The following is a 110,312-nucleotide window of genomic DNA, read 5'->3' on the forward strand; positions in this document are numbered from 1 at the left end:
TCCTTGAGCAGATTATGTAAATAATGGGAGTGTTTCTCTCATTCCTCTGTCTGTTGGACTGTTTTATTTCTCCTTGTTTTGAAAAGTATGAGCTCGCTATCACAAGTCAACTTCCTTGATTTATGTGAATTTTTAAAATATTACTTCTTTTTTTTTGCAGTCTCAAACACAAGCATGTATTCAGTATTGAAGAGAGCGGTTTCAAGAGCTACATGCTTGGATAACTTATTATCTGCTCATGTCTTATGTTTGAAAGCTAAGTCGTTGGTGGGGGGGCTTTTGTGTGTAGAAAAACGGACAACTTGTCTCTCCAAAATGCAGTCATTCCTGTGAGCAAACAGATGCCTTGATGTACGGGAGGTACAACTTGTATCAATGCAACAGTTGGGACAAGGGTGTACAGGTCATGTACCCAGGAAGTGCTTTTATCAGTTTAACACTCCTGCTTACTTTTCTCTAAATACTACTTCATTGCCTTTCCCTTCATTCATTCCAACCCAAACATTATTCTGTAAGATTATATAAATAACTAAAGTGCATTTATCTTTGCTGGAGCGGGTTCTGTCAGTCAAACCTGGGTGTTGATTTTGATGTCTCCCCATTCAGAACCATGGAGAAGCAGAATTGTTGTCTTCGTCCAGTGTCACACCAGATAAATGCTTGTCCATTCAGATGGCCCTGAGGCCAAGGGGTATATTCAGTGCAGAACAATGTTCAGACTGCTCCAGATAGAAATGTATTGTATAGATCACACTTGTTTCAAATCGAAAATGATGTCTGCTCTATATGTATGATTTTTGCCTTCAAAGTTCTGAACATTGTGCCTTCCTGAAAGAGACGGAATTGGTTCACACCAAGCAAAGCATTTATTCCAGTAAATTAACTATGGTTGATATGGAGTGCCTTGACCTTGATACTAAAGACATTTAGAATGTACAGGGGAAGAAATATTGTCCACTTTACATTGTATCAAAACACTAACACTTTCTAATTCTGTTTCACTTTTCATTCACGTGGTACAGAGACTGACCTTTTATCATGTCGAGACTAAATGCATGACTCATTCAATAAATCGGAAATTGTTTAGTTTTTTACTTTTCTTGGTTTTTAACATTTTGATAAATATGACATATATAGACATTCATTCAGACTAGTAGTTTGTGTTGCAGTAGATTTATACAGTTTCCCATAAAGGATAGACTAGCCTCGACTATTGTTAGTTCAGCAGTTTAATATGGAATGACGCTCAACGTGCTATGGTCGGCTATTGTAATCAACTGGCGATTTTAAATAAATATTATGAATACTAATAATTTGCAGCGCTGATGCCACTATGGCTGTGTTGAGACGGGCAGCCCAATTCTAGTATTTTCACTAGTTGGTCTTTTGACTGATCAGCTCTGATGTGATTGGTCAAAAGACCAATTAGTGAAAAAAATATCAGAATTGGGCTGCCTGTGTGAATGCAGCCAATAACTTCTAATGCTAGGGTTATAGCTACTTTGTCTGGGCATGGACTCTACAAGGTGTCGAGCGTTCCACAGGGATGCTGGCCCATGTTGACTCCAATCGTCCCACAGTTGTCTCAAGTTGGCTGGATGTCCTTGGGCCATTCTTGATACACACGGGAAACAGTTGAGGGTGAACAACCCAGCAGCGTTGCAGTCCTTGACACACTCAAACCGCATGTGCCTGGCACCTACTACTAGGGGTGTAACGATTCGTTTTAACAACGATTCGATTTGTATCACGATTCGTGGTTGTCGATACGATTCAAGGGACGATATTGGTTCATTTAGAACGATACGATCCGAACCGATTCAGTGACTTGAAATCGATTCAGTAACCTTTTAGCCAAAAATTCAACCAGTGTGACTGAAATAAATACCTGGATACTGGACAGTGCAGGTGAAGTTTCCTAGATTCCTGTTTCTTGTAAGGACCGCAATGGTGGCTTGATAATTTCTCGCTCGTCGGCTTCTCCTCTGTCATCCACCATGCTATGCTTTGTTGTCTTGGCGCCTTTGCGCTGCTGCTGGCGCGATGACGTCACGGATAGGCAGAGTGAATCGAGTAATGTTTAAAGCCTTTATCATTAAAAGTGCTAAGAAAAAACATCCATATAAAGTCTGACTTGCTTAAATCCAATGGGTTATTTCCTAGTATCGATACAATCGATTTATTACATTTAAAACGATGTTAGATCGATATATGTTGTCCAAAAGGCCAACTCGCCGAGCACAGATCGATGTAGTTGGATCATAGGAATATAAATCGATACATCGATGTAGTAGATGGATCGTTACACCCCTAGTAAAAACACTCCAGTGCGCAAAACAGGGGCACTGGAAAATACAAGGCACACAGGGAATATTCCCGGCGATACAAAATACATGGAGCTCCACCGAGCTTCTCTCTCCTCCACAATAAACAATCACAGACAAAGACAAGGGGGCAGAGGGAACACTTATACAGGTACTAATGAGGGGATATGAACCAGGTGTGTAATAAACAAGACAAAACAAATGGAATGATGAGATGAGGAGCGGCAGTGGCTAGAAGGCCGGTGACGACAAACGCCGAAGCCTGCCCGAACAAGGAGAGGGGCAGCCTCGGAGGAAGTCGTGACAGATACTGTATATTTTTGAAAGAATACTATATTTCCCTTGACAGAGTAATGCTGAATGTAAAAAATGGCTCAACTTACCCCACTCTCCCCTACACATGATGTAACATTTGTTTACGATTGACAGATAATGTTTAAATGCAAAACACTTTATTTTGTGATGGGGCCCTCAGCTCAGTTTGGGAACCTTAATCCAGGCTGGACAGCAGGAACTCAACCTGTATTTCTAGATTCCGCATCACCTCCCCCGAGAGCCTCTCTGGGCTTTCATAGATTGACTCATTGAGGTTGAAGATGGATTGTAGCCATGCCTTCATCTGGCCCTGTTGACAACAGACACATCATCAACTATTATTGAGAGAGAGAGAGAGAGAGAGAGAGAGAGAGAGAGAGAGAGAGAGAGAGACAGACAGACAAATGTACCTTAACGAGGAGGTAGAAGTTCTCAGCAGCCTCTGTCCAGGCTCCTCCAGGAGGGTCAATCCTCATTATGACTTGCAGGAGCAGATAAAGGAAGCTACCAGGCTCCTGGAGAAGGAACAGGGGACATGAGTGAGTGTCTACAGATCTGATATGACAACAGTGTGTATAGCATAGATAAACAACAGGATGTTCCATTCTTAGGGCCACTTACAGATATAGGAAGAGATGTCTTTCCTTCTAGAAGGCTTAGTAGAACGAATTCATAAAAAACATCTGCGAAGTTGATGCGGTCGATCTGAAGTCAAACAAATAGGATAATTACATAATCTTCATTGACAAGCACTTTAGAAAGTCTCATTGAGTAGATGTTAGATGAGAAGACGGTGCCTGCAGCTAACGCTCAAGCTTGCATGTAGACCTACTCCTACGAGAGCCATCTCCGAAAGTTCTGTGGTTATCAAGAATGAGCCAACCCGAAGAGAGGGGAAAAAGGACTATAACAACCATTGGTGTATGAGTGTTATCTGTCTGGAAAACAACTCCTTAATCCAAGGTTTTTATGTGTTTTGAACGATGTTTAAACTTGAACTGGAAAATTGAAGTAGGACCAACTAATCTCTTATTAGGGGTCCAAGCATGCAGCAAAGCTGCTGGTTGTATGTGTTTTTGTTCCCATCCTTAATAGCAGGTGCAGTTTCATTTCAATCTGGGTTTTGGACAACTGGGGCTCATTCAGTAGAGCACATCTGTAACGCACTTAGTGTTATAGATAGAAATGCAATGAATAGAAAAGAGACTGTTCTCTATCGTCACAGTTCAATTCTCTAGGGACTCTTGTCCTTACTGAATAAGCACCATGCAACAGTCTGTCTAGTATGTGAAACCATCAGGAAAGGGCAGGACATTTTACCATTTGAATATGCCGACTGTGTCATACCAACATGCATCATGTAGATATTTTCTAGTTTCACTCTGTAAACCACCATACTTGAAGGAACATTAATGTAGTAATGAGCCTCATGCACTTGATGACAGTTATGTTGAACCAAAATGGCTACCTGTGGTTAAATTTACAAAACCATTACAATGGATTTATGCAAAAACTCAACATTGCTGTTCCACTAATGTTAGTCTTTAATCTCTAACGAAATGTGTATATTAACACATTATTATTGTATGTTATGTTAATTTAGGTTGCATATTTAAGAATGCTCAAACGTTCCTCTGGTTGGCTCTCGGATGCATTCCTGTGAATAACTCGGGCCAATCCAGAGAGAGGGTTGTCCTTGAGCAGATTATGTAAATAATGGGAGTGTTTCTCTCATTCCTCTGTCTGTTGGACTGTTTTATTTCTCCTTGTTTTGAACAGTATGAGCTCGCTATCACAAGTCAACTTCCTTGATTTATGTGAATTTTTTAAATATTACTTCTTTTTTTTGCAGTCTCAAACACAAGCATGTATTCAGTATTGAAGAGAGCGGTTTCAAGAGCTACATGCTTGGATAACTTATTATCTGCTCATGTCTTATGTTTGAAAGCTAAGTCGTTGGTGGGGGGCTTTTGTGTGTAGAAAAACGGACAACTTGTTGTCAGCTTCCTGCCTCCTGTTTGTCTCCGGGCCTCTAGAGGTCATCTGTGTTCCCCTCTGCCTTAGTTCTTCCTCGTGTGTCCTTATTAGCTTGATCCAGGTCACCTGTGCCTTGTTTCACCTAGAGTATTTTAGCTGTGTTTTTTCCCCTGTTCCTCACTTGGTTTTTGAGTCCTGGCTATGTGTCTCCTGCTTTGTCCCACCGTGTCTTTCCAAGTAAGCTTTTCTAAGTTATCTTTAGTTTGTTTTTCTCCCCTCGTGGAGTTATTTTGTTTTGCCTCCTGTTTTGTTACTCTACCTCTGTTAATATACCTCTTTCTGAGAAGAACTTTTGTTGGACTATTTTTGAAGTGCAAAGAACCTTTTTTGTTACATTAAATCTACTTACCTGGAGTATTGCCTTGGGTGTTTCATTTGGGTCCAACTATACCTCCTCTGTGGCTAAGGGGTAGAACCCCCAGCTCCCCACATCTGAGACCGGAGTTCTAGCCCAGCTTGTGACAGAAAAACCAAGTCAATCATGGACCCAGAAACACTCAGTTCCCAGGACCTGTTGGCGGTGATCACTCGACATGAGGCATCTTTCCAGCGCCAGGAAGCCGTTCTCAGCCGACAAGAAGAGCTGATGGCTAGTCATTCTCAACTCCTGGCCGAAATGATGAGTTCCCTCCACCAGCTCTTTGAACGCCTCCCTGGTCCTCTCCCTTCCTCCAGGTCACCCCCAGTGACGACAGGCCTTCTCCAGTGGCGGAGCCCCGACTACCACCTCCCAAGCCCTTTTCTGGGGATCCAAGCTCTTGCCAGGGTTTCCTCACCCAATGCTCCCTCACCTTCGAGCTCCAACCCTCAAGTTTTCCCACAGACCGTTCCAAGATTGCCTACATCATTACCCTTCTTTCAGACAAGGCGCTCGCCTGGGCCTCTGCGGTGTGGCAGTCCCAGGAGGCCTGTTGTGACTCCTACGCTGCATTTGTAGAAGAGTTCAAGCGGGTGTTCGATCATCCTGTCAGTGGGCGGGAGGCTTCCAAGCGCCTACTGTCTCTCCGTCAGGGTCCCCAAAGCACGGCAGATTTTGCCATTGAATTCCGGACCATAGCAGCAAGGAGCGGATGGAATGATGAAGCGCTGAGGGTCTGTTTTCAGGGAGGGTTATCTGAGCCCCCTTCAAGATGAGTTAGCCACCCGAGAACCAGCTGGAGATCTCGAGTCCCTCATAGCCTTGGCCATCCGCCTGGACAATCGTCTAAGAGAGCGGAGAACGGCTCACCGTCAGGTGTCTCAGTCCCAGGTTCCTCTGAGCAGCTCTGTTTCTCCTGTTTGGACTCCGTCATTCAGAGCTTCCCGGCTCCTGAACTGCTCCAGGATTCCCCGGAGAGCATGCAGTTAGGCCGTTCCAGGCTTTCTCCCAACGAAAGGGAACGTCGCATGAGGGAGCGTCGGTGCCTCTACTGCGGGGTTGCCGGCCACTTCCGCTCCACTTGCCCCGAGCTGGGAAACGCCTGTCCCGCCCAGCTACAGGAGGGTTGTGATGGGGAAAATTAGAGCTCCTCCTACTAACGCTGTCCTAGCTATTCCAGCCACTCTGTCCTGGGAGGGCCACCAGCATCGGGTCCAGGCTATGATCGATTCCGGTGCCGCAGGTGATTTCATGGATGTAACCTTGGCGAAGGAACTCAAGATCCCTACCCAATTACTTCCTCAACCCCAGGCAGTTACAGCCTTAGATGGCAGACCTCTGGAACCAGGAAAGGTTACTGAGGCGACTCAGTCCCTGCGACTTACTATCTCTCAACACCAGCAGGAGGAGACCTTCTATCTCATTGACTCTCCCGAGTATCCTATTATCCTGGGTCACCCTTGGCTATGCAGACATAATCCCCAGATCGACTGGCCTACTGGCACCATTCTAAACTGGGGTTCCACTTGCCAACTCACCTGCATGCTTCAGAGTCCCTCAGCCCCTAGTACCCAGTTTCAAGAGTCTGTTGACGTCTCCCGAGTCCCCAGTGTTTACCATCGGTTCAAGGCAGTGTTCAGCAAGGCCCTGGCTACTTCCTTACCACCTCATCGCACGTATGACTGTGCCATTGATCTACTCCCTGGTTGCTGCCCTCCTAGAGGTCGGATCTTTTCCTTATCCTCCCCCGAGCAAGCAGCTATGGACACCTACATTAAGGAGTCCTTGGCAGCCGGCCTCATCTGTGCCTCTACTTCCCCGGCTGGGGCGGGCTTCTTTTGTTGAAAAGAAAGACGGGGGTCTTAGGCCTTGTGTTGATTACCGGGGGACTCAACAAGATCACGGTTCGGAATCGATACCCCCTTCCTCTCATGGCCACTGCTTTTGAGCTGCTTCAAGGGGCTTCCATTTTTACTAAACTGGATCTCCGCAATGCTTACCATCTCGTGCGGATCCGGCAAGGGGGACGAATGGAAGACGGCGTTCAACACGCCCACGGGGCACTATGAATATCGGGTGATGCCGTTCGGGCTCACCAATGCCCCCGCAGTATTCCAAGCCCTGATTAATGATGTTCTCCGGGATATGCTTAATCTGTTCGTCTTCGTGTACCTGGACGATATCCTCATCTTCTCGAGGTCACTGAAGGAGCATGAGGGGCATGTTAGCAGGGTTCTCCAGAGGCTCCTTGACAATCACCTCTACGTTAAACCTGAGAAGTGTGAGTTTCATGTTTCTCAGACTCAGTTTCTCGGGTTTATTGTCACTCCCGGCCACCTAGAGATGGATCCCAAGAAGGTCAAAGCGGTCCACAGCTGGCCCACACCTGCCACGGTCAAGGAGGTTCAACGGTTCATTGGCTTCTCTAACTTCTATCGGAAGTTCATTAAGAATTTCAGCTCTGTGGTAGCCCCTTTGACGACGCTTACCAAGGGAGGAGGGACCAAGATTCACTGGGGTCCGGAAGCAGCAGGGGCCTTCGAGGATCTCAAGCGCCGCTTCACTTCTGCTCCGATTCTGGTGATCCCTGACCCAGAAAGACCTTTCGTGGTGGAGGTGGACGCCTCAGAGGTGGGGGTGGGAGCCGTCCTGTCACAGAGGGGTGAGGATGGGAGATTACACCCTTGTGCCTTCATGTCTCGCCGCCTGTCTGAGGCCGAGCGCAACTACCACGTGGGGGATCGAGAGTTGCTTGCGGTTAAGCTGGCCTTGGAAGAGTGGCGCCATTGGCTTGAGGGGGCTCAGCATCCTTTCCAGGTTCTCACAGACCACAAGAACCTGGAATATCTCCAACAGGCTAAGCGGATGAACCCTCGGCAAGCACGATGGTCCCTTTTCTTTAATCGATTCCAGTTCCTCCTGTCTTACCGACCTGGCACCAAGAACGTCAAGCCGGATGCCCTGTCTCGAGCCTATTCTCCCGAGGTACAAGAGAAGCCCTTGGCATCGATTATTCCGAGGTCTAGGATCGTCGCACCTCTTCAGTGGGAACTTGAAAGAGGGGTACGAGAGGCCCTTGTCCATGAGCCCGATCCAGGCGGTGGTCCTGCCGGTCGCCTGTACGTTCCTCTCTCTGTTCGGGCCCGCGTCTTGCAGTGGGGTCATGAGTCGCCCTTGACATGCCATCCAGGCAGTGCTCGCACACTGGAATTCCTCCGACGGCGGTTTTGGTGGCCGTCCATCAAGAAGGACGTGCAGGTCTATGTTGAGGCCTGCCCTGTGTGCAACCAGGGAAAGTCGACACGCCAGCGACCCCAGGGACTGCTCCATCCCTTACCTGTTCCTCGAAGGCCATGGTCACACCTTTCTCTGGACTTTGTTACGGGACTTCCTCCATCCCAGGGCAACACCGTCATCCTAGTGGTGGTAGACCGGTTCTCTAAGGCTGCCCGGTTTATTCCCCTGCCCAAGCTGCCCTCGGCTAAGGAGACTGCTGAGCTCCTCATGAACCATGTCTTCCGGATATTTGGTATTCCCCTGGACGTGGTCTCCGACCGAGGTCCCCAATTCTCGTCCCGGTTTTGGGGGCCTTCTGCAGGCTTATTGGGGCCACAGCCAGCCTATCGTCGGGGTTCCATCCAGAGTCTAATGGCCAAACGGAACGGATTAATCAGGATCTGGAGACCATCCTGCGGTGTATGGCGGCCAGTAATCCCACGTCTTGGGCCACCTATATCATTTGGGCTGAATATGCCCACAACACCCTGCAGTCCTCAGCCACCGGATTGTCCCCCCTTCGAATGCCAGTTCGGTTACACCCCTCCATTATTTCCAGAGGAAGAGGTGCAAGTTGGTGTTCCCTCGGCCCAGCGCTTTGTCCAACGCTGTAGGCGGACCTGGAAGAAGGCCAGGCGTACCCTCCTTCGGACCTCCCAGAGATACCAAAGTCAGGCTAATCGCCGCCGCCGGACGGCCCCTAGTTTCCGAGCTGGTCAGAGAGTTTGGTTGGCCACTAAGAACCTGCCCCTCCGGGTCGAATCCAAGAAGCTTTCCCAGAAATACATCGGCCCTTTCCGCATAGCAAGAAAGGTTAACCCTGTTTCGTATCGTTTGGTTCTCCCTCGCTCCCTTAGAATTAACCCCACTTTCCATGTTTCACTACTTAAACCTGTCTTGTCTTCTCCTTTTGCCCCCCCCCACGCAGACCCCCGCCACCTCCCAGGATCATTGACGGCCAGCCAGCCTACACAGTCCGCCGGATACTGGACTCCCGGAGGGTCCAGAACTCTCTGCAGTATCTGGTGGACTGGGAGGGCTACGGGCCAGAGGAGCGCTCCTGGGTTCCAGCCAAGGACATCCTGGACCCAGGTTTGATCCGAGAGTTTCGCACCCTGAGGCCAGGGTGTTCTGGAAGGAACGTCAGGAGTCGTTCCTAGAGGAGGGGGTCCTGTCAGCTTCCTGCCTCCTGTTTGTCTCCGGGCCTCTAGAGGTCATCTGTGTTCCCCTCTGCCTTAGTTCTTCCTCGTGTGTCCTTATTAGCTTGATCCAGGTCACCTGTGCCTTGTTTCACCTAGAGTATTTTAGCTGTGTTTTTTCCCCTGTTCCTCACTTGGTTTTTGAGTCCTGGCTATGTGTCTCCTGCTTTGTCCCACCGTGTCTTTCCAAGTAAGCTTTTCTAAGTTATCTTTAGTTTGTTTTTCTCCCCTCGTGGAGTTATTTTGTTTTGCCTCCTGTTTTGTTACTCTACCTCTGTTAATATACCTCTTTCTGAGAATAACTTTTGTTGGACTATTTTTGAAGTGCAAAGAACCTTTTTTGTTACATTAAATCTACTTACCTGGAGTATTGCCTTGGGTGTTTCATTTGGGTCCAACTATACCTCCTCTGTGGCTAAGGGGTAGAACCCCCAGCTCCCCACATCTGAGACCGGAGTTCTAGCCCAGCTTGTGACACTTGTCTCTCCAAAATGCAGTCATTCCTGTGAGCAAACAGATGCCTTGATGTACGGGAGGTACAACTTTTATCAATGCAACAGTTGGGACAAGGGTGTACAGGTCATGTACCCAGGAAGTGCTTTTATCAGTTTAACACTCCTGCTTACTTTTCTCTAAATACTACTTCATTGCCTTTCCCTTCATTCATTCCAACCCAAACATTATTCTGTAAGATTATATAAATAACTAAAGTGCATTTATCTTTGCTGGAGCGGGTTCTGTCAGTCAAACCTGGGTGTTGATTTTGATGTCTCCCCATTCAGAACCATGGAGAAGCAGAATTGTTGTCTTCGTCCAGTGTCACACCAGATAAATGCTTGTCCATTCAGATGGCCCTGAGGCCAAGGGGTATATTCAGTGCAGAACAATGTTCAGACTGCTCCAGATAGAAATGTATTGTATAGATCACACTTGTTTCAAATCGAAAGTGATGTCTGCTCTATATGTATGATTTTTGCCTTCAAAGTTCTGAACATTGTGCCTTCCTGAAAGAGACATGGTTTTAGACGGAATTGGTTCACACCAAGCAAAGCATTTATTCCAGTAAATTAGCTATGGTTGATATGGAGTGCCTTGACCTTGATACTAAAGACATTTAGAATGTACAGGGGAAGAAATATTGTCCACTTTACATTGTATCAAAACACTAACACTTAAGAAGCGTTCTAATTCTGTTTCACTTTTCATTCACGTGGTACAGAGACTGACCTTTTATCATGTCGAGACTAAATGCATGACTCATTCAATAAATCGGAAATTGTTTCGTTTTTTACTTTTCTTGGTTTTTAACATTTTGATAAATATGACATATATAGACATTCATTCAGACTAGTAGTTTGTGTTGCAGTAGATTTATACAGTTTCCCATAAAGGATAGACTAGCCTCGACTATTGTTAGTTCAGCAGTTTAATATGGAATGACGCTCAACGTGCTATGGTAGGCTATTGTAATCAACTGGCGATTTTAAATAAATATTATGAATACTAATAATTTGCAGCGCTGATGCCACTATGGCTGTGTTGAGACGGGCAGCTCAATTCTAGTATTTTCACTAGTTGGTCTTTTGACTGATCAGCTCTGATGTGATTGGTCAAAAGACCAATTAGTGAAAAAATATCAGAATTGGGCTGCCTGTGTGAATGCAGCCAATAACTTCTAATGCTAGGGTTATAGCTACTTTGTCTGGGCATGGACTCTACAAGGTGTCGAAAGCGTTCCACAGGGATGCTGGCCCATGTTGACTCCAATGCGTCCCACAGTTGTCTCAAGTTGGCTGGATGTCCTTGGGCCATTCTTGATACACACGGGAAACAGTTGAGGGTGAACAACCCAGCAGCGTTGCAGTCCTTGACACACTCAAACCGCATGTGCCTGGCACCTACTACTAGGGGTGTAACGATTCGTTTTAACAACGATTCGATTTTATCACGATTCGTGGTTGTCGATACGATTCAAGGACGATATTGGTTCATTTAGAACGATACGATCCGAAACGATTCAGTGACTTGAAATCGATTCAGTAACCTTTTAGCCAAAAATTCAACCAGTGTGACTGAAATAAATACCTGGATACTGGACAGTGCAGGTGAAGTTTCCTAGATTCCTGTTTCTTGTAAGGACCGCAATGGTGGCTTGATAATTTCTCGCTCGTCGGCTTCTCCTCTGTCATCCACCATGCTATGCTTTGTTGTCTTGGCGCCTTTGCGCTGCTGCTGGCGCGATGACGTCACGGATAGGCAGAGTGAATCGAGTAATGTTTAAAGCCTTTATCATTAAAAGTGCTAAGAAAAAACATCCATATAAAGTCTGACGTGCTTAAATCCAATGGGTTATTTCCTAGTATCGATACAATCGATTTATTACATTTTAAAACGATGTTAGATCGATATATGTTGTCCAAAAGGCCAACTCGCCGAGCACAGATCGATGTAGTTGGATCATAGGAATATAAATCGATACATCGATGTAGTAGATGGATCGTTACACCCCTAGTAAAAACACTCCAGTGCGCAAAACAGGGGCACTGGAAAATACAAGGCACACAGGGAATATTCCCGGCGATACAAAATACATGGAGCTCCACCGAGCTTCTCTCTCCTCCACAATAAACAATCACACACAAAGACAAGGGGCAGAGGGAACACTTATACAGGTACTAATGAGGGGATATGAACCAGGTGTGTGTAATAAACAAGACAAAACAAATGGAATGATGAGATGAGGAGCGGCAGTGGCTAGAAGGCCGGTGACGACAAACGCCGAAGCCTGCCCGAACAAGGAGAGGGGCAGCCTCGGAGGAAGTCGTGACAGATACTGTATATTTTTGAAAGAATACTATATTTCCCTTGACAGAGTAATGCTGAATGTAAAAAATGGCTCAACTTACCCCACTCTCCCCTACACATGATGTAACATTTGTTTACGATTGACAGATAATGTTTGAATGCAAAACACTTTATTTTGTGATGGGGCCCTCAGCTCAGTTTGGGAACCTTAATCCAGGCTGGACAGCAGGAACTCAACCTGTATTTCTAGATTCCGCATCACCTCCCCCGAGAGCCTCTCTGGGCTTTCATAGATTGACTCATTGAGGTTGAAGATGGATTGTAGCCATGCCTTCATCTGGTCCTGTTGACAACAGACACATCATCAACTATTATTGAGAGAGAGAGAGAGAGAGAGAGAGAGAGAGAGAGAGAGAGACAAATGTACCTTAACGAGGAGGTAGAAGTTCTCAGCAGCCTCTGTCCAGGCTCCTCCAGGAGGGTCAATCCTCATTATGACTTGCAGGAGCAGATAAAGGAAGCTACCAGGCTCCTGGAGAAGGAACAGGGGACATGAGTGAGTGTCTACAGATCTGATATGACAACAGTGTGTATAGCATAGATAAACAACAGGATGTTCCATTCTTAGGGCCACTTACAGATATAGGAAGAGATGTCTTTCCTTCTAGAAGGCTTAGTAGAACGAATTCATAAAAAACATCTGCGAAGTTGATGCGGTCGATCTGAAGTCAAACAAATAGGATAATTACATAATCTTCATTGACAAGCACTTTAGAAAGTCTCATTGAGTAGATGTTAGATGAGAAGACGGTGCCTGCAGCTAACGCTCAAGCTTGCATGTAGACCTACTCCTACGAGAGCCATCTCCTGCTCTAGTCGCTCCCTGTTTGCTGGCTCATTAATGAAGTTCACCAGTAGGTCGTAGGCCTGCTGAAACTGCCTCACATCCTCAAAACAAAACAATCATAAAATTCCTTAAAACTTAGATCATAAACTCAAAGATTCAGGTCTGTAATTCAAAGGGCCTCCGATTGTTTGGCTAGTATGACGTTGAAACTTTTCAACTAAACCCTATGAATCACTGTTGCCTAAAGGTAACCCACTGTGCAAGAACTGGTTGAATCAATGTTGTATCAATAAAAAATGTCAATGTGATGATGTTGAATCAAAGTGGGAAACTGATTGGATTTGAAAGAAGTCATCAACGTAAGGGAATTTCGTCTTTTAACCTAAATCCAATTACGTTAATTTTTGGGGGATTTCACATTGAATTCACATTAGTTGACAACTCAACCAAATGTAAATCAAAACGAGACGTTGAAATGACATCTGTGCCCAGTGGGAACTATATATCTGGTCTGATGAACGTTGCACAATTATGTAATTGGTTACCTGCTGGTTGAGCTCGGATAGTCCACTCAACACCATCCTCCCAGCGTGGGTGAGGTAATTGAGGGAGGTACTGTCTGAGGATGTCAGAGCCTGTGAGAACAAGACAGTACATTTACAAATAGTCCAGAAATGTTCATGAAGTGAAATACAAAAGGTGCTAAATTCACATTTTCTCACCTCCATAGCACGTCTGATAGCGGCCAGCCTCAGAGAGAAGTTGGTTGTCCCTTGGTATTCAAAGTAACGCCTGTAAATAGAAATGTTCAATAACAAATGTTCAACCTAAGAAGCTAAAACATCAGTGCCATGAAATTAAGAAATCATTTTATGTTAGCCTATATTATAACTGCAGGACTCAGAAAGACCATACCAATGTAGGATCTTAATTTGATCACTCTTTTGTTGCTGAGAATTTTCCTGCACGGCAGGAAATGCAAACTTGTAGCGTATTTGGAATTTTCAAGTTTGTAATTTCCACTTTGAAATTTTAGACTCGATTTGCCCTAACGAAAAATGTATCCTGTTGCTGCAGGATTATTTTCCTGCTGTAGCAAACTGTCTCAAATTAAGATCCTACATCTGTATAACTACAATATTGGGCAGATTATTTCAAAGCAAAGGTTTTTACTATAGATGAACACATGAAAGCGAACCCACCGCAACTGGGGCACATCTGCAGCATTATTTTGCTCCTCCACAAACTCCTCCTCAAACTCCTAAAACAGACATCACATTAACTTAAACTCTACTAAACTGCATTTCACCTGCAACATCAACTGAAGCAGACAAAACATTCAGTGACATCATAACAATACTTTCATCTTGACCTAACAACTTGACCCTTGACAGACAACACAAACCTATCGATACCAAAACAATGACACACACCTGTACACACAAGTACAAATGAAATAAGAATTATTGACTGTAGAAAGAGTTTTACCTGAGGAGTGCTGTCAGGGGTCTGGTCCTGGTCCTGGGTGGAGTGGTAAGGTGGAGGGGGACTGGGAGGGGAATCGGAAGGGAAAGGGGGAGGCGGAGAATTCTGGGGGGACTGGTGAGAGGAGCCAGAGGACGGCTCATGAGGGGTGGTGATGATGTCAGAGGTGGAGAACTGATATGCCATCATCTCATCCCCCCTCTCCTGGTACCCCTCCACTGTGGTGGAGATATCCACCTGCTGTTTAACACACAACATGTGACACTGTCAGCCCAACACTGAAAACCACCATATTGAAAACCCCTCAACCAAACACTGAAATAAATCATAACACAGAGAAACAACGGGGTGTACCTGGGCATCCTCATAATAGGTGAACTCAGACCTCCTCTTGACAAGGCCGGACATGAGTCCATGGATCCTTCTACCAAGGAACTAAAAATGAGGCAAGAGATTAGAACGTGTAATTTCATTTTCTGTCAACATGTATTTATTCAAATAGGTAAATGGACATTTGCCACTTTACATTTTTTTCTGTGAAAAATTGCCTGACTGTACCTTAATACCAATCAGCTTCTTGTTGGTGAGGACCACCTGGACGAGACCCTTTAAAAGAGACAGAGAAACATTACATTTCATCCAGGAAATATAAGTAGACCTATAGCATGTGCGTCATTTGACACAAATCAGGTGCATTTGAGACGAAAGACCAGTTGAGAATCTCTCACCCATGGGTCCAGGATTTTTTCCTGGATGACTCTGCTCCACCACAGCTGCTTCTCAACTCCCCTCACAATGCACAGGTGATGCATGTCCTCTTCATTTTGCTATAAAGAAGAAACTCCTTCAGTCTCCAGACCTCTCTCTATATGTTAGCTGTAGATGTCTATAACATTTGGCAGGCGATTTCAGTTCTGAGTATAATCCCTGGCAGTGATATAGAGCCCACATGATGTTCGTACGACAAGTTTCCCCTAGGTTTCAATTAGGGACAGACATACAAGAGAAAACCCAGAGACAATTGGGAGCTCAAATACACAGGTGTGTTCATAAATGTTAAGAATATGTCTGAAGTACCTGCACTCGTCCATAATGGATATTCCAGTAATGGAAATGAAACGAACCCCAGTTCCCAACCAGCTGCAACTTCTCATAGGGAAAACCAGAGTCTTCCCTATTTGGCTGAAAACCAAAGACATCCCCTAATTATAGAGATTGCTCTGTGATTAATAAGACACACAATTGTGGAGATAGAGGACATGGTAATGTGTACTATTACTAATCAGCTATGACTGTCTAATAATGTGATTGACTACCTGTGAATGGCTATCTGAAGGTGCTGACAGTTCGTCAAGCACTAGCCTCCCAGCTTCAGTGAGGTGAATGGTAGGCTCCTCAATAACCAATTTGGAAGTCTGTGAAAAAAAAGGGAACAGGGTAAAGTAAATTCTCCCTATAAGATCAGATGAGCTTTGGTTAATAATGTGTTTGGTTACCTGTGTGTTTAACACTGCAAGCTCTGTTACCAGCATTCTCCCAGCACGAGTGAGGTAGTAGACTGGTTTGGCCTTGGAGAAGACAGGCTATGAAGACAAGGGAATATGTTTTTTCATTATGTGGTTTTATAGAAAACGAGTGACTTGATGTTAATCTTTAATATCCTCTAAAGACCAGAGAGTATCAGAATGGATAGACTCACAAAGATAGGAACACACAAGGGTACAGACCAAGGGATTAAAGCCAGACAGGACCGGTGCCCAACCTCCTCATCCACATACTAAGGAACAAGACAGGATTAAATTAAGAGTCAGTTTGAATGATAGACAGGTAGCCTATAGGACTGACAGACTGGAATAGGGAGGATCGCAAGAGGAGGCCACTGCATGATAGATTCTAAGACAATTGGCAGTTGAAATACACATGTCTGTGTTCAAAGGTTAAGGAAACATCTGAGGTACCTGCCTATGAATGGTTACCTGTTCATTTTGAGAGGACAGTTCCTCCCATACCATCCTCCTAGCAGGAGTGAAACTGATGATAATGGGCTGCTCCATTGTGAAAATCTGAGAAAATGAGGGAACAGCTTTAAAGATATCAAAGTATTCTATTAGTGGATACTGAAGGTAATTATCCCTATTAGATCAGATGAGTAATGGTTAATAATCTGAATGGTTACCTGTGTGTTTAACATTGCCATCTCTCTCACCAGCATCCTCCCAGCGTGGGTAAGATAATAAATTGGCTGCAGTTTGACAGGCTATAAAAAAAGGGAATATGTTTACAGAAATGTATTTCCAGAAGTTTCTTTTAGAAAAAGTTATGTTTATGTTTAAGCCCCCCTAAAGACCAGAGAGTATCAGAATGGATGGACTTACAGCGTTTGAAACCCACAGAGGTCCAGACCAAGGGATTAAAGCCAGACAGGGCTGCTGCCGAACCTCCTCATCCACGTACTAAGGAACAAGACAGGATCAATTTAAGAGTCAGTTTGAATGATAGACTGGTACTGTATAGGAGTAAAATATTGGCATAGGGAAGATTGCAAGAGGAGGCCACTGCAATGATAATAGTTGAAATACACAGGTCTGAGATATAAATGTTAAGAACATGTCTGAAGTACCTGCAGATGAATGGCTACCTCTTCAAGCTGAGAGGACAGTTCATCCAATACCATCATGGCAGCACGAGAGATGGAAATGTGCTGCTCAATCTTGCAAATCTGTAAGAAAATGAGGGAACAGTTTTAAGGGCATCAAAGTATCCCACTACCATAGTAGATACTGAAGGTAATCCTGCCAATTAGATAAAATGAGCTTTGTCCAATAATCTGCATGGTTACCTGTGTGTTTAACACTGCCAGCTCTCTCACCAGCATCCGTCCAGCATGGGTAAGGTAATAAGTTGGCTGCAGTGTTACAGACTATTACAAAAATAGGGAATATGTTTACAGAAATGTATTTTCATATTGTTCTACAGAAAGCATCATGTTTATGTTTAAGTTACATAAACCAGTCTAAAGACCAAAGAGTATCAGAATGGATGGACTTACAGAGCTGGGAACCCACAGAGGACCAGACCAAGGGATTAAAGCCAGACAGGTCCGCTGCCCAACCTCCTCATCCACATACTAAGGAACAAGACAGGATCAAATTAAAAGTCAGTTTGAATGATAGACAGGTAGCCTATAGGTCTGACAGACTGCTATAGGGAGGATCACAAGAGGAGGCTACTGCATGATAGATTCTGAGACACTACACAGGTCTGTGTTGAAAGGTTAAAGAAACATCTGAGGTCCCTGCCTATGAATGGTTACCTGTTCATTTTGAGAGGACAGTTCCTCCCATACCATCCTCCTAGCAGGGTAAACTGATGATAATGGGCTGCTCCATTGTGAAAATCTGAGAAAATGAGGGAACAGCTTTAAAGATATCAAAGTATTCTACTAGTGGATACTGAAGGTAATTATCCCTATTAGATCAGATAAGTAATTGTTAATAATCTGAATGGTTACCTGTGTGTTTAACATTGCCATCTCTCTCACCAGCATCCTCCCAGCGTGGGTAAGATAATAAATTGGCTGCAGTTTGACAGGCTATAAAAAAAAGGGAATATGTTTACAGAAATGTATTTCCAGAAGTTTCTTTTAGAAAAAGTTATGTTTATGTTTAAGCCCCCCTAAAGACCAGAGAGTATCAGAATGGATAGACTTACGGCGTTTGAAACCCACAGAGGTCCAGACCAAGGGATTAAAGCCAGACAGGGCTGCTGCCGAACCTCCTCATCCACGTACTAAAGAACAAGACAGGATCAATTTAAGAGTCAGTTTGAATGATAGACTGGTACTGTATAGGAGTAAAATATTGGCATAGGGAAGATTGCAAGAGGAGGCCACTGCAATGATAATAGTTGAAATACACAGGTCTGAGATATAAATGTTAAGAACATGTCTGAAGTACCTGCAGATGAATGGCTACCTCTTCAAGCTGAGAGGACAGTTCATCCAATACCATCATGCCAGCACGAGAGATGGAAATGTGCTGCTCAATCTTGCAAATCTGTAAGAAAATGAGGGAACAGTTTTAAGGGCATCAAAGTATCCCACTACCATAGTAGATACTGAAGGTAATCCTGCCAATTAGATAAAATGAGCTTTGTCCAATAATCTGCATGGTTACCTGTGTGTTTAACACTGCCAGCTCTCTCACCAGCATCCGTCCAGCATGGGTAAGGTAATAAGTTGGCTGCAGTGTTACAGACTATTACAAAAATAGGGAATATGTTTACAGAAATGTATTTTCATATTGTTCTACAGAAAGCATCATGTTTATGTTTAAGTTACATAAACCAGTCTAAAGACCAAAGAGTATCAGATCCGCTGCCCAACCTCCTCATCCACATACTAAGGAACAAGACAGGATCAAATTAAAAGTCAGTTTGAATGATAGACAGGTAGCCTATAGGTCTGACAGACTGCTATAGGGAGGATCACAAGAGGAGGCTACTGCATGATAGATTCTGAGACACTACACAGGTCTGTGTTGAAAGGTTAAGGAAACATCTGAGGTACCTGCATATGAATGGCTACCTGCTCATTTTGAGAGGACAGTTCATTCCATACCATCCTCCTAGCTATCTGTGAGAAAATGAGGGAACGAACATCAAAGTATTTCACTACCGTAGTGGATACTGAAGGTAATCCTGCCTATTAGATCAGATGAGCTTTGTCCAATAATCTGCATGGTTACCTGCGTGTTTAACACTGCCAGCTCTCTCACCAGCATCCTCCCAGCATGGGTAAGGTAATATGTTGGCTGCAGTTATAAAAAAATAGGGAATATGTTTACAGAAATGTATTTCCATATTGTTCTTCAGAAAACGTCATGTTTATGTTTAAAGTACATAAACCAGTTTTAAGACCAGAGAGAAGACCAAAGAGTATCAGAATGGATGGACTTACAGAGCTGGGAACCCACAGAGGTCCAGACCAAGGGATTAAAGCCAGACAGGGCCGGTGCCCAACCTCCTCAACCACATACTAAGGAAGAAAATCAGGATCAATTTATGAGTCAGTAAAATGACAGTTTGAATGACAGATTGTTATTGAACCATTCCTGCTAATGAAGCAGTATTGTTATAGCCTGGGTGCCAGTCTGTTTCAGCTCTCTGTCCACTCCTTATGGGATTGTGATGCCAATATCATATTGCCACGATGGAATTGGCAAGAGAGCAGAAAGACTGGCACCCAAGCTATTGATAGGCCTGCAGCATTCTTACCTGAACAAGGACTGGGTCCTCCTGGTCCAGGGTGGGCTCATTATCTTTATGAAAAACAATAAAGGATTGTTTTCTCTAAGTTTAAGAAATACTAGCTACAAGACACCAGACATCTGTCCATGTAGTTAGGCTGATCATATATTTACTTGTGTTTTATATTGTATGACATCAAATGTATTTATGTGTCTGCATAATGTACCAACATGTTCAATTAAACCTAAAGCAAAGGTTTGGTTTCAAAGGAGCAAGTTTGTTTGTTGTTGTTAATCTAGGGCTACACTGTAAAAAATGTCATCACCATGATTGCTACCTAAATGACACCCTATTCCCTATTTAGTGCACTACTTTTGACCAGCGCCTTTTAACCATAGAACTATGGGTCCTGGTCAAAATAAGAAATAGGGTATTGGGTGGCATTTGGGACTATTACTATTTAGACATTGTCAAATATGTAAACTTACCCTCCTCAACCGTGACAACACGGTCCACGCTCTCCACGGTGGCCAGTGCATCCTCACCGATACCGTAATATTTGCTATAAAAGTAGACTGCCGAACCGGACGCAAACAACAGGCCAGCTGCACTCAGAAGCGGCCTCTCGCGGAGGAATCTCAGCGGGGTCGCTGTCAACAAACGACTGAACATAGACCTACTCATTATCGCTCTACATACTGCAGTGATTTTGACTGAGTTCAAAACCATCTGACAATTCTTTCTTAGAATTACAGGGTTTTATAGGGACCATTAATACGTCAAATTCTTCCATAAGTCATGGTTGGCTATGTCACAATGGGACAAACATGTTTATCAAACTGATTAAAAAACACTCAACAGTGACATCAATTAAATTGAATTTTGAGCATGATTTGGGAGTTTATACAATTGTAAACTATGAAACCATTGTTTAGAGAACAGTAGGAGTATAACCATTTAGAAAATACTGTATCAATGGCTCTGAGTAGGAGTAGAAGGGACAGCGTCACAATGCGCTCGCCATGGTTCTGAAAAAGAACGTTGCTGCGTTCATCAGCTCTGTGATGTTCTAGGCGGAGACACTCACTGAACCACTCACTTTCACGTTCAAGGTGTCAAAGCGTTCAACCAACATGCATTGGACTAAAACATCATTCAAATAGTTACTAAAAAGCCTACAGATATGTTTTACATTATTATTTTAAATATCCTGCATAAATCAGCTGAGATAGCCTACTCTTCTCATCTCTTCGCCCTCCTGCCCTGGTGGTTATATCTGAGCGTTTTGATAACTGATTGAATGCTGATTGTGTCATATTTATAATGTAGGCCTAGTAGCCCACGTTTCATGACATAACCCTAATCCTAAAATAGACTAAAATTGAAACCCTGGGCGAGCACACAAGCTCTGGCTGTACAGCCGGCAACAATAATACATCCAAAGAGGGTGGCTGTTGAGGAAAACCAGTACACCAACACAAATCTTCATTAGGAGATAAAAGTAATCAGAGGCTAAAAGAAAATGGCAGACAATAGAAATCGAATGCGTATGTTACGGCTGGTTAGTGTTTTAATTACGAAGGACTCCCACAAATCTATTGTCTCTCTAAAAAACTGTAGGCTGCATATTGGTGGTCAAAGTGGTCGAAACGGTGTAGTGATCCTCGCTAATACAGTGAGCCACATTACAATTCTGACCAAGTGGGTTAAATCTGTTGGAGCGATGCGTAGGGTGTGTGCCTTTCACGCATGTAACCTGGGTTCGCTTCCCCGCCCCTTGTTTGCTACAATATTTTAGGAAAGGGACATCTTCATGACCAACAATCTTACACTAAAAACGTTTGTGAAAAAAGTTTGGTCAGTCTGTGAAAGTTAGAAAAGGTTGGTTAGTCTGTGAAAGTTAGAAACTTCCAGCAGGAATTGACAGTCATCAGTCAAGGTGGTTGGATTATATAGCTACAGTGGTGCTATGGTTCCAAAAGTGCTGGTGATAAAATTAACATTACTGGCATACACATTTCAAAACAAAAGCCTATGATCAGGTATGGAGTTTTGGAAATGTTGTTAAACCCAACAGTCTATACTCTATAGCACAAAGTGTGATGTCCCCAATGATAAAATTGCATGTTACTCTAATTGTGAGATGTGTTACAGTTTACAATAGGCTACTTGGGTCTACTATACCTTCATCCTTTATTAAAGCATTCGGTTGCTAGCATTATCTCCACAAGCAAGGGTATCCTGGGGAAAGACAAATCTTCTCCTCCCAGTAGACTAACTGAATCAAAGCCTCTAACATTACTGCTAGATAGCCATGTAAACACGAACCTCAGTGGCAGAGCTAAAGCTAATCTGAGATCTTGCATAGGCTGCTGTTTACCATAATCAGGATATTTTTTTACAAACCTTGGCGATACTTTCTTTGTTCTCGATTCGGAAGTGTCGTAGTAAATATATTATGTTATAGCTTGGTCTGACTAAAATCTTGTGCATGACCCATCTTGTGTGGGGCCTTTGGATTTAATACAATGCACAAAGACTTCTATCTTGTCGGCCTTATCAGCAGGTGGCTATGGACAACACCCACGCCATAGGTCTCTCAGTTCTCCCAACTCACGAAGTTATTGCTCTGAGGACATACACACACACACCCCCACACACACACACACATACACACACACACACACACACACATCATCATTGTTAAACATACACACATACACACACACACACATACACACACATACACACACACACACATACACACACACACACACACACACACACACACACACACACACACACACACACACACACACACACACATCATCATTGTTAAACATACACACATACACACACACACACATACACACACATACACACACACACACATACACACACACACACACACACACACACATACACACACGCACACACACACACACACATCATCATTGTTAAGCACACACACACAAAAAACCCCTTCTCTTAGGCTGAACATCTGAAGACAGAGAACCCGACTCAGAGCCAATGCAATGGAAGTGACCTCGACCAACTCATCAGGACCAATCAGAAGATCAGAACTACTAGAATCAACCTACTTTATTTTATTGTATAAAATGTCAGCACACAATGTTTAGGGGCTCGCTCTCTCAGATATCTCCCTACGAGGTTGACGAACGGGTCCGTGCACGCTATTTACAGATATCTTTACCTCTGAATAAACTGCCTCATATTATACAATTATCCACCTTGTCCGAAAGTCTCTACTTGGTCTCCGTTCTCCAGTAAACTTGTGATCATCAACAGAAGAAACTTGTCTCTTATGAACATCTGTGTGCAGTTGCAGGTGGAACTCCAAAAAACAGAATATTCAGAAAAATATTAAATCCACTTTTTGTATTGAGCGATAAATACCCCTTGCATATGTGTAGATCTTTCTTTTGGTCGCACTGTGGGAAGTGCTGTCATTAAGGCTACTTCTACAAGCGGCCGCAGCCGCTTCGCATAGAAAGGACTAGTTACTGCAACGGTGTTGGGAAATGTGAGATGTGCACAGCTAAAATGCCGAGGACTTTGCAAAAGGTGGATTTAATATATTTTTTGTCGAATTTTCTCTAGTTTTTGGAGTATGCTACCTGTAACTGCACACAGACGTTTATAAGAGACACATTTCTTCCTAGGTTAGGGGTCTATAATTGTAAAATAAATGTGTTTGATTGAATAACTAGCCTAATCTAACTATCGTGGTCATACATCTGGACTCTTCATCATCATCATCAACACTTTGAATTACTAAGGAATATTCCTATAGCAACTGGTTGCTAGGGGAAACGAGACACTAGCATTATCCTCTTGTTGTGAGACTGAGAGGGAGGATTGGAGAAGTGCACGAGGAGGGGTGGGAAGCAGAGAAGACGGAGCATGGTTGAAATTCCACCAAATGGATAAGAAGAGGCAGACAAAGTTTGACACATTTATGTTTTCAGTGGTTGACCGACACGAATGAACGAGTAAACCTTGTTTTAGCCTAGTGAAGTATCACAAATTAATACCTCAGTATTAATTATCCACTGCACGGAATCTCCATGAGGGCACAAGTCTGCATGACGATTTTCGCGTAAAGAGAGGCAGCGCGGGAGAGCTGACTTGTCGCCTGGCAGGTATGTTCTGCTATTTTGAATAAAGCTAGCCATACAGCTAATATAAGTTTTAGGCTATTATTAATTTCGTATAGCTAACTAAATAAATGAAGCTATCTAACAGCAATGCTGTTGTGGGCTTACACATGTAATAATTACAACCAGGAGCCTATAATGGAGGAAGTCAGCTTTTCAGTCAGTCCTATCATTTAAATTGAAAATAGGTTATTATAACACAAGGTAAACACACATTTACAATAATTGTTAGGTCTATGTTATTAGCCAAAAATGTACTGATACAAGTACAGAAACATTCATAGCCAGAGGCAACCTAGGCTACACTGCAATTAACACTATACTTATTATACACGCTATGTTCTACAGTGCTGATTCTAAGAACAGGGTTAATTCCCATAAGGTATTAGTATCTCTGTCTCTATCACATACATGCATGGCCAAGGAAGATAGGTTGCATAAACAGATACAAATATAGAGCGATAAGGCGCAAGGGGAAGAGAATAAACAGTGAGAGGGCAAGAATTGGTGAGTACGCTCTGTCCTGTAAATGCCAGAGCACATCAGCGCCGGAGCTACATCTAGTTTGATGTAAGGAAGTAGCCTACTCGATTGCCTATCCAGGGGCCTTGTATGTGATCAGACCTGTTGAAGGTGGGGTTCGTGTGTGAATGTGAGTATGAAAGTGTGAGTATGTATAGCTGTAAGTATGAGAACGTATCAGTGTACCATACCCCCGTTCAAAGGCACTTAAATATTTTGTCTTGCCCATTGACCCTCTGAATGGCACACATACACAATCCATGTCTCCAGGCTTTAACCTCTCCTCCCCTTCATCTACGCTGATTTGAAGTGGATTTAACAAGTGACATCAATAGGATAATAGCTTTCCCCTGGTCTGTCATGGAAAGAGCCATCAAAGATGGAGCAGAAAAAGATGGAAAATGAGAGACAGAAGTAGGAGAAGAACAAGAAGTTGGGACAAAAGAGGCATCACAAAGATATGAAGTTTAAGAAGGCCCAGAAGGATTTCATAAAGGAGAAATGGGTCAAGGTAGTCAGAAACAAGTATCTGGCTGCTTTTAAGAGTGAGAACGAGTGGGACAAACTTACACAGAAACGGATTAAAGCTGACTAGAAGAAACAGGAGGACCTCAAGACAAAGGAAGATATGAGAAAGGTGGAAACCAAAGAACACAAAGGCAGCCAGAAGAGAAGAGGCTGCAAGGGAAGAAAAAACCTATGATTGGTTTTGGAAAAACTGCAATGGTCCTGCAACAAGTGGAAAATAAATATGTGTGTTTGTATGCGTGAGTAACTTCCATTTTAGTGTCCGGTTCCACTGTAACCCTTTAAGAACATTCAAAAACGTTTCCACAATAATTAGAAAATGGAGCTTGGCAGGTAAAAACAACAGATATAAAACCAGCTGTGTACAGTATCATTACATATTGGTTGAATGAGTCAATTGTGAAATAATGAATGACATTCACCAGACAAATTAGTCATTGGACACCATGAGTTTGTTTAGATTTTCCTTTACTGACATGACAAATTAAATACAAAGCAAGAAGTGGCGACGATTAAGACTTCAAGGTGTGGTCTAGTACTGTAGTGTGTTGCTGAAATTCCCTCCCCCTGAAGCTACTTCAAAAGGGCCTGTATATCCGACCTTCGCAAAACTGCAGTAACCGCCTGAACTGACCTTTGTTCGTAAGTACTGTAAATCAAATGCCGACTTCTCATAGTTGGTTCAAGTCCCAGGTTTGCTTAAAAACCTTAGTGTAGTCAACATGATTTTCCTGTGTTTTATATATATTCCACACTGAGGTTGGAATAACAGTGAAATTCTGAAAGATTACAATGCCGTTTTTAGTGTAAGAGCCATTTTAAAAGACGCCTGAAATGTCATTCTATGGTGGTGAGACGAAATGTTGGCCTGCCTGGTGACATCACACCTCCAAACCGCTGTCAATAACAGCTAGTTTTCCCCTCCCCACTCACACCACTCCCAGACAGTCCTATCAAAATTCTTGCTTGAGAAATGTCTCTTTGCTAAGAAGCTATTAGTTTCTTTTTGACCATTTTAATTTAAAATAAATCACAGTAAGGTACTTAATTGTTACCCAGAAACTATTTTAAATTGAGAGAAAACAGCTGCATTGGACCTTTAAATGGGACTCTTCTTCTCTTACTCCCATATAGTCATCTTTAACTTTAGCTCTAATTTTAACCAAACTTTTTTGCATCTCCTATATGGACGAGGATATGGGCGACGCCATCCGGCCCTACGTGGTGCACCGCTGCCGCCAGAGCATTGCCTTCTCCTGCAGACGGCATGGCTGCTCGGCGCCTACTCCTCCGACATGCACATCTCTACCCAGCGCCACTCGCGCGGCACCAAGCTGCGCAAGCTAATCCTCTCAGACGAACTAAAGCCCCACTCAGCTTCTAAAGGTGTGGGTCCCGCCGGTGCTGCGGACGCCAGCCCTGGGCTGCGGGACGTTGCCCACATTCGACACCACCAGCGGCACACCGTGGAGCCGCCCCGGCCCCGACAGCCAAATCATCCCTGCCGATGCCTACCTCTCGCCTTCCAAGCGGACACATCAGCGATCCAAGTCGGACGCCACGCATTGCACAAGCCTGGGGAGTAGCCTCAGGAGAACAGCCAGCAACCCCAAGGTGGAAAGTGGCTACGATGAGGTGAGTACCTTTTTTAACATATTTTGTCATACAAAAAGAGGGAAGGGAGAGTGGGATCAGAGTTGTAGAGTATAGAATGTCTTTGTACGTTTTTAATCTTTAATAGTAGGCCTGTTGCATACATGTTCTCTTTTATAGTCCCTATGGATGATAAAGCACAGGAAACCCTGAGTAACCTGAATACCAAGTTTTTCTCCATCTGTGTGTCAGTAGTAAATGGTTGTCCTACAGAACACTGTGGGATTCAGCAAGGGAAACTTGGATCAGCCATGCTGGAGTGTGCTGAGTCAGCAATACTTTTTATTATTCGCAGGTGCAGTGTTTGCTTGCGACTTGCAGGCTCATCTTCCATGTCTCACAATAATATTACTTGTGCAAAAACTGTTCTGTCAAAATTGAACATTCTTTGGGAGCCCAGGAGTACGAGTTTTGGACATTGAAGAGCGTTATTCCAGCTCTTTCTATGGTCTAGCCAGACTACCCTCAGTCTAACTAATAAAGAAGGGGGTGGGGTTAGGTAGCATCTGTCCCACATCTCCAGAGTTCCCTCCCTATTGTTTTGGGCGTGCAGTGTCCTCCCTCTCCTTTTTGGCTGGACTTCTCAGCCAGATTGCTCTGCAGCTGGTGTCAGAGTGAGGTTGAGGGTGGGTCCCTCTCGAATGGAGAGCTTGGTGAAAAAATTGGTCACTTTCTATCATTGCAGACATTAGATTGTTTAGCAGATGCTATTGTGAGCATGTTTGTGTTGGGGCAGGATTTGTGTCAGTGTTGACGAGCGATATGGTTCTGGTGGAAGTTTTCTGCTTCCTCTTGTCTGGCCTTTCTCTCGGTCTCACTGATTGTCTGGCTTGCAACCTTCTGTCAGCCCTCTCTCTCTCTCATCAGGGGATCAGTTATTTTATGAGAAATCAAATTGGGTAGTTTTAGATGGGCCAAGGTCCTGAACTATAGCAGAAAGACGGTCCCTCTCCCCTCGTTCAAAGCTTTCTTGGACTCTCCCAGGCATCTTGCTGTGTAATGCATTTTCTCCCTACTACCAATGTTTCCTCTCACCTCTAGTCTCTCTCTCACCTCTCTCTATTCTGTTTTTTGTGCCTGTTTTTGTCATCCTTTTTTAAAATCCTCTACCCATCCCTCTCTCAGCTAATCTCCTCTCCTTCTCTTTCGCTCTCCCTCACTCTGTTTTCCTCCCCTCCCTTCCCCACGTATGCCTGCATCAAACCTCCCTGCTGATGTTGTTGTGGCCAGTGATCCCTGTTTAATCTGTGTCTGTGCTGTGAAGAATCCTGTAGGGCAGGTGGAGCACATTAACAATCCACAGAATGCAACCAACAGCCCAAAGGAGTTCAAGGGCACTTCGCTTTATTGACTTTGCTCTTTAGGATGTATTAGCAAAGATGGGCAGAAACTGCTTCTCCAATAGAAATCCCCGATCACGCTTGTAGGTGATGTTTTGGCAACGTTAGCTAGCTAAGCTCATGTGCAGAAACACATTGTCGGGTTTAACGGTCGTGCAGGCCGTCAAATCAGCACATAGATTCAAGCTAGGCTTTAGTAGCGGAAACTGTCATTACTACAACCTCATGAAGTGACAGGTTTTTATTTTCAACAAAAACAACTTTATATCAAAGTTTTTGTCAAATAAAAACCTGTCACTTTCATGAGGTTGTAGTAATGACAGTTTCCGCTACTTAAGCCTAGCTTGAATCTGTGTTGCATTTAGATTTCGAGAAACTTAACAACTAAGAATACATTTTTCACATCTCCCATTAACTTACCAAACCCTGGTCTGGTCTGCTGAGTCTGCTTCGCAAGCATTATGGGAAGTCTCGCGTGTTGCGCCTCTGGGTTTAGAAACTCTGTGGTATTAGTACACAGTGATCACTAGTTGGATGCCAAGCAGTCCATTTTGCTTTGATAATAAATACTGTACTGATAGTCCTTATTGATAAGGCTTCACACGCCATCTTGTTAGTCCTGGTTATTGGCCTAAGGACTGACCTGACTAATTTTGTTTTGATCTTTTTACTTGGCCTCTGGCTGGATTGCAACAGTGAGGAAAAACCAAGAGGCACCAATCACAGTGAAGAGGAAGAAGAATGCTGTGAAATATGTCCACAATTTTGAGCCGCGCTGTAATGTGAGTGGGACCACCCCCGCAGTGCAGATTGGGTGGGTGTTGCATTACAGCCCTTTTTTGTTTACAGTCTGGGCTCAGCTGTCAGTGCCCAGGTATGCCCTCTCCGCCACAATATTCCCTCTTCCTGCCCACCTCGCGTCGTCTTGGCAACATAGCCGCCGGGCTGGGGCACTGTGGTGGATTCAGATAGCACCATTTCCCCCCCAGAGTGGGATTCAATGTAAACATACATGATGAGTTTAACTACAGATGCAGCTGTCGCTTTACACAAATTATTTATGTTTCTATATACACTACCGTTCAAAAGTTTGGGGTCACTTAGAAATGTCCTTGTTTTTGAAAGAAAAGCATTTTCTTTGTCCATTTTTAAAATAACATCAAATTTATCAGAAATACAGTGTAGACATTGTTAATGTTGTAGCTGGAAACGGCAGATTTTTAATGGAATGTCTACATAGGCGTACAGATGTCAATTATCAGCAACCATCTGTCCTGTGTTCCAATGGCACGTTGTGTTTGCTAATCCAAGTTTATCATTTTAAAAGGCTAATTGATCATTAGAAAACCATTTTGCAATTATGTTAGCACAGCTGAAAACTGTTGTGCTGATTTTAAAGGAGCAATAAAACTGGCCTTCTTGAGACTAGTTGAGTATCTGGTGCATCAGCAATTGTGGGTTCGATTACAGGCTCAAAATGGCCAGAAACAAACAACTTTCTTCTGAAACTCGTCAGTCTATTCTTGTTCTGAGAAATGAAGGCTATTCCATGCGAGAAATGCCAAGAAACTGAAGATCTTGTACAACGCTGTGTACTACTCCCTTCACAGAACAGCGCTCTAACCAGAATAGAAAGCGCGTATTACACTGTATTTCTGATCAATTTGATGTTATTTTAATGGACGAAAAATTGCTTTTCTTTTGAAAACAAGGACATTTCTAAGTGACCCCAAACTTTTGAACAGTAGTGTGTGTGTGTGTGTGTATATATATGTGTGTGTATATATATGTCAGAATTACATGGCCAGTATTGAATAGAGGAGAATCCTAGCAAATTCTGAGCGTTTGAGAGACTGTTTTACAACCGGAGTATGCAATATTGGTTTCATCAACACACCTGTATCAACTGCATGTCGGCCATTTGCGGTTATACGTGAGTGCCGGTGGAAAGTTTATCTGGATATAGGACATCTGACATGACAATGACATTAATACATGCTAATAGTTAACTAGCGAGAACCAGCCACTCACTATGTTTTGAAATGGCTATCTAGTTAGTCTATAGGCGATATCATTATTTTACCTGCTGCGCAATGTCTCTCACCCCCTCTCTCCTCTGGCAACTACCCACTTGAACACATGCAGGTGATGGACACACCATGACTTTTCCAAGATTTTCATTGCTGACCAAAAATTGGCTATAACTGGGTAAATAGCTCACTAACTAGCAATCAATATCAACATGTTCACGTGGAGCTAGTCTCGCTTTGATCTCAAAAACACATCTTGCGACTGCATGATTGAAAGACCACTCGTGCCTGTAGGCCTACAATAACAGAGGACACATTGATCAAACTCTGATTGGGGTAGCATAATTGTTTGATTTTTAGCGTGATTTATTATTTTTTACTTATCCGTTCGGTCAAGCATCAATGTCGGGCCCAGCATTATTCACTTGAACATAATGTGACACTCTGGCTCTGGGACTTTTGTATTTGAGCCAGGGTGTATTTTGTTTTGTTGGGTTTTGGTTTTGTTTCTAGGTTTGCTTTTCTGTTGGCTGCATTTCTAGGTTTGGTCTATGACTCCCAATCGGAGGTAACGAGTGTCAGCTGTCGGCTCGTTATCTCTGATTGGGAGCCATATTTATTCTGTATGTTTTCCTGTGGGAATTGTGGGTTTTTGTTCTAGTTCTGTCAGTGTTGCAGAGGACTTCACGTATCGGTCTTGTTTTGTTGTTTTGTTCCAGACTTTGAATTAATAAAGTCATGTTTCTTGGACACGCTGCGCCTTGGTCATACTTGGACGACATAGACCCTCGTGACAGAAAAACCCACCGTAAAAGGACCAAGCAGCGTGTCAAGCGGCAACAGGACCCAGCTCCAAAGGCTTCCTGGACATGGGAGGAGATTTTGGACGGAAAGGGGTCCTGGACTTGGGAGGAGATCCTGGATGGGATGGATCGCCGTCCATGGAGCGAAACGGTGGAGAGGCGACGGCGAGAGGAGCAACGGCGTCAGCAGGGCCATCGTCGGAAGGACGAGAGGCAACCCCCAAAAGTTTTTGGGGGGCACATGGCTTGGGCGGCTGGGCAGCAGGAGGCTGCCACAGGGCTGACGGAGGCAGAGAAGGGGCGTATTCAAGAGGCAACCAGGTTACGGGGGTCACTGGGCAAAGTAGGGAAAGGAGATGTAGGGGCACGGCGAGTGGTACTGGGGTGTATTACCAGTCCGGTCCGGCCCGTTCCAGTTCCCGGGGTAGAGCCAGTGGTGTGTGCCTCCAGTACGGTCCGGCCTGTTACGACCCCTCGCACCAGGGATACGGTGCGCTTCGCCAGCCCGGCCCGGCCTGTTCCGGCTACTCGCACCAGGGATACGGTGCGCTTCGCCAGCCCAGCCCGGCCTGTTCCGGCCACTCGCACCAGGGATACGGTGCGCTTTCGGCCAGCCCGGCCCGGCCTGTTCCGGCCACTCGCACCAGGGATACGGTGCGCGTCGCCAGCCCTTTCCCACCAGTGCCTACACCACGCACCAAGCCTCCTGTGTGTCCCCCGAGTCCTGGGCGTCCTGTTGCTGCTCTCCGCACTAGGCCTTATGTGCGTCCCCAGGGTCCAGCATGCCCTGTTCCTGCTCTCCGCACTAGGCCTTATGTGCGTCCCCAGGGTCCAGCATGCCCTGTTGCTTCTCCCCGCACTAGCCCTGAGATGCGTGTCCTCAGCCCGGTACCTCCAGTTCCGGCACCACGCATCAGGCCTACGGTGCGTCCCCAGGGTCCAGCATGCCCTGTTGCTTCTCCCCGCACTAGCCCTGAGATGCGTGTCCTCAGCCCGGTACCTCCAGTTCCGGCACCACGCATCAGGCCTACGGTGCGTCCCCAGGGTCCAGCATGCCCTGTTGCTTCTCCCCGCACTAGCCCTGAGATGCGTGTCCTCAGCCCGGTACCTCCTGTTCCGGCACCACGCACCAGGCCTACGATGCGCCTCAGACGGCCAGAGTCTGCCGTCTGCCCAACGGGGCCTGAACTGTCCGTCTGCCCAACGCCGTCTGAACTGCCCGTCTGCCCAACGGCGCCTGAACTGCCCGTCTGCCCAACGCCGTCTGAACTGTCCGTCTGCCAAGCGCCGCAGGAACTGCCCGTCTGTACTGAGCCTGCAAAGCCGCCCGTCTGCCATGAGCCTTCAGAGCCGCCCGCCAGACCGGAGCCGCTAGAGCTCTCCGCCAGACAGGAGCAGCCAGAGCCTTCCGCCAGACAGGATCAGCCAGAGCCTTCCGCCAGACAGGATCAGCCAGAGCCTTCCGCCAGACAGGATCAGCCAGAGCCTTCCGCCAGACAGGATCAGCCAGAGCCTTCCGCCAGACAGGATCAGCCAGAGCCTTCCGCCAGCCAGGATCCGCCAGAGCCGTCCAGCCAGGATCCGCCAGAGCCGTCCAGCCAGGATCCGCCAGAGCCAGCCAGCCAGGATCCGCCATTCAGTCCGGTGCTGCCCCTCAGGTCGGTGCTGCCCCTTAGTCAGGTACTGTCCCTTAGTCCGGTGCTGCCCCTTAGTCCGGTGCTGCCCCTTAGTCCGGTGCCGCCCCTTAATCCAGTGGGGTTTAGTTGGGGGGTGGTCATGTGGAGGGGGCTACGGAAGCGGATAGTGACTAAGGTGGGGTGGGGACCACGACCTGGGCCAGAGCCGCCACCATGGACAGACGCCCACCCAGACCCTCCCCTAGACTGTATGCTGGTGCGCCCGGAGTGCGCACCTTTAGGGGGGGGTACTGTGACACTCTGGCTCTGGGACTTTTGTATTTGAGCCAGGGTGTATTTTGTTTTGTTGGGTTTTGGTTTTGTTTCTAGGTTTGCTTTTCTGTTGGCTGCATTTCTAGGTTTGGTCTATGACTCCCAATCGGAGGTAACGAGTGTCAGCTGTCGGCTCGTTATCTCTGATTGGGAGCCATATTTATTCTGTATGTTTTCCTGTGGGAATTGTGGGTTTTTGTTCTAGTTCTGTCAGTGTTGCAGAGGACTTCACGTATCGGTCTTGTTTTGTTGTTTTGTTCCAGACTTTGAATTAATAAAGTCATGTTTCTTGGACACGCTGCGCCTTGGTCATACTTGGACGACATAGACCCTCGTGACACATAAAGACGTTCGGTGGCAGGCAAATGCCTCAACATTGATTTGACTGCTGTAAAATCAGTTGTAGGTCTTTAGACTGACTTCCTCATCAGATAGGCTAGTACAGAGGAGCTATGCGTTGTCACCCGATTTTAGCTCCGCCCTTACAAAATGGTATTCTAACACGTCGCCCTGTGTTCAACAATCACCTGGACAACAAGTGCAAAGGACGTCTGCTCTACTGCTGACGTACATGCACACAGAGAAAATGCATTTCTGCCACACCTTGTTGTGTTCTGCAGGTAACCCAAGCCTCCGGCTCTGTCTCCCTGTCGACTCTATCCCCAAGGCAGTTGTCATCAGCAACGTGTACTTTGGTTACATGTCTATTGGGTGAGCAGTTACTGTCTATACAGGTACATTCGGAAAGTATCCTACAGCTAATTGCTCATTTTAGGCTAGACTCCTGAAATGCATTACATATTTGAAAATCTAATCAGCATGAGAATTACATTTTCAGTTATTTGGATCCAGTTGCGGTCAAATACACTATATATACAAAAGTATGTGGACACCCCTTCAAATTAGTGGATTTGGCTATTTCAGCCACACCTGTTGCTGACAGGTGTATAAAATCGAGCACAGCCATGTGATCTCCATAGACAAACCATGGCAGTAGAATGACCTTACTGAAGAGCTCAGTGACTTTCAACGTGGCACCGTCATAGGATGCCACCTTTCCAACAAGTCAGTTTGTCAAATTCCTGCCCTGCTAGAGCTTCCCCGGTAAACTGTAAGTACTGTTATTGTGAAGTGGAAACGTCTAGGAGCAACAACGGCTCAGCCGCAAAGTGGTAGGCCACACAAGCTCACTGAACGAGACCGGCGAGTGCTGAAGCGCATGGCGCATAAAAATAGTCTGTCTTCGGGTTCCAAACTGCCTCTGGAAGCAACGTGAAGTGGGTTCCCATGGCCGAGCAGCTGCACACAAGCCTAAGATCACCATCCGCAATGCCAAGTGTCGGCTGGAGTGGTGTAAAGCTCACCGCCATTGGACTCTGGAGCAGTGGAAACGCGTTCTCTGGAGTGATGAATCATGCTTCACCATTTGGCAGTCCGACGGACTAATCTAGGTTTGGCGGATGCCAGGAGAACGCTACCTGCCCAAATGCATAGTGCCAACTGTAAAGTTTGGTGGAGGATGAATAATGGTCTGGGGCTGTTTTTCAATGTTCGGGCTAAGCCCTTAAGTTCCAGTGAAGGGAAATCTTAACGCTACAGCATACAATGACATTCTAGACGATTCTGTGCTTCCAACTTTGTGGCAACAGTTTTGGGAAGGCCCTTTCCTGTTTCAGCATGACAATGCCCCTGTGCACAAAGCGAGGTCTGTACAGAAATGGTTTGTTGAGATCGGTGTGGAAGAACTTGACTGGCCTGCACAGAGCCCTGTCCTCAACCCCATCGAACACCTTTGGGATGAATTGGAACGCTGACTGCGAGCCAGGCCTAATCGCCCAACATCAGTGCCCGACCTCACGAATGCTCTTGTGGTTGAGTAGAAGCAAGTACCCGCAGCAATGTTCCAACATCTTCCAACATGCCCACGATTTTGTAATGAGATATTTGACAAGCAGGTGTCTACATACTTTTGGTAATGTAGTGTACATTGTCACCCTTGCACTTTACAATGGAGTGCAATAGAGCAGAAGACTCGTTTACTACAACACCTTGCTTGTTTCAGCAAGGAGCAAAGTTTCATCATGTTGTTGAGTCCATGAACAGTTGTTCCACAAAAAAAAAGACAGGTTATTTTATTTTTGTGCCGGCTTCATCCATAACCGAGTGGCGCAGTGGTCTAAGGCACTGCATCTCAGTGCTTGAGGCGTCACTACAGACCCCCTGGTTCAATTCCAGGCTGTATCACAACTTGCTGTGATTGGGAGTCCCATAGGGCGGCGCAGAATTGGCCCAGCGTCATCTGGGTTTGGCTGGTGTAGGCCGTCCATTGTAAATAAGAATATGTTCTTAACTGACTTGCCTAGTTAAATAAAGGTAAAAAAAATATGTATACGGTAAATGTGCCAGCCCTAACAGGACTCGACTCTATATGATAGAGCAGGAATCCACTCTACCTTTTCAAATCTATGAATTACATTTTGGGAAGTGTTACCCAGCCACTTTATTTGTTTGGAACACCAATTATTTTGCCTCGTTAAGCATGGGTCCAGAATCAGTTGTTTTGAATAGGGAAATCCAATCCCAGTAACACTCGGGGACCCTTCCTCAACAGAACGTCCTGTCCACTCTGGAAGTAATGTCAGGAAGTCATGACGTTTGGTCATGATCCAGAAAATACACTTCTTCACAGGAAAGGCATTTTGACATTTGACTACAAAAGTAGAATGCTAAGGAAGCTGCTTGGTTTGCCTGTCAACACAAAAAGACCAAGGAAATGCTATGAAATACAGGTTCCTCGTCCTGGAAAGTCTGTGGTTTTGAATAGGCCTAACTAGGGCTGTGGCGGTCATGAAATTTTGGCAGGCGGTAATTGTCATGCAAATGACTGCCGGTCTCACGGTAATTGACCGTTAATTAACATAAACATGTTTAGCTTGCTTTTGGAACATCTAGATTTTAAAAAGTCAAAGTACATTTTTAATATAGCCATCACAATAAAATCCATTATTGATTTAGTTGTGATAGGCTTATAAACCAGGGAATGTCTTAGAAATCAAAACATAAAGGGCTGCATGATGCAACTCTATATATTGATGATTTGGAGAGGGGGAGATCTAATCAATGGAAGATGGAATTAAAAGTGAAATGAGAGGCTACAACGACCAAAAGCCAACGGGTATGCTGCTATTTACGCTATAGTCTGAGTGGAGTTATGTGTAGGCTAACGGTAGGACGGTGAAAAGCGCAGTAATGTTATGGCTAGGCTCAATTAGCCGAGTTAGCTAGCTTCTCTCAGTTTGATACAGTCAAGACAGGTACTGAATAATCGGATTGGATGATAAATAACTACCAAGAAGTTAACAGTGGTTGCGGTCTCTCTCTCAGGCTCATGGTGCTTACTCATACATTCACACACACACCGAACGGCCTCCACTCCCTAACAACCTCGCTCTCGCTCTCTCCCCTCCCATGGGTCCCGTTGAATAAAGTAGCAAAACAATTGGCTTTTCTGCTGCTTCCCTCACTCGGATCAGACCAGTTGTCCTTTCGGGAGAGGTTTTAAAAATGTATGCATATTGGGTCCGGGGCTTTCCGTGTCCATTTCGGAACAGGAACTGTAACTCCCATAATTATTTGTCCTCATCATTCAGATTATTCAAATTAAATCATGATGTGATTAGAGGGACAATAGAGCACTGAGTTCCAGGCCATTAGCAAGTTTGGTAGGCTATCCATCAGCACCGTTCATTTGCGCAGTTTTGGATTGGGAGTACCTTTACCAACGGGAATTTAACTGCGGTCACGACTCGTGACTGGCGGTAATAAGGTCACCGCAACAGCCCTAGCCCTAATCTGTGTGTCAACGCCACCTCTAGGCTCTGTTTCAATGTCCACACCAACTAGCACATGTATGCATTGGGCATGATTTCTTTGTGGTATAAAAGTATGGACATTGGCATGTAGTGCAATGGTCTCAACCCCTTGGGTTGTTTTTCTCTCTGTAATCGGATAACTTGCTTCATGTTTTTGAAAAATGCTTCTGGGAGTTTTGGAATGGGGAGACTCAGCTAAATGTAAAGACACCTGGAGTAACCTTTACTGAAGGAGAGTCAGTCAAAGTCAGTCATAATTACACACGTTTACACATTTTACATGGTAGTCCTAAGCAACAAATACGCCACTGGCAGTAGTTCATGTGGCAAAAATTGGCCTACCTGGTATTAAAGGTAGACTCAGTGGGATGACGTAGATGCAGAAAGTAAACAGCATAGTGGGTCAATTTCCACAACAACTAAGAGCGTTGAAGTGCGAGGCTCAACTTCTCCGCTGTTTTGGTCCCTTGGCTACCATGCTGTAACAGTGCGACTGTGTGAGCAAAGTATTTTATCTCGCTCATCTCAATATCTGCGGTGCTGCTCGTGGCAACATACATTTCACTGAGTCTACCTTTAACTAAGAACTAACAAATTAACCTTTTTTTCTTGTGTGTTAAGTATTTTAACAAAAATGTTAACTGTCCCATATGTTAGCCTACTTAATTGGAACTTGTTTCCATAACAAAACAAAATGTAAGTACTTTTTTTATATAGTAACCTTATGATTGAGATGTTATCAAAGTAGCCTTAATGGTGGACTGTAGAACAAAGCACTTCCTAGATTTGTACTTTGACCTACTATAATGGTATTGAATATTGCTCATACTTTAAATATGAAGATATTGGACACCATAAGTTGACTAAACATCTCCAAGGCCCAAGAGCTTGTTTGGTATCTGGGTTTTGCTCAAGTCTCTCATTTTAACCATTGTGGTACTGATCTCTGGTGCTGGAATGTGGTACTGCAATGGGTTGACAGAATTTAATTTATTTGCTTCTTTCTCCCTGTGCCCATGCATTCTTAGTCTTATACCTCCCCTTGGTTTTCTCTTCAGATTCCGCTCCTAAAACATCCTTCTTTCAATTCCCATCATACCCATCTTCCTCCCTCCTTTCTCAGCCTCTTTTTTTTTTTTTTGTGTGTGTAGTCATTCAAGGAAGGACCCTAAAAAAAAGATGTGCCACTTGTTATTTGCTGTAGCTTGTTGTAAATGTCTTCAGAACACAAAAAGCCATCTGTCTTGATCTAGATTCTAACCAGCTCTCCTCCTCCTAACCTCGCTCCTCCTCTCTGTAGCCGTTGCGCCTGACGCTGCAGAGGGAGTTCATCAAGTCTCTGATGGGCATCGGAAAGCGGCTGGCCACGCTGCCCACCAAGGAGCAGAAGACCTGGCAGCTCATCTCAGAGCTGTCACAGCTCAACCACAAGCTGCCAGCCCGCGTCTGGCTGCCCACTGCAGCCTTCGACCACCACGTGGTGCGCGTGCCCCACACACAGGCCGTGGTGCTCAACTCCAAAGATAAGGTGAGGCAACTTGTTGTAATACACATGTATAAGGAGGTACACACACACAACAGGCTCCAAAAACAAGGTGACCAGAATGCCTAGTAGTTTGACACGATTAATTAGTTAACTCATTTGTTAGTTTGTTATTTATTTCTGAGGAGCCTGGAGTTTAGATGGAGTGGGCCCCAATGCTCTTTGTCAATGGGACTTCCTGCATAAATGTACCTTACAAAAATTGGTCTAGAACTCCAGTGACCTCTTCATTCTCCCCTTCCTCTCAGGCCCCGTACATCATCTACGTGGAGGTGCTGGAGTGCGAGAGGTTCGAGACGTCCGGCATTCCCCTGCGCATCCCGGAGACATGCATCCGCAGCGCCCGCTCTGTGGACAACCTCCTCCCGGAGTGCGTTGGCATCACAGCCGAGCAGCGCGCCGGCAGTTTCTCCACCGTGCCCAACTACGACAACGACGACGAGGCCTGGGCAGTGGATGACATCGGCAAGTTGGAAGTGGAGGTGGGTACCCATGGCAACCACATGGTGGCACCGTCTGACTTTAAGTCACATTTTGATGACTAGGTTGTTGGGGAAGGAGGAGGTGAATCAGATATGAATGTACTTTTAACTCTGGGGTCCTTCTATGGTTTCAGCTCCCAGAAGGCCACACCAGTAGCAGTGACAACATCTCCCAGTTCTCTGTGGACAGCATCACCAGCACGGAGAGCAAGGAGCCTGTCTTATGCCGCTGGCGACATAGTAGGGTCACGAGCCTCGCCTGAAGCTGTGGCGCGAGCCCTGGCAGGAGAAAGTCAGGTGGGTGATTGGTACATAGAAATATACACTGCTCAAAAAAATTAAGGGAACACTAAAATAACACATCCTAGATCTGAATGAATGAAATGATCTTATTAAATACTTTTTTCTTTACATGGTTGAATGTGCTGACAACAAAATCACACAAAAATTATCAATGGAAATCAAATTTATCAACCCATGGCGGTCTGGATTTGGAGTCACCCTCAAAATTAAAAAGTGGAAAACCACACTACAGGCTGATCCATCTTTGATGTAATGTCCTTAAAACAAGTCAAAATGAGGCTCAGTAGTGTGTGTGTGTGTGTGGCCTCCACGTGCCTGTATGACCTCCCTACAACGCCTGGGCATGCTCCTGATGAGGTGGCGGATGGTCTCCTGAGGGATCTCCTCCCAGACCTGGACTAAAGCATCCGCCAACTCCTGGACAGTCTGTGGTGCAACGTGGCGTTGGTGGATGGAGCGAGACATGATGTCCCAGATGTGCTCAATTGGATTCAGTCATAGCATCAATGCCTTCCTCTTGCAGGAACTGCTGACACACTCCAGCCACATGAGGTCTAGCATTGTCTTGCATTAGGAGGAACCCAGGGCCAGCATTTGGTCTCACAAGGGGTCTGAGGATCTCATCTCGGTACCTAATGGCAGTCAGGCTACCTCTGGCGAGCACATGGAGGGCTGTGCGGCCCCCAAAGAAATGCCACCCCACACCATGACTGACCCACCGCCAAACCGGTCATGCTGGAGGATGTTGCAGGCAGCAGAACGTTCTCCACGGCGTCTCCAGACTCTGTCACGTGCTCAGTGTGAACCTGCTTTCATCTGTGAAGAGCACAGGGCGCCAGTGGCGAATTTGCCAATCTTGGTGTTCTCTGGCAAATGCCAAACGTCCTGCACGGTGTTGGGCTGTAAGCACAACCCCCACCTGTGGACGTCGGGCCCTCATACCACCCTCATGGAGTCTGTTTCTGACCGTTTGAGCAGACACATGCACATTTGTGGCCTGCTGGAGGTCATTTTGCAGGGCTCTGGCAGTGCTCCTCCTGCTCCTCCTTGCACAAAGGCGGAGGTAGCGGTCCTGCTGCTGGGTTGTTGCCCTCCTACAGCCTCCTCCACATCTCCTGATGTACTGGCCTGTCTCCTGGTAGCGCCTCCATGCTCTGGACACTACGCTGACAGACACAGCAAACCTTCTTGCCACAGCTCGCATTGATGTGCCATCCTGGATGAGATGCACTACCTGAGCCACTTGTGTGGGTTGTAGACTCCGTCTCATGCTACCACTACCAAAACATCAGCCAGGAAGCATAGGAACTGAGAAGTGGTCTGTGGTCACCACCTGCAGAACCACTCCTTTATTGGGGGGTGTCTTGCTAATTGCCTATAATTTCCACCTGTTGTCTATTCCATTTGCACAACAGCATGTGAAATATATTGTCAATCAGTGTTGCTTCCTAAGTGGACAGTTTGATTTCACAGAAGTGTGATTGACTTGGAGTTACATTGTGTTGTTTAAGTGTTACCTTTAATTTTTTTGAGCAGTGTAATTACTAGAAGAGACAAAATGGATGGGCATACACAATCCCCACCCGAGGATACATGTCTGTCCCACTTAGTGCAGCGAAGACAACACATTGTGGCATTGTAAAGTCATTTGCTGTGTCTCACTATTTCTTTCCGCTCTCTCCATCCCTCAGGCGGATAAGGAGGGCTCCCTTACGGTCACCTGCCAAACTGGCGGCTGCTGTCGGGTCATCGTGAAGTGTGGGGACGACCTGAGGCAAGAGCTACTGGCCTTCCAGGTGCTCAGCCAGCTACAGGTACTTGACTCTCCACAGTAGAGTCCCATTCCCACAGAAATGCTCTGAATTATTTATTCTTATTAGCATTCATTCAATCACTAATTCGCTCCACTACTCCCCTTTCCTCTCCAGTCCATCTGGGAGCAGGAGCACGTCCCCCTGTGGATCAAGCCCTATAAGATCCTGGTGATGTCATCGGACAGCGGGATGATCGAGCCCGTGCTGAACGCTGTCTCTCTGCACCAGGTGAGCAGAGAAAATGAGATGGACCCAATTGTGCACTTGAAATCTCATGACAAAGTTGCCTAACAATAACTTCAAGCCGAGTTGTTTAGCTATGTAATCCAGTACCTCTTGGGATGAAAGATTTTGATAATCTAAGTAATGTTTGGAATTTCGTGTCAGTTGCTAATTCTAATGGAATGCCGTGTCGGTAGCTTTTTCTAATGGAATACTGTGTCTGTTGCTATTTCATACAAAATGCTGTTTCTGTGCTCCAGGTGAGGAAGCAGAGCCAGCTGTCTCTGCTGGACTACTTCCTGCAGGAGCACGGCAGCTACACCACCGAGGCCTTCCTCACCGCCCAGTGCAACTTTGTGGAGAGCTGCGCCGGCTACAGTCTCATCTGCTACCTGCTGCAGGTTAAAGACAGGTGGGCAGCCCTCCCTTTTCACCCCTCTTCAGTGTCACTCGTTACATTACTCACATGTTCCATTTCCCCTCTTAGCTTCCTTTGTCTTTGAGCCTGTTTGGCTACATTTACACAGGCTGCACAATTCTGATCTTTGCCAATAATTGGGCAGAAGGTCAGAATTGGGCTGCCTGTGTAAACACAGTTTTTGTGGTCTGATATCAACTACCACATCCCACCCTCTCCTCTATTCCTATACCCTTTACTCAGTTCCCCTATCCCTCTTATCTCCTTTCTGTCTTTCTCCAGACACAATGGAAACATCCTCCTGGACTCGGAGGGCCACATAATCCACATTGACTTTGGCTTCATCCTGTCCAGCTCGCCCAGGAACCTGGGCTTTGAGACCCTCCGCTTTTAAGCTCACCAGCGAATTTGTGGATGTGAGTCAAATGAATTATACTGCATGCGAATTTGCATTGTCATATAAGTGTAAACTGGAGAACACTGTGGAATTGATCATACAATCTAGCTAGAAACCTCACAAAATGTTCACTGCATAAATGCATACATTTGTTAGTGTTCAAAGATGCTATTAGCGAGTTTGCTGGTTAGCTGCAGTAGCCTGCATAACCTGTTGGTTTTTTATGTGTAAAGACTAACCTCTGTTGTCTGTGGTTCTCTCAGGTGATGGGAGGCCTGGATGGAGACATGTTCAACTACTACAAGATGCTGATGCTCCAGGGCCTGATAGCTGCTCGCAAAACACATGGAGAAGGTGGTCCAAATAGTGGAGATCATGCAGCAAGGTACTGTTAGCTAAAACGGTATATTAGCATGACCAGTGTGTTGTGGTGTTTTTCCATAAACATTATCTATCTGCCCGGTTTCTCTGTGGTCTTGGGATTGCAACTCCTCTGACTCCCCCACCAGGCTCTCACCTACCCTGCTTCCATGGCTCCAGCACCATCCGCTACCTGAAGGAACGTTTCCACATGAGCCTGACGGAGGAGCAGCTACAGGTGCTGGTGGAGCAGATGGTGGATGGCTCCATGCGCTCCATCACCACCAAGCTTTACGACGGCTTCCAGTACTTCACCAACGGCATCATGTGAACAGTTCGACACCAAACTCTACTACATGGGACAACACATGGGAGAGCAAGCAAAAATACATATAAAGATGGTGGTGAACATGTGCATATGGACTCACGCAGGTGTGCTTGCCAAAAGCAGCACATTTAGGAAAATGGACTTGTGTATAGACTAGTGCTACAGGACCTGTTTGCAAACTCGGTATGTTCTTTGTCTTAGACGGACCACTGTTTACCCCCTCCTTGTTTTGGCCTTTGTGGAGGGGGGAGTCCGCACCTCCTCTCCCTCTTGTCCTCCTATCCATAGGACATTTACCGCATTGACTGTTCTAAAACGAGGCATAACGCACAGTTCAAATCACACACGAAAGGATAAGTATCAATATCGGAGAAGGTACTTCATTGAAAAGGGGGAGGGGCAATGTGGTAGTGGTCTATATTCAGAGGAGCAAGAAGACTTTTCTCAGAATGGATGAAAAATGAATAACTGTAGATCAATTGTGCAAGAGCATCACAAAGCAGTACATATAGAATATATGTACTGTATTTTTGTTCTTAGAGCAAAATTGACTTTGAGAAGTTGAGAAACCACTATGTAACGACAACGAAGCACAAGACATATCAATTGCTGAGGTTTTCTAATGGACATTTTCTTTGTTCTCTGAAAGTTCTGTGGTTATCAAGAATGAGCCAACCCGAAGAGAGGGGGAAAAGGGACTATAACAACCATTGGTGTATGAGTGTTATCTGTCTGGAAAACAACTCCTTAATCCAAGGTTTTTATGTGTTTTGAACGATGTTTAAACTTGAACTGGAAAATTGAACTAGGACCAACTAATCTCTTATTAGGGGTTCAAGCATGCAGCAAAGCTGCTGGTTGTATGTGTTTTTGTTCCCATCCTTAATAGCAGGTGCAGTTTCATTTCAATCTGGGTTTTTGGACAACTGGGGCTCATTCAGTAGAGCACATCTGTAACGCACTTAGTGTTATAGATAGAAATGCAATGAATAGAAAAGAGACTGTTCTCTATCGTCACAGTTCAATTCTCTAGGGACTCTTGTCCTTACTGAATAAGCTCCATGCAACAGTCTGTCTAGTATGTGAAACCATCAGGAAAGGGCAGGACATTTTACCATTTGAATATGCCGACTGTGTCATACCAACATGCATCATGTAGATATTTTCTAGTTTTACTCTGTAAACCACCATACTTGAAGGAACATTAATGTAGTAATGAGCCTCATGCACTTGATGACAGTTATGTTGAACCAAAATGGCTACCTGTGGTTAAATTTACAAAACCATTACAATGGATTTATGCAAAAAACTCAACATTGCTGTTCCACTAATGTTAGTCTTTAATCTCTAACGAAATGTGTATATTAACACATTATTATTGTATGTTGATGTTAACTTAGGTTGCATATTTAAAGAATGCTACAAACGTTCCTCTGGTTGGCTCTCGGATGCATTCCTGTGAATAACTCCGGGTGTCACGCTCTGGCTCCGGGACTCTGTATGTTGAGCCAGGGTGTGTTCGTTCTGTGTGGGTTGTTTCTATGTTGGGTGTTCTAGGTTGTTGTTTTCTGTGTTGGCCAGTGACTCCCAATCAGAGGCAACGAGTGTCAGCTGTTTGCTGGCTGTCTCTGATTGGGAGCCATATTTAAACTGTCTGTTTTCACTTTGTGTTTGTGGGTTCTTGTTTGAGTTGGTTGTGTTATACCATGTAACTGTCACGTTTCCGTCTTTTGTTGTTTTTGGATATCGTTTCGATTAATAAATGAGTATGTTTGCCTGCAACGCTGCGCCTTGGTCTACTCCTTACCCTGACGTTCGTGACAGGGAAATCCAGAGAGAGGGTTGTCTTGGAGCAGATTAGGGGGCCAAAGAGTTCACCGTCGTGGAGTTTTATTGTGAAAGTATCACAAGTAAACTTCTTGATTTAGTGAATTTTTAAAATTATTCTTTTTTTTTTTTCAGTCTAAATGATTAATTGAAGAGAGCGGTTTAACAAGAGCTAATGCTTGGATAACTTATTATCTGCTCATGTTTATGTATGAAAGCTAAGTGATGGTTTTTGTGTGAAAAATGGACAACTGTTTCAAAATGCAGTATTCTGTGAGCAAACAGATGTTCTTTGATGTACGGGAGGTATAACTTTTATAATGCAACAGTTGGGAAAGGTGGTATCGGTGTAACTAGTGAAGTGCTTTTATAGCTTAATAACACTCCTGTTTTCTCTAAATACTACTTCATGCCTTTCCTTATTATTTCAACCCAAACATTATTGTAAGATTATATAAATAACTAAAGCGGCATTTATTTTGGAGTTTGTAGTCAAACCTGGGTGTTGATTTTGATGTTCATATCTGTAACCAAGGGAGAAGCTAGTAATTTTTGTTGGCCTTAGTGTCACACCAGATAAATGATTGTTCATTCAGATGGCCCTGAGGCTATGGGATTAGGCAGAATAATGTTAGATGTCAGATAGAGATAAAATTGTTTAAATCGAAAAGTCTGCTCATATGTATTTTTATTCCCAGTAAATTAACTATGGTTGATGGTGGAGTGCCTTGACTTTGATACTAAAGACATTTAGAATGTACAGGGAAGAAATATTGTTCAATTTATATTGTATCAAAACACTAACACTTGTAGAAGGAATCTGTTTACTTTTCATTCACGTGGTAAGAGATGACTTATGATGAGAAAATATGAATTCAATAAATCTGAGTTTTTTATTTTTTGGTTTATATTTTGATAAATATTATATATATAGATATCATTCAGACGAGAAGTTGGCATAGATTTGCTACAGTCCCATAAAGGATAGACTAGCTCTCGACCATTGTAGTTAGCAGTTTAATATGGAAATGACGCTCAACGTACAGTGGTAGGCTATTGTAATCAATCATGGGATTTTAAATAAATATTATGAATACTAATAATTTGCAGCGCTGATGCCACTTCATGGCTGTGTTGAGACGTGGGCAGCCCAATCTAGTATGTTACTAGTTGGTGTTTGATGATCAGTTTGATGTGATTGGTAAAAGACCAATTAGTGAAAAAATATCAGAATTGGGCTGCCTGTGTGAATGCAGCCAATAACTTCTAATGCTAGGTTATAGCTACTTTGTCTGGGCATGGACTCTGCGTGTGAAAGTGCCCACAGGGATGCTGGCCCATGTTGACTCTAACAAGTTCTACAGTTGTCTCTGAAAGTTGGCTGGATGTTTGGGCCATTTTGATACACACGGAAACAGTTGAGGGTGAACAACCCAGCAGCTGCAGTATTGACACACTCCAAACCGCATGTGCCTGGCACCTTACTACTAGGGGTGTAATTATCGTTTTAACAACGAACCATTTGTATCACGATTCGTGGTTGTGATAATGAATATGTATTAGAACGACACATAATAGGATTGAAATGATTCAGTAACCTTTTAGCCAAAATTCAACCAGTGTGACTGAAATAAATACCTGGATACTGACAGTGCATGGTGAAGATTCCCTGTTTCTTGTAAGGACCGCAATGTTGGATTGATAATTTCTGTAGCTCGTCAGGCTTCTCCTCTGTCATCCGGCCATGCATGCTTTTAGTTGTTTGGCGCTATTACTGAATGCGGAGCGATGACGTCACGGATAGCAGAGTGAATCGAGTAATGTTTAAAGCCTTTATCATTAAAAGTGCTAAGAAAAATCATATAAAGTCTGACAATCAATGGGTTATTTAGTATCGATAAATCGATTTATTACATTTTTAAAACGATGTTAGATCAATATAATGTCAAAAGTTAACTTGCTGGAGACAATGATGTAGATATAGGAAATAAATATAATATGTAGTAGATGGATGTTAACTTTAGTAGAAAACAACCAATAAAGGGACTGGAATACAAGGCACACAGGGAATATTCCTAAGTGATACAAAAATACATGGAGCTCCAACCTTAGCTTTCCACAATAAACAATCACACACAAAGACAAGTAAGCAGAGGGAAATACTTACAGGTACTAATGAGGGGATATGAACCAGGTGTGTAATAAACAAGACAAAACAAATGGAATGGATGAGATGAGGAGCGCAGTGGCTAGAAGGCCAGTGACGACAAACGCCGAAGCCTGCCCGAACAAGGAGAGGGGCATGCCTGTGAGGAAGTGTGACAGATACTGTATAGTTTTGAAAGAATATAGTATTTCCTTTGACAGAGTAATGCTGAAATGTAAAAAATTAAAAACAATTTCACTTCCCCTACACATGATGTGAACATTTGTTTACGATTGACAGATAATGCTTTAAATGCAAAAACACTTTATTTGTAGTGATGGGGCCTCAGCTCAGTTTGGGAATCTTGACCCAGGCTGGACAGCAGGAACTCAACCTGTATTTCTAGATTCCGCATCACTTCCCCCCGAGAGCCTCGGGCTTTCAGATTGACTCATTGAGGTTGAAGATGGACTTACTTCATGCCTTCATCTGGTCCTAAGGTCTGAAAACAATGACCATCTGGATGATCCAGAGGAGGAATGGGAGAAGGTCATGTGGTCTGATGAGAGACAAAAATATAGCTTTTGGTCCTAAACTCCACTCGCCGTGTTTGGAGGAAGAAGAAGGATGAGTACAACCCCAAGAACACCATCCCAACCGTGAAGCATGGAGGTGGAAACATAATTCTTTGGGGATGCTTTTCTGCAAAGGGGACAGGACGACTGCACCGTATTGAGGGGGAGGATGGATGGGGCCATGTATCGCGAGATCTTGGCCAACAACCTCCTTCCCTCAGTAAGAGCATTGAAGATGGGTCGTGGCTGGGTCTTCCAGCATGACAACGACCCGAAACACACAGCCAGGGCAACTAAGGAGTGGCTCCGTAAGAAGCATCTCAAGGTCCTGGAGTGGCCTAGCCAGTCTCCAGACCTGAACCCAATAGAAAATCTTTGGAGGGAGCTGAAAGTCCGTATGCCCAGCAACAGCCCCGAAACCTGAAGGATCTGGAGAAGGTCTGTATGGAGGAGTGGGCCAAAATCCCTGCTGCAGTGTGTGCAAACCTGGTCAAGAGCTACAGGAAACGTATGATCTCTGTAATTGCAAACAAAGGTTTCTGTACCAAATATTAAGTCCCGCTTTTCTGATGTATCAAATACTTATGTCATGCAATAAAATGCAAATGAATTACTTAAAAATCATACAATGTGATTTTCTGGATTTTTGTTTTAGATTCCGTCTCTCACAGTTGAAGTGTACCTATGATAAAAATTACAGACCTATACATGCTTTGTAAGTAGGAAAACCTGCAAAATCGGCAGTGTATCAAATACTTGTTCTCCCCACTGTGTGTATATATATATATATATATATATATATATATATATATATATATATATATATATATATACATACACACACACACACACACAGTATATAATCTATATACACACACACAGTATATAATCTATATAAAAAAAGTATTTAGTCAGCCACCAATTCTGCAAGTTCTCCCACTTAAAAAGATGAGAGAGGCCTGTAATTTTCATCATAGGTATACGTCAACTATGACAGACAAATTGAGGGAAAAAAATCCAGAAAATCACATTGTAGGATTTTTAATGAATTTATTTGCAAAATATGGTGGAAAATAAGTATTTGGTCACCTACAAACAAGCAAGATTTCTGTCTCTCACAGACCTGTAACTTCTTCTTTAAGAGGCTCCTCTGTCCTCCACTCGTTACCTGTATTAATGGCACCTGTTTGAACTTGTTATCAGTATAAAAGACACCTGTCCACAACCTCAAACAGTCACACTCCAAACTCCACTATGGCCAAGACCAAAGAGTTGTCAAAGGACACCAGAAACAAAATTGTAGACCTGCACCAGGCTGGGAAGACTGAATCTGCAATAGGTAAGCAGCTTGGTTTGAAGAAATCAACTGTGGGAGCAATTATTAGGAAATGGAAGACATACAATACCACTGATAATCTTCCTCGATCTGGGGCTCCATGCAAGATCTGACCCCGTGGGGTCAAAATGATCACAAGAACGGTGAGCAAAAATCCCAGAACCACACAGGGGGACCTAGTGAATGACCTGCAGAGAGCTGGGACCAAAGTAACAAAGCCTACCATCAGTAACACACTACGCCGCCAGGGACTCAAATCCTGCAGTGCCAGACATGTCCCCCTGCTTAAGCGTACATGTCCAGGCCCGTCTGAAGTTTGCTAGAGTGCATTTGGATGATCCAGAAGAGGATTGGGAGAATGTCATATGGTCAGATGAAACCAAAATAGAACTTTTTGGAAAACTCAACTCGTCGTGTTTGGAGGACAAAGAATGCTGAGTTGCATCCAAAGAACACCATACCTACTGTGAAGCATGGGGGTGGAAACATCATGCTTTGGGGCTGTTTTTCTGCAAAGGGACCAGGACGACTGATCTGTGTAAAGGAAAGAATGAATGGGGCCATGTATCGTGAGATTTTGAGTGAAAACCTCCTTCCATCAGCAAGGGCATTGAAGATGAAACGTGGCTGGGTCTTTCAGCATGACAATGATCCCAAACACATCGCCCGGGCAACGAAGGAGTGGGCTTTCGTAAGAAGCATTTCAAGGTCCTGGAGTGGCCTAGCCAGTCTCCAGATCTCAACCTCATAGAAAATCTTTGGAGGGAGTTGAAAGTCCGTGTTGCCCAGCGACAGCCCCAAAACATCACTGCTCTAGAGGAGATCTGCATGGAGGAATGGGCCAAAATACCAGCAACAGTGTGTGAAAACCTTGTGAAGACTTACAGAAAACGTTTGACCTGTGTCATTGCCAACAAAGGGTATATAACAAAGTATTGAGAAACTTTTGTTATTGACCAAATACTTATTTTCCACCATATTTTGCAAATAAATTCATTAAAAATCCTACAATGTGATTTCTGGAATTTTTTTCTCATTTTGTCTGTCATAGTTGACGTGTACCTATGATGAAAATTACAGGCCTCTCTCATCTTTTTAAGTGGGAGAACTTGCACAATTGGTGGCTGACTAAATACTTTTTTTCCCCACTGTATATACACACACACACACACACTACCGGTCAAAAAGTTAGTACACCTACTCATTCAAGGTTTTTCTTTATTTTTACTATTTTCTACATTGTAGAATAATAGTGAAGACATCAAAACTATGGAAATAACACATATGGAATCATGTAGTAACCAAAAAAGTGTCAAACTTGAGAGAATGCTAAGAGAATGCCTGAAAATGCTAAGAGTGTGCAAAGCTGTCATCAAGGCAAGAATCTCAAATATAAAATATATAAAACACTTTTTTGGTTACTACATGATTCCATATGTGTTATTTCATAGTTTTGATGTCTTCACTATTATTCTACAATGTAGACCATAGTAAAAATAAAGAAAAACCTTTGAATGAGTAGGTGTTCCAGAACTTTTGACCGGTAGTGTATATGCATATATATACACACACACTGAACAAAAATATAAACGCAATATGTAAAGTGTTGGTCCCATGTTTCATGAGCTGAAATAAAATATCCTTGAAATGTTCCATATGCACTAAAAGTTTATTTCTCTAAAAGGTTGTGCACAAATTTGTCTACATCCCTGTTAGTGAGCATTTCTCCTTTGCCAAGATAATCAAGAAGCTGATTAAACAACATGATCATTACACAGGTGCACCTTGTGCTTGGGACAATAAAAGGCCAATCTTAAATGTGCAGTTTTGTCATACAACACAGTGCCACAGATGCCTCAATTTTGAGGCAGCGCGCAATTGGGATGCTGACTGCAGTAATGTCCACCAGAGCTGTTGCCAGATAATTTAATGTTAATTTCTCTACCATAAGCCGCTTCGTTTTAGAGAATTTGGAAGGATGTCCAACTGGCCTCACAACTGCAGACCACGATTAACCACGCCAGTCCAGGACCTCCACATCCGGCTTCTTCACCTGCGGGATCATCTGAGACCAGCCACCTGGACAGCTGATGAAACTGTGGGTTTGCACAACTTTGGTTGTGGAAACCCACAGTTTCATCAGTGGTGGTGGTATGATATTCCACGCAGGAATGTTTTGGGACCATTGCATGGGGCCATAATTACCAGCCAGACATTGAATAGTGTTTTAAAATCAGACTTCTGTATTAGTTTTATAATATGACAGAAATTCACTTTTTACCTTACGTATAATAAGAATCCTATCCTTGTTCAAGCTGTCTTTTGACAAAATAAAATCTATCTAGCATACCAAATCTAACATCCCTCGTTGCATATTTCACAAACTGTGGATGATTCACCTAAATAAGATTCAAAATATGTTTTACTTAGAGCATGATATTACTCATATGTGCAATTTCCTACTGATAACCAAATTCATTACATCAACACATTTCTGACGCTTGCATGTATTCTGAAAACGTCACAATTTATTCTCCCATAAATCTGTATTCAAATGAATGTAAAAGCCCTCGCTATAACACCTGACGACTTTATTTTCACGTCAACCGTTGAAACGAAAGTTGGAATGAATGTTGATATCCCATTTGGAGAAGGGCTTTGCCTTCCCTGATGGATGAAGCGAAGCAATATGAGAATAAATGTGATAATAGCATCAAAGTGACACAATGAGTTACAGTATTTCACTGGCGGAGCAGATGACACACTATAGCAGCTGCATAAAAACACATTTCAATTTACAAATCATTATGTGCTAGATCAAGCCCCGAGCAGCCAATTTAACCACTAGGCCCAAGCCATATTAACGTTTTGCCCAGTCCTTCTCTTTCCTACTTCCATTTCCTTCCACTCTTTCATCTCCTATTTTACTTGCACTCTTTCCTCTTTTCTCTCTTTTTTTTTTTTTACTTACAGACTTTTTTTGTTCCCTCTCTTCACTTGAAAAAGTTTTTGTTACATGTCTTATTAGAGCGAATATTTCTTTGGAAGCTCAAGTCGGTTGGTTGAACCGATCCAAAACGTATCCTGTGGCCCTGCTCCCTGGGGCAGACACTAGCTGTTTCCTCAGACCAGCTTAGATGGAAGGGGAGAAAGTAATGACTTGTACAATGGCTGCATCCCAAATGCCACCCTATTCCCTATATAGTGTAATACTTTGGACCAGGGCCCTGATATAGGGAATACAGAGCCATTTGGGAAGCAGCCGAGGCTGAGCGCATAGGAGCCTAATAATAAAAGAAGCATCTTCAGTTGGGAATTGGGCCATGCCCTTCAGTTGCTCTCCAGTGGCAATACCTCAGAGAGTCCCCCCCTCCCCTGTTTCCACTGGAAAAGGATAAATTGATGATACAGTGAAGAAGACAAATGAAATTAATCTTCCAACCAGCTGACAGGAAGCAGGATTAGATTGGTCCTCTAACAACAACAAAAAAGCTCAATATCGGTGTCTTGTGTGTAAAACATGTCCTAAATGGTGGGAGGGGAGCAAAACAACAATATAGTGGTTAAACTAAAGAGCCGAATGAAATAACAGACCAACAGAATGTAGTGGTGAAACTAAAGAGCCTAATGAAATAACAGACCAACAGAATGTAGTGGTGAAACTAAAGAGCCTAATGAAATAACAGACCAACAGAATGTAGTGGTGAAACTAAAGAGCCTAATGAAATAACAGACCAACAGAATGTAGTGGTGAAACTACAGTCTAATGAAATAACAGACCAACAGAATGTAGACACAGTTGAAGACAGATTACCTTTAGATTAAAAAAAAAAAGTATTGTGGATGTATCTCCTGTTATCACTCTTGAAGCCTTAGATCAAAGGGAACTGTGCTGTGTGTACAATAAGATTCATTAAAATGATCACCCATTGTGCTACAGACAGTTTCTCTTTAAGCTTTTTTTTTAGCCAGTTCCAGTGTCAGACGGATGTTGTCCTGATATCATGAAACAGCCAGCTAGAACCACCATGGTCCTGAGATCATGAAGCAGCCAGCTAGACCCACCATGGTCCTGAAATCATGAAGCAGCCAGCTAGACCCACCATGGTCCTAAGATCATGAAGCAGCCAGCTAGACCCACCATGGTCCTGAGATCATGAAGCAGCCAGCTAGACCCACCATGGTCCTGAGATCATGAAGCAGCCAGCTAGACCCACCATGGTCCTGATATCATGAAGCAGCCAGCTAGACCCACCATGGTCCTGAGATCATGAAGCAGCCAGCTAGACCCACCATGTTCCTGAGATCATGAAGCAGCCAGCTAGAACCACCACGGTCCCGAGATCATGAAGCAGCCAGCTAGAATCACTATGGTCCTGATATCATGAAGCAGCCAGCTAGAACCACCACGGTCCCGAGATCATGAAGCAGCCAGCTAGAATCACTATGGTCCTGATATCATGAAGCAGCCAGCTAGAACCACCACGGTCCTGAGATCATGAAGCAGCCAGCTAGACCCACCACGGTCCTGATATCATGAAGCAGCCAGCTAGACCCACCACGGTCCTGATAAGCTGTAGCCCTCTCACATTGATCTCTTTGTCACCGAGGGGTAAAGGAGCCCTACGGTGGCCCTAACGGGGAAAGTAGCTTTTAGAATTGAGTGACAGAGGGGTTAAAATAAAGGAATCTTTACCTGCATATCCAGGGGGACAGACACACTTGAAGCCTCCAGGTTTGTTGATACAGACGGCCTCGTGGAGGCAAGGTGAAACTTCACACTCATTAATATCCAGGTCACACAGGCTGCCAAAATATCCAGGTGGGCAATTGCAGTGGAACCTAGACATTAACAAGAAGAATAACTATTAGTGATGGTTCGATTCCCACGGGGGGCCAGTATGAAAATGTATGCATTCACTAACTGTAAGTCGCTCTGGATAAGAGCGTCTGCTAAATGACTAAAATGTAAATGTAAATGATGGGATGACAATGATTATAGGAAACTGAACAGGTCAAACAGTATTAAAAAGAAGCAGAACATTTAGAGGTGGAAGGACAATTATTATACTACTGTATTTAACTATATTCCCAGGAACACCCATAGGATGACCAAACAGATACACAAAATGGCTACAGAAGATTTTTTCATGTGGCACTCAAGTCAACAGTGTGTGTAATTGATATAAGTGATGTAGTATCCCAAAGTCATTTTGTATTAAGTGCCCTCCTGTCTATTTGATAGGTTATGGTTGTTTTCTGTTGGTTTAGGCATTATTGATAGTAGAGAAAAATGTCAATTCATTTGATATTTTCTCGATCTATCCTCCTATGACTTTATGACTGTTTTCTCCATCTATCCTCTATGACTTTATGACTGTTTTCTCCATCTATCCTCTATGACTTTATGACTGTTCACAGCTTACTGCTATAGGGGACAACACTACAGCTTACTGCTATAGGGGACAACACTACAGCTTACTGCTATAGGGGACAACACTACAGCTTACTGCTATAGGGGACAACACTACAGCTTACTTCTATAGGGGACAACACTACAGCTTATTTCTATAAGAGACAACACTACAGCATACTGCTATAGGGGACAACACTACAGCTTACTGCTATAGGGGACAACACTACAGCTTACTGCTATAGGGGACAACACTACAGCTTACTGCTATAGGGGACAACACTACAGCATACTGCTATAGGGGACAACACTACAGCTTACTGCTATAGGGGACAACACTACAGCTTACTGCTATAGGGGACAACACTACAGCTTACTGCTATAGGGGACAACACTACAGCTTACTGCTATAGGGGACAACACTACAGCTTACTGCTATAGAGTACCACAGTATGAGTCATAATACCCATAAAACCTAGCGGTCAAACAGGGAAATGGTTCCAATCGTTTTTTTTCCACCATTGATTTTCCCCATAGGAGAGTTTCGTGGGGGTGAATATATTGAGGAAAGTCACCTTGTCCAAGAGAGATTTACATGGTTATCAAAACATACAACAGTACAGTTTACTGCTATAGAGGACAACAATGGGGGCCAAACCAGATCTTTACATGTCCGCTCTCAATGTACCAATACAAACAGATTTCTCAATGTACCCTATACAAACACATCTCTCAATGTACCCTATACAAACACATCTCTCAATGTACCCTATACAAACAGATCGCTCAATGTACCATTACAGACAGATCTCTCAATGTACCCTATACAAACACATCTCTCAATGTACCCTATACAAACACATCGCTCAATGTACCCTATACAGACAGATCTCTCAATGTACCCTATACAAACACATCTCTCAATGTACCCTATACAAACCCTATACAAACAGATCTCTCAATGTACCATATACAGACACTCCTCTCCTCTTTTGACCTCACCCTCTCACCGTCCCCCCCTACTCACAAGGCAGGCAATACGCTTGACCTCATCTTTACTAGATGCTGCTCTTCTACTAATCTCACTGCAACTCCCCTCCATGTCTCCGACCACTACTTTGTATCCTTTTCTCTCTCGCTCTCCTCCTACACTACTCACTCTGCCCCTACACAGATGGTAATGCGCCGCCGCAACCTTCGCTCTCTCTCTCACACTACTCTCTCCTCTTCCATCCTATCATCTCTTCCCTCTGCTCAATCCTTCTCCCTCCAATCTCCTAATTCTGCCTCCTCAACCCTCCTCTCCTCCCTTTCTGCATCCTTTGACTCTCTGTGTCCCCTATCCTCCCGGCCGGCTCAGTCCTCCCCTCCAGCTCCGTGGCTTGATGACTCATTGCGAGCTCACAGAACAGAGCTCCGGGCAGCTGAGCGGAAATGGAAGAAAACTAGACTCCCTGCGGACCTGGCATCTTTTCACTCCCTCCTCTCTACATTTTCTTCATCTGTTTCGCTGCTAAGGCCACTTTCTACCACTCTAAATTCCAAGCATCTGCCTCTAACCCTAGGAAGCTCTTTGCCACATTCTCCTCCCTGCTGAATCCTCCCCCCCCTCCTCCCTCTCTGTGGATGACTTCGTCAACCACTTTGAAAAAGAAGGTTGACGACATCCGATCCTCGTTTGTTAAGTCTAATGACACTGCTGGTTCTGCTCACACTGCCCTACCCTATGCTTTGACTTCTTTCTCCCTCTCTCTCCAGATAAAATCTTGCGACTTGTGACTGCAGGCCGCCCAACAACCTGCCCGCTTGACCCTATCCCCCTCCTCTCTTCTCCAGACCATCTCCGGTGACCTTCTCCCCTACCTCACCTCGCTGATCAACTCATCCTTGACCGCTGGCTATGTCCCTTCCGTCTTCAAGAGAGCGAGAGTTGCACCCCTTCTCAAAAAACCAACACTCGATCCATCTGATGTCAACAACTACAGACCAGTATCCCTTCTTTCTTTTCTTTCCAAAACTATTGAGCGTGCCGTCTTTAGCCAACTCTCTTGCTATCTCTCTCAGAATGACCTTCTTGATCCTAACCAGTCAGGTTTCAGGACTGGTCATTCAACTGAGACTGCTCTTCTCTGTGTCACGGAGGCTCTCCACACAGCTAAAGCTAACTCTCTCTCCTCTGCTCTTGTCCTTCTAGACCTGTCTGCTGCCTCTGATACTGTGAACCATCAGATCCTCCTCTCCACCCTCTCCGAGCTGGGCATCTCCGGCGCGGCTCACTCTTGGATTGCGTCCTACCTGACCGGTCGCTCCTACCAAGTGGCGTGGCGAGAAGCTGTCTCCGCACCACGTGCTCTCACCACTGGTGTCCCCCAGGGCTCAGTTCTAGGCCCTCTCCTATTCTCGCTTATACACCAAGTCACTTGGCTCTGTCATATCCTCACATGGCCTCTCCTATCATTGCTACGCTGACGATACACAACTAATCTTCTCCTTTCCCCCTTCTGATAACCAGGTGGCGAATCGCATCTCTGCATGTCTGGCAGACATATCAGTATGGATGACGGATCACCACCTCAAGCTGAACCTTGGCAAGACGGAGCTGCTCTTCCTCCCGGGGAAGGACTGCCCGTTCCATGATCTCGCCATCACGGTTGACAACTCCGTTGTGTCCTCCTCCCAGAGTGCGAAGAGCCTTGGCGTGACCCTGGACAATACCCTGTCGCTTCTCCGCTAACATCAAGGCGGTGACCCGATCCTGCAGGTTCATGCTCTACAACATTCGGAGAGTACGACCCTGCCTTACACAGGAAGCGGCACAGGTCCTAATCCAGGCTCTTGTCATCTCCCGTCTGGATTACTGCAACTCGCTGTTGGCTGGGCTCCCTGCCTGTGCCATTAAACCCCTACAACTCATCCAGAATGCCGCAGCCCGTCTGGTGTTCAACCTTCCCAAGTTCTCTCACGTCACCCAGCTCCTCCGCACACTCCACTGGCTTCCAGTTGAAGCTCGCATCTGTTACAAGACCATGGTGCTTGCCTGTGGAGCTGTGAGGGGAACGGCACCTCCGTACCTTCAGGCTCTGATCAGTCCCTACACCCAAACGAGGGCATTGCGTTCATCCACCTCTGGCCTGCTGGCTCCCTTCCTCTGCGGAAGCATAGTTCCCGCTCAGCCCAGTCAAAACTGTTCGCTGCTCTGGCACCCCAATGGTGGAACAAGCTCCCTCACGACGCCAGGACAGCGGAGTCACTCACCACCTTCCGGAGACATTTGAAACCCCACCTCTTTAAGGAATACCTGGGATAGGATAAAGTAATCCTTCTACCCCCCTCCTCTTTAAAAAAATAATAATAATAATAAAAAAACATAATTGTAAAGTGGTTATCCCACTGGTTATAGGGTGAATGCACCAATTTGTAAGTCGCTCTGGATAAGAGCGTCTGCTAAATGACGTAAATGTAAATGTAAATGTACAGTAGATGGTTTCAGCAGACTCTACTGATGGTTTCAGACTCTACTGACTATAAAGGGAATAGGGTGTCATTTGGGACGCATCCAGGGCCAGGTCTGCTTCCATTAGAGAGTCTTTACAGAGGGGTAGACACACCTGGACTGAACTCCCAGGTCTGCCCAGTCAGGGGAACGCTATGAGCAGTGCATGCTGGGTCGCCATGGGAGCAGGTATCATGACAGGAGACAAACTGGAGACAAACCATTTAGGACTTAAATTGGCCCTGGGACTTCTCTGCCCATCTGTCGGACTACAGCCTCGTACTATAAGCCCCAGGACTCCCATTAAAGACAGTGGAGGGAGAGAGAGAGCAAGGGGGGTGAAGAGAGAGAGAGAGAGAGAGAGAGAGAGAGAGAGAGAGAGAGAGAGAGAGAGAGAGAGAGAGAGAGAGAGAGAGAGAGAGAGAGAGAGAGAGAGAGAGAGAGCTACCCAGAGAGAGAGAGAGAGAGAGAGAGAGAGCTACCCAGAGAGAAGACTACCCAGTGGAAGAAAGGAAACCCAATCTAGAGTCATGATGTGTTCCTGCTGAATGCAGTCTGCTGTCTGCTGTACGGCAGCTTAAATATGTCAATGATGAAGAAAGGCATGTTATATAAGACCCCGTAATATTCAAAAGTAGTGTCCTATGTAGGGAATAGGGTGCCATTTGGGACGCAGACTGGAGCGCTTTGGAGAATAGCCCCTCTAGGCTTAACATAGCTACCTCATAGCTAGGCTCATTTTAAACTTGTTTTTGTTCCTGCGCTAACGGTTCAAAACAAATACTTCAGAGAGATAGGATGCGTTCCAAATGTAACCTTATTCCCTATATAGTGCACTACTTTTGACCAGGGCCCACAGGGCCTATAGTGCACTATACAGAGGATATACAGGGGATAGGGTGTCATTTGGGACTCAAAAATACAAATTACATATAGAAGGTGTTAGCTAGCTAGCTAAGGCTTCAATGATGCCATATTCATTTAGCGATAGCTTAAATGACCAGGTAAGGTAATGGGGTAAATATTAAAGCAGATATGGTACAAGGGGTGTCCTGGTACTGTAGGTACTAACCTGTTCACCAGGTCTTGGCAAATGCCTCCATTTTGGCAGGGGCTGGAGGCACATTCATTGATGTCTTCCTCACAGTGTCGGCCAGAAAACCCAGGCTCACAGTCACAGCTGAAAACAAAGGCAATCATTAATATTGATATCCTCTTGCATACAAAATAGAAAATCTATTTGTTTACTCGTAGTGGCACATGTGAGGAAGACAAAATGATAAAATAACAGATCAATGAAGAGGACTTTATCTGATATTAATTACACATCGGATCTAGATTGACCGGAACCTTTTAGATTGTGACTGTTTGACTAAACGTTAAACTAAGCTGTAAAGAAGGATTCATATAAACAGTCCTGTTTTGAGTTAAAAGGGGAGACGGTTCCTCTTTGAACTGACCTCATTTCCACTCCAAAGGGCATGTTATGAAGCCACATAATTTTTTGCATAGTGTTTATGGAAATATGGCATGAGCCTTTGTTCATTTAACAGTTCATTTAACCATATCACAGGGGCACGCCTAGCGTTGTGTAGCAACATCACACCAATCACACACATCTGATCTGAGACCACAACAACAATATATTGCTGTGGTAAATACATGTTCATTATATGTGCTTATAATATACAGAGCACATAATGTAGTATATTTATTATAATATTACAGAGACCATACTATCAATATATTTATAATATGTTCAGAGGCGGTAAAAATAATATGGTTGTGATAAGTATGTGATAATATTCATTATACTTCCGGAGTCATCATAAGGCAACCACCATCTTGAGATTGTGAAGCTCACCATCTACTTGTCTCAATTTCACCATATTCAATAATTGTCACCTTGGAATTAATTGCACTCATTAGTGTTAGCTAAATTACTGCTAAATGGGAGCAGGTATTGTGCGTAATTGATCAAATCATAAAATCATCTGGTATGTGTTTATAATCCATTATTCATAAAATCTGACAGCCATTTTCATCTTTGTTTGTTTGAGTGAGTATCTCTGGGTTGACAAATGAATGGAAGTGTCCCAAATGGCTCCCTGTTGCCTATACAGTGCACTACATTAGGCCGGATCCTATAGGGTTCTGATCAAAAGCACTGCACTACATAGGGAATAGAGTGCCATTTGGTATGCAGACTATGTATATAAGGTGCCCCTCGCGGTTCACTTTTACCTGTAGCTGTTGACCCGGTCAAGACAGTGGCCCTGGTTCTGGCATGGGCCTGAGATACACTCGTCAGTGTCAATTTCACAGCGTGTTCCCTGGAATCCTGAAAGATAGATGAGTTGGTCATGGATCAGTAAGCCTCACTACATCCTGAGAGGCCAGCTGGCGAGGCATCGAGCGTCAAGCTCCATGATAACAAAGGCCCTGGTGAATGGAAGGAGTGGAAGTCAAATGTCCATTTTAATGGAACTAGTAGCCCCTGTAGCATCTCTCATCTGCCAGCCCCTCAGCCCTCTCTGTTTCCCCTCTCAGAGGAGTGGATACGTCTAATAATACTGCAGTGGCACAGACAGATTGGAGGTCTGAGGGTTGGTGAGGAGTTAGGGAGAGTTGGGGGTGGTGGGGAGAGTTAGGGAGAGTTGGGGGTGGTGGGGAGAGTTAGGGAGAGTTGGGGGTGGTGAGGAGTTAGGGAGAGTTGGGGGTGGTGAGGAGTTAGGGAGAGTTGGGGGTGGTGGGGAGAGTTAGGGAGAGTTGGGGGTGGTGGGGGAGAGTTAGGGAGAGTTGGGGGTGGTGGGGAGAGTTAGGGAGAGTTGGGGGTGGTGGGGAGAGTTAGGGAGAGTTGGGGGTGGTGGGGAGAGTTAGGGAGAGTTGGGGGTGGTGGGGAGAGTTAGGGAGAGTTGGGGTGGTGGGGAGAGTTAGGGAGAGTTGGGGGTGGTGGGGAGAGTTAGGGAGAGTTGGGGGTGGTGGGGAGAGTTAGGGAGAGTTGGGGGTGGTGGGGAGAGTTAGGGAGAGTTGGGGGTGGTGGGGAGAGTTAGGGAGAGTTGGGGGTGGTGGGGAGAGTTAGGAGAGTTGGGGGTGGTGAGGAGAGTTAGGGAGAGTTGGGGGTGGTGGGGGAGAGTTAGGGAGAGTTGGGGGTGGTGGGGAGAGTTAGGGAGAGTTGGGGGTGGTGAGGAGTTAGGGAGAGTCTGGGGTGGTGGGGAAAGTCAGGGATGGTGGGGAGAGTTAGGGAGAGTTGGGGGTGGTGGGGAGAGTTAGGGAGAGTTGGGGGTGGTGGGGAGAGTTAGGGAGAGTTGGGGGTGGTGGGGGAGAGTTAGGGAGAGTTGGGGGTGGTGGGGAGAGTTAGGGAGAGTTGGTGGTGGTGGGGAGAGTTAGGGAGAGTCTGGGGTGGTGGGGAAAGTCAGGGGTGGTGGGGAGAGTTAGGGAGAGTCTGGGGTGGTGGGGAAAGTCAGGGATGGTGAGGAGTTAGGGAGAGTTGGGGGTGGTGGGGAGAGTTAGGGAGAGTCAGGGGTGGCGGGGAGGGTCAGGGAGAGTCAGAGGTGGAGGGGAGAGTTAGGGAGAGTCAGGGTTGGTGGGGGAGAGTTAGGGAGAGTTAGGGGTGGTGGGGGAGAGTCAGGGGTGGTGGGAGAGTTAGGGGTGGTGGGAGAGTTAGGGGGTGGTGGGAGAGTCGGGGGTGGTGGGGAGAGTTAGGGAGAGTTGGGGATGGTGGGGAGAGTTAGGAGAGTTAGGGGTGGTGGGGAGAGTCAGGGGTGGTGGGAGAGTTAGGGGTGGTGGGAGAGTTAGGGGTGGTGGGAGAGTCGGGGGTGGTGGGGGGAGTTAGGGAGAGTCAGGGTTTTGGGGAGAGTCAAGAGTGGTGGGGAGAGTCGGGGGGTGGTGGGGGAAAGTTAGGGGTGGTGGGGAGAGTCAGGGGTGGTGGGGAGAGTTATGGGTGGTGGGGAGAGTTAGGTAGAGTCAGGGTGGTGGGGAGAGTCAAGAGTGGTGGGGAGAGTCGGGGGTGGTGGGGAAAGTTAGGGGTGGTGGGGAGAGTCAGGGGTGGTGGAGAGAATTAGGGAGAATCAGTGGTGGTGGGGAGAGTTCGGGAGAGCCGGGGGTGAGGGGAGAATTAGGGAGAATCATGGGTGGTGGGGAGAGTTCGGGAGAGCCGGGGGTGAGGGGGAGAATTAGGGAAAATCAGGGGTGGTGGGGAGAGTTCGGGAGAGTCAGGGGTGGTGGGGAGAGTTCGGGAGAATCGGGGGTGGTGGGGGGAGTTAGGGAAAGTTGGGGGTGGTGGGGGAGGGTTAGGGAAAGTCGGGGTGGTGGGGGAGAGTTAGGGAGAGTCGGGGGTGGTGGAGAGAGTTCGGAGAGCCCGGGGGTGGAGGGGAGAGTTAGGGAGAGTTGGGGGTGGTGGGGAGAGTTCGGGAGAGCCGGGGGTGGAGGGGAGAGTTAGGGAGAGTCAGGGATGGTGGGGAGAGTTAGGGAGAGTCAGGGGTGGTGGGGAGAGTTAGGGAGAGCCGGGGGTGGTGGAGTTATGGAGAGTCAGGAGTGGTGGGGAGAGTTAGGGAGACGGAGTTGGGGAGGGCTGTTGGAGGAAAGAGGGAAAGGAAGAGAAGAGAGGCTAAGCTCTAGAGCTCCTTTGGGAGGGATAGGATGGTGTTCATTAGGGGGTGAGGAGGGATAGGATGGTGTTCATTAGGGGGTGAGGGAAGGATAGGATGGTGTTCATTAGGGGGTGAGGGAGTGATAGGGTGGTGTTCATTAGGGAGTGAGGGAGGGATAGGATGGCTAAGCAGATCAGCATGGATGCTTTGTGGCACTTCTGAAGGCATGCAGGGAGACAGCCTGGAATAGAGGCTCTTTCTGTCTGTCTGCCTGCCTGACTGTCTGCCTGTCTGCCTGTCTGCCTGCCTGCCTGTCTGTCTGTCTGTCTGTCTGTCTGCCTGCCTGCCTTTCTGTCTGTCTGTCTGTCTGTCTGTCTGTCAGCCAGAGTTATTCCTTTGGTACTTTAACTGCTGCTGTGCTGGTGTTGCTGCTTAGCTCCATATACTATTCCTCTGCTCTGCTCCTAAAGAAAAAGACTAGGCCTATAGGAAATAATCTAACCAACGTTGATTATCAATGTAATGGTGGTCATTTTGAAAGGACACAACCATGGAAATTGAGTTTTTCTAAGAACATCCCTACTTTGTGAATGTGAGGGTTTCATACATAAATTAATGTTAATGAGAATTCTGATTGATACTATATGTTGGAATTAGTACAGAGAAACAGAGATGAAATGTTGTACTTTGGTTAGCACCCCACTCCTTCTCTATCTGTATCCTAGGCCTAATCACAACTCAAATAAAAACAACAATGCAGTCAACATTTTACCATGAGTTCAAACAAAGCTAATGAAAGACCAAATCCTTAGGTAGCAAATCTGAGTTCCTGAATGCCTACATATTAAGTCCCTCTGAGATTAATGACCACAGCCATTGGGGCTAATTAGCTCGAGGCTATATCATTTTATGTTGACCACATAAATCAGGATTATTTCATAAATAATAGGTAATAATAAAGTGCATGGTGGTTCTTCTGTTCTCTATGCATTTATCTACCCACTTAAAACACCTTTGTTGGCGTAATGGATAAATGAGTCTATAGGCCTACAGGATCTTGTATACCTGGCTGGTAGTGCTGCAGTACAGCTCATGTTGGCCCAGTAAGCCCAGTCATATGCTAGATATTAAAGTATTAATGGTGGTGTTTGGATCAGGCTGAAAAAACAAGACGTTCACACCTGCTATAAATTCCATTATGGAACTAAATGCGAGTCTTGTAGCCGGGTGCAAATGGAATTCTACAGTAGATCTGACTGGCTGCGTGTTGCACTGTTTCTTCAATGGTTTAAATAATGAATTTAGGAGGGGAGCGGTCTACAATGTTGTGTAGATGAAAATAATCGATTCAGTCTACATTCTCATTGAAATGAGGACTACAGTATCTAATGTATAAATCCTTTGTAGATCGGTAGGGTCAAAGTCAAACCTCTGTGACGGACAGAAAAACAATTACAGGGAGAAATACAACCAGTCAAACTCAGAACCCTCAGAATTCTGTCATATGTTGATTGAAAACGTCCATCAAATCCACTTGTGACTCTTCAGTACTATTACAATTAGTGCTGCAGGTTTATTATACCCACAACCCCTCATCTCTACCGAGACCACGCCACACACGACATGAGCAGTGATCACATCGCTCCAGACGGGGATGATAGAATGAGTGTGTGTGTGTGTGTGTGTGTGTGTGTGTGTGTGTGTGTGTTCGCTCCAGATGTGTCTGAGCACTGAGAACCAACACTTTGTGCCTTGGGTATCCCACCTCTACCGTCTCCCTGAGCTCTCTGACAGAGGAAAGAGCCCCCAGTCACAGGCTGTGTCCCAAATGGCACCCTATTCCCTATATCTAGTGCACTACTATGGGCCCTGGACAAAAGCAGTGCACTAAATAGGGAATAGGGTGTCATTTGGGACACAGCCAGTGCTTGGCTTGGTGGCAGTAGCAGCCAGTAGCAGCCAGATACATACATTGTGTTGACATTCAATATTGTACCGGAGGTGCCTTAGCCATTGGTTTGAGTGACAGATCTGCCTGAGAAAGCTCCGCTGTCCCATAATTCACCGGGAGAGATTGTGTGTTCTCTCCAGTTCCCATGGTCCCTCCTTTCTACTGTCACATCCCAGGGTGCACAGAGCCTTGACAGCAATGACACAAAGGGTACAGTACTCACACCGCTCATAGTTAGCGTAACCACTCGTTTTACCCAACCCGGAAATGTACATGTTAAAAAGGTGTTGGAGATACAATAAAATGTGTTCTTGTGTAATTATTGTAAAACAAATTGCTTTCAAAAACGCCTGAAATGTCATATGTATTGGAAACAGGTTATAAAGTAATTGACATGCCATGTAACATGTTAGAATCTCAAACAATCTGTTAATTTCTTGTAGGGTAGGCTTAAACATGATGAGAAAAACGATACTGTACATTCACATGGTCTAATATGAAATGGTATGTGTGGAATATTGTACATATTGTATTCTTAGCCAGTGTGTCACATCATCTCTTAAATTTACCATGTCATCGATGTACAAAATTTTTACTATAAAAACATGATATTTTTGTTAACAGTATCTGTGTAAAACACTACCCTGAGGCCAAGTCCCCTCAAATTCAAACCTGGACCTCCAAGCCAGTTCCACTGCATTTTTCTCCCTCTAATCAGGGAAATCAGGGACTGATTCAGACCCGGGACACAAGGTGGGTGCAACTAATTATCAGATAGAACAGAAAACCAGTATAGATGATTTTCAAGTACATATGTTGTAGAATTAAACACCTATATGCCTTAAAATGTTTATGGATTGAGAACCAGTTGAAGGGTTAATACAGAGCAGAGACATTTATGTTTTTTTCATAACTCCCTGCAGCTGGTCTGGGTATGTCAATGACATGTGATGGAGATACAACTCCTCGTGGTGGCTGTGTGGAGATTGGAGTAACAATGGAACTAGTGTTATCATTTGTTTGTGCTTATGACCTGACACATAGCCACATGCACATAATCTCAAGGGCCAGGGAGGATGGTAAATGATAAATGCTTAAATGTATGTGGTTGAGAATGGGTTATGGATGACATGTTTAAACCATGTTTAAGTATTAATTGATATGTTTTATAATGTGTTATGAAATGATAAAGGTAAAACAGAATGAACATGATTGATACTTTGTACTTCAGATATATGTCTGGATGGTGAATATAGTCAATACAGAGTGTGATTGTTCTTTAACATACGTATGTACATAATTTTTTGAGTCACGCCACTAATAAGATACAGAGGCCCCATTTAGAGAAGCGCAAGTAGCCCCTGTGAGTAGCCAACATGTGATAATGAAAAGATGTTATTCATTCACATAGATCCAGGCTCTGTCGTAGCCGGTCGTGACCGGGAGACCCATGGGGCGGCGCGCAATTGGCACAGCGTCGTCCAGGGTAGGGGAGGGAATGGCCGGCAGGGATGTAGCTCAGTTGATAGAGCATGGTGTTTGCAACGCCAGGGTTGTGGGTTCGATTCCCACAGGGGGTATGAAAAAATAAATAATGTAAGTCGCTCTGGATAAGAGCGTCTGCTAAATGACGTAAATGTAAATGTAAATGTAGAGAAGAGTAACTATGTATGTTGACTATGCATTTGTGTCTGTATAAAAGGACAGCTCCAGTTCAGGGCAAGCAGTTGCTCCATGGAGCAAGCTCGGCTTTGTTATGCAAATAATACAAGTCTAATTTTTGGATTCACAAGCTCCAGTCTCTTGAGAGATATTTTGAGTTGACTACTTTTGAGTCAAATATTTCTACGACACCAGCAGGTTCCGGACCCCTGGCCTACGCAATGTTTATACAAAACATCCAGAGTACCCTGTAAGGAGCAATCTAACCAGGTAGGCTAATCATCATGTATGGAGGGCCATCATCAATCCAACCAGGTAGGCTAATCATCATGTATGGAGGGCCATCATCAATCCACCAGTGAGGGCCATGAATGCTAACCAGGTAGGCTAATATATGTTGGAGGGACATCAGCAATCAGCTAACCAGGTAGGCTAATCATCATGTATGGAGGGACATCATCAATCCAACCAGGTAGGCTAATCATCATGTATGGAGGGCCATCAGCAATCAGCTAACCAGGTAGGCTAATCATCATGTATGGAGGGCCGTCAGCAATCCAACCAGGTAGGCTAATCATCATGTATGAAGGACCATCAGAAATCAGCTAACCAGGTAGGCTAATCATCATGTATGGACGGCCATCAGCAATCTAACCAGGTAGGCTGGTTAGGTATGTTTTTAATATTTAATAAATTAGCAAGTTCTAAAAAACGGTTTATTCGCTTTGTCATTATGGGTTATTGTGTGTAGACTGATGAGGACATTTTTTATTTAATCAATTTTAGAATAAGGCTGTAACGTAACAAAATGTGGAAAATGTCAAGGCCTCTGAATACTTTCCGAATGCATTTCATGTATTTACCATTAATTTCTATTGGGCACAAAATAATCTGAAACACAACCAAAACAAACAGCAAATGCATCCAAAGAATGTGTAGAGTCACAAGCTTGATGTAATCATTGCATGCTATCAATATGGGACCAAAACACATAAGTGAATTTGTCCCAATACTTTTGGTCCCCTAAAATGGGGGGACTATGTACAAAAAGTGCTGTAATTTCACCCGATATGGATGAAAAAACCCTCAAAATTAAAGCTGACAATATGCACTTTAAAATCATAATCATTGTATCATTTCAAATCCAAAGTGCTCGATTACAGAGCCAAAACAACAACAAATTGGTCACTGTCCTAATACTTTGGGAGCTCACTGTAAATGATAACACTACTGCATTATGGTTGTAGCACAGCAGTTCCCAAACTAGGGGTCGCGACCCCATGTTGTGTCGCCTGATATGAAAATAGTGTCGTGGGAGAATTTCAAAAATCCTGAAAAAGAAATACAAATAAAATCTATATTATAATATTGTCTTTGTATCTCAAAATCATTGTAATGTGGTTAACCTTAAAAATCAAAATCAAAATTATTCAAATCTAAAAGATAAAATTCAACCAGAGAGCGCCCTTAGATCATGGGAAAAGGCCGCACTTGACCGTTGTACTTGAATCATTCCCACAGTGAATGGCTAGGCCTGCTACACTATGAAACCACACACTATTGCAGAGACTTTGATATTACCGGCCGCAATTCATATGGTGAAAACAATGTGTGGGGAGGCAGAAGCACAGAAACTCACATCACTACCTTTGTCAGATAACACTGTTAAACAAAGAATGTATGCTATTGCTAGCAATCAAGAGGAAACTCTGACTGAACGACTCAAACTGTCCAGCTTATGCTCTCCAGATGGACGTTAGCTGTGAGGGCCGAGATGCCCATGCATTGACTTTTGATTGCTATACATGTCGGGGGATGCTATTCACAAGGAAATATTGTTCCGTCTCACGATTCCCGAGCATGAAACGGCAGGTGGGATGTTCAGTGTGCTGCGTGGCTATATTAACGAAAAACAGATTCCATGGGATCAAATCGTGGACTTTTGCACAGATGGGGCTCCATCTATGGCGGGACGGCGGGCAGGCCTCTGCACTCTAGTTATGAATGTGTCTCCCTCTGCCATATGGACACATTGTATGATACACCGAGAGCAACTGGCGGCGAAAGGGTTGAGCACAGAACTCAGAGATATAGTGCAGCAGGTAACTTCGATTGTAAACTACATCAAACCACATCCACTGTGCGAATGCCTGTTCGCAAAACTATGTGGAGATATGAGATCAGAGCATTACAATGTTCTATTTCACAGGCTTGGTGGTTATCGACGGGGATTGTTGGAAAGATTTTTCGCATTGAGAGAGGAACTGCTGTTATTCACAATGGATGTAAAAAAACAGACTTGGTTGACTTTCTGTGTAATGAAAAAATGTGTCTCCTTGCTTATGTAACATTGGTAAACTGAACGCAAGCATGCAGGGGAAATACAAAAACATTCTACAGATGAGTGAACGGAGAGAGAGTCTTTCAAAAGCGAACCGTGCCCCCTTCCCTCGACTGTGCATGTTTCTAACATCCCACACGTGTGATGACTGCTCACCTCCAACTCTTGGAAGAGCACTTTGGGATCTACTTCCCAATCCATTTTACTGTGATACTGGCTCAGTTGACATGCCGGTAAGTGAAATCGAACAGCTATCGAGCTGTCATGTGACCGAATGCATTCACAGGTAACTACGGAGGAGTTTTGGTTCCTGACTCAAAGAGAATACCCTGCCGTCTCCCTCTGAGCAATAATGCCGCATTCAAGACAACTGGGAACTCTAAAAAAAAAAAACGAGCTCCGACTGGGAGAAATCTTTTTGAACAGTCATCCAACTCGGAATCTTGGTACTTTTTCTAGAGCTCCGACTTTCCGACCTGAAGATCACTGACATCATGATTTGACCTTGTATTTTTCAGAGTTCCCAGTTGTGTTGAAAGCTCCATAAAACTCATGGTACCCTCCGCCGGCTCATATCTGTGTGAAGCTGGAGTCAGGTGCTCTCGTCTGCATTAAAACCAAATATCGATCCAGGTTGGATGTGACAGCAGAGATGAGGTGCACACTGTCGACCACACCCCCCTGACTTTGAGAAGCTCCGATGCGACATGCATCAAGCCACACCCATCTCATTAGTGGTGGTGAGATAAGATACATTATTTCAGACTCATTTGCTATTGACTGTCATAGCGCCACATTAAAAATATGTGATGGTGAGTTGAGAAGACAATCAGAAATACTGTTAGAATGTTTTTCAATTGACTGCCATAGCCCCAATTAAAAAAGTAAACATTGGTTGTTAATTACATCATTTATTTCACATGGTTGGGGTCACGGGAATTTTCAGATATCAAAATGGGGTCGTTGGACAAAAAAGCTTGGGAACCCTTGTTGTAGTACGTTCAGTAAAATACCTGTGAGTCACACAGGATTGGTGTATACAATAAATAGAGACACTTCCATTATAGGTCTCTCGTTTTAATGAATACACACATTCAAAGAAAACCCATTCAATGCAAGAGGTGGAGAAGGTTGCATTGAAGAAACTGAGTCAAAAGCTTTGGCTGATGCTTCATAAGGCTCTCCGTTTCATCTCAGGAGAGTGCAGCCAAGTCTACACACTTTGTCTGCTGCGTCCCAAATGGCACCCTATTCTCTATATAGCTCACTATTTATGACTAGGGCCCTGGTCCAAAGTAATACACTATGTAGGGTAATCAGGTGCACTTTGGGACGCGGCCTCTCTCTCAACCCAGGAGAGTGCAGCCAGGCCTACACTGCATTTGTAGCAGTCTGAAAAGCCAAATGATATTGTCAAGGTGGAAGCCTTTCAACAGAGCTTTGATTTCAGCTGAGCAGGCGCATTGTGGAGACACACAAACGATGGAATGGACAGCATGGGGAGAGAAGTAAATGGAGAGGCACATGGTCAATTGGCAAAAAAGATTAAAGACAGAAAGCTTCAGACTTTTACTTCTGAGACCACATTTACTTTAGTATACTGCTCAATCGGTTCCTGAGAGTGAAAAAGAGGGCTGAGAAAATGGAGAAAGTGCTTTTAGGGGTAAAGATTAGGTATGCTGAGTCTAGAGAGAGAAGGACAGATACAAAATAGCTCTCAGGGAAGATGGACGTTTTTGAACTGATGTAAAGCTAATTTGATGGACCCAAAACATTTATTACAGCATGAGTTGGGATACTGACTGAAACTTGGATTCTCTCCTTCAGACACTTTGATCTGAGTCACATATTGATATCAGCCGCATCCCAAATGATACCTTATTCCCTATGTAGTGCACTACTATGGGCCCTGGTCCATAGGCCGCTATGTAGGGAATAGGGTGCCATTTGGGACGTACCATTCCATATCTGAAAGTTAGCTTGAAGATGCTACACAGCTATTCTATGGTCCAGTTATTTTCCCCAGACACTCCATTCACCACACAAGATGGGGACAATTTGCTCTCTGGCAGTGGAGGGCACGGTAATGACATGATGCAGGCGCTTCATGCACAGAGACAGGGATAGAGAGGGGTGGTGGATTGTTATGATCATGTCAGCGCATGAATCTAAGGCTTTTCTTGATAATAAGAAGATTGTGGGAGCTGTAGTGTTGGATTTCAGTGCAGCCTTTGATATTATTGACCATAACCTGTTGTTGAAAACACTTATGTGTTATGGCTTTTCAACCTCTGCCATATCGTGGATTCAGAGCTATCTATCTAATAGAACTCAAAGGGTTTTCTTTAATGGAAGCTTCTCTAATGTTAACCAGGGCAGCTCTCTAGGCCCTCTACTCTTTCTATTTTTACCAATGACCTGCCACTGGCATTAAACAAAACATGTGTCCATGTATGCTGATGATTCAACCCTATACGCGTCAGCAACCACATCTAGTGAAATCACTGCAACCCTAAACAAAGAGTTGCAGTCAGTTATAGAACGGATGGGCAGTAATAAACTGGTCCTGAACATCTCTAAAAGTGCTGCAAAGAAAGACCTAGTTCAGGTGCAGCTGGTCCAGAACAGAGTGGCACGTCTTGCTCTTCATTGTAATAAGAGGGCTAATATTAATACTATGCATGGCAGTCTCTCTTGGCTAAGAGTTGAGTAATGACTGACCGCATCGCTTAAAAATTGTTATAAGAAATTTGAATGTGTTGGAAATTCCAAATTGTTTGCATAATCAACTTACACACAGCTCTGACACACACACTTACCCCACCAGACATGCCACCAGGGGTCTTTTCATAGTCCCCAGGTCCACAACATATTCAAGGGAACGTACAGTATTATATAGAGCCATGAGTGCATGGAACCCCCTTCCATATAATATAGTGCAAGTGAACAGCAAACCTGGTTTAAAAAAAAACAAATAAAGCAACACCTCACGGCACAACGTCTCTCCCTCGTGTGACCTACTTGTTGAGTGTATGTACTGACTAGGGCTGTTGCGGTCATGACATTTTATCAGGTTATTGTCATGCAAATGATGCCGGTCTCACTGGTAATTGTCTGTTAATTAACATAAACACGTCTAGCATCTACAGGCCTCCACACATTCAAGCCGCTGATGCACGCCTTTGGAACATCTACATTTGAACAAGTCTAATAAATCTATTTAATATATAATAATCAATTTATTTTAGGTAGGTCTAAAGAAACTTTATGATATGAAGAAAATGTTTTTTTTTAGAAGAACAGAATATGAGTTGGCCTACTGTATGTTATCTGGCTATGCTCCATGCCATTGGCTGTAGGCTTGTTCATTTAGCAGACAAGATATGCTTATAAGTTCTGTGCCATTATTTTATTATTAAATGATTTTATAGTAAGAATAATATAATTGAACTTAGCTGAATAAAATATAAATTATATTTTTCCCTTTCCGGAGTGAGTGCGCATATGAAGTGGCTATGTTGAGCGTAAACGTGATCATTTGAAACAAGTCCTATACGTTAGATTTAGTTATTTGTCAACTTTAGCAGTAAAGGATACGAACCTTAGATTGCCAACAAAACAAATATGGCTGCTGAAAGTTCCTTGCCTCAGGCTGCAGATGTGGCTATAGGCTATTGATGATTTGAGAAAGTTCCTTGCTAGCTGCATGATGTGGCTAGAGATGATTCTTGCCTCAGGCTGCATGTGTGGCTATAGGCTATGATGATTTGAGAAAGTTCCTTGCCTCAGGCTGCATGATGTGGCTATAGGCTATTGATGATTTGAGAAAGTTCCTTGCCTCAGGCTGCACACGCTGTTCTCTCATCAAGTGATCATATTTTCACCCATCAGACTATTTTTACTAACATGCTAAATTTGTTTCGATTTACAAATGGTCCATTATCAAAACGGGCAGGAACAGTGGCAGGGGAAAAAATACATGTCATCAGTATGCACCCGAATAACGAATGGAGGCCGCTTTCCCGCAGTTCGTTTTTTCAATGATGCTGAGTAGGCTACTCCGGTTTCATAGCGGAGCATGTGCTTAATATGAGCAGCTGAGAAATAAATTTAGTAGCAGCTGGGATCCTCCTCTTTTTAGTGGCAACCATCAAAACCCTGCTTTCACACGGGATTGCAAAAATAAATGTCTGGCCTTATAAGAACACTTATTTCACTCCAGCCATCAACCACTGTTTGAGGAGCATGCAGCCTCTCGCTAATCCATGGGCTCTCCAACCCTGTTCCTGCAGCTACCCAGTGCTTAATTAGGCAAACCAAGTGAAATTTGTTCGGGGAACATCGATAGTAACATGTTTTCACAACGAAACATATTTAATGAAACTGTTGAACAGCCCCTCTCTCTGTGCGCCCAAGAAAGGGATGAAGGAGAGAGAGAGAGGAGATGGAAACGCACGGGTGGTGAGATATTCTGTAGCTAAAGGTCATGTGTCAGCCTATTAATAAAAATCACATCAAACACTTATCATCAAAACAGTGTCGTGCTTTTAAAACGCACCTCACTGTCATCAGTCAATTTGAAGAAAGAAGTTCAACAGCAGGTCGAAAGATGCTGTTGAAAATATAAAACAAATGCCCTATTACTAGACTATTCAAAATCAAAGACAAATTCACTATAATTGTAGACTAACTCTGTAAGCCGCCCTGCACAATCAATGAACGAACAGCATCTTTCTGCCATGTGTAATATGCAGTAGGATATTAGGCTTTGTATTGTATAACGGCACAATCTTTATTTTAATTCAGGGGGGTTTTCGGGCTTGGGCTCATAAATAGGTCTATGGTATGAATAAGCTCTAACAGTATGTGTGTTGAATTAATCATCACCTTAGAAAGAGCTGTCCATTTAGTTGTGTTAGGCTTTGAAACAACGACCATGTTTTCCACTCAGTTTCAACCTGTTGTTGAACTTCTTTCTTCAAATTGACTGATCACAGTGAAGTTGCGTTTTAAAAGCACGACACTGTTTTGAAGATAAGTGTTTGATGTGATTTTCGATTGCATTTGCATTGATGTCAGAGTGGTTAGAGGGACAATAGAGCGCTGGGTACCAGGCCATTAGTGACCCGATGATCGTTAGCAGTTGGGTACTACTAACGCATATCCAGAGTGCATAAAAGGAGATTACTGTCACGTGGAATTTTACTGCGGTCATGACAGATGACTTCCGGTGTGGCAGTAATACGGTCTCCGCAACAGCCCTAGTACTGACAAGTATGTGTAACTGATAGATGCACACACGTGCACTACTGGTCTGGGATACCTGAGGGATATTCCTACCCAGCTCCATGTTGCTGACTGGTCTGGGATACCTGAGGGATATTCCTACCCAGCTCCATGTTGATGACTGGTCTGGGATACCTGAGGGATATTCCTACCTAGCTCCATGTTGCTGAGTGCAAATGTAAAGCGATGCGGAGCGACCAACGGACGACGACGCTTCTGAATTATTTCACTCCATCTTGCCAGATAATCTGATTCCTTTTAGTTTGGTTCGCCTCTCTCCCGGGCTGCAATTCATAACAAGCCCATCAATATAATGGTTCTCTCCTCAAATAGCTCCCTGTGGCCTGAGAGGAGCTAAAGACCTGGTGGTGGGACAAACAGGTGGAAACATATGTTGCGTCCCAAATGGCACCTCATTCCCTTTATAGTGCACTAATTTTGACCAGAGTCTTATCTAAGAGTGCATTATGTAGGGAATAGGGTACTATTGGGACACAGACTTGACTCACTGGTACTGTAGGATGTACATTGTTGGTGAAGAATGTCTATATACTATTGGTTATGAACTATACAATCGTTTGAATGTACATAGGACTTGAAAGGTACCTGGACTGGACTGTACATATTTTCCACTGCTATGTCTGTAAGCATATCTATTGGTTTGGAACTATCTTAGCAATGCCTTGAATATGTTTCTTCTTATAGACACCGATTTCAATTTCCAGGAGAGACCCTTGAAGAAGAAAACCCTTCCCGCTACCATGGTTACACAGACAACAAACAGGTACTCTCAAGGCTCCGTGAGTGGCCACGATCATCACCATGTGTCTACCAGGCCCAGAGGTGACACCATGACACTGAGGAGCTGAAGGTGCTCTATTTGTCACCACTCAACCTGCTCTGCTGAAACTACACTCTTAGATAAAGGGCTGTTCTGGCTCATCCCTGTCCAGTCACCCTTCATGGTTCTAGGTAGAATCCTTTCACCCACCTGCAAAAAACTAAAAATATCCACAAATGTTTTAAAGATAGCTTTTTTCTAAGAGGAGAGGAGAGGAGAGGAAAAGAGAGGAGAAGAGAGGAGAGGAAATATGAGGGAAGGGGAGAAGAGATGAGGGAAGGGGAGAGGAGGAGAGGTTCTGAAGAATGCTTTTTCCCCAGAGTGCAACACATTACCATCTGTTTTACTAAGCTACTCTAACACCACTCTATCCTTCCCTTAGCTTCTCTTCTCCTCTTCCTCATTCTCCTCCTCCTCTCATTCCTCCTCTGTTGAGGAAACTATGGCAACACCAATTCTTAACCCCTGGCTGTTAAAGTGAAGCTCAGGTCTTTTAGGTGAGAACACGTTATTCCATTCCTGTCTTATTACTCTGCTTTTAAAATAATTACATCCTGTACAAGGGCTTGTTCCTGTAATGCAGTGTGAGGTGTGTGAGGTTTGTGTGTGTGTGTGTGTGTGTTTTGTGAGTGTGTGTGAGTTTTTGTGAGTGTGTGTGTGTGGAGGTGCTTGTACCAGATAGGAACCATACATCATTGTGTGATAAATATTACATGAACACTTCATTTACACAAGACTTCTTTCTGCCTGTGATGTCATCTCTGGTGACACACACACACACACGCACACGCACATCTACACACACACGTGGCGCCATCTCCAGTCATATCATCCTATCTCTGTGATCCTGTATGTGGTGCCATCTCCGGTCATATCATTCCATCCCCGTGTATATAGACAAGTTATCATTACTCAGTACTGGTACCCCGTGTATATAGACAAGTTATCATTACTCAGTACTGGTACCCAGTGTATATAGACAAGTTATCATTACTCAGTACTGGTACCCAGTGTATATAGACAAGTTATCATTACTCAGTACTGGTACCCCGTGTTTATAGACAAGTTATCATTACTCAGTACTGGTACCCCGTGTATATAGACAAGTTATCATTACTCAGTACTGGTACCCCGTGTATATAGACAAGTTATCATTACTCAGTACTGGTACCCAGTGTATATAGACAAGTTATCATTACTCAGTACTGGTACCCCGTGTATATAGACAAGTTATCATTACTCAGTACTGGTACCCAGTGTATATAGACAAGTTATCATTACTCAGTACTGGTACCCCGTGTATATAGACAAGTTATCATTACTCAGTACTGGTACCCGTGTATATAGACAAGTTATCATTACTCAGTACTGGTACCCCGTGTATATAGACATGTTATCATTACTCAGTACTGGTACCCCATGTATATAGACAAGTTATCATTACTCAGTACTGGTACCCTGTGTATATAGACAAGTTATCATTACTCAGTACTGGTACCCAGTGTATATAGACAAGTTATCATTACTCAGTACTGGTACCCCGTGTAAATAGACAAGTTATCATTACTCAGTACTGGTACCCAGTGTATATAGACAAGTTATCATTACTCAGTACTGGTACCCCGTGTATATAGACAAGTTATCATTACTCAGTACTGGTACCCCGTGTATATAGACAAGTTATCATTACTCAGTACTGGTACCCAGTGTGTATAGACAAGTTATCATTACTCAGTACTGGTACCCCATGTATATAGACAAGTTATCATTACTCAGTACTGGTACCCCGTGTATATAGACAATTTATCATTACTCAGTACTGGTACCCCATGTATATAGACAAGTTAGCATTACTCAGTACTGGTACCCCGTGTATATAGACCAGTTATCATTACTCATTGTGGATCTATTATTACTTTTAATATTACGTGTTTTATTTTTCTATTATTTCTCTATTTTATTTTCTCTCTGCATTGTTGGGAAGGGCCCTTAAGTAAGCATTTCACTGTTAGTCTACAGCTGTTGTTTAGGAAGTATGTAACAAATAAATTGTTTCATTTGATTAGATTTATCTAACGCGCATCAAACTTGCCTTATAAGCAGGTTGTTGCAGCACAGCTTGGAACAACTGCAAATCAAATCTGCAGGGGTGAATTGCAATTGCCCAGTGAATTGATAAGATCTGTTGTTCCCCATCATACATGCCACAGTGAATGAACAACAGCCTCTGGTAGGGTGTTGCACTTCTACACGCACACGCACGCACGCACGCGCGCAAACACACACACACACACACACACACACACACACACACACACACACACACACACACACACACACACACACACACACACACACACACACACGGGAGGGAGAGTCTACTAGTCTAGTTAGAACTACAGGTTGTTCTGTTCAGTTGTTTAGTTCTTAGAGCCATTGATCATTCTAACCACAAGCTGGGGACAATAAGGGACAAACACCACCACAGATCTGTTGCAGTCCTCCATGTGGGCTAAGCAAACCTACAGGCACACACACACAAGCACGCACAAACACACGCGCACAAGCACGCACAAACACACGCGCGCACACGCGTGCGCATGCACAAGCACGCACACACCACACCAGAAACTAGTCAAAAACAGTGAAACACAATGCATGTCCATTTTGTATCACCTATTATGTGACAGGTCTCATTCTCAGACTCTGACTAAATGGATGGAATGTAAACATATTCACTAGACAGAAACATTTTTTTTTCTCGTACATGTCTAAATATTTAATTGGACATTAAAGTCCCATCACACGACCTGAGAGACCTATACCAAGGTACTCAATGTCTACACTGAGTGTACAAAACATTTGGAAGACCTTCCTAATATTGAGTTTGCCCTCAGAACAGCCTCAAGTTGTCGGGGCATGGACTACAAGGTGTCGAAAGCTTTCCACAGGGATGCTGGCCCATGTTGACGCCAATGTTTCCCACAGTTGTGTCAAGTTGGCTGGATGACCTTTGGGTGGTGGACCATTCCTGATACACACGGGAAACTGTTGAGCATGAAAAACCCAGCAGCGTTGCAGTTTCTGACACAATCAAACCAGTGCGCCTGACACCTACTACCATACCCCGTTCAAAGGCACTTAAATCTTTTGTCTTGCCCATTCACCCTCTGAATGGCACACATACACAATCCATGTCTCAATTGTCTCAAGGCTTAAATATCCTTCTTTAACCTATCTCCTCCCCTTCATCTACACTGATTGAAGTGGATTTAACAAGTTACATTAATTAGAGATCATAGCTTTCACTTGGTCAGTCTATGTCATGGAAAGAGCATGTTTTGTATACTCAGTGTGGCTGTGTTTGTGACAACTAACCCTTTTTATTTCATAACATTTAATTGGGCATTATGAGCCATTACACCACCTGAAAGCAGGCTACATGAAAGCACTCTGTTTCTATGGTTTTTCTAATTTCAAAAACATTTAATTGGGCATTTTGGCAGCACTACACAACCTGAAGGGCTGTTTTAGCTCACCGGGCTACATCAAATATCCTACTGGTATAATAGTGGATCACTGGTCTACATCAAATATCCCACTGGTATAATAGTAAATCACCGGTCTACATCAAATATCCTACTGGAAAATAGTGGATCACTGGTATCCATCAAATGACCCTACTGGAATTGTTATCTACTCTACTAGCTCACTGGACTACACCACAGGAAATAATAGTAGCTCACTGGACTACACCACAGGAACTAATAGTAGATCACTGGACTACACCACAGGAACTAATAGCTCACTGGACTACACCACAGGCTATAATAGTAGCTCACTGGACTACACCACAAGAACTAATAGTAGATCACTGGACTACACCACAGGAACTAATAGCTCACTGGACTACACCACAGGCTATAATAGTAGCTCACTGGACTACACCACAGGAACTAATAGTAGATCACTGGACTACACCACAGGAACTAATAGCTCACTGGACTACACCACAGGCTATAATAGTAGCTCACTGGTCTACACCACATGAACTAATTAGTAGATCACTGGACTACACCACAGGAACTAATAGTAGATCACTGACGCCACAGGAACTAATAGTAGATCACTGGACTACACCACAGGAAATAATAGTAGATCACTGAACTACACCACAGGCTATAATAGTAGATCACTGGCCTACACCACAGGCTATAATAGTAGTTCACTGGACTACACCACAGGAACTAATAGTAGATCACTGGACTACACCACAGGCTATAATAGTAGCTCACTGGACTACACCACAGGCTATAATAGTAGTTCACTGGACTACACCACAGGCTATAATAGTAGCTCACTGGTCTACACCACAGGAACTAATAGTAGATCACTGGTCTACACCACAGGAACTAATAGTAGCTCACTGGACTACAACACAGGAACTAATAGTAGTTCACTGGTCTACACCACAGGCTATAATAGTAGTTCACTGGACTACACCACAGGCTATAATAGTAGTTCACTGGACTACACCACAGGAACTAATAGTAGTTCACTGGTCTACACCACAGGAACTAATAGTAGCTCACTGGACTACAACACAGGAACTAATAGTAGTTTACTGGTCTACACCACAATAACTAATATTAGCTCACGGGTCTACACCACAGGAACTAATAGTAGCTCACTGGACTACACCACAGGCTATAATAGTAGACTACTGGTCCACACCACAGGAACTAATAGTTCACTGGTCTACAATAAGGAACTAATAGTAGCTCACTGGACTACATCACAGGAACTAATAGTAGCTCACTGGACTACTCCACAGGAACTAATAGTAGCTCACTGGACTACACCACATGAACTAATAGTAGCTCACTGGACTACACCACAGGCTATAATAGTAGCTCACTGGACTACACCACAGGCTATAATAGTAGATCACTGGTCTACACCACAGGAACTAATAGTAGTTCACTGATCTACACCACAGGAACTAATAGTAGTTCACTGGTCTACACCACAGGAACTAATAGTATCTCACTGGACTACACCACAGGAACTAATAGTAGTTCACTGGACTACACCACAGGCTATAATAGTAGATCACTGGTCTACACCACAGGAACTAATAGTAGCTCACTGGACAACACCAGAGGAACTAATAGTAGCTCACTGGACTACACCACAGGAACTAATAGTAGCTCACTGGACTACACCACAGGCTATAATAGTAGCTCACTGGTCTACACCACAGGAACTAATAGTAGCTCACTGGACTACACCACAATAACTAATAGTAGTTCACTGGACTAAACCACAGGCTATAATAGTAGATCACTGGAATACACCACAGGAACTAATAGTAGCTCACTGGACTACACCACAGGAACTAATAGTATCTCATTGGACTACACCACAGGAACTAATAGTAGCTCACTGGTCTACCCCACAGGCTATAATAGTAGCTCACTGGTCTACACCACAGGAACTAATAGTAGATCACTGGACTACACCACAGGAAATAATAGTAGTTCACTGGACTACACCACAGGCTATAATAGTATATCACTGTACTACACCACAGGAACTAATAGCTCACTGGACTACACCACAGTAACTAATAGTAGCTCACTGGACTACGCCACAGGAACTAATAGTAGCTCACTGGACTACACCACAGGCTATAATAGTAGATCACTGGACTACACCACAGGAAATAATAGTAGCTCACTGGTCTACACCACAGGAACTAATAGTAGTTCACTGGACTACACCACAGGCTATAATAGTAGATCACTGGACTACACCACAGGAAATAATAGTAGTTCACTGGACTACACCACAGGCTATAATAGTAGATCACTGTACTACACCACAGGAACTAATAGCTCACTGGACTACACCACAGTAACTAATAGTAGCTCACTGGACTACGCCACAGGAACTAATAGTAGCTCAATTGACTACACCACAGGCTATAATAGTAGATCACTGGACTACACCACAGGAAATAATAGCTCACTGGACTACACCACAGGAACTAATAGTAGATCACTTTACTACACCACAGGCTATAATAGTAGCTCACTGGTCTACACCACAGGAACTAATAGTAGCTCACTGGACTACACCACAGGAACTACTAGTAGTTCACTGGTCTACACCACAGGAACTAATAGTAGTTCACTGGTCTACACCACAGGCTATAATAGTAGCTCACTGGACTACACCACAGGGACTAATAGTAGTTCACTGGTCTACACCACAGGAACTAATAGTAGCTCAATGGACTACAACACAGGAACTAATACTAGTTCACTGGTCTACACCACAATAAATAATAGTAGTTCACTGGTCTACACCACAGGAACTAATAGTAGCTCACTGGATTACACCACAGGAACTAATAGTAGCTCACTGGACTACACCACATGAACTAATAGTAGTTCACTGGTCTACACCACAATAACTAATAGTAGCTCACTGGTCTACACCACAGGAACTAATAGTAGCTCACTGGACTACACCACAGGCTATAATAGTAGACCACTGGTCTACACCACAGGAACTAATAGTAGTTCACTGGTCTACACTACAGGAACTAATAGTAGCTCACTGGACTACACCACAGGAACTAATATTAGCTCACTGGACTACACCACAGGCTATAATAGTAGACCACTGGTCTACACCACAGGAACTAATAGTAGTTCACTGGTCTACACTACAGGAACTAATAGTAGCTCACTGGACTACTCCACAGGAACTAATAGTAGCTCACTGGACTACACCACATGAACTAATAGTAGCTCACTGGACTACACCACATGCTATAATAGTAGCTCACTGGACTACACCACAGGAACTAATAGTAGTTCACTGGTCTACACCACAGGAACTAATAGTAGCTCGCTGGACTACACCACAGGAACTAATAGTAGCTCACTGGTCTACACCACAGGAACTATCAGTAGCTCAGTGGACTACACCACAGGAACTAATAGTAGCTCACTGGACTACACCACAGGCTATAATAGTAGCTCACTGAACTACACCACAGGCTATAATCGTAGCTCACTGGACTACACCACAGGAACTAATAGTAGTTCACTGGTCTACACCACAGGAACTAATAGTAGTTCACTGGTCTACACCACAGGAACTAATAGCAGCTCACTGGACTACACCACAGGCTATAATAGTAGATCACTGGACTACACCACAGGAACTAATAGTAGCTCACCGGGTCGGCATCTGCAGGCTGCTGTTCCATCAGAATGAGTCAGGCAGGTGGCATTGTGCAGGCAGGGGTTGTGGGCGGGGTCACATGGGTCAAAGGGTACATTGCATAAGGGCCCACTGAAGAAGGGGGGGCAGGTGCAGCTGAACTCCCCAGGTAGGGGTGACTCCTGACACTGAGCTCCGTTCAGACAGGGCCCAGAGTCACACTCATCCACATCCACAGAGCAGTCCACACCTGCCCAGCCCCGCGGGCACAGACACCTGGGGAGACAGAAGGAGTTAGGGTTGGTATTGGTGTTCTCTACACAAAGGTTGGATATATTTTCTTTAAAAATAAATTCTAGGCCTATGTGTTTATGATGTAACTAGCAACATAGCATTAAGAGGGAACCGGTAGGAAAGGAGAGCTCTGGTTGATATTGATATTCACATATAATACAAAGGTTGGGGATCGTTTCTACAAAACAAATGATATGTGTTAATGATTTAACTAACATGTTATTTCCCTCCATCCTCTCTCTTATGTGGTGTCCTGTGTGAACTTAAGTTCTCTCTCTCGCTCTCTCCTCCCCTCCTCCCTCAAGGTAGAGCAGATACCAGTTTTCCCTCCCTCCTCTCTCTCTCCTCCCCCTCCTCTATCTCTCCTCCCCCTCCTCTATCTCTCCATCCTCTATCTCCCTCTCTCTCTCCCCCTCCTCTATCTCCGTCTCTCCATCCTCTATCTCCCCCTCTCTCTCCCCCTCCTCTATCTCCATCCTCTATCTCCCTCTCTCTCTCCCCCTCCTCTCTCTCTGTCTCTCCATCCTCCCCCCCCTGTGAAGACACATTAAGTAGAGCAAATACAGCCGTTTTCCCTCCCGATGACTCACAGATCCCCAGAAACCCTTCATGCTGCGAGCCATTGATTGATTCATTAGTTTGACCTGCCATCTGCAGTTCATTATCGCTGCTGCTGGTAGCTAGGTGGAAATATAATCACTAAATATGATCACTATCTGAGCATTTTCCTCCTTCTCTCTCTGGTATTTTTCATATTTTCTTGGATAGAGAGAGTGAGAGGAAAGATAGGAGAGGGTTCGTGTTCCAAGGGCAGTGGGCTGGATTCGAACCCACGCCAACATGGGTTTGCCAGTGCTGGAGGCAGAGGCCATTACAGCTAGACCACCCCAGGCTATCTGAGCAAGGCCTCCTTGCATTTATTATGTGACTGCGTAGACTGATGCAAGGACACTGACTGTGATTGATTAACACTATAGGGTGGACCCACACTGTACTGTCTGATTAACACTATAGGGTGGACCCACACTGTACTGTCTGATTAACACTATAGGGTGGACCCACACTGTACTGTCTGATTAACACTATAGGGTGGACCCACACTGTACTGTCTGATTAACACTATAGGGTGGACCCACACTGTACTGTCTGATTAACACTATAGGGTGGACCCACACTGTACTGTCTGATTAACACTATAGGGTGGACCCACACTGTACTGTCTGATTAACACTATAGGGTGGACCCACACTGTACTGTCTGATTAACACTATAGGGTGGACCCACACTGTACTGTCTGATTAACACTATAGGGTGGACCCACACTGTACTGTCTGATTAACACTATAGGGTGGACCCACACTGTACTGTCTGATTAACACTATAGGGTGGACCCACACTGTACTGTCTGATTAACACTATAGGGTGGACCCACACTGTACTGTCTGATTAACACTATAGGGTGGACCCACACTGTACTGGCTCTGATATGTTCTTTTCAAATTGTTCTTTTCAGTTGGTGGATCTGTAACCAGGCCAGCCCAGTACAGCTTGGCTTTGCCCTATGGTCTGAATCAGACACAACCCTACTGTGGTACCTACTGGTAGCTTTGCCCAATGGTGAGAATCAGACACAACCCTACTGTGGTACCTACTGGTAGCTTTGCCCTAGGGTGAGAATCAGACACAACCTTTCTGTGGAACCTACTGGTAGCTTTGCCCTAGGGTGAGAATCAGACACTACCTTTCTGTGGTACCTACTGGTAGCTTTGCCCAATGGTGAGAATCAGACACAACCCTACTGTGGTACCTACTGGTAGCTTTGCCCAATGGTGAGAATCAGACACAACCTTTCTGTGGTACCTACTGGTAGCTTTGCCCTAGGGTGAGAATCAGACACAACCTTTCTGTGGTACCTACTGGTAGCTTTGCCCTAGGGTGAGAATCAGACACTACCTTTCTGTGGTACCTACTGGTAGCTTTGCCCAATGGTGAGAATCAGACACAACCCTACTGTGGTACCTACTGGTAGTTTTGCCCTAGGGTGAGAATCAGACACAACCTTTCTGTGGTACCTACTGGTAGCTTTGCCCTAGGGTGAGAATCAGACACTACCTTTCTGTGGTACCTACTGGTAGCTTTGCCCAATGGTGAGAATCAGACACAACCCTACTGTGGTACCTACTGGTAGCTTTGCCCTAGGGTGAGAATCAGACACAACCCTACTGTGGTACCTACTGGTAGCTTTGTACTATGGTCTGAATCAGACACAACCCTACTGTGGTACCTACTGGTAGCTTTGCCCTAGGGTGAGAATCAGACACAACCCTACTGTGGTATCTACTGGTAGCTTTGCCCTATGGTCTGAATCAGACACAACCCTACTGTGGTATCTACTGGTAGCTTTGCCCTAGGGTGAGAATCAGACACAACCTTTCTGTGGTACCTACTGGTAGCTTTGCCCTATGGTCTGAATCAGACACAACCCTACTGTGGTACCTACTGGTAGCTTTGCCCTATGGTCTGAATCAGACACAACCCTACTGTGGTACCTACTGGTAGCTTTGCCCTAGGGTGAGAATCAGACACAACCTTTCTGTGGTACCTACTGGTAGCTTTGCCCTAGGGTGAGAATCAGACACAACCTTTCTGTGGTACCTACTGGTAGCTTTGCCCTAGGGTGAGAATCAGACACAACCCTACTGTGGTACCAACCTGTAGCTGTTGAGGAGGTCGGTACAGGTGGCGTTGTTTTTGCACGGCTGTGACGAACACTCGTCTATTTCCTGTTGGCAGAACTCGCCCTCCCATCCGGGGACACAGAGGCACTCGTAAGTCTGGAATGCAGGAAGTGAAATTATACATCGTAAGTCTGGAATACAGAAAGTGAAAAGATTCGTCGTAAGTCTGGAATACAGGAAGTGAAATGATACATCGTAAGTCTGGAATACACAAAGTGAAATGATACATTGTAAGTCTGGAATCCAGGAAGTTAAATGATACATTGTAAGTCTGGAATACAGGAAATGAAATGATACAGTGATGATGTCACTAAGTAATAGAGCAGGGATACTCCAATCTGGACCTCCAGTCCAGTTCCACTGCTGATTTTCATTCTTCCCCTCTTATCAGGGACTGATAAAAATGTGATCATATTACTCCAGTGCTAGCCTCCTGTTGAGGCTAGGGCTGATTTCAAGGTTTTACTGCTAACTTACAAAGCATTACATGGACTTTCTCGTACCTATCTCTCCGATTAGGTCCTGCCGTACATACCTACACGTACGCTACGGTCACAAGACGCAGGCCTCCTTATTGTCACTAGAATTTCGAAGCAAACAGCTGGAGGCAGGGCTTTCTCCTTATCCATGTGAGAGATGCAGACTCGGTCTCGACCTTTAAGTCTTTACTGAAGACTCTCTTCAATAGGTCCTATGATTGAGTGGAGTCTGGCCCAGGGGTGCGAAGGTGAACGGCAAGGCACTGGAGCGACGCACCGCCCTTGCTGTCTCTGCCTGGCCGGCTCCCCTCTCTCCACTTTGATTCTCTGCCTCTGACCCTATTGGGGACTGAGTCACTGGCTTACTAGTGCTCTCCCATGCCGTCCCTAGGAGGGGTGCGTCACGTCGTGCCAGGCCTTTTTCGCTATACTCAACTTAAGTGGGTTGAGTCACTGACGTGATCTTCCTGTCCGGTTTTGCGACCCTCTCAGGCTCATGCGGTGGAGGAGATCTTCCTGGGCTATACTCAGCCTTGTCTCAGGGTAGTAAGTTGGTGGTCTGTTTATATCCCTCTAGTGGTGTGGGGGCTGTGCTTTGGCAAATTATGTGCAATAGTCTATGTGCCGGGGGCTAGGGTCAGTCTGTCCTATCTGGTGTAATTCTCCTGTCTTATCTGGTGTCCTGTGTGAATTGAAGAATGCTCCCTCTAATTCTCCCATCACTCTCTCCCTCCCCCATCTATCTCTACCTCTGGGAGGACCTGAGCCCTAGGACCATGCCTCAGGATTACCTGTCCTGAAGACTCCTGGCTGTCCCCAGTCCACCTGGTCGTGCTGCTGATCCAGTTTCAACTGTTCTGCCTCCGGCTATGGAACCTTGACCTGTTCACCGGACGTGCTACCTTGTCCCGGACCTGCTGTTTTCGACCCTCTCTCTCACACACACACACACACCTGCTGTCTTGACCTCGGAATGCTCGGCTATGAAAAGCCAACTGACATTTACTCCTGAGGTGCTGACCTGTTGCACCCTCTACAACCACTGTGATTATTATTTGACCCTGCTGGTCATCTATGAACGTTTGAACATCTTGAAGAAGGTGGGCCAGTATGAATTTTTTTTTTTTTATGTATGCACTCACTAACTGTAAGTCGCTCTGGATAAGAGCGTCTGCTAAATGACTAAAATGTAAATGTCAAATGTAAGAAAAATCTGGCCTTAATGGCCATGTACTGTTATAATCTCCACCCGGCACAGCCAGAAGAGGACTGGCCACCCCTCAGAGCCTGGTTCCTCTCTACCCAGTATAGCCAGGAGAGGACTGGCCACCCCTCAGAGCCTGGTTCCTCTCTAGGATTCTTCCTAGGTTTTGCCTTTCTAGGGAGTTTTTAGCCACCGTGCTTCTACATCTGCATTGTTTGCTGTTTGGGGTTTCAGGCTGGGTTTCTGTATAAGCACTTTCTGTCATCTGCTGATGTAAAAAGGGCTTTATAAATACATTTGATTTAATTTGATTTAGATCTGGGACACCAGGTGGGTACAATTATTATCAGGTAGAACAGAAAGCCAGCAGTGCTCAGGACATCCAGGCACAGATTGTAATACCCAATACAGTAATACAATGAGTATTGCCCTTGACCATTCCACTTCCTGGTTCAATAGACCAACTATGTAAAGAGAACATAGTTGTAATGTTTTATACCTAAAAACCTGCCACAGCTACACATACAGTTGAAGTTGGAAGTTTACATACACCTTAGCCAAATACATTTAAACTCAGTTTTTCACAATTCCTGACATTTAATCCTTGTAATAATTCCCTGTCTTAGGTCAGTTAGGATCACCACTTTATTTTAAGAATGTGAAATGTCATAATAATAGTAGAGAGAATGATTTATTTTAGCTTTTATTTCTTTCATCACATTCCCAGTGGGTCAGAAGTTTACATACAGTCAATTAGTATTTGGTAGCATTGCCTTTACATTGTTTAACTTGGGTCAAATGTTTTGGGTAGCCTTCCACAAGCTTCCCACAATAAGTTGGGTGAATTTTGGCCCATTCCTCCTGACAGAGCTGGTGTAACTGAGTCAGGTTTGTAGGCCTCCTTGCTCGCACATGCTTTTTCAGTTCTGCCCACACATTTTCTATAGGATTGAGGTCAGGGCTTTGTGATGGCCACTCCAATACCTTGACTTTGTTGTCCTTAAGCCATTTTGCCACAACTTTGGAAGTATGCTTGGTGTCATTGTCCATTTGGAAGACCCATTTGCGATCAAGCTTTAACTTCCTGACTGATGTCTTGAGATGTTGCTTCACGGTTGGGATGGTGTTCTTCGGCTGGCAAGTTACCCCCTTTTTCCTCCAAACATAACGTTGACCCAAGAGACAGATTCCAACAACTGTAAAATGTAATACTTCCATCCCCCCCAAAAAAAACTCCTATTGTTGTTTCATCAGACCAGAGGACATTTCTCCAAAAAGTACAATCTTTGTCCCCATGTGCAGTTGCAAACCGTAGTCTGGGTTTTTTATGGCGGTTTTGGAGCAGTGGCTTCTTCCTTGCTGAGCGGCCTTTCAGGTTATGTCGATATAGGACTCGTTTTACTGTGGATATAGATACTTTTGTACCTGTTTCCTCCAGCATCTTCACAAGGTCCTTTGCTGTTGTTCTGGGATTGATTTGCACTTTTCGCACCAAAGTACGTTAATCTCTAGGAGACAGAACGCGTCTCCTTCCTGAGCGGTATGACGGCTGCGTGGTCCCATGGTGTTTATACTTGCGTACTATTGTTTGTACAGATAAACATGGTACCTTCAGGTGTTTGGAAATTGCTCCCAAGGATGAACCAGACTTGTGGAGGTCTACACATTTTTTTCCTGAGGTCTTGGCTGATTTCTTTTGATTTTCCCATGATCAAAAAGATAGGCGCTCTTATCCAGACGAAAGTGAATAAATATACCCCTCAAATGCGGCAAACGAGATAACTGAGAGCACCTCCCACCCTGGCCGGGCCAAGCGCAGGAACTGCGAGCAGGTGACCCTGCGCCAGGAGTAGTCAAGCAAAGAGGCACTGAGTTTGAAGGTAGGCCTTGAAATACATCCACAGGTGCACCTCCAATTGACTCAAATGATGTCAATTAGCCTATCAGAAGCTTCTAAAGCCATGACATCATTTTCTGGAATTTTCCAAGCTGTTAAAAGGCACAGTCAACTTAGTGCATGTAAACTTCCGACTTTAACTGTAATATTATCCCACCGCTGCCAACAAATGTCTCACTGAATGAGCTTAACGTCAATTAGGTTTTGTTGCCCAATATGGTACCCAAGTTTAATCTCCCACACGTTGAGTAATAATATTGTGATACAGTTGTTACTATATGCAGCGTTTAATTATATTCATATGAATACTTAAGAATGTTATACTACAACATCCCACTCAGCCAGAAATACCTCTCCTGGGAAAATATGTTTAAAGCTACAATCTGGCATTAGAAAAAAATTAGTACCACCACTTGTTTTGGTAAAAAGCTGAGGGACGGGGCTGGGGAAATGCATACAGAACAAAAATATAAACGCAACATAAAGTGTTGGTCCCTTGTTTCATGAGTTGAAATAAAAGATCCCAGACATTTTTCATATGGACAAAAGGCTTATTTCTCTTAAAATGTTGTGCACAAATGTGTTTACATCCCTGTTAGTGAGCATTTCTACTTTGCCAAGATAATGAATCCACCTGACAGGTGTGGCATATCAAGAAGCTGATTAAACAGCATGATCATTGCACAGGTGCACCTTTTGCTGGGGACAATAAAAGGCCACTAAAATGTGCCGTTTTGTCACACAACACAATGCCACAGAGGTCTCAAGTTTTGAGGGAGTGTGCAATTGGCATACTGACTGCAGGAATGTCCACCAGCGCTGTTGCCAGATAATTGAATGTTAATTTCTCTACCATAAGCTGCCTACAATGTCGTTTTAGAGAATTTGGCAGTACATCCAACCGGCCTCATAACTGCAAACCCTGTGTAACCACGCCAGCCCAGGACCTACAAATCGTCTGAGACCAGCCACCCGGACAGCTGATGAAACTGTGGGTTTGCACAAACTGTCCGAAAAAGTCTCAGGGAAGCTCATCTGTGTGCTCGTCGTCCTCACCAGGGTCTTGACCTGACTGTAGTTCGGCGTCGTAACCGACCTCAGTGGGCAAATGCTCACCTTCGATGGCCACTGGCACGCTGGAGAAGTGTGCTCTTCACGGATGAATCCCGGTTTCAACTGTACCGGGCAGATGGCAAGCGGTCTGCTGATGTCAATGTTGTGAACAAAGTCCCCCACGGTGGCGGTGGGGTTATGGTATGGGCATGCATAAACTTCGGTCAACTAACACAATTGCATTTGATCGATTTCAATTTGAATGCACAGAGATACTGTGACGAGATCCTGAGGCCCATTGTCGTGCCATTCATCCGCCGCCATCACCTCATGTTTCAGCATGATAATGCATAGCCCCATGTTGCAAAGATCTGCACAAATTTCTGGAGGCTTCCATGGCCTGCATACTCACCAGATATCTCACCCATTGAGCATGTTTCGATGCTCTGGATCGACGTGTACAACAGAGTGTTCCAGTTCCCACCAATATCCCACAACTTTGCACAGCCATTGAAGAGGAGTGGGACAACATTCCACAGGCCACAATCACCAGCCTGATCAACTCTATGTGAAGGAGATGTGTCACACTGCATGAGGCAAATTATGGTCACACCAGATACTGACTGGTTTTCTGATCCACGCACCAATTTCTTTAATTATCTGTGACCAACAGATGCATATCTGTATTCCCAGTCATGTGAAATCCATAGATTAGGGCCTAATGAATTTATTGCAATTTACTGATATCCTTATATATGAACTGTAACTCAGTAAAATCTTTGAAATTGTTGCATGTTACGTTTATATTTTTGTTCAGTGTAAGACATATGCATTTGTAACTTCCCAGATCGCAGATTGTAGCTTTAATCTGTGGAATAGTCATGGTTGACTTGGAATTTCCACTACTGTATCCTCCAACTACCACCCACCTCTTTTAAAATGTTCAAGGCTTTTCAAGGTACGACTTTGTTAGCATTTGTTACTTCTGTATACACTGAGTGGACAAAACATTAGGAACACCTTCTCTTTCCATGACATAGACTGACCAGGTGAATCCAGGTGAAAGCTATGATCCCTTATTGATGTCACCTGTTAAATCCACTTCAATCAGTGTAGATGAAGGGGATGAGACAGGTTAAAGAAGGATTTGTAAGCCTCGAGACAATTGAGACATGGATTGTGTATGTGTGCCATTCAGAGGGTGACAAAATATTTAAGTGCCTTTGAACAGGGTATGGTAGAGTGTCAGGCGCACCGGCATGAGTGTGTCAAGAACTGCAACGCTGCTGGGTTTTTCACACTCAACAGTTTTCCCTGTGTATCAAGATTGGTCCACCACCCAAAGGACATCCAGCCAACTGTGGGAAGCATTGAGTCAACACGGGCCTGCATCCCTTTGGAACGCTTGACACCTTGGGAGTCCACCTTCACAACACTTTAAGTGAGTGCCCTCAGGCCACTACCACATATATACAACACAAAATCCATGTGTACGTGTGTGTATAGTGCTTATGTTATCATGTGTGTGTGTGCGTGTCTGTGCCTGTGTGTGTGTGTCTTTACACTGTTCCATAAGTGTATTTTTATCTGTTTTTTTAAATCTGATTTTACTGCTTGCATGAGCTAGTTGATGTGGAATAGAGTTCCATGTAGTCATGGCTCTATGTAGTACTGTGCACCTCCCATAGTCTGTTCTGGACTTGGGGACTGTGAAGAGACCTCTGGAAATATCAGTGGGTTTTGTGATGAATGAGCAATCTGATTCAATGAATGATGGAGCCCAGTTCGCCATTTTGCCCAAAATGTAATTTAAGGTGCTCCAAAGCTTTTTACTACTATCATTTATCTTTATATAATGTATCTTTGTTTCAAAACTGTTTAGCAGAGCAAACCGACAAAGAGAAAGCCCACGATCACAATTTGCATTTTGAAAACAAACCTCAGCCAAATCTATGAGGACTTTCACTGCATGACTTGAGTTGAGTTCTTCTATTTTTCTCCCGTACTTTACGTTCAAGTCAGTGGACTACGTGAGTTGTGTTCTCTTTGTATTAAGTCAGTGGACTACTTGAGTTGTGTTCTCTTTGTATTAAGTCAGTGGACTACTTGAGTTGTGTTCTCTTTGTATTAAGTCAGTGGACTACTTGAGTTGTGTTCTCTTTGTATTAAGTCAGTGGACTACTTGAGTTGTGTTCTCTTCATTAAAGTCTGTCCTCCAGTTCATCATTAAAATATTCATTATGATAATTAATCAAGGTGTAGGAGATGAATGGGTTGTTGTCTATTAGTTTCCTGTCCAGGATCAGGCAGGTTTAATTGAACACAATCCTCTTTGCATACAAAATTAAGGGGGTCAAACTGTCAAGGGGTATCCGGAATTCTTCAATGCCAGCCAACGTTCCTGTGTATGTCTAAGGTACGGTGTGTGTGCGTGTGTCTGTATGTGTGTGTGTGTGTGTGTGTGCGTGCTTGCGTGTGTGCGTGTGTAAGTCTGTGTGTGTTGTGCTTGCTGCTGGTTGAACACCTGCTAATCTGTATTGCATACACTGGAGGGGAGCTGTTCAACTTTGTCTGGTATCATTTGTACACTGCAGGTCCCTATTCATAAGAGGGGGTAGGACACTGCAATGAATTAACACAAAATGTACAGTAAATCAGTTGTGTGTGTGTGTGTGTGTGTGTGTGCGCGTGTGTGAAAGTGTGTGTGTGTACGTGCTTACGCGTGCAAACGTGTGTGTGTGTGTCAGCCATGCTATTAATGGAATAGAATATTAGATCATTACTGCAACAGCAACAAACAATGTTACCAAACAACAACTACGGAGCGGACCTCATGGGGGCCTCGCTGCTTCATCCACAGGTGTATCATTAACAATGTTCATTTCCATAAACGCCAACACAGTGACAAAACAGAAAAATATGATTTGCATCAGATCAAACAGGTATTAACTAACACAGTGGTTGCTTCCCAAATTTACATTTACATTTTAGTCATTTAGCAGACACTCTTATCCAGAGCGACTTACAGCTTTTGACCAGGGCCCATTGGGCACTACATAGGGAATAAGGTGCCCTATGGGCCCTGGTCAAAGTAGTACATTATATAGGGACAATGGTGTCATTTGGAACGTACACTTAATCAGTCAGGAATCCTATTCCTACAGGATGTCAATAACCTCTTCAGCTATGCAGTCAAGTCCCTGGTCTACTGTTTGATCTTCATGGAGTGTTGTTAAACAGTCAAGTCCCTGGTCTACTGTTTGATCATCATGGAGTGTTGTTAAACAGTCAAGTGCCTGGTCTATTGTTTGATCATCATGGAGTGTTGTTAAACAGTCAAGTCCCTGGTCTACTGTTTGATCATCATGGAGTGTTGTTAAACAGTCAAGTCCCTAGTCTACTGTTTGATCATCATGGAGTGTTGTTAAACAGTCAAGTCCCTAGTCTACTGTTTGATCATCATGGAGTGTTGTTAAACAGTCAAGTCCCTGGTCTACTGTTTGATCATCATGGAGTGTTGTTAAACAGTCAAGTCCCCAGTCTACTGTTTGATCATCATGGAGTGTTGTTAAACAGTCAAGTGCCTGGTCTATTGTTTGATCATCATGGAGTGTTGTTAAACAGTCAAGTCCCTGGTCTATTGTTTGATCATCATGGAGTGTTGTTAAACAGTCAAGTCCCTGGTCTACTGTTTGATCATCATGGAGTGTTGTTAAACAGTCAAGTCCCCGGTCTACTGTTTGATCATCATGGAGTGTTGTTAAACAGTCAAGTCCCTGGTCTATTGTTTGATCATCATGGAGTGTTGTTAAACAGTCAAGTCCCTGGTCTACTGTTTGATCATCATGGAGTGTTGTTAAACAGTCAAGTCCCTGGTCTACTGTTTGATTATCATGGAGTGTTGTTAAACAGTCAAGTCCCCTGGTCTACTGTTTGATCATCATGGAGTGTTGTTAAACAGTCAAGTCCCCGGTCTACTGTTTGATTATCATGGAGTGTTGTTAAACAGTCAAGTCCCTGGTCTACTGTTTGATCATCATGGAGTGTTGTTAAACAGTCAAGTCCCTGGTCTACTGTTTGATCATCATGGAGTGTTGTTAAACAGTCAAGTCCCTGGTCTACTGTTTGATCATCATGGAGTGTTGTTAAACAGTCAAGTCCCTGGTCTACTGTTTGATCATCATGGAGTGTTGTTAAACAGTCAAGTCCCTGGTCTACTGTTTGATCATCATGGAGTGTTGTTAAACAGTCAAGTCCCCTGGTCTACTGTTTGATCATCATGGAGTGTTGTTAATCAGTCAAGTCCCTGGTCTACTGTTTGATCATCATGGAGTGTTGTTAAACAGTCAAGTCCCTGGTCTACTGTTTGATCATCATGGAGTGTTGTTAAACAGTCAAGTCCCTGGTCTACTGTTTGATCATCATGGAGTGTTGTTAAACAGTCAAGTCCCTGGTCTACTGTTTGATCATCATGGAGTGTTGTTAAACAGTCAAGTGCCTGGTCTATTGTTTGATCATCATGGAGTGTTGTTAAACAGTCAAGTCCCTGGTCTACTGTTTGATCATCATGGAGTGTTGTTAATCAGTCAAGTCCCTGGTCTACTGTTTGATCATCATGGAGTGTTGTTAATCAGTCAAGTCCCTGGTCGACTGTTTGATCATCATGGAGTGTTGTTAAACATGCTGCTGTGAACCATATGCTTGCACAGTTCATGCATCTTTGATGACTTACTTTTGACATCTAATCAAAAGTACTTGATGTCTCTAAATATTCTCATAGAAGCTAGGCACATGTAGTATTTGTTGTATGGGACATATCCACTTGTAATGGATGCATTCCAATAATTAACAATGGGATTCAAAGAGATACATGCTACAGGGATAACAGTAGAGTACAAATGGCAGAAATCCTTGGCAGTAGAAATTGAAATGCTTAGCACATCAGACAAATCATCTCACTCTGCACATAGACCATAGTGATTACACTAAGCATAAATACTTCACATTCTTATGAGAGGATTTATAAAATGTTCGCAAACACCACTACTAAGTGGAAATCTTTCATTTAAAGCCGTTCTGCTCCACTACTAGTGAAATAAATTGATTCCTCCCTGGCCCTGTCTCCATTTTAACCAGCTAGAACAGAGTTTTGCATTATTCAACAGAAATAAATGATATCCTATTTTCTACCCTATAGTTCTGAGTCTGGAGTGTATGAATCCTAACACCTTGTTTATTCATTTAGAGAGAGGAGGCAGGGTTGTAAGTGTGTGTGTGTGTGTGTGTGTGTGTACATGCATGCGTGTATGTGTGCATGTGTGTGTGAGGGTGTGTAGGTGAGGGTTGTCCTGCATGTAGCTGAAGAAGCATGAGGGCAGAGAAGGAAGATGGGAGAAAAGAAAGAGGGGAGTGAATGAGGAGGGGAGCCAGGAGAGAGAGAGCGAGAGAGCGAGAGAGCGAGAGAGAGAGAGAGAGAGAGAGAGAGAGAGAGAGAGAGAGAGAGAGAGAGAGAGAGAGAGAGAGAGAGAGAGAGAGAGAGAGAGAGCAAAGTGAAAAGAAAGTGTGTGAAGATAAATATCAGATGAACAAAGGATGGAGGGAAAGGGCAAATGACAGAGTGTACAGTAGAGAGAGATGGAGAAGAGAAAAGAGAAACAGAAACGTGTGGATGTAGCATAATGTTAGACTATGTAAATGTTGATGTGATGGCAGACACACACAGTAATAGATGTTGATTGTTCCCAAGTGTTATAAAACCAAAGACATACCATAACATACAAACCCGAAAACTCCCTCACTGGCCACACCTAAGACTCCATTCCAGTTATACAGGGTGTCCCCCAGGGCTCTGTGCTGGACCCCCTACTCTCCACTATCTACCCCCCTCCCACTTATTACAACAAATCTGCTTTGTCACCTCATATCTGCCTAAGCATGTAATATATGACTTAATCCATTTCAACAACCACATTGGATATAAGTGTTGTTTCATGCTTTAATGTGTCACCCTCTGGGATTTTAGATTTCTATTAGTGGTGGGCAACAATATTGATAATACAATACCATATTGATATTGTTTGATATCGATATGAACGAGGCATATCGTGATATTGTTTGATATCGATATGAACGAGGCATATCGTGATATTGTTTGATATCGATATGAACGAGGCATATCGTGATATTGTTTGATATCGATATGAACGAGGCATATCGTGATATTGTTTGATATCGATATGAACGAGGCATATCGTGATATTGTTTGATATCGATATGAACGAGGCATATCGTGATATTGTTTGATATCGATATGAACGAGGCATATCGTGATATTGTTTTATCCTTCCTAGCCTTTTGCTCGCCTTTTACCCAAAATAAAATCAACTCACCAAGTGGAGGTCTCTGCAGGTTGAGTTGTTGCTGCAGATGTTGCTGGCACAGTCGTCAATGTCTTGCTCACACGTCACACCAGCATAGCCAGGGTTGCACAGGCAGTAGAACCCATCTACCACTAAAAAGGGAGAGAAATATGTCAATTAAGTATAAACTTACAATGTACTATGGATGGATTTGATATAACTTTTCACTACATCTCTCTACCTATTCACCCTCTCTTTCTCTACATCTCTCTACCTATTCACCATCTCTTTCTCTACATCTCTACCCATTCACCCTCTCTTTCTCTACACCTCTCTACCTATTCACCATCTCTTTCTCTACATCTCTCTACCTATTCACCATCTCTTTCTCTACATCTCTACCTATTCACCCTCTCTTTCTCTACACCTCTCTACCTATTCACCATCTCTTTCTCTACATCTCTACCTATTCACCATCTCTTTCTCTACATCTCTCTACCTATTCACCCTCTCTTTCTCTACATCTCTCTACCTATTCACCCTCTCTTTCTCTACATCTCTCTACCTATTCACCATCTATTTTTCTACCTCTCTACCTATTCACCCTCTCTTTCTCTACATCTCTACCTATTCACCCTCTCTTTCTCTACATCTCTCTACCTATTCACCCTCTCTTTCTCTACCTCTCTCTACCTATTCACCATCTCTTTCTCTACATCTCTACCTATTCACCATCTCTTTCTCTACATCTCTACCTATTCACCCTCTCTTTCTCTACATCTCTACCTATTCACCATCTCTTTCTCTACATCTCTCTACCTATTCACCATCTCTTTCTCTACACCTCTCTACCTATTCACCCTCTCGTTCTCTACATCTCTCTACCTATTCACCATCTCTTTCTCTACATCTCTACCTATTCACCCTCTCTTTCTCTACATCTCTCTACCTATTCACCCTCTCTTTCTCTACATCTCTACCTATTCACCCTCTCTTTCTCTACATCTCTCTACCTATTCACCCTCTCTTTCTCTACATCTCTCTACCTATTCACCATCTCTTTCTCTACATCTCTCTACCTATTCACCCTCTCTTTCTCTACATCTCTCTACCTATTCACCCTCTCTTTCTCTACACCTCTCTACCTATTCACCCTCTCTTTCTCTACACCTCTCTACCTATTCACCCTCTCTTTCTCTACACCTCTCTACCTATTCACCCTCTCTTTCTCTACACCTCTCTACCTATTCACCCTCTCTTTATCTACCTCTCTCTACCTATTCACCCTCTCTTTCTCTACACCTCTCTACCTATTCACCCTCTCTTTCTCTACACCTCTCTACCTATTCACCCTCTCTTTCTCTACACCTCTCTACCTATTCACCATCTCTTTCTCTACCTATTCACCCCTCTCTTTCTCTACACCTCTCTACCTATTCACCCTCTCTTTCTCTACACCTCTCTACCTATTCACCCTCTCTTTCTCTACACCTCTCTACCTATTCACCATCTCTTTCTCTACCTATTCACCCTCTCTTTCTCTACACCTCTCTACCTATTCACCCTCTCTTTCTCTACATCTCTCTACCTATTCACCCTCTCTTTCTCTACCTCTCTCTACCTATTCACCATCTCTTTCTCTACATCTCTCTACCTATTCACCCTCTCTTTCTCTACATCTCTACCTATTCACCATCTCTTTCTCTACATCTCTCTACCTATTCACCCTCTCTTTCTCTACACCTCTCTTTCTCTACATCTTCCTACCAATTCACCCTCTCTTATCTCTACCTATTCACCATCTCTTTCTCTACTCTACCTATTCACCATCTCTTTCTCTACATCTCCACCTATTCACCCTCTCTTTCTCTACACCTCTCTACCTATTCACCCTCTCTTTCTCTACATCTCTCTACCTATTCACCCTCTCTTTCTCTACATCTCTCTACCTATTCACCATCTCTTTCTCTACATCTCTACCTATTCACCCTCTCTTTCTCTACACCTCTCTACCTATTCACCCTCTCTTTCTCTACATCTCTCTACCTATTCACCATCTCTTTCTCTACCTATTCACCCTCTCTTTCTCTACATCTCTCTACCTATTCACCATCTATTTTTCTACCTCTCTACCTATTCACCCTCTCTTTCTCTACATCTCTACCTATTCACCATCTCTTTCTCTACATCTCTCTACCTATTCACCCTCTCTTTCTCTACATCTCTCTACCTATTCACCCTCTCTTTCTCTACATCTCTCTACCTATTCACCCTCTCTTTCTCTACATCTCTCTACCTATTCACCCTCTCTTTCTCTACATCTCTCTACCTATTCACCCTCTCTTTCTCTACATCTCTTTCTCTACCTATTCACCCTCTCTTTCTCTACATCTCTTTCTCTACCTATTCACCATCTCTTTCTCTACATCTCTCTACCTATTCACCCTCTCTTTCTCTACACCTCTCTACCTATTCACCATCTCTTTCTCTACATCTCTCTACCTATTCACCATCTCTTTCTCTACATCTCTACCTGTTCACCCATCTCTTTCTCTACATCTCTCTACCTATTCACCATCTCTTTCTCTACATCTCTACCTGTTCACCATCTCTTTCTCTACATCTCTCTACCTATTCACCCTCTCTTTCTCTACATCTCTCTACCTATTCACCCTCTCTTTCTCTACATCTCTCTACCTATTCACCATCTCTTTCTCTACCTCTCTACCTATTCACCATCTCTTTCTCCTACCTATTCACCCTCTCTTTCTCTACACCTCTCTACCTATTCACCCTCTCTTTCTCTACATCTCTCTACCTATTCACCATCTCTTTCTCTACATCTCTACCTATTCACCCTCTCTTTCTCAATGAAAGCATGGTCATTTGTTTTCTCTCTCTAGTGATCTAGTGAAGCCAACATAGTAAACCGACAGAAAAGGGAAGTGTGAGAGAAAGAACTGTTACAAATGTGGTGATTTCTGGGCACCAGGTCAGAAATGAGAATCTCCCAGGGCTAATAATCCAGTTCCTATTTATTAATCATTGATGATGTTAAAGAGAGATTCATCACCATCTCCTTTTCTCACCAAGGGTGCCTCCCAAATGGCACCCAATTGGCACCATAGGGCTGTGGTCAAAAATAGTGCACTATGTAGAGAACAGAATGCCATTTGGGACGAAGACCACCACAACAGTAGTACACAGTCAGTGGCAGTGACATAGGTAATTGTGACGGTTCTTCCAGGGGAGTGAATTTATTACAACCAGTAGCCATGGGTCCTTCATTATCCCAAAGATTTACCATGTAATCTATGCTGTCACTCTGTCCTGGTGCGTGTAGCTGCTATTACTCTCATTAAATGCTTTAGGTCATGGGTGGCAGTGGCATTACTCATCCCAGCTGCTGGGGCTAGGTGGCTGGGTGGTTGGGGCTAGGTAGATGGGGCTGGGTGGCTGGGGCTAGGTAGATGGTGCTAGGTAGATGGGGCTGGGTGGTTGGGGCTAGGTAGATGTGGCTAGGTGGCTGGGGCTAGGTAGATGGGGGTAGTTGTGGAGAAGTACAGATCAGGGTTGGGTTATAAAAAAACATCAGAAACTTTGAACATCCCACAGAGCACCATTAAATCCATTATTAAAAAATGGAAAGAATATGGCACCACAACAAACCTGCCAAGAGAGGGCCGCCCACCAAAACTCACGGACCAGGCAAGGAGGGCATTAATCAGAGAGGCAACAAAGAGACCAAAGATAACCCTGAAGGAGCTGCAAAGCTCCACAGCAGAGATTGGAGTATCTGTCCATAGGACCACTTTAAGCCGTACATGCCACAGAGCTGGCCTTTACGGAAGAGTGGCCAGAAAAAAGCCATTGCTTAAAGAAAAAAATAAGCAAACACGTTTGGTGTTCGCCAAAAGGTATGTGGGAGACTCCCCCAAACATATGGAAGAAGGTACTCAGGTCAGATGAGACTAAAATTGAGCTTTTTGGCCATCAAGAAAAACGCTATGTCTGGCGCAAACCCAACACCTCTCATCACCCCGAGAACACCATCCCCACAGTGAAGCATGGTGGTGGCAGCATCATGCTGTGGGGATGTTTTTCATCGGCATGGTCAGAATTGAAGGAATGATGGATGGCGTTAAATACAGGTAAATTCTTGAGGGAAACCTGTTTCACTCTTCCAGAGATTTGAGACTGGGACGGAGGTTCACCTTCCAGCAGGACAATGACCCTAAGCATACTGCTAAAGCAACATTCGAGTGGTTTAAGGGGAAACATTTAAATGTCTTGGAATGGCTTAGTCAAAGCCCAGACCTCAATCCAATTGAGAATCTGTGGTATGACTTAAAGATTGCTGTACACCAGCGGAACCCATCCAACTTGAAGGAGCTGGAGCAGTTTTGCCTTGAAGAATGGGCAAAAATCCCATTGGCTAGATGTGCCAAGCTTATAGAGACATACCCCAAGAGACTTGCAGCTGTAATTGCTGCAAAAGGTGGCTCTACAAACTATTGACTTTGGGGGGGGGTGAATAGTTATGCATGCTCAAGTTCTGTTTTTTTGTCTTATTTCTTGTTTGTTTCACAATAAAAAATAGTGGTAGACATGTTGTGTAAATCAGATGATCAAACCCCCCAAAAATCAATTTTAATTCCAGGTTGAAAGGCAACAAAATATGAAAGATGCCAAGGGGGGGGGGTGAATACTTTCGCAAGCCACTGTTTGCGAGCACACTCATTTGGTTTGTCTAACTGAATTGGGCCAAACTGAAGCATGCTGACGCCTTACGGCCTCCAGTGGGGCTTACTGTTGTTTCCATTAAGTACCCAGGAGAAAACCCTGTTGTTTCCATTAAGTACCCAGGAGAAAACCCTGTTGTTTCCATTAAGTACCCAGGAGAAAACCCTGTCTCCGTCCCAAATCGCACCCTATTCCCTATTTAGTGCACTACTTTGTGGTCCTCTGTAGCTCAGCTGGTAGAGCACGGCGCTTGTAACGCCAAGGTAGTGGGTTCAATCCCCGGGACCACCCATACACAAAAATGTATGCACGCATGACTGTAAGTCGCTTTGGATAAAAGCGTCTGCTAAATGGCAATATTATTATTATTATTACTTTTGACATGGCATACAGGGCTCTAGTCAAATATGTGCATTATATAGGGAATAGGGTGTCATTTGGGACGTACAACTTCTGACAGTCTTGCTGTCATGTATATATTACAATATTATTATATACTATGTATATTTGTACTAATTGTCCTGAACTTTCTTACTGAACTTTTTAATACTGTTTTTAATGCTATAATATCCTCCTGAGACCCAGCAATTCATTCGTATTTGGTCCGTATCGCTAAGGCCATACATGCCACCGTGTAAGGTCCAATTGTACGTTGAAGAGAATATTCTGGGCTCGGTTTCCCAAAAGTAAGGCTAAGTTTATCGTCAGAACCTTCGTAACGTTGCACTTGAAAACACTTCTAACATCTGCCTCAGACCACTTGTAGAACAGCTGAGATGTTTTTTTGCCCTCCTGTGTCACTTTATACACTGAAGATCTCAGCTAAACATAGAATCACATGGTTTATCTACCTCTCTGTGACCGCCGATAACATCATAACAAAGTTGACTACAAATATAGAGTTGCCAATGTCTTTGCACTTAATACAAACAAGCGACGTATAAAACAAACAAGCGACGTATTCAAACGGAGATGACTGCATTAAAAATATAAATACAGTAGGCTATTCATACGTTGCACCTCCGTCACTCGGTCGCGTCATGCCATTGTTATGAACGTTCTCAAGCCGTCCTCTATTGGCGGCGCCATAGTGGTGCCCTAAGGTGGTGATGAACCCAGCCATTCTGAATGGAGGCTAACGAATGTTTAATCTAAATTACACTATAGTGCCTGGAAATATGACGACATTGTTAAAGTAGTCAAACAACTTTGCCAGCATTATCATGTCGTCAAATTTACTTTAGACAGATAGCAATGTTGTCATTAACTAGTTAAGTTCGTCAAAAATAGCTAGCAATGCTGACGTTAGCTAGCCAAAATCTGTTGGCCTCTTCTCAATCTTAGCTAGCTAGCTAGCGTTATACTGCATCTAAAGTCAATCTGGTGACATCAAAAAAAATGACAAAAGGTTTTCCTACGAATTATTTGTCTTCTTTTGAATGTCATTGTATTTCCAAGCCACTGTAATGCACTTTTTATGAAATCTTTATCAGCGCTCATTGACGATGCATTGACTATAATGCTCAGTCGGGCATCAGTCCAAAAACAAACGTTCAAAACAACATTGTGACGAAACATGCAACCCATGAATAGGCTTATTTAAATAATATTCAAATACATTTAATGTTCAATCAATTGAGTTCTATTTTGCTACTTGTAGGCTCCTGTCTGTAATTCGTCTCAACATATTTCTTGATGTGTAGCCTTATGATGTGCCAAATCTTGATTTAGTGCATTATTATATGGTAAGCATTAAAATAAACTGCCTGAATATTTGCAGCCATAGGTGATAATATCTTTCTAGGAGCTGATCCATTGTCAGTATTGTGGAATAATTATAATGTTAAGGTATGATTTGAATGGAGAAAGCTGATCAGAGACCAGTGTTTTTTTCTTCTTTTGATCCTATCAGTATCGACACATGCCTCAACAATGCACTTAGCGAACGTTCCCTCTGCGTGGTGTTTTGGGACGATGCATCTTTAAAACACTCGTAAGCCTATGTTCCATCGCTATTGGGAAACCGGGCCCTGGACTTTTCAATGATATCACGTGTGGGGGTGTCACCTTGATAATGTATTATTTCTGGTTCTTCAAAATGGCTACCATCACAATTAGCACATTTTATGGTAAGTGTGTATTTGTGTAATTATCATTTTTGTGAGTTTGTTATTCAAATTGTTTCTAAAAGGCAAATATCTCATGAATAGTTTTGTGAGTTTTCAGAGCAGTGTGATAGTTTGTTCACATTAAATTTGAGCTAAATAAGAGCTTGTTAATAGTGGACATCAGCTTGTTAATAAATGTCCTCTGTAGTGGACATCAGGATGTTAATAAATGTCCTCTGTAGTGGACATCAGGATGTTAATACATGTCCTCTGTAGTGGACATCAGGATGTTAATAAATGTCCTCTGTAGTGAACATCAGGATGTTAATAAATGTCCTCTGTAGTGGACATCAGGATGTTAATAAATGTCCTCTGTAGTGGACATCAGGATGTTAATAAATGTCCTCTGTAGTGAACATCAGGATGTTAATAAATGTCCTCTGTAGGGAACATCAGGATGTTAATAAATGTCCTCTGTAGTGAACATCAGGATGTTAATAAATGTCCTCTGTAGTGGACATCAGGATGTTAATAAATGTCCTCTGTAGTGAACATCAGGATGTTAATAAATGTCCTCTGTAGTGGACATCAGGATGTTAATAAATGTCCTCTGTAGTAGACATCAGGATGTTAATAAATGTCCTCTGTAGTAGACATCAGGATGTTAATAAATGTCCTCTGTAGTAGACATCAGGATGTTAATAAATGTCCTCTGTAGTGAACATCAGGATATTAATAAATGTCCTCTGTAGTGAACATCAGGATGTTAATAAATGTCCTCTGTAGTGAACATCAGGATGTTAATAAATGTCCTCTGTAGTGAACATCAGGATGTTAATAAATGTCCTCTGTAGTGGACATCAGGATGTTAATAAATGTCCTCTGTAGTGAACATCAGGATGTTAATAAATGTCCTCTGTAGTAGACATCAGGATGTTAATAAACTTAAAAATAAATCAGGATGTGTTTTACCTACTGTCCCAATTTATTGTAACGTTACATTTTTCATATTTAATAATCAACTGAGTTCTAATGGCCACTACAGTGCAAATACAATAAAAAATAAAATAACATGTTTTTTGTAACATTGTTTTTTTGTGACCAAACCAACCTTTGTTTTGCTGGGTCTCAGGAGGATAACGTTTCCAAATCTTAAGGAGATTTACAATGTAGTTATTACATATGGCGAATAAACTTAACCTACATATCTTGTTTTTTGTGTTTCTTTATGTACTATACTGTGAAAGAGACGATTTCAACAGTGTGTGGGCAGAGGGGCAAGAGATCTAAACCGACAGAAAAAGAATGTGAGGCCACGTCAATTACAGTTTTTTCCAACTGCTTACACACAAAATATTTTCAAGTAACACGATTTTTTAAACCTCACACTCAAAGTGCCAAACTACACACAAAATCTCCAAAACCATAAGCTATTTCTCAGCCTTTGACTCAGTTGTCAATTGCATAAAACACTTTTTTCAAAACACTACACACAATTCTCTACCTAAAACACAAAAATCTAACAGGAAGTGACTTGCTTTCCTTTTCCAAACACAACCAATCAAAATGCTACACTTATTCACCAGGTCACACACACACTCCTCACATGTGCAAACACTAATTGCTTAACTGATCACTAACCAATCACTGCTTTACTGTAGTATAGGCCTCATAAATAGGTCAAAGGTCAGATTACCTGTTTTGAACGATGGATGCCAACAATGGACAGAGAGCCAGAGGAGTAGGAGGGAGAGGCAGGGGACAACAACGGGGACAAATTCAAAGATGAAGAGTTGGAAGAGGAGGAGGAGGAGGAGGAGGAGGAAGAGGACGAGGGCAAAGAAGAGAAGGAAGGAGAGCCATCTTTGATGAGATTAGGGCAACACTTGTTGATCATGTGATCAACCACAGTTTGACCATGAGAGAGGCTGGACTGAGAGTCCAGCCCAACTTGAGTCGATTTACAGTGGCGTCCATAATTCGAACCTTCAGAAATGAGAACAGGTATGCATCTATCTAATGACTATTTTAGCATTACAGTAATGTACTGTAAAATACGTATGACTGCATAGTATTGCATAAACATTTGTAACTCTAAGCCATCCATTTACTGCACTGCATTGAATGAATGAGGTTGGTTATCATGCTGTACTACATTTTTGTGTACATTGTTTACAGTTCCTATGCTGAACACATACTGTGTTTGAATTCTGTACAGAGTGGAAAGGCAAAGACATCATGGAGGACGAGGACGCTTGTTTACAGATGTACAAGAGACTGCAAGTATAAATATGGTTTTGGCCAACAATGCAATTAGGATTCGATAGATAAGAGAGCATATTTTGAATAGTGACACCATATTTAACAACATCAATGCTGTAAGCCTGTCGACCATACAACGCATCCTCCAACAGCACCAAGTGACGATGAAACAACTTTACAAGGTGCCATTTGAGAGAAACTCTGACAGAGTCAAGAATCTGCAACATGACTTTGTAGAGGTATGAATGCAACACTACTTCCAGTACTTCAGACATACCATATTTACTCATCTGTATACCCTTTTGTCTGTTACAGAGAGTATTGGAGATGGATGCCCATGTAATTCACCATTAATTTATTTATGTGGATGAGGTTGGCTTCAACCTCACCAAAACCAGGCGTAGCGGAAGAAATGTAAAAGGACTGAGGGCAATTACCAATGTCCCTTGTGACGTCACGAGAGGCTACACAGCTTTCAGCGGGATTGCTCAAGTAGTGCAAGGAGACAAGGTTCAAACAAAACAAGGATTTTATTATAGGTCTTGGGAAATTAACGAAAATATAACAAAATTCTGTTCTCTTGTGGCTCTTTAAGGGTTAACAGTTCAGGGATGTCTCTTCCACATCCAAAATCATAATTCTCACTCGCTCAGATAACTTTTCCCCAGCCTTACTGTAGTCCACGTTGCAGCTAGTGGCCAACCTAGCAAAAAAGTCCTTCCAAATGTCTCTCACGTATTTCCACAGGTGCATATATCCAAAGGTGAGTATTTCCCAAAGGTAAGTATCTCCAAATCCTTATATTCCTCATGGAAGTGGACGTGCAGCACTCTTGTTCTCCAGAGAGCCCAGGTTGGAGACTGTGTCTCTTCCCTTCCCAAACCTTCAGCTCATCAGCTCCTCATTTGTTTCAGCTGCGTGGGAAGATTGGCCATAGAGGGGTGGAGTTCCCGACCATACCAGCAGATGGAGCCATAGCTGTCTGGGTTTGCAGCCACCTCAGGGGGATGTAACGTCCCTCCAGGACACAGCCTCTCGTGACATCACACCCTGGACAGCGTGGGGGTAATATAACTATGTGTGCTGCCATCACTCAAAACAGGGTCCTTTCACCGGGCTGTTCTGGTCCAAAACTGGTTTGCCACCCATCCACAATTTGTAGTTTTGTACCTACCCCCATATTCACCTTTTCTAAATCCCATAGAGGAATTCTTCTCAGCCTGGCGCTGGAAAGTGTATGATCGCCAACCCTATGCCCGCATGCCGCTTCTCCAGGCAATGGAGGACGCATGTGGGGACATAGAGGTTGCCTCTGTCCAAGGTTGGATACGCCATGCTAGGAGATACTTCCCTCGATGTTTGGCAAGAGAAAACGTATCTTGTGATGTGGACAAATTATTGTGGCCAGACCCAGCCCGGAGAAGAGATGAAGCGTAGCTTAGCACTGGTGACTGCCCCCCCACCAAATTCCTGGACTACCCCCCCGGGACCCCACACACACAATTGTGTTCTTTACTGTGTTCTAAAGAATATACTTTTGGTTTACATATGTTTATGGTTTTGTTGTATGCTACTGTATACAACAGTAATGTTTGGCCTAATAAATATTTTCTGTTTCTACATTGCACTGGTGTTTACAGTGTACTTGTTACCCCTCTCAGCAGATTACTTTCACTGTAGAACATTGTATTGAAATGTAGATATAAGCCTATGAAAGACCAAAGAGCTTTAGATTTAGAACAACAGTGTTTACATAGTATATCCACAAATGTACTATTATGAAAGAAGTGTTTGCCATTTGATGCAAATGCTTCATTCTGACATGGGTTTATGGCATTTTGAATGCAGTGTTACATTTTGAAGGAGATGAGAGGCATTTTGCATTTTGTGTGTGCAGTTTTGGGAATTGTGTGTAGAGTTGAAAAAAGGAGACATAGTTTTGAAAATGTGTGTAAGCAGTTGGAAAAAACTGTAATGGAAAAAGGATCACATTTCATATGGATCACAGTTCATAAGCTTCTGTCACTTCCAATATTGTAAATCTGTTTCCCGGTGTGTTCCATGTCTCCTGAGAGAGCTGGTAGTTACATATATGTGACGTGACGGACATATTGTATCGACGTGTGTGGCAATGCAATAACCTCATAATACACTTTTTGGCCAACCATATGATGACAATGTTATGAACAAAAGCCAAATATGGTGAGCTTCTGTTTTTGATAATGACTTTAAAGCACATTTCTTTAGAGAAATAACACAGCTTCCATCATTTACTGTACTCCGAGCATGTGCTGACCAACTGGCAAGTGTCTTCACTGACATTTTCAACATGTCCCTGACTGAGTCTGTAATACCAACATGTTTCAAGCAGACCACCATAGTCCCCGTGCCCAAGGACTCTAAGATAACCTGCCTAAATGACTACCGACCCGTAGCACTGACGTCTGTAGCCATGAAGTGCTTTGAAAGGCTGGTCATGGCTCACATCAACAGCATTATCCCAGAAATCCTAGACCCACTCCAATTTGCATACCGCCCCAACAGATCCACAGATGATGCAATCTCTATTGCACTCCACACTGCCCTTTCCCACCTGGACAAGAGGAACACCTACGTGAGAATGCTATTCATTGACTACAGCTCAGCATTCAACACCATAGTGCCCTCAAAGCTCATCACTAAGCTAAGGATCCTGGGACTAAACACCTCCCTCTGCAACTGGATCCTGGACTTCCTGACGGGCCGCCCCCAGGTGGTAAGGGTAGGTAACAACACATCTGCCACACTGATCCTCAACACGGGGGGCCCCTCAGGGAGTGCGTGCTCAGTCCCTCCTGTACTCTCTGTTCACCCATGACTGCATGGCCAGGCAACCGACTCCAACACCATCATTAAGTTTGCCGACAACACAACAGTGGTAGGCCTGATCACCGACAACGATGAGACAGCCTATGGGGAAGAGGTCAGAGACCTGGCCGTGTGGTGCCAGGACAACAACCTCTCCCTCAACGTGACCAAGACAAAGGAGATGATTGTGGACTACAGGAAAAAAAAGAGGACTGAGCACGCCCCCATTCTCATCGACGGGGCTGTAGTGGAACAGGTTGAGAGCTTCAAAGTTCCTTGGTGTCCACATCACCAACGAACTATCATGGTCCAAACACACCAAGACAGTCGTGAAGAGGGCACGACAAAGCCTATTCCCCCTCAGGAGACTGGAAAAGATTTGGCATGGGTCCTCAGATCCTCAAAAAAATTATACAGCTGCACCATCGAGAGCATCCTGACTGGTTGCATCACCGCCTGGTATGGCAACTGCTTGGCCTCCGACCGCAAGGCACTACAGAGGGTAGTGCGTACGGCCCAGTACATCACTGGGGCCAAGCTTCCTGCCATCCAGGACCTCTATACCAGGCGGTGTCAGAGGAAGGCCCTCAAAATTGTCAAAGACTCCAGCCACCCTAGTCATAGACTGTTCTCTCTGCTACCGCATGGCAAGCGGTACCACTCAACAGCTTCTACCCCCAAGCCATAAGACTCCTGAACAGCTAATCATGGCTACCCGGACTATTTGCACTGCCCCCCCACCCCATCCTTTTTACGCTGCTGCTACTCTGTTAATGATTTATGCATAGTCACTTTGACTCTACCCACATGAACATATTACTTCAACTATCTCAACTAGCCGGCAGGTAGCTTAGTGGTTAAGAGCGTTGTGCCAGTAACCGAAAGGTCGCTGGTTCTAATCCCCAAGCCGACTAGGTGAAAAATCTGTCGATGTGCCCTTGAGCAAGGCACTTAACCCTAATTGCTCCTGTAAGTCGCTCTGGATAAGAGCGTCTGCTAAATAACCTATTATTATTATTATTATTATAGCCGGTGCCCCCGCACATTGACTCTGCACCGGTACCCCCCTGTGTATATATAGCCTCCCTACTGTTATTTTATTTGACTTCTGCTCTTTTTTTCTCAACACTTTTTTTGTTGTTGTATTATTTTTACTTTTTTTGTTAAAAATAAATGCACTGTTGGTTAAGGGCTGTAAGTAAGCATTTCACTGTAATGTCTGCACCTGTTGTATTGCGCATGTGACCAATACAATTTGATTTGATTTGATTTGATTTATCACTTTGGTCATCTCTGATCCTTAACCCGCACTGTTAATTTCAAATCAAATCCAAATCAAATTGTATTGGCCACATGCGCCCGAATACAACAGGTGCAGATATTCCCAGTGAAATGCTTACTTACAGCCCTTAACCAACAGTGCATTTATTTTTAACAAAAAAGTAAAAATAAAACAACAACAAAAAAAGTGTTGAGAAAAAAAAGAGCAGAAGTAAAATAAAATAACATAAGGGAGGCTATATATACAGGGGGTACCGGTGCAGAGTCAATGTGCGGGGGCACCGGCTAGTTGAGGTAGTTGAAGTAATATGTACATGTGGGCAGAGTTAAAGTGACTATGCATAAATAATTAACAGAGTAGCAGCAGCGTAAAAGGATGGGGTGGGGGCAGTGCAAAATAGTCCGGGTAGCCATGATTAGCTGTTCAGGAGTCTTATGGCTTGGGGGTAGAAGCTGTTGAGAAGTCTTTGGACCTAGACTTGGCACTCCGGTACCGCTTGCCGTGCGGTAGCAGAGAGAACAGTCTATGACTAGGGTGGCTGGAGTCTTTGACAATTTTGAGGGCTTTCCTCTGACACAGCCTGGTATAGAGGTCCTGGATGGCAGGAAGCTTGGCCCCAGTGATGTACTAGGCCGTACGCACTACCCTCTGTAGTGCCTTGCAGTCGGAGGCCAAGCAGTTGCCATACCAGGCGGTGATGCAACCAGTCAGGATGCTCTCGATGGTGCAGCTGTAGAACTTTTTGAGGATCTGAGGACCCATGCCAAATCTTTTTCAGTCTCCTGAGGGGAATAGGCTTTGTCGTGCCCTCTTCACGACTGTCTTGGTGTGTTTGGACCATGATAGTTCGTTGGTGATGTGGACACCAAGGAACTTGAAGCTCTCAACCTGTTCCACTACAGCCCCGTCGATAGAGAATGGGGCGTGCTCAGTCCTCTTTTTTTTCCTGTAGTCCACAATCATCTCCTTTGTCTTGGTCACGTTGAGGGAGAGGTTGTTGTCCTGGCACCACACGGCCAGGTCTCTGACCTCCTTCTAGGCTGTCTCGTCGTTGTCGGTGATCAGGCCTACCACTGTTGTGTCGTCGGCAAACTTAATGATGGTGTTGGAGGTCGTGCCTGGCCATGCAGTCATGGGTGAACAGAGAGTACAGGAGGGGACTGAGCACGCACCCTGAGGGGCCCCCGTGTTGAGGATCAGTGTGGCAGATGTGTTGTTACCTACCCTTAACACTTGGGGGCGGCCCGTCAGGAAGTCCAGGATCCAGTTGCAGAGGGAGGTGTTTAGTCCCAGGATCCTTAGCTTAGTGATGAGCTTTGAGGGCACTATGGTGTTGAATGCTGAGCTGTAGTCAATGAATAGCATTCTCACGTAGGTGTTCCTCTTGTCCAGGTGGGAAAGGGCAGTGTGGAGTGCAATAGAGATTGCATCATGTGTGGATCTGTTGGGGCGGTATGCAAATTGGAGTGGGTCTAGGGTTTCTGGGATAATGCTGTTGATGTGAGCCATGACCAGCCCCCTTTCAAAGCACTTCATGGCTACAGACGAGTGGGTCGGTAGTCATTTAGGCAGGTTATCTTAGAGTCCTTGGGCACGGGGACTATGGTGGTCTGCTTGAAACATGTTGGTATTACAGACTCAGTCAGGGACATGTTGAAAATGTCAGTGAAGACACTTGCCAGTTGGTCAGCACATGCTCGGAGTACACGTCC

The 110,312-nt window shown here is 44.2% G+C and overlaps 1 protein-coding gene, 2 long non-coding RNA genes and 1 pseudogene across 3 annotated transcripts; 1 reads left to right on the forward strand and 3 right to left on the reverse strand.

The window, feature by feature from the left end:
* Nucleotides 1-2,759: 2,759 nt before the first annotated feature.
* On the reverse strand, nucleotides 2,760-3,490 carry LOC121562453. The gene is made up of 4 exons (XR_006659820.1): nucleotides 3,472-3,490; nucleotides 3,261-3,344; nucleotides 3,050-3,154; nucleotides 2,760-2,949 (listed from the first exon to the last, which is right to left on the reverse strand). It is a non-coding gene; the product is annotated as an uncharacterized LOC121562453 (long non-coding RNA).
* An 8,866-nt stretch (nucleotides 3,491-12,356) lies between these two features.
* On the reverse strand, nucleotides 12,357-18,859 carry LOC121572560. Its single transcript, XM_045218759.1, has 20 exons — nucleotides 18,822-18,859; nucleotides 18,603-18,701; nucleotides 18,358-18,435; nucleotides 18,158-18,238; nucleotides 16,623-16,709; nucleotides 16,346-16,423; nucleotides 16,143-16,229; nucleotides 15,963-16,061; nucleotides 15,724-15,828; nucleotides 15,375-15,473; nucleotides 15,205-15,252; nucleotides 15,001-15,081; nucleotides 14,650-14,886; nucleotides 14,364-14,422; nucleotides 13,884-13,953; nucleotides 13,707-13,796; nucleotides 13,164-13,262; nucleotides 12,953-13,036; nucleotides 12,742-12,846; nucleotides 12,357-12,657 (listed from the first exon to the last, which is right to left on the reverse strand). Exons 1-20 carry the CDS (start codon nucleotides 18,855-18,857, stop codon nucleotides 12,523-12,525), a joined length of 1,857 nt encoding a protein of 618 aa, XP_045074694.1. The 5' UTR covers nucleotides 18,858-18,859; the 3' UTR covers nucleotides 12,357-12,522.
* A 7,747-nt stretch (nucleotides 18,860-26,606) lies between these two features.
* Nucleotides 26,607-42,667, forward strand: LOC121563088 (annotated as a pseudogene).
* Nucleotides 42,668-53,241: 10,574 nt separating this feature from the next.
* LOC123487546 lies at nucleotides 53,242-81,571 on the reverse strand. The gene is made up of 4 exons (XR_006659819.1): nucleotides 81,351-81,571; nucleotides 59,670-59,766; nucleotides 58,498-58,605; nucleotides 53,242-53,361 (listed from the first exon to the last, which is right to left on the reverse strand). It is a non-coding gene; the product is annotated as an uncharacterized LOC123487546 (long non-coding RNA).
* Between the last annotated feature and the right edge of the window lie 28,741 nt (nucleotides 81,572-110,312).

The sequence above is a fragment of the Coregonus clupeaformis genome, unplaced genomic scaffold (genome assembly GCF_020615455.1).
Source record: "Coregonus clupeaformis isolate EN_2021a unplaced genomic scaffold, ASM2061545v1 scaf1784, whole genome shotgun sequence".
Taxonomy (NCBI): domain Eukaryota; kingdom Metazoa; phylum Chordata; class Actinopteri; order Salmoniformes; family Salmonidae; genus Coregonus; species Coregonus clupeaformis.

Excerpts from the sequence above, each read along its gene's own strand:
- LOC121572560 (XM_045218759.1), bottom strand. The coding sequence starts at position 18,857 with ATGCTGGTGAGAGAGCTGGCAGTGTTAAACACACAG. Across the intron at positions 15,829-15,962 it reads CTTCAGATAGCCATTCACAG|CCAAATAGGGAAGACTCTGG; the intron begins GTAGTCAATCAC and ends TTTGGTTTTCAG. Across the intron at positions 13,954-14,363 it reads GCAGATGTGCCCCAGTTGCG|GCGTTACTTTGAATACCAAG; the intron begins GTGGGTTCGCTT and ends TTCTATTTACAG.